Source organism: Dendropsophus ebraccatus, chromosome 15 (assembly GCF_027789765.1).
Source record: "Dendropsophus ebraccatus isolate aDenEbr1 chromosome 15, aDenEbr1.pat, whole genome shotgun sequence".
Taxonomy (NCBI): Eukaryota; Metazoa; Chordata; class Amphibia; order Anura; family Hylidae; genus Dendropsophus; species Dendropsophus ebraccatus.
In genome coordinates, this window is record NC_091468.1 from 20,864,265 (window position 1) to 20,985,761 (window position 121,497).

The 121,497-nt window shown below is 43.9% G+C and overlaps 2 protein-coding genes across 3 annotated transcripts; one reads left to right on the forward strand and one right to left on the reverse strand.

Moving 5' to 3' along the window:
* Positions 1-28,339: 28,339 nt before the first annotated feature.
* Positions 28,340-55,870, reverse strand: TAF1A (TATA-box binding protein associated factor, RNA polymerase I subunit A). The gene is made up of 11 exons (XM_069954601.1): positions 55,402-55,870; positions 52,764-52,853; positions 50,942-51,111; positions 50,309-50,422; positions 43,693-43,891; positions 43,440-43,570; positions 40,484-40,642; positions 40,205-40,271; positions 38,924-39,047; positions 30,210-30,364; positions 28,340-29,425 (listed from the first exon to the last, which is right to left on the reverse strand). Exons 1-11 carry the CDS (start codon positions 55,421-55,423, stop codon positions 29,265-29,267), a joined length of 1,392 nt encoding a protein of 463 aa, XP_069810702.1. The 5' UTR covers positions 55,424-55,870; the 3' UTR covers positions 28,340-29,264.
* Positions 55,871-60,821: 4,951 nt separating this feature from the next.
* MIA3 (MIA SH3 domain ER export factor 3) lies at positions 60,822-119,635 on the forward strand. 2 transcript variants are annotated; one of them, XM_069954599.1, is made up of 29 exons: positions 60,822-61,011; positions 63,934-64,067; positions 69,344-69,430; positions 75,329-79,487; positions 81,285-81,569; positions 82,195-82,322; positions 96,881-97,012; positions 97,477-97,498; positions 100,141-100,229; positions 100,312-100,389; positions 102,559-102,669; positions 102,830-102,901; positions 105,076-105,180; positions 105,507-105,629; positions 105,803-105,917; positions 106,690-106,745; positions 106,944-107,034; positions 107,461-107,599; positions 108,503-108,604; positions 108,926-108,986; positions 109,780-109,815; positions 109,929-109,996; positions 110,709-110,806; positions 111,640-111,768; positions 113,397-113,462; positions 113,837-113,913; positions 114,034-114,105; positions 116,934-117,078; positions 118,408-119,635. In XM_069954599.1, exons 1-29 carry the CDS (start codon positions 60,879-60,881, stop codon positions 119,094-119,096), a joined length of 7,602 nt encoding a protein of 2,533 aa, XP_069810700.1. In that variant the 5' UTR covers positions 60,822-60,878; the 3' UTR covers positions 119,097-119,635. The 2 variants fall into 2 exon arrangements, with proteins under 2 accessions (XP_069810700.1, XP_069810701.1); XM_069954600.1 differs by lacking the exon at positions 114,034-114,105.
* The last annotated feature ends 1,862 nt before the right edge of the window (positions 119,636-121,497 follow it).

Genomic DNA, 121,497 nt, shown 5'->3' on the forward strand with positions numbered 1-121,497 from the left:
AGCTTCACACATACCGGATTCACAGTGGATTTCATGCTGTGAGTTTGCAGTGAAATCCGCTGCGAATCCTGGTACTGTCACTTCAATGGGATTACATAACCGCAGTGGAATTTTAATTCAGCTGCAAGTATGTAACGCCGGCCCCTTTATCCCCCCGCAGCCCGCAGCATACATTACCTGCTCAGCACTGTGGCTGCATGTGAGGCTCCCAGCTCTCATCAGTCCCACTCAGCCAGTCAGTGCATGACCCTGCCGCAGTCACTGATTGGCTGAGCAAGAACGCCGGGAGCCTCACAGGCGCTCGCACCACTAGGGCCAGGACTTGTTTTCTATTGTTGGAGCAGGCTGTATGGTAACTTAACCCCTGATAAAGACTGGAAACTCTGTAAGAGCTGTGATAGGCCCAGAGCAGTGAGGCAGATGGCAAACTTCTCTCATGCACTTACAACTGTAACATGGGCAATTAACCCCTTTGGCATCCTTCAGCATGTGCTGGCTGTAAAAGAAACTAGTTATCGCCATCTACTGGCCAAAATGCAGTAAGCAACTTTTATCCACAGAATAACGCTTCAATACATATACCATCGGTGCCAACATACAGACATGAATACACAGCAGTGATCCACAGATTCTGGGACTCGGCACAATGACCAATGATTTTTAAGTAAATGAGGCAATCAGGAAGACTCTAGGAAAATTCAAAGTCATGACATTAGTCACTGGCAGAGATGTCTTTGATTTGCTTAAACTCCAGCAACTTTGTAATGTGGTGGGGTACTCCATGATCATATGATCGCCAGGTCAAAAAAATATGTCTCTCACATAAAACAAGACTTCATACAGCCACGTAGGCTCAACTATGAATTTTTTTGTTTGATGCTGCAAGGAACCATAGATACATGTATGGCGGGCCTAATGGTGCATTTACACGGAACAATTATCATTCGAATTTTCGTAATAACAATAGCATTTGAGTGATATATGGCTCGTGTAAACACAGCGAATGATCAAGCGATGAGCCAGAAATCGTTCATTTTGATCTTTCAACATGTTCTCAAATCGTCGTTGGTCATTCGCTAAAAATTGCAGATCACTTCGTGTAAATAGTCTTTCACCCTATGTGTGAAATAGGCTAAAGCGATCTTAAATCGATCGTAATAAGGATTTTTCCAAATGATATATCGTTTTGTCTAAACGCTGATCGTTGTAAAAAAACACATCATTATTTCGAAACCATTAATTGTTCGATTGGGCGAATTATCGCTCCGTGTAATTGCAGCATAAGTGAGACATATACTGATCTGATTGAGAGCAGGTGTAAGTCAGCCAACATGTCATCCACCTGTTTTTCATCATCTATGGATTCTGTTGAAATCATTCAATTACTGTTTAATGGATAAGAGAAAAGTATGTGAACACAGCAAAAGCAGGTGTCTTTTAGCCTGGGTGCACACGTTGCAGTTGCTGGCACAGTCTCGGTCAGGGACATAGCTGAGGGCTCATGGGCCCTGGTGCAGACGTTCTGCTTGCCTCCCATCCCAAGGTCCTGGACAATGTTTTCTTTGGCAAAGTCAGGCAATACAGACAAGCATCAAATAAATATTAGTACGGTTCAGGGAAGAAAAAGAGTGCTGCACCTCACACCTATGGCTGACACTAGTGCCTCTCGGCTGCATAAAAGACATCAGAATTTTGTGTATGAATTGATCAAGCCACACTGCCCCATGTACCACATGCAGGTATCTTGAAAACGGGCCACAGCGGGCTCCTGGACCATAGAGTCCTGGCTTTGTACGGGCGCAGATGCTCAGTAAAACCACACTGTTAAGTGGTTTATTCCGTATAAAAGGTTTATTATGGATACACCAGGTATCTGGTGCAGGTATCTGATACACATGGGTCCCTACACTAAGTCCACACTGTGCCGGTCAGTGACCACCACCCCCGCAGGCGTGCATGGGCAGGGAAGGGGGGCCATGGAATGGCCCTGCAACCCCCATGCCACAGGACCAGACCCAAAATGCCCCCCCAAAAAAACTCCAAGACAGCACCGCCGGCGGAGGAAGCTGCCCCCAAACAGCACAAGTCTTGATAAGGTATTGCGCTCACCATTGCCACTGCAGATAGGATAGGACAAACAGAAGGGATAAAAGCACATGCATTCAGGTGTCTCCTGCTAATTGCAGTCATGTGGGTCTTCCAGGAGGAGTGCAAAAACACTGAGAAAAGAGAGAAACAAAATACAGTTCAGGGAAGAAAAAGAGCGTTGCACCTCATACCTAAGGCTGACACTAGTGCCTCTCGGCTGCATAAAAAACATCAGAATTTTGTGTATGAATTGATCAAGCCACACTGCCCCATGTACCGCGTGCAGGTATCTGATACACATGGGTCCCTTCACTAAGTCCACACTGTGCCGGTCAGTGACCACCACCCCCGCAGGCGTGCATGGGCAGGGAAGGGGGGCCATGGAATGGCCCTGCAACCCCCATGCCATTGGACCAGACCCAAAATGCCCCCCCAAAAAACTCCAAGACAGCACCGCCGGCGGAGGAAGCTGCCCCCAAACAGCACAAGTCTTGATAAGGTATTGCGCTCACCATTGCCACTGCAGATAGGATGGGACAAACAGGAGGGATAAAAGCACATGCATTCAGGTGTCTCCTGCTAATTGCAGTCATGTGGGTCTTCCAGGAGGAGTGCAAAAACACTGAGAAAAGAGAGAAACAAAATACAGTTCAGGGAAGAAAAAGAGCGTTGCACCTCATACCTAAGGCTGACACTAGTGCCTCTCGGCTGCATAAAAAACATCAGAATTTTGTGTATGAATTGATCAAGCCACACTGCCCCATGTACCGCGTGCAGGTATCTGATACACATGGGTCCCTTCACTAAGTCCACACTGTGCCGGTCAGTGACCACCACCCCCGCAGGCGTGCATGGGCAGGGAAGGGGGGCCATGGAATGGCCCTGCATCCCCCATGCCACAGGACCAGACCCAAAATGCCCCCCCAAAAAAACTCCCAGCCAGCACCACCGGCGGAGGAAGCTGCCCCCAAACAGCACAAGTCTGGATAAGGTATTGCGCTCACCATTGCCACTGCAGATAGTATTCTCCCATTCTACCTGCAGAGGAATGGAGAGAGAGGTAAGAGCTTGTTCACACTTGTGTTGCTTGGCGTCCACTTTTTCCGCCAGTGGCGCCTGCAGGGTCCGGGGGGGGCCCTTTAGGGTCTGGTCCTATGACAACGGGGTTGCAGGGCCATTCCTTGGCCCCCCTTCTCTGCTTGCGCACGTTTTGCGGGGATTGTGGTCACTGACCGGCACAGTGATGTTTTTTGGTTAGGGACTCATGTGTATCAGAAGACCTGCACGTGGTACATGAGGCAATATGGTTTGGCCAAATTATATACTAACTTCTGATGTTGGTTTTAAATGTAGCTGAATAAGCTTTCGTGTCAGCCATGGGTGCGATGTGCAGCCATTTCTGTCTTTTTGGCTTGTGCAAATAAGTATTAGTGTTACTGTCATTTGTAGTAACTTTTGCCACATCATATGACATTCCAAAAAATTACTGATTGAACCAGGTCTTACGCCTGAGACCTGCAGCAATTCAGAGATCTCGATGATCCCTGCTGTTGATCCTGAGATCTCGATGATCCTGGCTGTTAATTTAATCTGACCCATTCACTTCAATATAGTCTATGGAACAAGAAAGTTGGATGTTCTGCCAGCCGGTTAGTGAATTGAACTGCCTTGCAGTCCTCCTGGCTATGTCTCAGGATCACAGCAGGTCTCAGAAGTGAGACCTGTTGCAACCAGTAACTTTTGACATGTCCAAGGACATGAAAAATAGAATACTCCCGCAGCATCCACAATATCCGCAAAGTCCAAAAATATTAACATAAGCTGGTACAAAAACATGACATTCCGACCCACATGGGTTTTTCATCAAGCTTGATAAAGACCTATGTGGGTCAAAACGTCGCGATTTTGTTCCAGATAATGTATATACCCATGGACTTTGCTCATATTCCAGATGCTGTGGGAGTATTCCATTTTTTAAGTAGTTCCTGCGTCCACACTGGAATTGTGGACTCTCCTGTGTGCATCAACCATTGAAACACAAGGCACAGTTGGACTATATACTCTGGTGCTGTTGGATCCTTTCACTTTTGGTTATGTCTGAAGACAAGTCAAAATTTACTGCAAATAGCACTTCAATTATTGTGCCATATCCAATGACTCACAGGTGATGATTCACTCATTTTTATTTTCTTCTACATCTGGCCCAGGCCGCCATGAAGACTTCTTCCAGCCACGTCTTAACTATGCAGTTTGCTGCCCAGATGTCTTTGCATCCTAAATCTCTACAGTAGCTCCTACTTTTGACACACACTGATACATACGTGTGCGCTTAGCTGCAATCCAGCATGTGGCAAGCTAAGAGCCTGGTAGCAGTTGCAACCATTGTGACCCGTATTGCCACACCACTGGGCTCAGTGGCTGTAGCTACACTCAGCATGACAAAGACACACCTGCAGTGTATATACTGGATGTCCTACTCACTGGAGACCTAGAAACATCAGCTATATCTCCAAGACTAATGAAAATTGGTCAGAAGATACTGTACCATACTCTCTGAGAAGCCCAACATGTTTCTCAAGCACGCCTTATTCATGCTGGAACCATCCACATGGCAACAATTACTAGAAAACTGGCCACCTTGATGACACGTTTTGCTTCAGTTGTGTAGTCAATAGGAGCACATGCTGTCTGTGTCCCCCTATACTGTGCAAAAGCATGTCTTCTTTGTGGGCACCTATTGGAGCATCCATTAACCCCTCCCTAACCCATGATGTACACTTATGTCATGGGTCGGCTGGAGAAGTATGCTATATACTAAGGAAAGGTCAGCAATGTTTTACGGACGGTGGATACAAGCCTTCTGTTACCTCGCAGATAAGGACAATAGGGGAGATTTATTAAACATGGTTTAAGGTGAAACTGGCTCAGTTGCCCCTAGCAACCAATCAGATTCCATCTTTCATTCCTCACAGACTCTTTGGAAGATGAAACGTGGAATCTAATTGGTTGCTAGGGGCAACTGAGCCTGTTTCACTTTACGCCATGTTTGATAAATCTCCCCCAATGTGTCTATGCACTCCTGCGGCACCGTGTTCTCTTGTTGGCAAAATCGCCCGGCCCTTTTACTGAGCAGATTACCAGGGTAATGATGAGTTATTAAGAGCATATGAGCCACATCACATTTCTAGCCTTCTGTGATAATAAATTCTGGACTTTTTTATTGTTCATTGTAGAAATTGTAAATTATTCCTCACCATGTGGCCTTCCATGCATTCCAGTAGGATGACAAGTTTCTGCAGACATATGTAAACCGCATAGATACATTACATTAAAGGTCCTCGCTCAGCTTGCTGAATTCCACCACCACATCCCTGGGAGTAGCCACAGCCTCAACCAATAAATGATTCCAGGTACTGGGCATCATAATTATTTTAGGAAGCAACAAAATGGTGGACTGACGCCAGGAGTAGTGCCAAAAACATATTTATTCGGTGAAAAACTTATATACAGTGCGGATTATCCCAAGATAGAATGTATACATTGAAGATGCTTACGATAATAGGCGGGTCAGGTCAAAAGTTAAATGTGCCTATCACACCCTGCCTATTGTCTAAGAGGCCGCTAGCATAGGGTGTCCCCTACACTTGGTCAAACAGAGTCCATTTGTCTGGTTCTTTCTGTGGGTCAAAAAAGTCCAGTTTGTATCCGGCTAGGTGATAATAGTCTGATATGTCAGTATGCACTCATGTACAATAATGTAAATAGGCTGTTATTAGGTAAATTGAGATTCAGTATCCACTCGCCATCCGACGCATTTCCCCCAAATAATAAATCTCCAGGTTCATCAGGGATGGTTGTGGATTCAAAGCCCATTAAGGTGGTATAAGAAATCTCTCTGAATGTTATATGGTCATTGAAGGTACCGTCAAACTGTGGCATAGGCTGATTGATATACAGAAGTCCCATAGAAGTGTTTTATGATAAAAAGAATGTCATCAGGCAATAGATTTGGCCACTCATCTGGTCGATAGGCCGAGGTACCAAACGGACTATTGTTAGTAGGAATAGAACCCTGGTTCTCAAACTTAATTGGTTCAGGAAGGCAGTTTGAGAACCGAGCAGTGTCTTCCCATAGGAAATAAATGTGTTTAATTGGTTCCAGCACCAACCAATAATTACCTACAATATTAATTTAGAACATTGAAAAGTGCCCAGTTTAATCACTACAGTACAGTACAGAACAGCACTACACTGTACAGTACATTTCAAACAAAATAAGCAATTATAGGACAATAGTCAATAACTCCTCACTCATACTTTACTATATAGTGCCCCCCCCCCCCCCCATCCCACCACTGTAAAGTATGGGAGATGGTGGTGCACTGACTGTACTACTGCTGTACTGTATATGCACTCTAGCAGTCTTATACAGTATTGAAATGGATGGGAGATGGTGGTGCACTGACTGTACTACTACTGTACTCTATATGCACTCCAGCAGTCTTATACAGTACTGAACAGGATGGGAGATGGTGGTGCACTGACTGTACTACTACTGTACTGTGTATGCACTCCAGCAGTCTTATACAGTACTGTACAGGATGGGAGATGGTGCACTGACTGTACTACTACTGTACTGTATATGCACTTCAGCAATCTTATACAGTACTGTACAGGATGGGAGATGGTGGTGCACTGACTGTACTACTACTGTACTGTATATGCACCCCAGCAGTCTTATACAGTACAGGATGGGAGATGGTGGTGCACGGACTGTACTACTACTGTACTGTATATGCACCCCAGCAATCTTATACAGTTCTGTACAGGATGGGAGATGGCGGTGCCCTGCCTGTACTACTATTGTACTGTATATCCACTCCAGCAATCTTATACAGTACTGTGCTATATCTAAAGCTTCACCAGTGCTAAACTCACCAGGTACAACCCACCATCTACGCTCACAAAAACGTTCAGATACTGAGCAAAGTTTGAATTCTGAATGTTACTTCCAGGTAATTTTTCGTTTGAATCCCGCAGTATTACTCTACTTTTAGACTTGGTGCCCGAAAAGTGTTTGAGAACCAAAGCAAAGAGTTCTGAGCAGTTTGAAAAGCGAGGTACCACCGTAGGTGGATTAGACAGTCCAGGTCTTAGTGCTGGACAAGCTGACATCCAAATAGATGGGGTCCAGCAAGTGCGTAATAGTGGTTGATGATTCTGGGAGAAAGATGTCCCACACATATCCCCATGGAGTAGTGTGGGGAGTATATTATGCGATAATGCAGACGTGGCTCATCCAGGTCTGGATTTTCGCATAATATACTCCCCATACTACTCCATGGGGATATCTGTGTAATAAATATATTTTTTGACATTACTTCAGTGTCAGTCCACCACTTTGTTGCTTCCTAAAATAATTATTATGTTTGTATTCAAGCAGTGGGGACAGTAGTGTATCTTCCAGCATTTATAGGCACTATACTAACAATTTCTCTTCCAGGTACTGGGTAACCAGATGCCTCCTCTTCTCCTGCTCCAGACACCATCTTCTCCTCCTCCAGTCCCAGTGAATCAGGCCACAACTCTGGCATTCTGACTACAACCTTTGGCTAGACCTTTGGTATCTGATGATATTAGATCAAATCATGGGCACAGTAATGGGAAGCATGTGTGTCTCCATGTATGCCATGTATCTGGGCTAGTAGGAGTTTCATGGTTTAATACTGTTGTGTACCTATTACATAGATGACATCTTCAGTATAGATAGAAAAAAGTTATAGAAGGATAAAATTCATAGAGATCATATGTTAACACAGACTCCTGCATAGATAAGAGTCAGTGTAAATATAAACTCTTCCATATGCAGGGATAAGCCGTCTAGAGCAATTATTACATTTGTCAGACAAGTGTATATTTCTGGGTATTTTAAGTATATTAGTATGCACTTTTCTGTATATTAGTACGCACTTTTCTGCACTTTTCTACAATATGCTGCTTGTCATCAGGGGAAATTTATCCCTAGTAACAGATAGACCAGTACAAATTACTGGAAGTTGGGGTGTGTAACGGCACACGGCCATGTCCATTACCCCCTAGCTGCTCTGGGTCGCACTGTGCTGTGATCATCTCCCTTTCTCTCTACTGTTTGTCCTCTGGCATGTTCTCTTGTTCTGAGCTGGCCTCCTGGAGGATTGGGCTCCCTCTAGTGACAGGCATGCGCCTGTCCACCTGTATTTATAACACACAGCCCACAGGCTCTGGCGTCTTCTGGCATGTTCTCCTGGGGGTCTTCACCTCCTCACCTCTTTGTTCAGTTGTTGTTGATTGTCAGTCAGCAACCACATCTGTGCTCCCTGGCTATCCACCACTTCTTAGTGATCGTCTTGCTATTTGGATCTCAGTCCATTCCCAGTTCCAGCTCAACTTCAGTCTGAACTATGTTCTAACATTGCATCCTGCTCTTCTACCAAAGAGGAAGAGTACCTAATCCCGGACTCCAGCACTCCTTCAGTTCTTCAGTTGGTAGTCACCGAGATCCTTCTCTGAGGGTACCAACCTGGTAGTTTCCTGCAGCAAAGTTCAACCAGCCTTACGGCGGATGCTGGTGAAAACTGGAAGCGCCTTAGAGTTCGCTCCTCAGGGAAGGATCGCCAGCACTCCTTGGTGATCCAGGGAATCCACTTCCTTGTGTTTGGACTATCCATTACAGGGTGGAGTTTACCATCTGCTATGTCTAGGAGAGACTGGACTGTCTATCTGCAAGCTGAGTCAGTCTGCCTGCTGAAGATGTTCTCAACTGTTCCTCAAAGGTAAATCAAAGTTTTCTTCTAATCTCTGACTCTTTGACCACCAATGAAGCTCTGGGCACCTGTCCTTTCTGTGAATAGAAGTGTATCTACTGTTGTTTGTTCACAGGGCTACACTATAATATCCTCTTCCCCCTTTCTTAAGTTTCTCAGCAGCAGCAGCAGCAGCAACAGTAGCTGTTCAGTGCTTGTGTTTCCTTGTTGTGATCCTACTGCTGCTGTTTCTTTCCTTTTTGTTCACGTAAAACGTTATAAACCCAGTGCATCAGTAACCCCTTATCCATCCACATGCCATCCCTACACACTGCCAGCCTGTTTAGTTCAGCTCACTTTCTTCAACACTATGTCATGGCATACAAGAAAGGAGTAAGTTATGCTGTGCTGTGATTACCTACAGAAGTAAGGAAGTTGTGTGTGTCTGTGTACTACTGCCAAACAGCTCAGCTCTGTTCCTGCCCTCCTGGGAATCTCAAGGGGCTACTTACAGCAGGGAGGTCACTAAAATCATCTTGTGATCATTGTGAAGCTTTAATGCAACTAAGGCCCATAGAAAACTGATAGTGAGGTGGAAAAATACTCCAGTCTTTTCTCAGTTGCAATAGTATTATTTGGGTCTATATGGCGGTATTATTTGAGTACTTAATGGAAGTATTTAAGCGCTTCTTGGATACATATGCATGTGAAATTCTAAAATTACGAGGAAGCCTATTTAAAAGTTCTTAGAAATTGTCAGGAAGATAAAAAATATAAGCTGCTAGTTGAATATATAACAATCCATTATCTTTTATTAAAGCAGTAATTCCATTATCTTGCTCTTTACAACCTAAGTGAAATCTTCCCCAAACCTCTCATTATGATATTACTGACATCTGACCTCCTCCCTACATCAAAGTCATTTTCCACGTATTTCATGAAATATTCTGGCGGATCACTGTGCAGATGTGATAACCTGGGCTTGATAACTACACGGAGACGACTGCCTTGTCCTTTGAAGTTTATGACAATGGTTTCTGCTCCTTGGCAGAAGTTACAATACATGGATTTACAGAGCTTGATTCCAGTTCCAGGTACAAGATTCACTGTTTAGTATCTTCTCTATCAGTCCAGGCCACACATGAGAACTTGTTCTAAACACAGGAAACTGGGGGGCTCCTTCTTTCTTGATTTGTTGTATTAGTAAAGTTTCATTAATTTCATTTTTTGTTATATAGTAAATTGAGGAGACAAAAATTGTCACATGGAGCAAGGTTCACAATAGGCAAGAAGGGAAAATTCACTGTCTCCCGGGAGATTTGTCTGTACGGTTACTAAACTTTAACACAATGGAATTTTAAGTTCTCATCCTTAGAATTCATCTGACAAGTCATGTTTCTCCACAGAGATGTGGATCCATCTGACAAAGCCAGGTTTCTCCATAGACATCTGGATTCATGTGACCAGGCAATGTATCTCAACAGACACCTGGATCCATCTGACCAGGCCATGTATCTTCACAGACAACTGGATTCATCTGATGGCCATGTTTTACCCCAGACAACTGGATCCATCTGACCAGCCATGTTCCTCCACAGAGATCTGGATCTATCTGACAGGCCATGTTTCTTCACAGAGATCTGGATCCACCTGACCAGGCCATGTTTCTTTACAGAGATCTGCCAACAAAACACAGTTCTCACTGAACTCAAGGAGATCAGTGAAAAAATTCCAATGGAGTACTCAATCAAGAGTCTCCACTGATACCCCCAAAAATTTAAATTTAAATATGCAAAACAAGAGTCCTTGGAGCCTTGGTTGCGAGTCTCAAAACACAGGAATAGCCCCCTCCATGATGGGGAGTGCACCACACCACCCTGATAGGTAGCCCCTTAAGTCCCACTCGGTTGCGAGTATTGGAACATAAATAGGGAAACAACAGGTTGACTCCTTTTTGTCAAAGTCTAACTCAAGGTGTGAGTATTACGACATGACATGGGCTTGTCAGGGAAGGCACTCATCCACAGACAGTCGTTTCGGGGTATTTGCCCCTCGTCAGTGTGGAGCAAGATTCTGGCTAGTCAACCAACAAAAGCCAGTAGTCACTGAACTCAAGGAGATAAGTGAAAACATTTCAATGGAGTACTCAATCAAGAGTCTCCACTGATTCCCCCAAAAATGTAAATATGCAAAACAAGGAGCCTCGGTGGAGCCTCGGTTGCGAGTCTCAAGACACGGGATAGCCAGATATCTCTAGCCTGTTGCCACGGGGTGCCTCCATGATGGGGAGAGCACCACACCACCCTGATAGGTTTCTTCACAGAGATTTGTATCCATCTGACTAGGCCAAGTTTCTCCACAGAGATCTGGATCTATTTGACCAGGCCATGTTTCCCCACTGCTGATACAGTTTTTGTTCTTTTCCCCCCAAAGTCTCACCTTTCTGTTTCGTATTACATGGCCAGATCATCAAGTTCTGAGCTGCTAGATCAGCGCCTGTTTACTGAGCCTATTACATGGCTCAACTACCATGCAGCAAGGGCTGCATGGACATTGTTAGCTTTGCGTTGCTTCTGCCCACTGTCCGGTATCTTCCTGGCTTCTGCCCACACCCACCAGCACGTCATCAGCTGCTCAGCCGTTGTATAACTTTGTATTGTGTGTTATTTAGTGAATAATTGTTTAGCGCCGCACTACCCCTTTAAGGTTTGCCAATGACCAATTGGATGATCCAAAGGAACATGGTAAGAATAGAACTTTTTGGTATCAACTCCACTCACTGTGTTTAGAGGAAGGAAGAGTAGAACCCCAAGAACACAGTCCCAACTGTGAACTGGAAATATCATATTTGGGGGTGCTTTTCTATTTGGGGGTGCTTTTCTATTGCGAGATTTTGGATAACAATCTCCCTCAGTAATAGTATTGAAGATGAGTCATGGCTGGGTCTTCCAGCATGACAATGACCTAAGTCACACGGCTAGGGCAACTAAGGATCGTCTCCGTAAGAAGCATTTTAAGATCCTGAGTGGCCTAGCCAGTCTCCACACCTCAACCCAATAGAAAATCTTTGGAAGGAGCTGAAACTCATTGTTGCCCAGCGACAGCCCCAAAACCTAAAAAGATCTGGAGAAGATCTTTATGGAGGAGGGGGACACAACCCCTGCGGCAGTGCCTGCAAATTTTATCGAGAACTAAAGAAAACGTCCGACCTCTGTAACTGCAAACAAAGGTTTCTGGACCAAATAATGTTATTTTTTTCTATTGTATCAAATACAATAAAAAAGGCTAAATATTTAAAAATCAAGAACCTAATTTTCTATAATATTTTTTAATAGATTCTGTCTCTCACAGGTGAAGTGTACCTACGGTAAATATTACAGACCTCTCCATTCTCTGTAGGTGGGAAAACTTGCAAAATCGGCAGTGTATCAAATACTTACTCTCCTCACTGTACGTAGCTAATGTCTCCAAATCCTCCTGTGATCTATTACTGTCCACTTCTGTGTTCATTCATCTCCTTAGTGTTATTTTACATCAGAGAAACCTAGTTCTAAAGACTACTTAACCAACCACTAAATCCATAGATGGTCCATGACAGGAACTATTAAGTTAATAGCCCAAGGTTCCATGCATTAGGGGGCCCAGACCTGACTAAATCAAGCTGTTATGGGCCTAACCAGAATGTGGTAGATAATGTGAGGGCCCGGAGAGGGGACTTTTCAATTCTCAGGGTTGGGGACATCTGTTTTCTTGCACATATACTGAGATTGCTTCCTTAGAACTGATATGTTATTTTGAGTTTCATTCAGAAAACTGGGCCCCAGGGAGTGATTAGGAATAAAAAAGAGAGACTGAAATAGATAAAATCAATTTTTGGTATAAATTTAGGAATCAAAAAATCAATAATACCCTCATCGATAAAAAATTTTTTTTAAAAAGGCACCAAGATGGAGTCAATTACACTCGGTAACACTGCTTCCGAAAAGGACCTGGGGGTATTGGTGGACAGTAAACTCAACTTTAATGATCAGTGCCAGGCAGTAGCTGCCAAGGCTAATAAAATAATGGGATGCATCAAAAGAGGCCGAGATGCTAAAGATGAGAACATAGTTTTGCCTCTTTATAAACCACTGGTCAGACCACATATGGAATACTGTGTACAGTTTTTGGCACCGGTATATAAGAAGGACACAGCTGAACTGGAGCGGGAGCAGAGGAGGGCAACAAAGGTCATTAAGGGAATGGGTGGGTTACAGTACCAGGACAGGTTATCACGCTTGGGGTTATTTACACTAGAAAAAAAGACATCTTGGGGGTGATCTGATCACAATGTACAAATATATGAATGGACAGTAGTGTGTAGTGATCTTTTTACTCCTAGGTCTGTAACCATGACAAGGGGGCATCCTCTACGTCTAGAGGAAAGAAGATTTCACCATCAACGCAGATTCTTTACTGTACGAGCGGTAAGACTGTGGAACTCTCTGCCACATGATGTTGTCATGGCTGGTTCATTATATAAGTTCAAGGGAGGCCTGGATGTTTTTCTTGAAAAATATAATATTACAAGTTATGGGCATTAGATTTCTGGTGATACGTTGATCCAGGGATTATTCTGATTACTATTGGAGTCGGGAAGGAATTTTCTCCCTGAGATGGAGCAATTGTCATCTGCCTGATAGAGGTTTTTGCCTTCCCCTGGATCAACACAGTAGGGTTTCCCTAGGTTGAACCTGATGGACTCTTTCAACCTTATTAACTATGTTACTATGAGTTGTTGGGATTGAATTAAACTTTCTATGTGTGATGTAATGGTGATCCAGTATATGTAAGAAAGTTATTGGGGAAACTGCAATTGTGCTAAGACTCTAGCCTGGATACAAATGTGATACGGTTGGGCACCTCTAACCTGGATACACAATAAGATTGGGCACCTCTTGCATGGGTGCAAGATGAGATACAGTTGGGCACAGGCTACAAGATGAGATATGGTTGGGGACAGGATACAAGATGAGATACAGTTGGGCACAGGATACAAGATGAGATACAGTTGGGCACAGGATACAAGATGAGATATGGTTGGGGACAGGATACAAGATGAGATATGGTTGGGGACAGGATACAAGATGAGATATGGTTGGGGACAGGATACAAGATGAGATATGGTTGGGGACAGGATACAAGATGAGATATGGTTGGCCATCCTGTAGATAGAGAATTTTTGATCTTGGGATAACCTAATGCATTCCTGTGTCCTTTAATGGTTCAAATAAGAAAATCTGACTTGATTTGCACCCCATGTAGTCTTGGGCTACACTAAGGGAGCAATAATCTGCCAAATCAGGACAATTGACGAACGGCTGATCAGTGCAGTTAAAACTTGCTTAACCCCTCTGCAGCCTATTTTGGTCAATGCCTATTTTTCACATCTGACCTTTCTCACTTTATGTATTAATAACCTTGTGATGCCTTTGACGATTGTGGTTATTCTGAGATATTTTTTTTTATGACATATTACTCTTTATGCTCATGAAAAACTTTTGTTGATACACTTTTTTGAAAGGAAAAAACCCTCAATATTTGTGAAAACAATTTGAAAAATGTACATTTCCTTTTTTTCAAAATTCTCTTTTTCTAAGAAAGATAGTCATGCCACATGAACTAATTATTACTGCAACATCTACAACATGTCTACTTTATGTCTATGTTGAAATAATTTGGCGAACGTCCTTATACTTTTTAGGATGTCAGAGAGCTTTGAAATTTTGAAGCAATTTTCCAAATTTTAAGGAAAATTTCAAATTCAGATTTTTTTTAGGGACCAGTTCAGTTCTCAAGTGGATTTGTGGGGCCTGTATGTTAGTTACCCCCAATAATCCCTCCACTGTAAAAACTGCACCCTCCTCAAAGTATTCAAAGTAAGATTTCGTAGGTTCATTAACCCTTTAGGTGTTTCATGGAAATTTAAGCAGGGGAAATTTTATTAAAAAAAAAAAAAAAAATTGCCAGCTATTCCACTTTAATCCAATTTTTCTCTAACACAGCAAAACTAACTGAGAAATGGAACTCAGTTTTGATTTCTTTTATTCCAGTGTTTCCAGAAATCCTCCATATGTGGCCGCAGTACGTCAACAGACTTAATCGCAGGCCTCATGGCAGAGGCTTGGTGAATTTTGAGGCCTTTTTTATGTAAGTTTTTTTTAGCTATTATATTAAATCACAAAGGCCTTGGGGTGCCAAAATATTGGGTGACAAGTTGACACGCAATGAATTAAAAGGTTAAAAATCATTGGCAGTGCATTGCTACGTCTAGTGGGGTACGGCCGATGGTTGATGACTTTGTACAATTAATAATCTCTATACTTACCTATTCTCTGTCCTGCAGCCTTCTGCTGGTGTTCCCCCCTCAACCATTTGCTTCTGGACCCATCTTTTCAATGACAGGATGTTCAGCCAATCATCAACTAAGTACATTCTCTGTCAGTGATTTGCTAAGTAGCCTGTCACTAAAGAGATGGGGCCAGGAGCATCAGCTGTGAGTAGAGAACATGGGCAGAAGGCTGCAGAACACCAGGGAAGCATAGATAAGCATGAACTATTATTTTACATTTAAGGCAAGGAATGCATGGACATCGCTAATGATAGCCGTGCAGCCCTTGCTGCACGTTTATCGAGCCGTGTATAGGTTTGTATAGGCTCGGCAAGTGAGTGCCTATCTGGCAAGTCACGTGTGATCATTCTTTTATCCTCGGCTTAACACTGAAGCTCCAGTAATCTAAGGTTCGTCCAAACCCAAACTCTCAGCAGTCGACTCCTGATGGCTGAAGAAGATGGATGCAGCCCTACGGATGCCCAGAAAACATGGCTACAGCTCGAGATGATAGAACAGGGCCGAGGTTTAGGTTCGTACTAACCCGAACCATCTGCATTTGACTCCCGCTGCCTTCCAGTTCCGTGGGGAAGGTGGAGACAGCCCGAGTATAACCTGGAAAAAAGGAATACAACCTATTACCTAGGCTGTATCCCTGTTTTCCAGGCGGTACTCGGGCTGTCTCCACCTTCCCCACGGAACGGGAAGGCAGCGGGAGTCAAATGCTGATGGTTCAGGTTCGTACAAACCTGAACCTCAGCCCTGTTCGATCATCTCTAGATACAGCCACAGGCTGTATCTATGTTTCCCAGGATATCCTAAGGCTAAATACAACATCTCCTGCCACCAAGAGTCTAATGCCAAGCGTTCAGCTTTGGACAAACCTGAAATTACCCTAAGTTCACTCATCTCTACTAATGATACAACTCTTTTTATGGGAGCTTCAAGGCTGGCCAACCCCCTCATTGCCCATAGCTTAGACAGAGGGTGCCTTGGTTTGCCTGTGTGAACATACTCTAACAGTAAGTCTGCTCAGAGAGGCAGAAGAAATCGATGGAATAGATGGACTTTTGGACTAGTGGTCTCCATCTGCCGACAATCTTCTATGATAAACGCTGACGTTTCCACGTATGTGAAACAGATAGAACTTTTCATGGGGCGTTCTTACTTTTGCACAGGACTGTATAAAACTAGGTAACAATAATACTTCAACCTATTTCTGCATCTTTTATTAGCTCATTATATCATGATATACTGTACTCCCTTATAGGATCACAGGTCTTTGGGGGTGTAATGAGAAGCACATGATAGATCTGTAAGGGGTAAGGGCTTTTGTTTGCTGCATATCTGTTCTCACAATACCAGTTTTTCACAATGTCACCTTGTGCACTGTCAATTCCTCAAAGTTTTTATAGGATTTGCATAATCAGAAACGGCTGCCAATCTCATGTAGATACGGTTCCACGTCTCTACATCTGTCTGCTTTTCCACCGCGGTCGCAAAGCTCCTGTGCCCCAGTGCAAACTCATTGTGTCCCCACCATGTGACATTCACTATACTGGTGTCTTCTTATTGATGCCACCACCCATCACAGTGCATTGGCTTCTTCCTCTCTGTTTGGGACCAGATATGTTATGTTTGGTTTCTGGACAGCACCTCCCCAACCATGGGTGTCTTATGGTTTCTTGCAAAGTCAGGATAGGGGATAAGTGAACGGGGCCTCAAGTCTTTGTTTTGAATAAGACAGCTTAAGGCCATGATCAAGCTCAGTATAAGACCGGTCAGATCACAGAACATCTGCTGAACTTGAATGCGGGCGCACCCGCGTGCGCCCACATTTGAATTCAGCGCTGCACACAATGGAGCGTGCAGCCAGAGCCGCACACTCCATTGTCTGAAATTACAAGTTCTCTGTGGCAGCTATTCAATGAATAGCTGCCGCAGAAAACTGACATGTCAGTTTTTCGCACGGCCGGATGGAACTCCTGCCGGAGTGTATGCTATGTGTATACTCTCCGGCCGGGATTCCATTCATTCCTGTGCAACTTATATGTTGTATAAAAACACATACGTTGTGTGAACATGGCCTAAGAATGGATCTAATCGTGCTCCTAAGTTACAACATTCCTGCAAGTAAATCCCTCTACATATAACAGTCACCGTAGTAGTTCACCGTTTACTAACCTCCAAACATTTATTGGAGTTCCATTCACATGTGCGGTATTATAGATCGCAGATGTTCAAATTGATGTTCTTGAGGTTGATTGTTCAGGATTGTTTGCACTCCAATAGCAGGTAAGTTGAATCTGCAAAGAGAGCGCTACAGGCGGGCGCGCATACTCGCTTATCTGTATAGTGTGTATACTAGCGTCAGATTGACTACGGGAGCCTGAAAGGAGCAAAGGACCTTCAATGCGTTTCAAGGAGTTGCACTCCTCTTTCTCAAGAATGTCCTTCCTTCCACCGATACGACAGCTGATGATACTCAAATCTACCGCTCTGGTCTGGATGTCATCTCTATGCTGTCCAGAACCTCAGAGTTAGGGCCCTATTCCACCGGACGATTATCGTTCAGATTATCGTTAAATCGTTCAAATCTAAACGATAATTGTTCGGTTGAAATGCAGTTAACGATTAACGACCAAACGAGAAATCGTTGATCGCTTTATAAGACCTGGACCTATTTTTATCGTTGCTCGTTCGCAAAACGTTTGCAAATCGTTCGCATTGAATAAGACATCGTTCGGTCGTTCGCAATAGATACGAACGCAATAGCGAAGAAAAAACAATCGCAATTACGATCATAAGTAACGATTATCGTTCCATGGAAATGAGTGAACACTTTCAGGTCTTTCGCAATAGCGGTCGTTTGAGAACGTTAATCGTTAACGATTATGCAAACGATAATCATCCGGTGGAATAGGGCCCTTACTATCAGCTATATCTTCTTCCTGCCTAGTTTCTACATCTTAACATGGAGAAATCATTAACTTTCCAGTCACACAAGTCCGCTGCCTCGTCTTTCGAACAGTACATTCAGACCCTGACACCTCCTGCTGTCTCAACCTCAAAAACTACGCTCAAGTGCACTCTCTTTCCAAAAAAAACTGCTGGTACATGCCTTCATCATCACCACTTGGACTACTGCAACATCCTCCTCTGTGGCCTTCCATTCAACATTCGTGATTCTGCTTAACCCTACTGCCAAACAAATCCATCTCTACCGATCCCTTCTCTGGTATCCCATTACCAAGTCTCAAACTTTTATTTGAGTTATACGTATCCTAACACCTTGTCATATACGTACAGGGGTCTGAAGCATGGTGTTAATATGCAGGCTAGTAGATGGTGCAGTACCTTGCGGGACTTTTTACAGGGCCTGAATGGTACACTAGCTACATGAGGGGCACTGTCCAGGAAACATTGGACTCTGCTGGTGAGGGCTTATACAACTTTGACTGGACTGTGGACTTGAAACAAGAAAGAAAACAGTACCCATGGGAGAGTCCGACCTTGCTGTCACATAAAACCAGTGGGCCATTTGCAGGAGCACTTGGCAGTGATAGGCTGAGAAAGGGGAGGAAACCCAGACTGACCAGCTCCAGCAAGCAGGTGGCAGACTAGCACATACAGAATACAGCCGATACAGTTAACCCTTTAAACAATCCCTCAGCACATGTAACCTGTGAGTGAATGGAGTATAGAAAAATACAGTACAAAATCACATAGAATCCCTGAGATCATGAATAAAGAAGTTTACATTTCTGCCCTAGATAACCGTATGTTCAACAGCATGCACGGACAGGGTTCTAAGACACTGCATACAGCGGCCCGAAACCAAGGCCAAATACAAGACAAAGCACAAATCAAACAAAGGTAATTGTACCTATAATCTGTACTAAGGCCAATATTCCCCAGAATGCAACACTGCCACCTCATGTACGTTATCTTCAATTCTTTGGTGAATTTAGCTGGAAATCCATAATAAGTAACAGCCAGGCTGCCCGTCCACATGTACATCTGCTTACTATTGTCTCGTCACTGTCAAATCTTCTACAGCATCTATTAGATGTCAATCTGTGAATTATATGAGTCTAGACAGAATACAGTCACGTATCCAGAATGACTTGTGTCAGATGCATCAAAGTCACTACAAAGAGATAGAGATTGGTGTTGTCTTATACCCGGATATAGTTCTTGACCTCTTAACATCTTAGATGATTAGAAAAGGAGGTAGTGGAGGAAAGCAATAGATTGAATGGGTGCAGACTCTAGATACGAGACCACAAACTTCTAGGACATTCCAAAAAGATTGTCAACTATGTATTTGATGAAGCCGTGGTGACAAATCAGGAATTTACAAAGTATACCTAGATATGCACACCCCATGGGGAGGTATATGCTTTTGATGGACTTGATGGTCTAGATCATGGGTCTCCAAACTGCGGCCCTCCAGCTGTTGAAAAACTACAATTCCCATCATGCCTGGACAGCCAAATCCAAAGCTTTAGCTGTCTAGGCATGATGGGAGTTGTGGTTTCGCAACAGCTGGAGGGCCGCAGTTTGGGGACAAATGGTCTAGATTCTAGTACATTACTTCTTTTGTTAATATATACCAGTGTTCTCCAACCTGTGAGACTTTCCAGCTGTTGTAAAACTAGTTTCCAGCATGCTCAGACAGCTTGTGATTGTGTTGCAATGGTCACCAACTGGAGGACAAATGGAGGCTATTTTCTGGTGAACATCACTTTATTGCTGAGATCACTACTGACTGTAGCATCTGAAGGAATAATATGTGCAAGAAAATCAAACAGGGACTGAGCACTCACCGATCTAAGCATGACCCGACTTGCTTTATCGAAGATCAGCTTGCGTGGGCATGGCAGGACAGGTGGATCAGTTGGCGCATTTTTCTAGGACAGCTGTTTTGCGCCGTGCAACACTTCTTCCGGCTAGGGAGTCACATGACCACTGAGGAAGGTTCAGTATATTATGTGATACACACAATATAAAGTGAAAGCTACATGGTATAAAAACATCACAGGCATACATTGAAAACGTTGCGCTCATTTATGTGCTCAATTAGCCACGGGATGCCTTTACCTGTTTTGGCCTGCGGCTAATTGAACACATAACTGTGCATGAGGAGGACACTGCATACCGGCGTACGTCGGTCTTGAATTTGACTCCATCCCCTTTTCACGGCTGAATTCACTAACAGGTGCACGCCAGGCATACCAGTTGTACAACTGCTTCCAGCAGGTGTTGAGATGAGGCGTAGAAGAAGGCCACACCTACTCCCCGCCTTGCCGCGCCCCCCCCCCCATTGGGTGAGCAGGGGATACAGCAGGCGTACGCCAGGGAGAAGGGGTGAATCTGTGCCTTCTCCCTGGCTGACACCCTGGCCGGTCTTTCATAAATGTCCCCCTAGATGATTAAAATTTATAAGACTTGCAAGGGTTAACCCCCATCAGATGGGAGTGACAGACATAATGCTTTATTGATTAAAGAAGTCTGTTGGATATCAAAACTCAACACAACCGGCCCAGTTGGTTTAAATGAGCGCAACAATTTTAATATATAGCTATGGTTTTATACTATGTAACTTTCACTTTATTTTGTGTGTATCACATATGTATATATTGCACCTCCCTCAGCGGTCATGTGACTCCCTAGTCGGAAGAAGCACTGCATGGCGCGAAACAGCTGACCTGGGAGAATGTGCCTGCTGATCTACTTGTCCTCCCTTCCCCATGCAAGCTGATCTTCAATAAAGCAAGTCAGTTTACACTTAAATCAGTGAGTGCTTGGTAACTATTTGCCTAGCACATATCATCACTCTGCTAATGCACCTTGGAGCACTACTGATTGAACTCCATTTACATAGCTTACCAGGGAGCTGGTGCCGGCCATTTATCTATTTCTACCTATTTGAGGGAATAAACTACTGCCAACAGAGTAATTATTCTGTAATTATTTTATTAGAAACTGATAATGCATATACAGTGGTATCTTGGTTTAAGAGTAACTTGGATTGAGAGCTTTTTGCAAGAAGAGTTCGCAGTTTTCCAACATTGTAACTTGGTTTAAGAGCATTGCTTTGGTTAAAGAGCTTGGTGGGAGAGCGAGTGGGGGAGAGGCATGGTCTGCATAGCGGGATCTATAGTACTGTACTCTGACCCAGGAAGTTTCCCTCACCTTCCAAATCATAGGTCCAAACTTCAGGCTGGGGCTTGAATCAGGGGACAGGACTGTGGAGGTAATCTTTCCATAGCTGTAACCCCCCTCTCCCCGGACAGTGCTGCATGTATGTGCCCACATCTGCCCTGCTCATTCCTTCATGCTCCCAGCAGTCTCTGTCAGCCCTTGTGTTTCCCATCCTCTCCATTCCTGCTATACAGTGCCTGCACTCACACTCAGCTATACACACTATAATGTGCCTGCACTCACACTCAGCTATACACATTGCTGCAAAGCCCTTAATAAATTTCCCCATAGTTCTTTACTAAAAAGTTCATTAGTATCATCCACATAGGAGGCACAGTCCTTGAACATGGAAAAACAACCAGTCCTTAGGCTAGAGCAGGTAATCTCAGTGTCAGTGTCTCCAGGGTACCTCTAGGGTTCTCTTTATTCCATTCCTTGTTGCCGCTTTATCTTTCTCCCTGGAGCAGGTTACAGCCGACTGTCTCACAGCTTCTACATGACCCAATAGGTTGTAAGACTATGCCCACGTCTTATTGGTACTCCTCTTCCCAATGGTGGGGGTGCAGATCCTGGAGGATCATGGTGGAAAACACACTGGACTATGCCTAGCTGAAAGCCCACTTTGGTCCTAACATGGGTCACTTGTGCAACTTATCCCTAAAGTCTGGAATTCTTTTTCCTCGCTTTTCTTTGCTCTCCAATGGGAAACAGGTGGTGTCTGGGGCTGTGGTTTTAGCAGGAGCTGGTGTTGCGTAAGCCATTAGGGATGCCAGAAAAACTGTAACGGGGATACTGGTACACTCTCCTCGATATTCTACGTTAGGGGTAGGGAACCTTGGCTCTCCAGTTGTTGAAAAGCTACAACTCCCACGATGCCTGGACAGCCAAAGCTAAAGCTTTGGCTGTCCCATCATGATGGGAGTTGTAGCTTTGCAACACCTGGAGAACCAAGGTTCCCTACCCCTGCTCTACACTAAACTATTCTTCCCACTAGAGAGGCTGGACCGGAACAGCCTCATCCTTTCTCCGCCTTGCAGTATATTGGTGCTGGCACAGTTTCCAGCATATAACACGGTACAAAACACGTGCAAATCAGTGAAGAACATATCAACAAAAGTTATAAAGGGTTCAAAAGTTTTGCTTAGGCTCTGGTACCTAAAGAAGCCCAAAGGTCCCTGAGCCCTAAAAGAGGACACCATTATTATAAATATACTATTGTAGGTGAGGAGCCTGGGAGTGCCAGGTTGTTCCACTGACCCATGGAGATCGTCCACTGTGAAGATCACCAGAAGCAGATTATAGGTTCTACATTTTACATTTATAAACACATGGAGCTATTCAATCTTCATGGCATTGCTGCTAACGCGATTCACATATTTAATATCACAATATGACCCCGCAGCCCAGGAACACAGACTTTCCTAACATTTACTCTACACAGAAGCGCTGCTGGATTCCAGAGCATTTATAGCTACTGTTCTATTCATTAATATCTCGCCAGCTGTCACCTGCCCATGAATGTGGAGACTCAATAGCCGGGGGCATTAGATTTCTTCTAGGTTGTGCACCGAGTGTATTCAGAGGTGTCATTCATATATATATATATATATATATATATATATGAAGGAAAATCCACAGTACTCCCGGATTGGTGAAAAAACTTCAAACTGGTATTTATTTCATAAGTGTTTCATCATATACGGCAATCGTGAGACGCGACGTTTCGGCGGCCACCTGCCACCATTTTCAAGCAGAAGTTGCATAAATATTTTCACATCTGGATTTCAGCAGGAGTACAATGGGAGATGACCAGAAATAAAAAATACATAAAGTCTGCAGCAGGAAGGTAGATTTGAGGGCAGTCAGAATTAAAAATGATAAAATAAATTTCCAAGAAGCAGTAGGGTTAACTGTCTGTCTCGAAAACAGTCATAACCCATCATGGGAAAAGGAGTCAAACTGTGTTTGCTGGAATATTGGAGACCACTCTTCAAGAAGAATATGAAGCACATCTGTTGTGGGCCACCTAGGACTAGTTCTTTTTCTATGACATCCAAGGCATCGGCCTTGAATAGAAATCTTCATGATGGCATCACTGAAGCAAAATTTTGGGAGAACAAAACTTTTATGACTCTTTTGGATTGAGTTGTAAAAGTTCTGTTTTTCCTAAAGGCCCTATTCAACAGAACGAATATCGTTCGTATTCGTCCGATATCGGCCGCTACGAACGATAATCGTCCCGTGGAATAAAGTGCAACGATCAGCCGACATCGTTCATGTCGGCTGATCGTTGCAGTCGCTTGTTTTTCAACATATTGAAAAACAAGCGACTGATATAGCAGCGATCTACTGCCGTCGCTCCGTTGAACAGGAGCGTCGGCAGCAGACGCTGCTATATCCTATGGGCTGCCCGGACGATCAGCGATCACCCGGGCAGCCCCCCCGCCGCTCCCTCCCGCACTCACCCGCTCGCTGCAGCCTCGTTGAATAGCGGTGGCAGCGAGCGGGGACCCGTGTAATAGGTCCTAAGGGTCAGTTCACACTGAGGAATCAGTGCCGAAATTCCGAGCGAAATTCATTTATCCAACCAACCCTACCAGCTTTACTGAAACATAAGATGGTGCTCATAGAAGATTATGGGATCCACCATTGTATTGCCTCTAATTGAGTATAGCTAATGTGCCACCATAAAGGCTTCTTGTTCAGACCAAGGCTATTACTCCAACAGGTCCGTTCCGTCAGTTCCCAATATCCAAAGCCAATCCTCAACTAGACAGGAAGCAAATGTTTCGCAAACATTGTGGCCAAAAGAATGAAATGAGTGCAACGTGTGAACAAATCCTCAGGCCTCAGCCAAGAGTTTAGGATTTTGACTTTGATCTGTACAATCTTTTTAGGGCTAAGCCATATGGTCTAAAACGGGAATTTTTCCAAATGTAAGGACTAGAGATGAGTGAACCTCGAGCATGCTGGAGTCCATCCGAACCCGAACTTTCGGCATTTGAGTAGCAGTGGCTGATGAACTTGGATAAAGCCCTAAGGCTATGTGGAAAATATGGATATAGTCATTTGCTGTATCTATGTTTTCCAGACAACCTTAGAGAAATATGTAACATTTCTTGCAAAGTTCTTTCCCACTCTTATGCTGCGTTTACACGAAGTTATAATTCGCGGTTAACGATTTTGAAGCAACGATTTGGTTTTTATAATGAGCAGCGTTTAGACGAATAAATAGTTAGAAAAATCGTAAGAAAAATTGTTATTGTGATCGTTTTTAAGATCGCTTAAGCCCATCTTTCGCATAGGGTGAATCTTTGAAAGACTGTTTACACAAAGCGATCTGCAAATTTTTAGCGAACAATGATTTGAGAACATGTCGAAAAATCAAAATTAACGATTTCTCACTTGTTGCTTGATTGTTTGCTGTGTTTACACGGAACGCTAATTGCTCAAATTCGAACAATAATCGTTCCGTGTAAACGCATTAGAGGTTTCATTGTAGTGCAATTGTTATGCAAACCACGAGCACTACACCATCCTAAAGGCCCGATTACACCAAACGCTTATTGTCCGTACTTCCAGCCAATAATCATTTGGTTTAATAGCACATATTAAAAGACCACAATTAGCCGACATGCACGATGTTGGCTGATCACGGTCTTTTAACATGTTGAAACAGCCCAATCTGGTGAGCAACAGTCTGCTGCTCATATCTTGTATGGATCGTCTGGGAAGCCCCTCCCACACCTGTCCATGCATGTAATAGCACAGGCAGCAAGTCGAGAAAGAGGAGGAAGCGAGCACTGAGCTGACGGGCTGGCGCTCACTTCCTCCTCAATATTGTATAATATGCAGGTTACACATTTGACTGCAACAGACCAATCTAGCAATCCTTCAATAGTGCAACCAAAGTGGTCAGATCCGCCAACACAATAGGATTAGATGCTGCCAATGCTGTTCTTGCAGATGTGTCCGATATGACCATGCAACCCCTACCTCAAAAATAAGACAGGGGGGAGTAGTGTATTTTTTTTCCAACTTCATGGAAAAACAGCTGTAGGAGCGCAAAAACAAGAAAAAAAAAAAAGAAGATGCTCCCCACATCTGTTTTTACCATCCGACTACCTTGTAAATAGTTCATAGGAGCTATTTACAAGGTAATCCTCTTTTCTTGGCCCCACAAATCTGGAACATCCCATTAAATTCTGGGTATTAATGATAATCAGCACATTACACACAAACCACTTTATAGAGCGTTCAAAGAAAAACAATAATTTTAATAGGCCCTGGCCCCATGTCCAATTGCACGTCATCACATTTCTACCCAGCATGGTTTATAGGAGAGTTGCACACAGCCCCAGCACCTTTCTTTTACCATTCAGATGGATGCTGTGCACATTTACTAGATATTTATCATTATCAAGTCCTCAAATACTATTTATAGCAGGGGTCTCAAACTCAATTTACCCGGGAGCCGCTTGAGGTAGAGTCGGGGTGAGGCTGGACCGCATCAGGTTTTCCACAAGAAAAGCTCTTACAAAAACATTCCAATGTCATCAAATGTTTTTATCTTTTCATCTGTTAAAACCACATATAGTTGCTGACTAGAGAAATGTAATTATTATTATTCAGATTCAAATGTCTGTATTGACAGTTCCTTAACATTTAACTTTCTGAACATGAATGGCGCACACACACACACACACACTACCTGACCCACACACACACACACTACCTGACCCACACACACACTGCCTGACCCCCCACCACACACACACACACACATTTTTTGCATTAAAGGGGTACTCCAGGCTGGGGGCCCCCAGCCCGGAGTACCCCTCCAAGGAACCAGCAGGCCAAGTGTGTATTCTTCTCCCCACGTGGTCAAAAGGCACCGCACAAAACAGCCATGTGACCGGCACTTGTAAACTTACTACTGAGTGCCAAAGTGTCTCTAGAAGTGATTTCTATAATGAGACTTGGTCCCAGGAATTTAACAGACTGGGTTTCCATGGAATGACCATAATGTAGCTTGAGCTTCATGACTTCATGGTTTTAATGGAATGGCTGGAATGAGACTTGTGGGCTTCATTGATTGATTGATTGATTGATTACGCATAGATTATTTAGACACTAAGCTACATCCAGTGGGCTGTGGGTAAGGACACTTGTTTAGTGTCAAAAATGCCTATCGTGGATTAGAGTCCATAGAGTGTTGTGAGTCAGGCACTTCATGGACTGGGTTTCCATGGCCAAACATTCCCTAAGCCAAGGATCCCCAGAACTAGCTGGAAAAAGGCACATTATTATTATTGGACCCGGAGGTTGACAAGTTCTGTTGTGTTATCAACCACACTTCTCTATCCAACAGTCTCACAGATGAATCAGGATTTAGTGGACCTCATGATCAGCTTTCAGTTCAAATTTGTAGTGTCAATGGGCATCTGCTGTTTTTCTTGGTTTAAACTATGATTCGTTAATACATTGAAGATGAGATAGCGATGTGCATGTAGCTTTAGGATGGGTTCATGTAGTACTTCATTTGGGTCAGAATAGGAAAGGCTCCAAAACACTATAGAAGGTCCAAACCTTTGTCAGTTCCACTGCAGTTTTTGGCAAAACTGCCAACCAGAATGCCATATATCAGGGTCTTTCCATCCCATTCCTTATGGCCACTAACAGGTCATGTTTTCAGGATTTCCTTGGTATTTCACAGGTGATATAATTATAATCAGATATTATCACAGATGTTCTTTGTATGAGATATCCTCAAAACATGACCCATGTAAGTGGACCATGAGCACTGGAATTGAGTAGCACTGCTATATATGAAACCAGCCTTGGGATTAAAGGGTTGATCCAGCGCTACAAAAACATGGCCACTTTCTTCCAGAGACAGCCCCACTCTGGTCTCCAGCTTGGGCGGGGTTTTGCTGCTCAGTTCCATTGAAGTGAATGGAGCTCAATTGCAAACCACACCTGAACTGGAGACAAGAATCATGTTGTCTCTGAAAGAAAGTGGCCATGTTTTTGTAGCGCTGGATCAACCCTTTAAGTCTCTGATGTGGTTCACCATAAAACGCATCATCCACAATAAAACTTATTGTCTCAACTACGTCTCCCATTATCTATGATGTGGTGTGCTGTCAGTGGTGACCAGTGCCTAGATGTCCCAGAATCCCTGCATACTTAGACCTCCAACATGCCTCTAATTCGATACCAGGGTATCCCAGCTCTGCACAGGCAGCAAAAGGCAATATTACAACAAGTGATTGGCATTGTCGCGCTTGCAGCACGACCGCTGGAGGGGAGTGTCATTGTAGCAATTCATAATTTCCTATACAGTTTGCAGCGTTAGGTTATGTACACCCCCCCTGCTGTCTTTTTATTCTATTGTCATAGGAGGACTATTTTCCTGGTTGTATGTGCAAATGACAACAAAAGCATACGTATCGTTTTATGTCAAGTTAGGAGTTTTACGCTATTTAACACCAATAGTAGAGTTGAAGCATAGTTTGTAGTTTTTTTTTTTGCATTCTCTAAACACATGGCAGAGCAGCCAAGTATCTGTGATATATTAAAGAAAAAAAAAGTTCACATCTGTCACGCTGCATACAGTATGCTACTAATCTGGAGCACACTTGTGTCTATTATAACAGACCAGGACCACTTTAATCTATATACATCTCTTTGTAATGGTTACTTGGCTCTTATTCAGAAGGAAGGAGACTATTATGTGGAGATTTATCTTACATGGTGTAAGGTGAAACTGGCTCAGTTGCCCCTAGCAACCAATCAGATTCCAACTTTCATTTTCCAAAGAGTCTGTGAGGAATGAAAGGTGGAATCTGATTGGTTGTTAGGGGCAACTGAGCCAGTTTCACTTTACACCATGTCTGATAAATCTCCCCTTGTATCTCTAGTTACACCTATCGGTAGTCAGCCTGAAAGTCCACGTCAACCCATAGAACAGACACAAGGAATATCAGCCAGGCCCTGTATAAGTAGATAAGAGGTTGTAGCAGCTCTAGGGGCCCTGTTTCTCCTTGAAAATATCCAGACGATGAGTTTTACAAGGTTCAAGCTAAACAATGACTTATAAGATTGGTACTATAGTGAGAGTTTTCCTTCTTGTGGAAGAGTTCACTACACTTTTCCCCATGAAGCACTGCAGTTAGGTACCCCCCCACAAGACAGGTCCGTAGAAGCGCCGTAGAGGGTGTGAAACAGCCTGTCACCAACACTCCTGCAGAGTCTGCATTCACCTTACCTGCACCATGTCCTGCATCGATATGCTTTTATCAAGATGAAAATAAAGATAAAAACTTTTAACTGGTGAGTGCAACTCTATTCTTCTTTGTTGTATTGGACAATGCAACACATTACTTGGCAAAAAAAAAAAAAATGTACAAATTGGTTGGAATGTCCAAGCACCTTGATGGTCATGTTTTCTCTATGAATCCTCCCCCAGGCTCCTCCAGCAGCTGTGGAGTACACTACAGTCAGCATGGCTCCAAATACTTGCGACAACCTACCTGAACCTTACTGACCTTTCCGTTTCCGACTGAAAACAAGAATAGCTCCCTTTACTAGAGGCAAGCAGTGATCTTGAAAATAGTGAGGAAGTAAGGCACAGTGAACCCTACAAATAGGTTCATATTGACATCCCTCACATAGAACTGAAGAGTTTCCGGTTGTCCAGTCATCAACTAATGGCAGAGGCCGCCATTTTTATGGACCAAGATTTAACAAGCCTTTAACCCTAAGGCATACATGATCACTATGTGAATTATCAGTCAACAGACATATGATGGCTGCTACGTGGCGGCCTCCTCTACGTCAGATTCAGGCAGCGGCAATCCTGGATTTGGGACATTCACACAATTATGCTTCATCACATACTTCTTAATACGATTTAAGGCCGTTGTCTTGTTTTCAGGCTCCCCGGATGCGCAGACTGAGGTAAAATAGACGCAGGCTGCAGGAAAAAGATGACAACTGTTTTAGATCAGGCAAAGGAGAATCTGTAAAAACAAATGTAGCAGAGCTGGAATTTAGTGTATTATTGAGCCCATCAAACCCCTAAGGGCCTAAACGGCATCTACAGAGCTTCCACAAGCTTCCACAGAGCTTCCACAAGGCTTGATCAGTCACTCGGTCCTTTCCTGCAAGCAGCAGTCAGCCTTGTTTTTCAGCAGGTCAGAATGGTTTTAATTCAACTCACCTGAAAAATCATGGAGTCCAATGGAAATATAAAAGTATTGTTATGGCATTGTTATATCCGTATGAAATAGAGCAAAATACAATACAGCTCTGCTACACCTAAACTACAGCATCAAATGGAGTGCATGGAGGTGCAGGGAAGCGGACATCAGAGGAAAGGAAGAGAAAGCCCAGAATTCCCCCCCCCCCCACCCCCAAAAAAAAAAAACTATAAAATCCACTTTTAGGCTATGTTCATACTTTTTTGGGGTCGTATTTTTGGACAGCTGTCCTTTTGGAGGTGAAAATATGGCCGTATTTTCATAATTACAGATGTAATGTTCAAAACACAGCAGTATTTTCACCACAAAATGACAGCAGTCTAAAAATACGGCCAGGAGAAAATGTTGTGTGAACATAAGCTTATAGAGGCATCCTCACAGCATGTAAAAAGCAGTGATCTCAGAGGTCAGATTCCAACTAAACATAATAAAAGCTGGAATACCCCTTTAACTGTAAACCATTGCTGCATTTTATGTTAACACTGTGACGCGACTTACCCGGCCCCTGTAACATTCCAGCCACTAAAGCCTTTTTCATGGCAAGTTTTGCGCACTCGTGCCAGTCCTTCTTGGCGTGAAGCTTTGCGAAGTGGTATGATGGCCACCAGCTCTTCCTGGGCTCCCAAGCCTCCAGAATCCAAGCGCTATGATCACTAAAAAGAAAATAGATCATTGAGTATGTAGTCTCCCATCTAATACAGAATCAGGTACTTTTTTTTTTTTGTACATTAACAGGTCGGTGCCGCTGCAGGGATCCCAGCTTGGTGCTGTTCTTTTCCTGAGCACCGCCCTGGCGCACAGGGGGGGTAGGCCCTGGGAGAGTGGGCCGAACCCATCCCACTCCTTGATAGAGCCCTCATACTTACCCCCCTCAGCCGATCCCGTTCCCAAAGTCCAGTCGCCGGGAAATCGCCACCGCTCCTCTGTGCTCTTAATTTGCAAATTAGCAATGTATAGATGAGCGAACCACAAGCATGCTCGAGTCGATCCGAACCCGAACTTTCAGCATTTGATTAGCGGTGGCTGCTGAAGCTGGATAAAGCCCTAAGGATATCCAACTTCAGCAGCCCCAGCTAATCAAATACCGAACGTTCGAGTTCGGATTGACTCGAACCCGGTTCACTCATCTCTAGTCCAATGCCCATAGGGATCTCTGCTTATATGCATAATTAGAGGGCAGAGGAGCAGGACCAGCAGGAGGGAGGAGGGGAGGAGTATGGAGTGCTCTATCCAGGGGCAGAATAGGTTTTGTGCGCTCTCCCAGGGTGACAGGTTTGCCTTTTAAAAAAACAACAGAAAAAAAAACACACAACTAAATAAGTTAAAGCCAGGCGGAAGAACAGCTTTAGAGGGTGCCATACAGCCATGTTCCTTGGACAGGTAACTGCCTCCTACAATATCTATACACTTCAGCTGATGTGTGTCAGGATTAGTGTTCAGCAAACTTGACAAACGTTCACTGTCTTTTGACACCTGCTACCTGAAGAAGATCTATGCAGCCCTAGGGAGTTATGAAAAACATGGATACAACAAATAGGCTGCATCCATGTTTTCTGGACAGCCCTAGGGCTGCATTTAACTTCTCCATCCCTTGGGAGCCAATGCCAAGTGTTCAGGTGACCCGAATGTTTGGCAGGTTCACTTAACACTAGTCAGGATATATTGTGCTTCCTCATCAGGACACTGCTTCAGTCACATGCACTCTTACTCTAATTGACATTTCTAATGAATTCTAATGTAGCCGCGTCATAGAGGGGCGGGGGTCGCCTCCAGTGCTTCAGCCCCAGCTGGTGCCCGGTAATAGACGCAGTGTGCGGGAACCAGGCTGCGGTCCAAAAACAGGAGCGCAGCATCAGCGCCATTCTATTGCAATGCCAAATGTAAAGCGAATGTACCTGGTGGTACATTCGTTTAACATACTCCTCTTCTGGTGCCTTATTCAAAATTTCTAGTTAACATACGTGAGCGGACAGGTCACAGTGTCCACAGGATCAACCTACTCCTATTCTGCTGCTGCCACATCTTACTAAAACATATTTTCTTCCAATCCACTTCATGATGCTGCTTCAGTCAAATTAAAGTGGTAGTTTAAAAAAAAAATTCTTTCAAATCAAGTGATGCCGGAAAGGGCCAGAGATTTGTAATTTACTTCTATTAAAAAAATCTCCTGTCTTCCAGTACTTATCAGCTGCTGTATGCCCTGCTGGAAGTGTTGTATTCTTTATAGTCAAAAGCAGGACAGTTCCTGACATAGACAGAAGTCGCAGCAGAGAGCACTGTGTCAGACTGGAGAGAATATATAACTTCCTGCTGGACATACAGCAGCTGATAAGTACTGGAAGACTGGAGATTATTTTTAATAGAATTACAAATCTCTGCCACTAGTTGATTTAAATGAAAAAAAAAAAAAAATATATATTATATATATATATATATATATATATATATATATATATATATATATATATATATATATATATATATATATATATATATATATATAACCCCTTTAAAGCTCATTCTAAAAAACCTACACGAGTAGATAAGGTCACTGCCTCCTACAACATACATCTATCCTGAAATACTCTGTGCTGCTGGATGACCAAGATCCTTAAAGGCGAAAACTTTTATAAAAAGTATTGTATTGCCCTCCAAAAGTTATGTAAATAACCAATATACACTTATTATTATTACAGGAAATGCTTATAAAGTGCTTTTTTTCCCTACACTTACTACTGTATTAAGGCTTCACTTCCTGGATAACATTGTGATGTCACGACCAGATTCCCAGAGCTGTGCGGTCTGTGGCTGCTGGAGAGGATAATGGCAGGGGGATGCTCAGTGTCCCCCATTGTCTCCCTGGCATCATCCTCTCCAGCAGCCACAGCCCGCACAGCTCTGGGAGTCGGGTCGTGACATCTCTATTTTATCCAGGAAGTGACATCACCATGTTATCCAGGAAGCGAAGCCTTGATGCAGTAGTGCAGGGAAAAAAGCACTTTAAGTGCATTTCCTGTAATAAGTGTATATTGGTGATATATATAACTTTTGGAGGGCAATACAATACTTTAATAAAAAATTTCGCCGGAGTTCTCCTTTAACATTTCCCTACTCCACATGGGAATCAGCAGTAATGGGGCACTGAAGGAGAGAAGACTATAACAAGTCAATAAGCGTGAATCCTACCAAGTCAAAGAAAATTTTTTTTTCTTTCTTTTAGGATGAAAATTCCTTTGATTCCCATTTATTTTTATATTTACAGACCAATTAAACTCCTTATAAAAGAGGCTGTAAAAGGTGAACTGCTGTGAAGTTCACAACAACAAAGGATTATGGGGCCAGACCATGTGTGCCCGAGGGCCTCCCGAGAAGGGTGCTCAGATCGCTATTTAACACCTGATCATTTTATAGACCATTCTGGGCTAAAGGCAAAAGGGAAAGTTATTTACAGAGGGAACCCACGTGCTCCGGGAAAATAACCGCTGCAGATTTTATTGGCCCATTTACGTGAACGTCCAATGTGGATAAAACTTTCAAGAATAAGGAACGGGATACAAAGAAGGTCTCTAACAGGTTATAATCAGACTGTGCCCTTTAACCATGAAAGGGTCTTCTCCAGTGTAATACATTCCCTGCAGTTCTCTTGCAGACCCATCAGAAGCTTTCATGAGAATTGTTAGGGGGTTATCCGCTGCCCAGGCATGATGGCAATTGTAGTTTTGTAACAGCTGGAGGGCTGCAGTTTGACACCCCTGGTATAAGTGATGCATCCTCTTAAACCCCTTCATGACACAGCCTATTCTGGCCTTGAGGACAAAGCTATTTTTCGTTTTTCCCCTCCTTGTCTGCTAGGAGCCATACTTCTTTACATTTTCCATGTACCCAGCTCTAGGATGGCCTATTTTTGTGACATGACCTGTAGTTTAGAATGGCATCATTCTGGTGTAGATGGAACCTTTAATAATTTTTTTTTTTTAATATATGATGTAACAAACAAAAACCATCAGCAATTTTGGGTATTTTTCCCCGTTTAAGCCATACACTGTACACAAATACTGTTTAACAGATCAGACGATTATGCTCGCATTTTTTTACTATATGTAAAACAGAATAAGGAAGAAGATTTTTTTATTATTATTATTATATATTGTTAAAAACTTTTTTTTTTTTTTTTTTTTTTTTTTAACACTTAAGTCCCTAGAGGGGACTATTACAAGCAATCATTAGATTGCTTACACTGGTCAATGCGATGTCATGATCAGTATAATCAGCACTCATCTCTGTGCAGTTTGTTTGGCAATCTGGTTATACAGTCTGCCTCAGTGCAAACTGTGATACCTTCTGCTGTCAGGGAAAACGACTGGGACAGTCACACTGCGGGGGTCCCCATTGGACAGTGGCGGGAGACAAACAGAGAAAAAAACAACATGACGTGATACATAATACAAATAAGCTTGCTGTGAGCAACATCATTTACCCATCAATAACAATAATATGCCATGAGAGTGATAAGTACATGCAGAAGATCTTAATTTCACTAGACAATGTACTTCAATAATTCTGGAACCTCAAAGCCGTAACGCATAGAAGTGCCTGATAAACTCCATCAATACACAATACACAGAGTACTGGGTCAATGTTGTGCCTCTGTATCAGCCCTTTGGCGATGTTTCCAATAGTATAACATAACACAACCTTTCACACAATGGCATTGGCCAGCATTTTCAATGGATGTCTGCTAGAGAAGAGCGAACCTAGAGCATGCTCGAGTCCATCTGAACCCGAACGTTCAGTATTTCATTAGCTGGGGCTGCTGAAGTTGGATAAAGCTCTAAGGTTGTCTGGAAAACATGGATACAGCCAATGACTATATCCATGTTTTCCACATAGCCTTAGGGCTTTATCCAACTTCAGCAGCCACCGCTAATCAAATGCCAAACGATTGGGTTCGGATGGACTCGAGGTTTGCTCATCTCTAATGTCTGCCATAAAGATCTGGTTAGAAGGCCTGGGACATCCACCCATTTCCCCCATATGCACTCAAAACTTCTTTAGAAATTTCCATGTACAACACGCCCATCTTTCTAGCCTAATAATATTATAAAAGAAGAGTTTTTATTAAAAGTATTGTATGGCCCCCCCATAACATGGTGATGTCACTTCCTGGATAACATGACGATGTCACTTCCTGGATAACATGGTGATGTCACGAACCAACTCCTAGAGCTGTGTGGGCTGTGGCTGCTGGAGAGGATGATGGCAGAGGGATGCTCAGTGTCCCTCTGCCATCATCCTCTCCAGCAGCCACAGCCCGCACAGCTCTGGGAGTTGGGTCGTGACATCACCCTGTTATCCAGGAAGTGACATCACCATGTTATCCAGGAAGTGAAGCCTTGATGCAGTAGTAAGTGCAGGAAAAAAAAAGCACTTTATAAGCATATATTTGTGATTTGTATAACTTTTGGGTGGCAATACAATACTTTAAGGTTAAAGGAGAAGTCCTGCGAAACGTTTTATTAGACTGAAATTCTTGAACTGTAGGAGGTTCAGCTTGAATCTAGTGTGTTTTTCTTGCTAAATAAAGTGCAGAAAATTCCTCACATTCCTCCATATTTGTGAGATCCAGAATACACATCAGGCAAGCTCTCAGGGTAGCTGGTACAGAAATGGAGTGAGCACTGAATATCATCTCCAACGTCCCCTTCCAATTGTCCTCCAGCATTGTGCCCTTCCATAACATCTGCATTACTGAAGCTTTCGCCATACTGCACCTTGGACAGTTAAGCGTTGCGAATGCATCAGGAGTGGGGTTTTATACACTCTATGGAGGAGGAAAAATTAAAAAAGCCTTTGTGCCTTGGGCGTTAAAGCGTCACTGTTATTTTAATTTTTTTTGCAGAAATCAATTGTAAAGGCGATTCTAATACATTTTTATCATGAAAAAGCAGTTTGAAGCTTCCCCCCTGTGTTCATGGTTGTCTATTGAGAATGGGAGGGGTGGAGGGAGATGAGGCACCAAAACAGGACAACAAAGAGTTAATTTACAGCTACATCACCTGGCTATCTCCTCTGAAGTCAGCACTGACCTCTGAATACGGGCTTTCACACAGCTCCCACTGTGTAATCCTTTGTTCTCTGCTGGCGACTAATGTCCTTTCTCCCTCCTCCCCCCTCCCCTCTCCATAGGTTACACAGGGCATGTCTGATGTAAAAGAGTTGAGATTTCCTGATAATGAGCAGTGAATGAGAGAGAAAAAGTCTTTTTGAATACAGATAATGGCATATTTGGCTAATAAACCCAATTACAAAAGTTGCTTAAGATCGCCTGAACTATTGATTTCTGCAGAAAACCCCCCAAACAAACAAACGTGACACTTTAAAGGACAGTACTTCCCACCATCCTCATCTTTAATCGTGCCCACATCCCTTTCCCATTTGTCACGCATAGAGATGAGCAAATCTAACATAGGAACGAAGCAAATTGCTTCATTCCTATCTGCAGTCTGTTCATCAGGCTACCAGCAGGTCCTGTGACAACATGAATCCAGTCCTGGGAAACTGGAGAAGTTTCCCCACATATGGATCCATCTTTTCCCAGCACCCGGGGGAGGAGCAGCGGGGAGTGGAGCAGACTTCAAAGCCGCAGCCTGATGATCAGAATCCCGATAGGAACTCGCTTTTTGCTTTGTTCTTACTTTAGATTCGCTTATCTCTAGTCACGCACCATAAAGGGGAAGGAGGTTAAGTGTTCATGTAGACGATCAGCGTATAAAGAGGATATCAAACACCTTGCTGTTTCAGGAGATAAAATGTTTTTAACATATCGATGTTAGATACATGGGTGGGCTTTAGTTTTTCCTGGAGTTGATAAGAGTATATATTAGGTAAGCCATACTGAGTGTGTAGATGCTCAAAAGTAACAGAGTTACTATGCTCTATTAGCTGATGTAGGATGACTATGCTGTGCGTTTCCCAGAGGGGAAAAACCTTCTACATGGAATATCTCCAAGAGTTTGGGGTTCCACCATAATGAATAAATAGGGTAAAACCATGTATTTTCAATAACTGCATTTTATCTTAGGCCTCAATTATGAGGAATAGAGTAGGGACTGTTTTACCCCTCCATTTACCTTCTCCAGCCTCTATTGCAGGGACGGGAAACCTCCAGCTGTTGCAAAACTACAGTTCTCATGTAAAGCTAAAGCTTTGGCTGCCCAGGCATGATGGGAATTGTAGTGATGGTAAATGGAGGGGCAAAACTGTCCCTACTCTATGCCTCATAATTAAGGTCTAAGATAAAAGGCAGTTATTGAAAATAGATGGTTTTACCCCATATTCGTCCATACGGTGGAACCCCATAAGATAGGACATTCCGCCTAGAAGGTTTTTCGCCTTGGGAAATGCACGGCATACTCCAAAAGTGGTGGTGTCTGTACCGGGATCAATGTTCTCAGTTTTCCTGATTGTCCCAGTGGATCTGCCTCTCCCCAACAACTGAGGTACAAGGTAGTAGACATTTGTAGTAGGATTTGGTAACACTGACGGACAAGACTCTTTTCAAGCCTAATTCTACCCCCTTATTTGTGCCACACATTTTCTATGTTAGTGCGGCGCTAAACAATTATTCACAAAATAACACACATTACAAAGTTATACAACTTTGTAATGTGTGTTATGTATGTGAATGGCCCCTCTGCTGCGTCATCAGCAGCTCAGCCGCGATTGGCTGAGCATAACTGTGCGCAGCCAATCGCGGCTGAGCACAGTTATGACGCGGCAGAGGGGAGCCGGCATGATTTTATAATGTGAGTTACTTTGTGAATAATTGTTAAGCGCTGCACTACCCCTTTAAATCAGCGTTATACATATGGACACTAGGTGTTTCCCACATTCAGAAGCAGAGATTCCTGGGTTTGCTTGCCTTGTATGGTCAGCTCTCCTGTCACACAGCACAAGAACCTCTGTTACCACACAGTGACATTATGCTGACTGAATTGTTGCATAACAAAGAGCATTCTTAAAAAAACTAATTTTGCGACTGGTATGGTTTAAAAGTTTACCAATGCTGGGACCTACATTGCCTTAGTATTAGTAGTGGTGCTGCAGATAATACTATTATATATATTACCAACAACAAGAAGCAGCTACACTGTGAAAACTTTTAAAGCTATGTTCACTTTAGGTCAGAATAGTTCTGCAATATTGTTTTGGTGGTGAGGCGAATCAATGTGCAAAATAATGAGGAAAAATATGCAGAATATAACAGTACCACTATAGAATAGTCCTGACTGCCTTACATTCTACATCTGTGATTTCCAAGTCATGGGGGTCAATGAAGCCAGCGGTACAAAATGAGTAGAAGATGATGCTAGATCACAGGTGTCAAAATTGTGGCCCTCCAGCTGTTTTGAAAGTACAATTCCCATTATGTCTAGACAGCTAAAGCTTTGGCTGTCCAGGCATGATGGGAATTGTAGTTTTGTAACAGCTGGAAGGCTGCAGCTTTGACATCCCTGTGCCAGACAGTATGATACATGGTCACAGCCAGCCCACAAGGACTCTGCAATCTGCCATCTGAGGAAAGAGGCTCATCTTGCCTCATGCCAGGTAAGGCTTTGTCTCCTTCTCCATCTAACCCCAATCACTACTGACTGCACACCAAGAAGATCAATGGCTAGGATTGGAGTTCTTGGGACCTGTACATACGTTTGTGCAACTTCCGAGCCTGCAAAATACTCCCTGACCTGTATGTCAAATGTCAGAAAAAGGTCAGACAGGAAATTCTTACTATTTCCTGAAAAACTCAGTCTTGCCAATGTGAACTTAGCAGTCATGCCAATCACGTGTGCCGTTACCAAGCAATTTATTTTTTACAAGAGATATGAGACTTCTCTGGCAGGGTCCTCCTCTATATTACCTGTTACACTTGGCTTCTATTCCTCAGCTACTTTAACCAGACTATTCTAAGAACTCCATAAGGTAACAACCAGAAATGGACCCTTCCCTGTGCTCTAACGCTTTCTACATCTATCTGCTGCTGATATAAAGCGGAACAAATAGAGACTGAGGACAAAGCCTAATAATGGACACACATAGCTATGCATGAGAGCTGAAGACATAAAACGGTGGTTCTAATGGACCAATGAAGTGGAAACAGGCAAAAATAACTAAATAAAAGATGAGAAATTGCTCCTCCACATCACTTCACTTACTGGCGAAAAGTTTTCTTCAGTTGCTTTGCCAAGTAACTCCAGGCTTCCACGTTTTTCTTCCAACCAGAAAAATCCAAAAGATCGAAAAGGACCAGCAGAGCGAGCTTCTGATCATCCTCAGAGTCTGCCAATAGATCAGCAAAAATGTCTGAATCTGAAAATCCTAGTCTGATATATCAATAACAATAACACCTCTTGCATGATTTATTATACAGGAAATGTCCCCCCCTGTCGGTGTAGTATAAGGGATGTGTCCCCCTGTGTGGTGTAGTATAGAGGATGTGTCCTCCTGTGTGGTGTAGTATAGAGGATGTGTCCCCCTGTGTGGTGTAGTATAGAGGATGTGTCCCCCTGTGTGGTGTAGTATAAAGGATGTGTCCCCCTGTGTGGTGTAGTATAGAGGATGTGTCCCCCTGTGTGGTGTAGTATAGGGGATGTGTCCCCCTGTGTGGTGTAGTATAGGGGATGTGTCCCCCTGTGTGGTGTAGTATAGGGGATGTGTCCCCCTGTGTGGTGTAGTATAGGGGATGTGTCCCCCTGTGTGGTGTAGTATAGGGGATGTGTCCCCCTGTGTGGTGTAGTATAGGGGATGTGTCCCCCTGTGTGGTGTAGTATAGGGGATGTGTCCCCCTGTGTGGTGTAGTATAGGGGATGTGTCCCCCTGTGCGGTGTAGTATAGGGGATGTGTCCCCCTGTGCGGTGTAGTATAGGGGATGTGTCCCCCTGTGCGGTGTAGTATAGGGGATGTGTCCCCCTGTGCGGTGTAGTATAGGGGATGTGTCCCCCTGTGCGGTGTAGTATAGGGGATGTGTCCCCCTGTGTGGTGTAGTATAGGGGATGTGTCCCCCTGTGTGGTGTAGTATAGAGGATGTGTCCCCCTGTGTGGTGTAGTATAGAGGATGTGTCCCCCTGTGTGGTGTAGTATAGAGGATGTGCCCCCCTGTGTGGTGTAGTATAGAGGAGGTTTCACGCCCGGTGAAATGTAGTTTAGAGGAGGTGTTGGCTCTCCTGTGTGGTATATAGGTGTTCCAGGGTTTATCACTATGATCGGTGTTGTACCCATATATCTGCTGTTTGGTGACTATACTTATAGTAGACTTGTACTCTGCCCATCAGACACAGCTAACAGGGCAGACACCACAGAAGTGCATAGTAAGAGAGTCATTTATTGCAAATGTTGGGTACACACTCACATGGTCTCTTTCTGTCACCTTGTGGTAGGCTGCAGTACTGCAATGTGAAGGTTTTCAAGGTATAACATAAAATATAACAGTGACTCACCAGAACTGTGCAGGAGTTTGCTATAAGTCAGCATGAGTTTATGGGATGGAGTCATAGCATGCAAAGGCTGAAAAAAACAAACAAACAAAAAAAACGATTAAAATAATCTTTTGATATCGGCTTATTGAATAATTATCGGTGGGGTTATGTGACGGGAACAATGGCAACCGCAGCCTGAGAGGACAGGGTTAACAGGTGGGTTATAGCCTTGAAGCTAACTATTAACTGTACAGCACTTCTGCATATGTAGGCGACATAAGCACTGTAATAAATACGCACCCTGAGCACTTTAATCAGTGTCTCATCTGAAGCCTCGTTCCTCTCCATGAATTCATACAGGTACACATGGGCATTCGGATTTGGCGGGTTCTTGGTGTTATTAGCGTATTCTGTCAAGATCTTTGTCGCCTCCTGTATCTCTCCTGAAGATTCAAGAAGCTGAAAAAATAAATAATGACAGCTTTCACTTCTTCAATTTAAAGGGGAACTCTGTATAAGAAAAACTTGTTTTCTATTTAATGTACATTAAAAGTTACATAGATGTGTCTATACAATGTATTACTGTATCTGTGCGGTTCTGCCACAGTGGTAGCTGATAGAAATCCAGAAAGTAAAAAAAAAAAAAAAAAAAAGGCTTCTGTGCCAATCCACATTGTCTCCTGCTGCTTCTGCTATCCCCCCTTAGGAGACAAATCTTCCATGCCTCTGTCTCACATTGTGTGTTTGCTGAGCACAGGCTGATGATGCAGACAGGGGGCAGGGCGTGATGTCACAGGAGGCTTGGCTGGATCACCCAATCCCCTGAATGATTCACCATCTGTGAATGGCCAGAAGCAGCTGCTGCACTAATTTTACTGATTGTGATGGGTGGGGGACTGTGATAATCAGCTAAGAGAAAGCATCGCATTCTGGGAACTGCTCAACCAGCAAGGACAGAAACATAATACAGAACAAAATCCCCCCAAACAAATGGATCTTTGGTCGTTTCAAAACTGGGATAGATAGGTATGTAATGCGTTATGCTTCTGCAGAAGATTCATTTTTTTAACCTCTACCTGGAGTTCCCCTTTAAAGGGATCCCATAATCATAAAAATGCTACCTAAGCTATCAGCATCAAGTTCTAGAGAAGGAGCTCAGCGGATTGATATATATCTTTATGGGGAAAAATTCAGTATAACTTGTAATTTAATTAAAAACTCATGTTTCCAGGCTAAAGAGTCCAGTCCATTGAGTGACACCGCCCACTGGACTCCTTATCACAGAATGCCCAGGGATTTCAATCAACATGTTACAAGTTATACCAAATCTTTTCATATGAAGATATATATCAATCTGCTTAGCTCTTCCTGCTCTATAACATGATGGCGATAAGTTACATAGCATTGTCTTGGTGACAGGTTCCCTTTAAGGATCTCTGCATGCTGTCAGGGAATGGAAAATTTCTTTCCTAGAATCAGCAGGTTTTGGTACAATGTAATATTATTTAATGAGGTTGAGCAACCAATCCCTCTCATCCTAAACCAGAAATTTACACAAGAACATTCGCATTCACTGAAAGCATGCAGAGATATTGAAAATTGGCAGGATTTAAAACCTGCTCTTTTAAATGCCCTGGTAATGCCAAATAACTCACTGAATGCCCATCAGGGTGTAAAATGCTACATACGAAGTTCCCAATCACAGATATTTCTCATAGAACACCACTACGATCTGTTAAAAGACTTATGCAGATATAGAAAATGCGCTGCTATTTTCTTGCAAATACAGCGCCACCCCTGTCCTCAGGTTGTGTGTGGTATTACAATCCAGCTAAGTTCACTTCAATACAATTGAGCTGCAAAAGCCTGCACCCAAACGGAGGACAAGAGTGGTGCTGTCTGCTGCATGCAAACATTATATACTGTGTTATACCTAGTGCAGGGCCTGAGGGAGGGGAGCATGACAAGGAAAACAAAGCAGCAAGAATGCTCTACCACAAGCTCTAAACTAGGTTTTGCTGGTTAGAGGAGAAGTCCTGCAGACAATTTTATTAAAGTGTTGTATTACCCCCAACAGTTATACAAATCACCAATATACACTTATTACGGGAAATGCTTATAAAGTGCTTTTTTTCTGCACTTACTACTGCATCAAGGCTTCACTTCCTGGATAACATGGTGATGTCACTTCCTGGATAACATGGTGATGTCACTTCCTGGATAACAGGGTGATGTCACTTCCTGGATAACAGGGTGATGTCACTCCCTGGATAATAGGGTGATGTCACAACCCGACTCCCAGAGCTGTGCGGGCTGTGGCTGCTGGAGAGGATGATGGCAGAGGGATGCTCAGTGTCCCCCCAGTGCCCTGTATACCCCTGGCATCATCATCTCCAGCAGCCACAGCCCACACAGCTCTGGGAGTCACCATGACATCACCATGTTATCTAGGAAGTGACATCACCATGTTATCCAGGAAGTGAAGCCTTGATGCAGTAGTAAATGCAGGGAAAAAAGCACTTTATGTGCATTTCCCATAATAAGTGTATATTGGTGATTTGTATAACTGTTGGGGGGTAATACAACACTTTAATAAAATTGTCTGCAGGACTTCTCCTCTAAAGTGTTGTATTACCCCCCAACAGTTATACAAATCACCAATATACACTTATTATGGGAAATGCACATAAAGTGCTTTTTTCCCTGCATTTACTACTGCATCAAGGCTTCACTTCCTGGATAACATGGTGATGTCACTTCCTAGATAACATGGTGATGTCATGGTGACTCCCAGAGCTGTGTGGGCTGTGGCTGCTGGAGATGATGATGCCAGGGGTATACAGGGCACTGGGGGGACACTGAGCATCCCTCTGCCATCATCCTCTCCAGCAGCCACAGCCCGCACAGCTCTGGGAGTCGGGTTGTGACATCACCCTGTTATCCAGGAAGTGACATCACCATATTATCCAGGGAGTGACATCACCCTGTTATCCAGGAAGTGACATCACCCTGTTATCCAGGAAGTGACATCACAATGTTATCCAGGAAGTGACGCCTTGATGCAGTAGTAAGTGCAGAAAAAAAGCACTTTATAAGCATTTCTCGTAATAAGTGTATATAGGTGATTTGTATGACTTATGGGGGCAATACAATACTTTAATAAAAATTTTCGCCAGACTTCTTTAATGATTCTGCTTTAAGAGATTGATAAAATCCTGGTACACTGCAATAAACCAGTGTTGCAGTTCACACTTACATGCACATAGTTGAGAATAAAGGGATCCCACACTCCGGGCTGCTGAACTATCTCCCGAAAGGTGACGGTGGCTTGTCTGTAGTAGCTGCCCATAACCTGAGAGGAAGAAGACTGAGACGCGTAATCCAGATCTGCAAGGAAAATATATATATTATGTTACATCACATGGATTAATCCGTAGATCTGATTTATACTAAATCTTTTTGTCGCATTACAGAGGTAGCAAAAGGATGAACAAATTCTTGCATATTACCATTCTGACTGGCTGCAGCTTTCCTATCCAGCCAGGAGCGGTAGTTGAGGACGGCTCTGTGGGCCTGGATCAGCTTCTGTAGCTTGTTCTGGCGGATGGAGAGACGTCCGTACCGCCAGCTCTCTGCTAGACCCAGCACTCTGAGAGCATCATCAGTCTCCCCATTACACAGCATGTGAAAGGCCTGCTCCAGGGACATCTGCAACAACACCGGCAACAGGCCACGGTTACTATAAGACACAGGAGGTAGTATTATATAGGTTATATTCTTGTATATAGGAGCAGTATTATAGTAGTTATATGCTTGTATATAGGAGGCAGTATTATAGTAGTTATATTCTTGTATATAGGAGCAGTATTATAGTAGTTATATGCTTGTATATGAGAGCATTATTATAGCAGTTATATTCCTGTATATATGAGCAGTATTATAGTAGTTATATTCTTGTATATAGGAGCAGTATTATAGTAGTTATATTCTTGTACAAAGGAGCAGTATTATAGTAGTTATCTTGCATATAGGAGCAGTATTATAGTAGTTATCTTGTATATAGGAGCAGTATTATAGTAGTTATATTCTTGTATATAGGAGGTAGTATTATAGTAGTTATATTCTTGTATATGAGAGCATTATTATAGCAGTTATATTCCTGTATATAGGAGCAGTATTATAGTAGTTATATTCTTGTATATAGGAGCAGTATTATAGTAGTTATACGAACTGGAGAGAATGGAACCGCTGCACATCCCATCTATGGCTGATACTAATGCCGCCAGGCCTATATTAAAAATCAACACCAGAGTGTCTGTATATGAATTGATCAAACCATATTGCCCCGTGTACCACCGCGCAGGTCCTCTGGTCCACACGGGTCCCTACGCTAACTCCACACCGTGTCGGTCAGCGACCGCCAACCCCGCAAAGCGTGCACGTGCAGGGAAGGGAGGCCATGGAACGGCCCTGCAACCCCAATGTCACAGGACCAGACCCAAAAAGCCCCACCAAAACCCAGCCAGCACCACCGGCGGGGAAGGCTGCCCCCAAACGACACAAGTATGGATATGGTATTACACTTACCATTGCTGCTCTCACAGAATGGGGAAGACATAGGGTCCAGACATGTGAGCACAGACATATCCTGCTAATTTTGGTCATGTGGGTCTTATAAAGGAGTGCTAGCTGTTCAGAGAGGGAGAACTGTGAAACACGAACTGGAGAGAATGGAACCGCTGCACATCCCATCTATGGCTGATACTAATGCCGCCAGGCCTATATTAAAAATCAACACCAGAGTGTCTGTATATGAATTGATCAAACCATATTGCCCCGTGTACCACCGCGCAGGTCCTCTGGTCCACACGGGTCCCTACGCTAACTCCACACCGTGTCGGTCAGCGACCGCCAACCCCGCAAAGCGTGCACGTGCAGGGAAGGGAGGCCATGGAACGGCCCTGCAACCCCAATGTCACAGGACCAGACCCAAAAAGCCCCACCAAAACCCAGCCAGCACCACCGGCGGGGAAGGCTGCCCCCAAACGACACAAGTATGGATATGGTATTACACTTACCATTGCTGCTCTCACAGAATGGGGAAGACATAGGGTCCAGACATGTGAGCACAGACATATCCTGCTAATTTTGGTCATGTGGGTCTTATAAAGGAGTGCTAGCTGTTCAGAGAGGGAGAACTGTGAAACACGAACTGGAGAGAATGGAACCGCTGCACATCCCATCTATGGCTGATACTAATGCCGCCAGGCCTATATTAAAAATCAACACCAGAGTGTCTGTATATGAATTGATCAAACCATATTGCCCCGTGTACCACCGCGCAGGTCCTCTGGTCCACACGGGTCCCTACGCTAACTCCACACCGTGTCGGTCAGCGACCGCCAACCCCGCAAAGCGTGCACGTGCAGGGAAGGGAGGCCATGGAACGGCCCTGCAACCCCAATGTCACAGGACCAGACCCAAAAAGCCCCACCAAAACCCAGCCAGCACCACCGGCGGGGAAGGCTGCCCCCAAACGACACAAGTATGGATATGGTATTACACTTACCATTGCTGCTCTCACAGAATGGGGAAGACATAGGGTCCAGACATGTGAGCACAGACATATCCTGCTAATTTTGGTCATGTGGGTCTTATAAAGGAGTGCTAGCTGTTCAGAGAGGGAGAACTGTGAAACACGAACTGGAGAGAATGGAACCGCTGCACATCCCATCTATGGCTGATACTAATGCCGCCAGGCCTATATTAAAAATCAACACCAGAGTGTCTGTATATGAATTGATCAAACCATATTGCCCCGTGTACCACCGCGCAGGTCCTCTGGTCCACACGGGTCCCTACGCTAACTCCACACCGTGTCGGTCAGCGACCGCCAACCCCGCAAAGCGTGCACGTGCAGGGAAGGGAGGCCATGGAACGGCCCTGCAACCCCAATGTCACAGGACCAGACCCAAAAAGCCCCACCAAAACCCAGCCAGCACCACCGGCGGGGAAGGCTGCCCCCAAACGACACAAGTATGGATATGGTATTACACTTACCATTGCTGCTCTCACAGAATGGGGAAGACATAGGGTCCAGACATGTGAGCACAGACATTTCCTGCTAATTTTGGTCATGTGGGTCTTATAAAGGAGTGCTAGCTGTTCAGAGAGGGAGAACTGTGAAACACGAACTGGAGAGAATGGAACCGCTGCACATCCCATCTATGGCTGATACTAATGCCGCCAGGCCTATATTAAAAATCAACACCAGAGTGTCTGTATATGAATTGATCAAACCATATTGCCCCGTGTACCACCGCGCAGGTCCTCTGGTCCACACGGGTCCCTACGCTAACTCCACACCGTGTCGGTCAGCGACCGCCAACCCCGCAAAGCGTGCACGTGCAGGGAAGGGAGGCCATGGAACGGCCCTGCAACCCCAATGTCACAGGACCAGACCCAAAAAGCCCCACCAAAACCCAGCCAGCACCACCGGCGGGGAAGGCTGCCCCCAAACGACACAAGTATGGATATGGTATTACACTTACCATTGCTGCTCTCACAGAATGGGGAAGACATAGGGTCCAGACATGTGAGCACAGACATATCCTGCTAATTTTGGTCATGTGGGTCTTATAAAGGAGTGCTAGCTGTTCAGAGAGGGAGAACTGTGAAACACGAACTGGAGAGAATGGAACCGCTGCACATCCCATCTATGGCTGATACTAATGCCGCCAGGCCTATGTTAAAAAGCCATCAGCCATAGGTGTGATGTGCAGCACTCTGTTTCTTCCCTGAGCCACATTTTGTTTCTCTCTTTTCTCCGTGTTTTGCACTCCTCCTGGTGAGACCCACATGACCGCAATTAGCAGGAGACACCTGAGTGCACATGGTTTTAATCCCTCCTGTTTTTTTTCCCATTCTGTTTGCTGCAGCTATGGTGAGCGCAATACCTTATCCAGACTTGTGCTGCTTGGGGGCGACCTTCTCCGCCGGCGGTGCTGGCCGGGTTCTGGTGTGGTGTTTTTGGGTCTGGTCCTGTGGCATGGGGGTCGCAGGGCCGTCCCATGGCCCCCGTTCCCTGGCTGTGCACGCCTGCGGGGTTGGTGGCCACTGACTGGCACGGTATGGACTTAGTGTAGGGACCCATGTGTATCAGATACCGGCACGAGGTACATGGGGCAGTATGGCTTGATCAATTCATACACAAAATTCTGATGTGTTTTTTATTTAGCCAAGCGGCACTAGTATCAGCCATAGGTGTGATGTGCAGCACTCTGTTTCTTCCCTGAGCCACATTTTGTTTCTCTCTTTTCTCCGTGTTTTGCACTCCTCCTGGTGAGACCCACATGACCGCAATTAGCAGGAGACACCTGAGTGCACATGGTTTTAATCCCTCCTGTTTTTTTTCCCATTCTGTTTGCTGCAGCTATGGTGAGCGCAATACCTTATCCAGACTTGTGCTGCTTGGGGGCGACCTTCTCCGCCGGCGGTGCTGGCCGGGTTCTGGTGTGGTGTTTTTGGGTCTGGTCCTGTGGCATGGGGGTCGCAGGGCCGTCCCATGGCCCCCGTTCCCTGGCTGTGCACGCCTGCGGGGTTGGTGGCCACTGACTGGCACGGTATGGACTTAGTGTAGGGACCCATGTGTATCAGATACCGGCACGAGGTACATGGGGCAGTATGGCTTGATCAATTCATACACAAAATTCTGATGTGTTTTTTATTTAGCCAAGCGGCACTAGTATCAGCCATAGGTGTGATGTGCAGCACTCTGTTTCTTCCCTGAGCCACATTTTGTTTCTCTCTTTTCTCCGTGTTTTGCACTCCTCCTGGTGAGACCCACATGACCGCAATTAGCAGGAGACACCTGAGTGCACATGGTTTTAATCCCTCCTGTTTTTTTTCCCATTCTGTTTGCTGCAGCTATGGTGAGCGCAATACCTTATCCAGACTTGTGCTGCTTGGGGGCGACCTTCTCCGCCGGCGGTGCTGGCCGGGTTCTGGTGTGGTGTTTTTGGGTCTGGTCCTGTGGCATGGGGGTCGCAGGGCCGTCCCATGGCCCCCGTTCCCTGGCTGTGCACGCCTGCGGGGTTGGTGGCCACTGACTGGCACGGTATGGACTTAGTGTAGGGACCCATGTGTATCAGATACCGGCACGAGGTACATGGGGCAGTATGGCTTGATCAATTCATACACAAAATTCTGATGTGTTTTTTATTTAGCCAAGTGGCACTAGTATCAGCCATAGGTGTGATGTGCAGCACTCTGTTTCTTCCCTGAGCCACATTATAGTAGTTATATTCGTGTACAAAGGAGCAGTATTATAGTAGTTATCTTGTATATAGGAGCAGTATTATAATAGTTATCTTGTATATAGGAGCAGTATTATAGTAGTTATCTTGTATATAGGAGCAGTATTATAGTAGTTATATTCTTGTATATAGGAGGTAGTATTATAGTAGTTATATTCTTGTATATGAGAGCATTATTATAGCAGTTATATTCCTGTATATAGGAGCAGTATTATAGTAGTAATATTCTTGTATATAGGAGCAGGATTATAGTAGTTATATTCTTGTATATAGGAGCATTATAGTAGTTATATTCTTGTATATAGGAGCATTATAGTAGTTATATTCTTGTATATAGGAGCAGTACTATAGTAGTTAAAAAAATGTGAAATGGAGAGAAGAGTGCAGCTGCACCTCACACCTATGGCTGATACTAAAGCCGCTAAGCTACTTTAAAAACAAACACCAGGAATTTGGTATATTAGGGCTTGATCAAATCATATACAGACACTCTGGTGTTGATTTTTAAATATAGGCTAAGCGGCATTAGTATCAGCCATAGATGGGATGTGCAGCCGTTCCTTTCTCTCCAGTTTCCGACTATAGTAGTTATATTTTTGTACAAAAGAGCAGCGTTATAGTAATTATATTCCCGTACATAGAGGACAGTATCATATTAGCTCTAATCGTAAACAGATCTCCAATAGATGCATGAAAATAAGGCAGAAAGTAAGACTAGACACACCTATATATATTAGCTTATGCAATATGAACATAAATGTATGTGGGTGGTATTTTCTGTAACACTAACAGATAGTAGTAGTAGAAAAGGGTGGCTTAGGAAGAATTGTGGAAGTAAGAAGAAAACAGCACCAGCCGAGAGATAGCTGTGGGTGTGTACACCTTACAATGCCAGAAAATACAGGATCTCAAGAATATGCATCCTGGATAAACAATATAATCTGTGAGACCTAGAAATCCAGGGTTCAAATTATCAGCCCAACCATCTCCTGGGGAGTTCAGTGCAGCGAAAACACTATATACATAAAGGCTATATTCCTACACAGTATTTTTGTTCAGTATTTTGAAACCAAAACCAGGAGTGGATTGGAAACACAGAAAGGCTATGTTCACACACTGGTGAAATTAAGTGGATGGCCGCCATTGTTTTAAAATAACAGCTGTCATTAAATGACAGCCATCCACTCAATTTCAACAGCATGTGAGCATAGCCTCTCTGTGTATCCAATCCATAGACATAGGGTAGAAAGTTTTACAAATTTAGAAGAGGGAGGAGTGGGAGAAATACTGTGTATTTCTAAAAGGAAGGAAGGGATTTGTGCCACCTCCTATTCGGATATGTTTAAGAGCGGTGGACATGGCTTAATGGAGTAGAGCTTATTTTTATGTTATTTAAAAAGAAACAAACAAAAAAAAAAAACACACACACACACCACACAGGCAACATTGACAAGAGTACAATACAGAATATAACTCAGGATAAGTAATGTATGTACACAGTGACCTCACTAGCAGAATAGTGAGTGCAGCTCTGGAGTATAATACAGGATGTAACTCAGCATCAGTAATGTCATGTATGTACACAGTGACCCCACCAGAATAGTGAGTGCAGCTCTGGAGTATAATACAGGATGTAACTCAGGATCAGTACAGGATAAGTAATGCAATGTATGTACACAGTGACCTCACTAGCAGAATAGTGAGTGCAGCTCTGGAGTATAATACAGGATGTAACTCAGGATCAGTACAGGATGAGTAATGTACGTAACACAGTGACCCCACCAGCAGAATACAGAGGCTGTGCACTTACCGAGAGATAGTTCTTTAACCCAATATTCTTCATGTACTCGTTGAATACATTGATGTCCTCATTTTCGGCTTTTGGATGGTTTAAAAGGATCTCCTTTCCTAACCTCCAAATGATCTGTAAGTAAAAAAAAAAAAACAATTTCAATAAAAGACACACTGACGGGTTTATGTGACTTGCAATATGCTAAGTGTGTAGGATCTTGTAATGCCAAATTCCCCCTGCAGGGGCCGCCAGAAGCTTGCTTGGTGATAATCTTCCAATTCATTTTGAACAAACTACAGACATGCTGCAAGACTTTCTTGGCTGCTATGGATGAAGTTTTAAGATCATGAGAATTAGAGGGGTATAACCCTATATTGCTACAATATGCCATGAAATGTAAGCGTGGTGGGGGTACAAAGTTTGGGACCCCCCATTGATCCTTGCACTATGGCTCCTTCCCAGATGAGTGTATGTGCAAGCAATGGGAACTAAGGGGCTCTTTACTATGATGTTTCCACCAGTTTCCTGTTTAGGGGGCTAAAATACAGCCCCCCTCTATAACTAAAGCATTACAATTAGGCTGAAATAGCAGATAACAAGGAACAACAGACTGCACTGGAGTATATTCACTGCACACTGGGGGTCACTCACCTCGGGGGCTGCCCTCTGTCTCTCAGTGTGGCGATTTTCAAGTGTCTGGAGGTAACTGGTCATGAGTCCGGCCGCTCTCTCCCACTGATTCTTACACATGGCTTTGTGTATAAGGTGCAGACATAGATCCACCGTCATATGGCAGCTCTTCAGGGGTCTGGCAGCCAATTCTGTACAGGAGAGAAAACCACAAAGAGCTGGTTAGAAATCAGACTGATATTTTTATTCTACACAATGCTGCTCTTCACACTACAGAATGAATATCTATAGGATAAGGTACAACTGATCATATGAGGGGGGGGGGGGGGGGGCGAGATCTGGTGACCTCCGGAACAGCAGTCTCCCATTCCCTGTTCCCCATCCGTCCTCCCTTCTCCACTACCCTACCCCCCCCCCCCCCCCAAAAAAAAAGTATATTTCCACCTCCATGCTTCACAGTTGAGACTGTGTTCTTGGGGTTGTCCCCATCCTTCTTCCTCCAAACACAGCAAGTAACGTTAAGACCAAAAAGTTTTATTTTGGTCTCATCCGACCACATGATCTTCTCCCATGCCTCCTCTGGATGATCTAGATGGTCATTTGTGAGCTTCAAACGGGCCTGGACCTGTGCTGGTGTGAGCAGGGGGACCTTCTGCATCCTGCAGGATTTTAATCCATGACGGCATAGTGTGTTACTAACTGTAATCTTTGAGGCTATCGACCCAGCTCTCTTCAGGTCATTGAGCAGGTTCACCTGTGTAATTCTGGGCTGCTTCCTAATCTTTTTCAAAATCTTCCTGACCTCACGAGGCAGGATTTTGCACTGAGCACTGGACCAAGGAGGACTGACAGTCATCTTTTCCATAATAATTGTGCTAACAATATTATTGCCTTCCCACCAAGCTGTTTGCCTATTGTCCTGTAGCCCATCCCAGCCTTCTTCATGTCTACAATTTTGTCCCTTGTGTCCTTAGACAGCTCTTTGGTCCTGGCCATGGTGGAGAGGATGAAATGTGTGGACAGGTGTTTTTTATACAGGTGAAAAGTTTAAACAGATGCAAACTTCACTGGCAAGTGATCAAATATTTATTTAATGCACTTACATGTAAAATATTTATTTATAACTCATAGAATATGATTTTGGAATTGTTTGTATAGATTCTGGTCTCTCCCAGGTGAGGTGTACCTACCATAACAATTACACACCTCTCCATTTTTTGTAGGCGAGAAATCTGCAGTGCATCAAATACTTATTTTCTCCACTGTATGTATTTGTGTCCAATTCCCTATGTATGTGGATAATATACTGTTTCTTTATGTGCATTTGCTCTATTGGGGATATAGAAAATCGGGGAGAGGTCTCCCCCATGCTGGGATTTCCCCTCCATTAACTGGAACAGGTGGTAGACGACTAGTTCAAGCTCTTGGGGTGCAATGAGCAGTACCTAGAGTGATCGGTTGATCCCCCAGCAGTCCCCTCACTGGGACTGGTCATCTAAGATGAGACTTTCCCTTCAGTCAATAAGGCTACAATGCAATTTTGGTAGCACAGCAGGAATAAAAGTTGCTGCAGGCGATAAGAACGTTGGTGAGCCGCCGGACTACTTAGGGCGGATTACCATACAGCGCGCCAATGTTTAAAAGTAAGATTATACGTTTTTGTTTGCAGGGATGGGAGATATAGGGATATGTATGGGAAGTGTGCTGAATGATTTATCACTTCCTGAGCTTAATAGCCATTTTTTACGTGATTGGTTCCCTTTAAAGCAGCAATTACTGACGGCTTCTTACAGAACTACAGTTACTTTATGTTTAGGAAGTATGATCTCCATGTACGACTTACTTTTATATCTTGGTCTCTGTACCCTTGGAAGAACTAGCCCATGATCTTCATCATGATCCTTTTCAAGACATTCTTCGGACATTTCAGCTTCTGAAATGGCAGAAACAACAAGAAGAAAAACAATTAGTATTGCCTCAATGGATTTAGAGCAAACAAAAAAGTAACTTTACAAATAGTGTTAATAGCTCCCAACATTTTGTGTATACAGCCCCAATGCAGACCGATGGGTAGGGTCAGTTCACACTGAGGAATCCGCGCGCAAAATATAGTGCAGAGCTAAATTCCTTTGAGTTCAATGGAATTTGCGCTCTGCAGTTCACACAAAGGAAATTAGGGCTGGGCGATATGGGCCTAAATCAATATCGTGGTTTATCGCACATGTAGCGGCGGTAACGATAACTGAACGATAATTATGCCCCTTTTTGCAAACCACACCCACTTGCTATGCAAACCACACCCACTTGCTATGCAAACCACACCCACTTGCCATACTTGATATAAAAAAAGTAAAAAAGCTCACTGAGCAGCAAGCCGTGGTTAGTCTATCATTATCATCATTATTATTATCATTTGTCATTATTATGTATGTGTATGACTATACAGGGGGGGCCGACAGGGGTGTATGACTATACAGGGGGGGCCGACAGGGGTGTATGACTATACAGGGGGGCCGACAGGGGTGTATGACTGTACAGGGGTGGGGCCGACAGGGGTGTATGACTATACAGGGTGGGCGGACAGGGGTGTATGACTGTACAAGGGGGGGCCGACAGGGGTGTATGACTATACAGGGGGGGCGGACAGGGGTGTATGACTATACGGGGGGGCGGACAGGGGTGTATGACTATACAGGGGGGGGGCGGCAGGGGTGTATGACTGTACAGGGGTGTATGACTATGCAGGGGGGGCGGCAGGGGTGTATGACTGTACAGGGAGGGCTGACAGGGTGTATGACTATACAGGGGGAGGGTGGACAGGGGTATATGACTATACGGGGGGGCGACAGGGGTGTATAACTATACAGGGGGGGGGGGCGACAGGGGTGTATGACTGTAAGGCTGTAACTTAGGAGGAATGGATGGGCTGCAGCAGGCAGGATAAGCTGTAGGAGACAATGCTGTGTGTGACATCCTGCCTGCTGCAGCCCATCCATTCCTAATTTACAGCCTTGTACTGTTTACTGAGAGGACTACAGGTCAGCTGCTGCTCCAGCTCTGAAATGCCGGCGTCCCTGCACACACACATGTGCAGCACTTGCCGGCCGGATGTGGGGGGCACTCAGATGAGACCGGACCGGTGGGGGGCCTAGGACGGGTGAGGTAAGGTGGGGAGGCCTCGGACGGGACCGGACCAGTGGGGTGAGGGCCTCGGACGGGTGAGGTGGGACCAGACGGGTGGGGAGATCGGGTGCTCGGACGGGACTTGTGGCGGGGGCGGGCATTCTCACCTGGACCCTGCTTCTGCTGCTCCTCCTCCTCCCCCACCTTCCGCTCTGATGCCGGCGTCCCTGCACATAACGTGCAGCGCTAATGCCGGGCAGCGCGCGTGTGTGCGGGAGCGCTCTGACGGGACAGGAGAGGGGAGAGGGCGCTCTGAAAGGAAGATGGAAGTACAAAAATACCGCAGATACCGTCCTGGCTAAGTTGAGGTCGGTTAACCGACGCCAGTGACAGTATCGGTATTTTTGCGGTATACCGCCCAGCCCTAGCGGAAATTCAAATCAAATCCGCTTTCCCAATCCCATTGAAATAAATTGAGCAGTGACTTTACACTTTTTAGCGTATGATCTGCGCGGAATTGGAAAAAAAAAAAAAAGAAATTAAAAGAGAGCCTTTTAGCTGTGTCTACTTCCACATTTACACACGGAAAGTGTTTCCGCGAAATGCACACGGAATTTGTGAAGAATTCCATCAGAGGGGATTCCGAGCGGAACACTTCCTTCGCCAATACAGCACTGATACCTCAGTGTGAACTGACCCTAAGGGCCCTATTACACGGGACGATTATAGTGCGAAAAATCATTATATTGTGCAAATTTAAACGATAATCGTTTTGTGTAATTGCAGGCAACGATCGAAAAATCGTTCGTATGTTGTTGATCGTTGATTTAGCTCTGAACCTAAAATTATCGTTAATCGTTCGCTGTAATTCCACATTCGTTCGCTCAAGTTCTGCATTTTTTCACAAATTGTTCAGTGTAATTGCATTGTCCATTGTTTTGCTGGATCCAGAAGGAATAAATGATCATAGTAACGATCGTATCTAACAACCATCGTTCTATATAATATGGTGAACGATTTCAGGTTAACGATAAACAATCTCGTTTGCCATCATTTAACATTAAAAAAAAAAAAAAAAAAAAAAAAAATTGCTCCAATAGGACCCTAACAGACTACAAACAACCCCTGTAGTCTGACTCCACCTCTCCAGCAAGAGAGAAACAGAGGAGAAATGGGCAGGATCTGACAACACAGGGTTTGTAGTCTGGAATCCTGTAGACTCAGGGTACTCCACAAATTAGTGTATTAGTGTGTGTATACCTAATTATATATAAGAACACATTTACAACTGACAGAATACATAACATACTAAGCAAACACTCAATATTATATGCAAGATGACCCCCAAATCACGATACCTGAAACCTCCCCAGCCGCCATGTCCGTGCAGTGACCAAAGCCGAGCTGTACAACACTATCCGTGCCGACGGGCTGTCTAAAGCCTTCTAAGAACGCTACTTCCGGTTTATGTCGCCATCTTGTGGTTGGCAGAAGTCAGCGAGTAATAACCCCGCCGTGAACCTCAGGAACTTCTCAGGATATCTATGTTACAGCGCGAATGAGTGACGCACTTCCGGTCTGATGAGTCATGCAGCAGAAAAGCATGCTGGGAATTGAAGTTTTCTTAACCCCATAGCTGCATTGTAGTGAAAGTTTACGTTTCCTTGATATTCTTTGATTAAAAATGGTGAATGGTTGACCATTGAGATGCTATGTATATAATATATACTCGTTTTACATGAAAAACGGGTGTATTGATTATCATTTGCTTTGGAATTGAGTTGGACATATAAACAGACCACAGCTCCAAACCTATAATAAAACCTGGTTGCTATGGGCAACCTTAGTGTGTTTTTTTTAAGTAGCTTTATTAACCGTAATGGGTGTGCCCATCTTTTCTCAATTCCCTATAAAAGTCATAGATGTGCCTTAAAGGGGTTATCCAGCACTACAAAAACATGGCCACTTTTTCCCCTCTCTTGTCTCCAGATTGGGCGGGGTTTTGCTGCTCAGTTTCATTGAAGTAAATGGAGCTTAATTGCCAAAAGCACCTGAACTGGAGACAACAGGGGGAAAAGTGGCCATGTTTTTTTAGCACTGGATAACCCCTTTAAAGGGGTTATCCAGCGCTACAAAAACATGGCCACATGTACTTCAATGGAACTGAGTTTCAAAACCCCACCCAAACTAGAGACAACAGTAGGGGGGAAAGTGGCCATGTTTTTGTAGCGCTGAATAACCCCTTTAATTGCAAACAGCACCTGAACTGGAGACAACAGAGGGGGGGAAGTGGCCATGTTTTTGTAGCGCTGGATAACCCCTTTAAACTGATCCATAGCACCACCAATGTTGAGGATTTCATTGCAGATGAGAAATACAATATTACAGAGGGATTTGGAGAAACTTGAGATTTGGGCAGATAAATGGCAAATTACTAAAAAATATATATATATATATATTCTTCTATGACCTGTTTGGTGCCAGTGCATAGATCCACAGGTTCCCCATCCCTGCTGTATAGTGTGCATTTACCCTAAGGGATTCCATTCACAGATCACATTCAAGTAATATTCACTATTGGTTATTATTATGGCACCCCATGGTTACTGCCAACTGCTTATAATGGGAGTGAAAGGAATGGTGCCGTAGTACCAGACATTTCATCCATAGGGATAAATCGCTATAATCTGTGTAATCCACAAGCCTCAAAGCCTCAAGCCACATCCCTCCAGCAGATGAAAAACTACAATTCCCATCATGCCTGAACATCTAAAGCCAAAGCTTTAGCTGTCCATGCATGATGGGAATTGTAGTTTTGTCACAACCGGAGGGACACAATACAAACGCAGGGATGGGGAACCTTCGGCCCTCCAGCTGTTGCAAAACTACAATTCCCATCATGCCTGGACATCCAAAGCGAACCTTTGGTTGTCCAGGCATGATGGGAATTGTAGTTCTGCAACAGCTGGAGGGCCGAAGGTTCCCCATCCCTTATATAAAGGGTTTATCCAGGATTGGAAAAACATGCCCACTTTCTCCCAGGAACAGCTTCTTGTTCTCAGCCTGGATGTGATTATGCAGCTCAGTTCTATTAAAGTGAATAGAGCTGAATTGTAATACCACTCACAACCTGAGAACAGGGGTGGTGCTGTTTTTACAATAATATTTGTGTTTTTTCTAATCCTGGATAATCTCTTTAAATACCGGTGTTCTAATCAATGAAAAAGGTGTAGCCCCTTTACCCTGTTGATCAGATGGATTCCCTAGAGTTTGACCCATGGCGGCCTAGCCTTAGGGTGGGTTCACACTGAGAAATTATCACAGATTTTCAAGCGGATTCCGCGGCAAAATGCGTGCACAATCCGCACGGAATCCCGCCCGTAAAGAACGAACATTGTGAATGTACATTGGCTTTAATGGGCTTTTTCTGCCTGAAGAATTGACATGTCAATTCTTTGGGCAGATTCCGCTAGAGGAATCCTATAGAAGTCAATGGGGCTTTAAAGGGGTAGTGCGGCGCTCAGAAATTATTCACAGAATAACACACATTACAAAGTTATACAACTTTGTAATGTATGTCATGTCTGTGAATCGCCCCGTTCCCCGTGTCCCCCCACCCCCACCCGTGTACCCGGAAGTGTGGTGCATTATACATTACCTGATCCGTGTCGAGGGCCGTCCGCCATCTTGTGCCAAACGTCATCTTCGGACGGACGGCCAAGTCGCTGCCGCCCGTCCCCCCTTCGCCGCGTCACAACTGTGCTCGGCCGCGATTGGCTGAGCACAGTTATGCTCAGCCAATCGCAGCTGAGCATCGGATGACGCTGCAGAGGGCGGCCGGCATTCGGAACAGTCGGAGCTGTTCGCCGTCCGCCCGAAGAAGACGTCACTCGCTGAAGATCCGCTGAATTTATCCGTGAGAATTCCTCAGTATGAACCCACCCTTTAAGGGTAGGTTCAGACTACGGAATTCTCCTGGATAAATTCTGCGGAATTCCATCGTCTGTACGCGCTCACAGCCGAGCGCCTTTCCGCCGGCTCCATAGACACCATTCTATGGACCGGCTGATTCCGCTATCTGCCGAAAGAATTGACGTGACAATGGTGCATTTACACAGACAGATTTATCTGACATATCTTTGAAGCCAAAGCCAGGAACAGACTGTAAACAGGGAACAGGTCATAAAGGAAAGACTGAGATTTCTCCTCTTTTCAAATCCATTCCTGGCTTTGGCTTCAAAGATCTGTTCTAATCCCTTTACTGCATTGTTTTAAAGCAGGGATGGAGAACCTTTTACCCTCCAGCTGTAGTAAAACTACAATTCCCATCATGTCTGAACAGCCAAAGGCTGTCCAGGCATGACATGAATTGTAGTTTTACAACAGCTGGAGGGCAGAAGGTTTCGCTATCCCTGTTTTAAGGAATTGCATATCCAGTAGCTGTGTAATGTGGTGCCTCAGGGGGCACTTTGTCCATAGAAGCAAGCTGCAAATAACCTGCAGAGATGAGAATGTCGTCCTCCCTGTGGTTGCCCTGCAGGCCTGTGCATCTGCTGATGAATCCCTTGAAGTATTCAGCCTGGCACAGAACAGATCTGCAGGGCGGGCATCCAGGATTGGATCTGATTGTTCCAGCAAAGAAAGTAAGTGATTTCAATAATAACCCTATACTGGCAGTCTTCTGCTTATACTAGATCTACTCTATGGCCTCAGTATAGAAAGTTTCTGGTGTGTATTTGCTGCATTGTGATGGGGGCCCTGAGGTTACAGTATACAGTGGTACCTTGATTTAGGAGTAACTTGGTTTAAGAGCTCACAGTTTTTAAGAATTGTGACTTGGTTTAGGAGCATTGCTTTGGTTTAAGAGCTCCCTGTACTGGGTGGGAGAGAGTGGAGGAGGGACATGGTCTGCATAGCGGGGTCTATAGCACTGTACTCTGACCCAGGAAGTCTCCCTCACCTTCCAAATCATAGCAGATCCACTTCAGACTGGGGCTTACATCAGGGGACAGGACTGTGGAGGTAATCTCTCCATAGCTGTAACCCCTCTCTCCCTGGGCAGAGAGTGCTGCATGTATGTGGCCACATCTGCCCTGCTCATTCCTTCATCCTCCCTGCAGTCTGTCCGCCCTTGTGTTTCCCATCCTTTCCATTACTGTACAGTAACTTATAATATCACATATTCTGCTGTTTCTAAATGTTTGTTTCATTTGTTTTACATGTTGTTCAGAATAATAAATCATTATTTTGGGGGCGTGGAACCAATTGTCTGCATTTCTATGATTTCTTATGGTAAAATTTGCTTTGGTTTAAGAGTGGATTTGGATTACAAGCGCCGTCCTGGAACAAATTATGCTCGTAATCCAAGGCACCACTGTGTAAGGAGATGGACCATAAGGTTCTGTTCACACAGTGTAAAACAGAAGACCTCTGCCCATCCTCCATATAAACCAAAGGTGTCAAAATCAGGCCCTCCAGCAGTTGCAAAACTACAACTCCCATCAGGCATGGACAGCCCATCATGATGGGAGTTGAATTTTGCATCAGCTGGAGGGCCCAAGTTTGACACCCCAGCTCTAGAATGTTCTGACAGTAATAACCTTGATAGGGAATGTTGGGACTTCTAGTCCTACACCACTTGAAAAATGTAATCACTGGCTGTAAAGCTTTCAGACCTCTCTGACACTACTACAAGCACATTGAGCATACTGGGACTTGTAGTTCTACCAACACCTGCACAATCACAGTCATCACTATACATTAGGCTCCAGAAGGTGCTGCAAGTTATAGAAAGTGATCAGCATCCTGGAACTTGTAGATCTACAGTAATTACACAATCATCATATTGAACTGATGGGCATGCTGACACTTCTAGTCCACCAACCCCATCACTGCACAGAACACATTTTCAGCAGGCTCCACCAGTCCTAAACTTTTAGCAGTGGTAGAAAGTGAGCTGGCAGGGAATGCTGGGACTTGTAGTCCTGGCAGTAACAGAGTCTGCTGGGACTTGTAGTCCTGGCAGTAGCAGAGTCTGCTGGGAGTTGTAGTGCTGCAGTAACAGAGTCTGCTGAGAGTTGTAGCTCTGCAGTAACAGAGTCTGCTGGGAGTTGTAGCTCTGCAGTAGCAGAGTCTGCTGGGAGTTGTAGTGCTGAAGTAGCAGAGTCTGCTGGGAGTTGTAGTGCTGCAGTAGCAGAGTCTGCTGGGAGTTGTAGCCTGCAGTAGCAGAGTCTGCTGGGAGTTGTAGTCCTGCAGTAGCATAGTCTGCTGGGAGTTGTAGTCCTGCAGTAGCAGAGTCTGCTAAAATTGTAGTCCTGCAGCAGCAGAGCCTGCTTGGAGTTGTAGTGCTGTAGTAGCAGAGCCTGCTTGGAGTTGTAGCCCACAGAGCCTGCTTGGAGTTGTAGTCCAGGCAGTAGCAGTGTCTGCTGGGAGATGTAGCCTGCAGCAGCAGAATCTGCTAGGAGTTGTAGTTCCGGCAGTCACAGAGCCTGCTGGGAGTTTCAGTCCTGCAGTAGCAGAGCCTCCTGTAGCGAAGTCTGCTGGGAGTTGTAGTCCCGGCAGTGACAGAGTCTTCTGGGAGTTGTAGTCCTGCAGTAGCAGAGTCTGCTGGGAGTTGTAGTCCTGCAGTAGCAGAGCCTCCTGTAGCAAAGTCTGCTGGGTGTTGTAGTCCTGCAGCAGCTGCCTGTGGCTCCAGCTCCTTCCCTCTCTCTCTCCTGCAGTCTCCTCCTCCTCTCTTGCCCTGCTGTCTCCTGCTGACGTGTCTGCCTCTCTCTGCTCATGCTCCCTCCTCCCTCGCTCTCCTCCATGCACAGGACACTGCCACCCTGCTGCTGACATGGCCGGAGCCCACCTCTACCTCCTGCTCCTGCTATGGCAGCCCCCCTTCAGCAGCAGCAGCAGCAGCAGCACTACAGCCGGGGACAGGAGGTTCTCTGACAGCAAGCTCTGTGCTGACCCAGAATGTAGCAGTGAGTACAGGGGATTGCTACAATGTATCCCTCTGAGGGGGAGGGGCTGGAGGGGGGGATCAGGGGATCCTGGGGAGGGGGAGGATTGGGGGCACCTCCATGGCTGTCCTGACACTCCTGGGGGTTGTTGTGTTGCACTTTTATGTGTTTATGGCTGCAGATAACCCTCCTGCACACTTAGATAACACTTGGACACACTTGATGCCATCGCTACATATCAGCTGTTTACCTTGGCTCAGTGTTTCCTTGTTATAACATTATTGGAGTGCTTCCCCTTTAAGGTGCATTGATAATGGGGGTCAATATGTCTGATAAGCGAGAGTCCCTGATGACAAACCTTCCATAATCACAATATAGAGTCCTCACCGGCGCTTCACCACTAGAAAGGCATGCAAGCAATGGAAACAGTCAGTAAACTGGTTTGTGTTTGTCTAGTATTGTGTGTGTTTAACCCTGTGTTGTCCTATATCTGTATATACGCCAAATAGTGACATTACATTAGAGGTTTGTTAGGATATCGTCATTACCAATGAGGGTATCGCTGAAGCTTCTAGTAAAATTAAAGGGGTCCTCCTCCATGGACTGTATTTAGAGGATAACAAAACGTAGAAAGTTGCCCAAAGTTTGTAGCAAACTTATTACAATTGTGTAGTGACTGCAACAAAAAGTGGCGTCCATACTGATGTCATGTGGCCAATGCTGTGACGTTCTGTCCATGCTGAGGTCACAGGACCACGGTGCCCAGGTCAGAAGTGGGCCATTCTGGCCATGCTGAGGTCACATGACCACAGTGCCCAGGTCACAAGTGGGCCATGCTGGCCATGCTGAGGTCACATGACCACAGTGCCCAGGTCACAAGTGGGCCATGCTGGCCATGCTGAGGTCACATGACCACAGTGCCCAGGTCACAAGTGGGCCATGCTGGCCATGCTGAGGTCACATGACCACAGTGCCCAGGTCACAAGTGGGCCATGCTGGCCATGCTGAGGTCACATGACCACAGTGCCCAGGTCAGAAGTGGGCCATTCTGGTCATGCTGAGGTCACATGTGAGCCATTTTTTACATGCTGAGGTCACATGACCACGGTTCCCAGGTCAGAAGTGCGTCATACTGATGCCATATGACTATAGTGCCCAATTGTACCCATTGCCGTGACATTATGTCCATACTGATTTCACATGGCCATGGTGCGCAGGTCAGAAGTGGGCCATTTTGTCCATACTCATGTCACATGTCCATGGTGCCAAATTGTGATCCATACAGCGACATAATGTCCATATTGATGTAATAACAAGCAGCAGTAAGTGGTCATGTGGCCTCATGTTAATGCAGTTTGATTGTATGTATACATTATAATTGTTGGCTCTACTTCCATGGTTACTGCATTTTTTTTTCTCTTTTGCTTACTATTGTTGCATATTACAGAAAAGTGGAGGAGGGGGCGGCACAGTGCGGGGGGGGGGGGGGGTGTTAAGGGTCCTGCTTTGTATACATTGTCCCTTCTTTGTCCTTGCGAGGAACGGAAAGTGCTTTTAGTGCCACTGACCACAATCTCCATGATCAGGAAGGTCACCGGCTGCACGTTCTTGAGTAAATTACTATTGTACATATAGATAATGTATACAGGGCATAACAGAGCTGTCAAGGTACACAGCAGAGATAAGAGGCATTTCCTCTATGTAGATTCCTGATGGGTGAGGGGCAGGGGAACACAAGTCATGACTGCTTGTCAGTAAAGGGGGCTCATAACTGTAATAACGTTATTCTGGCGCCTATAAATATATTTTATATTCTTTTCTCCACATTTAAATTTTCTAATTTAAAGGGGACCTCCAAGATAAAAAAAAGTTGCTTTATATCAAAGCAAAGACGTCGGTGAGCACCATATTACAGATCTGTACTATGTAGATCAGTCAGGCAGCCATAAACATGCGAAAGCTGTCAGCCGAAACATTTTGTTAGTTAACAATTGTCTCACTTGACCCCTCCATACATATGGACCTTCAGCCTAGCCGAGCATTTATCTGAATAGAGAGAAATCTGCAGGTTTGGGAGCCCTAATGTGTATGGGGGCCTGAAAGTGTATCTATCACTTTAAAAAAAACTTTTGAAATGTCTTAGGGCCCTTTTACATGGAAAGATTATCTGACAGATTATCTGCCACAGATTTGAAGCCAAAACCAGGAATGCATTTGAAAAGAGGAGAAATCTCAGGCTTTCCTGTATGGCCTGATCCCTTTTTATAGTCCATTCCTTGCTTTGGCTTCAAATCTTTGGCAGATAATCTGTCAGATAATCTTTCCATGTAAAAGGACCCTGCACTCCTCTCACTGCCCTCTGCGCATGTGTTTGTAACGGTTCCATCTTCTTACATTTGGGGTGCGTCTTGGTCAGAGGACACAGTGCTATGAGACCATGTGCACCTCTTCCGGCTCTACGAGGGGTCAACACTTTTGACTTGTCCAAAGTTCTTTTTTAAAGGGACAGTGCCTATTTATAGTACGTAGCTTACCAGTCTGTGTACTGCCATACTGCCCCCATTAGGCACTGTGTGTACTGAGAGAGTCTGCAGTAGAATTCATGCTTCAGTAGAGACCCTTCTATGTTGGTGGACAGCCTAGGACAATACCATACAGTATTCATAATCACAGTTTGTGTGTATGTCCCTGTGGGCCATGTTCACATTGTGTTTCTTTTTTTTTTTTTTTTTTTTTTACATTGGAGCTTTATTGCATAACCTGTGTCCCTTCAGCATTTCAACTACAACTCCCATCATGTCTGAATAGAAAAAAGGCTGTCCAGACTTGATGGGAATTGTAGTTTTGCACCAGCTGGAGGGCTCCTGCTCTAATGTATATCTCTGAGGTCATCTGCAAATACTAAATTGATTTTATTTCTATCCTTTCTATTTCTCTCCGCAGAATTGATGTGCAGGGGTAAAGCCATAGAGGACTTCACAGGGCCAGACTGTCGATTTGTGAATTTTAAAAGGGATGAAATAATATATGTTTACCACAAGTTATCAGGGAGAACGACGGACCTCTGGGCTGGAAGTGTAAGTAAATATCTGCACATGACGCCAGGGGTCTTCTTGTCTTATTAAAGGATTTCTGCAGCGGTAGAAAAACATGGCCACTTTCTTCTAGAGACAGCACCACTCTTTCCTCCTGTTTGGGTGCAGGTTTTGCAACTCAAGTTCATTGAAGTGAATAGAGCTTAAAGGGGTTATCCAGCGCTACAAAAACATGGCCACTTTTCCCCCCCTCTCTTCTCTCCAGTTCAGGTGTGGTTTGCAATTAAGCTCCATTTACTTCAATGGAACTGAGTTTAAAACTCCACCCAATCTAGAGAGAGGGAGAAAAGTGGCCATGTTTTTGTAGCGCTGGATAAACCCTTTAATTGCAAACCACACCTGACCTGGATACGATTTGTGTTGTCTCTGGAAGAAAGTGGCCATGTTTTTCAAACCCTGTTAATAGTTCCCATGGAAACAAGGCCTAGTTAGAAGATGAAACCTGGCCTTGGTCTCCTGTGGTAGAGACATGGCTTATTGATCTGTCTTCCATACTGGATGGAGAAGTGAATGTGGCCAAGGACAAGGGAGGATAAGATAATGGGGGAGGGGGGGGGGGCGTGTTTGTGGGCTGGATAGGTAACAAAACGGTTATCCATATTTATGGAGGCAAATGACTACAAATCAGGGTCCATTTACACAGAAAGATTATCTGACAGATTATCTGCCAAAGATTTGAAGCCAAAGCCAGGAAAAGATTTTAAAAGAGGAGAAATCTCAGGCTTTCCTTTATGACCTGATCTCTGTTTATAGTCTGTTTCAGGCTTTAGCTTCAAATCTTTTGCAGAAAATCTGTCAGATATTCTTTCTGTGTAAATGGACCCTAAGTGCATACTTGTCAACACTCCTGGATCTACCTGATACAATCTTAAAATATACTTGTCTCTCCTTGTTCTTGCTATCCTCCTCGCTCACAACAGTGTCTGGTTTGAGGGGGTCTGGTCTGGGGTCTGTATTTATTTCTGTGTGGTTTAGAGTCTGTTAGAGGGTCTGGCATCTCAGTTTGTTTTGGTCTGGTGTCTGTATGTCTCGAATTAGTCTGGGTCTGTACTTGTTGAGGAGTCTGGTCTGGTTTTTGTAGGTTGTCTTGAGTCTGTATTTGACAAAGTGGTTGTGTCTGGGGTCTGCGTTTTTTTTTTTTTTTTTTTCTTTTTGGGGGGGGGGGGGGGGGAATGTCTTGTTTTAGGGTCTATATTTGTTAAGGTGCTTTGAATGGGTCTGGTGTCTATATTGGTTGAGGGGGTCTGGTCTGGGGTCTATGCTTGCCTAGGAGGCTTCAATGCATATACCAGTTTACTAGATCTATTATTACAGGCACACTCCATCTCGCTGACCATGTGGAGGAGGTAACAAATCACAATGCTGACATCTATAAAAATTGACTTTTGAATGCAATGTTACTGCCAAGGAGCTCTTGTTTGCTCAGTATTTGGAACCTCGCAGCCGCCCGTTACATTGAGGTCATGGAATATAGATGTAAAGGGATCCACATGGGATATAGCTGTAGCCCAGTGGGCAGATATACAACGGATCTGAGTTTCTTACTTTCAGCAGAGATTTTTAGACATAGGCCACACACATCAAGATCGGCTGATCTTGAGAGAGGCCTACTATATAATGTGTATGGTGGCTTCCTAATTCTTCTCAGGTCATGATCGTTTTTGGTCTTGGAGAGGTAAACCACTGCCAGAGGAGCTGGGCAGCAGCTTTGTTTCCTCTCATTCAGGACATAGTAATTGTAATGGTAGTGTAATATACAGTGTGGTATATAATACGCTGCTTCCCAGCCTAAGGTTACTATTACACCCACAGATTATCTGACAGATTTTTTTGAGCCAAAGCCAGGAATGGACTATAAGCAGAGAACAGGTAATAAAGGAAAGACTGAGATTTCTCCTTTTTTCAAATCCATTCCTGACTTTGGCTTTAAAAAATCTGTAGGTGTAATAGGGCCCTAACCGAGCTGCTGCTAGGATAAAGGTCCACTGAGAATAAAGGGAAGTGGGTGCTTAGTGGCAAATACAACCCTCCCTGTATGCCTATGGTACTGTGATGGGAGCAAACCTTTCCAATCTTTCAGCTTTTATAGCATATCTCGATAGCAAGTTGTCACGAGCCGGAATACCTCTGGAAATCTAAGTAGAAATAGAAATACATGTAGATCACTGTAAGGAAATTGGTTCTCTCATTCCCAGAGCTTCTTTTTCTCTCAATATGAGAACAGTCCACATGTCAGGTCTTGATAACATGAAGGTCACTAGTGATGTGTAAGGCGCTGATCAGGCCGTGGGTGTATAGCGCGGTACCCTATTATTAGACAAGTGATATAACTTGATGGTTTGTGGCATGCAGAGCGGTTTCTTGTCTGTTCAGAGGACTTTATAATATACTTGAAGGATTCTCCAGGGATGTTTATATTTAGCCCTCACTTTTCCTAGCGTGTTGGCACAGTGTCTTACACCAGAGGTTTGTTACTGATTAGACTGGGTCCACACTACGTTTTTCCTATCCGTTTAACGTATACGTTTTATGAAAAAAACGGATGCAATTGTGTACCATCCCTTTGGATCGGTTCTTCTAGTGACTTGCATTATAATAAAAAACGGATTGAAACAGATGTGTTTTTTTTAACGTACACAAAAATAGTGTTTACTACGTTTTCCTGTCCGTTAAAAATAACCAAATAAAAACGGATAAGTTGAATGAATAGGAAAAACGTAGTGTGAACCCAGCCTTACTTAGGTGTCAGATACTCAAGTAAGAGGGTCTTTGAAGTCCAGGCTGTTTAGCTCACAGAGCATTGTCTAGATCAGGGGTACTCAACAACTTTTAGTGAAGGTCCACTTACCGGGGTCTATAGTCAGGTGAAGGTCCGAGCTGAACATCGTTTCACAAACGTTCAACTATTTACATACAGAATTGCTGCTTATTAGCGGGAAAACTGGAATTTTTTCTCTCTCACCAGCCCTTTGATATAAGGTACAAAGGGGGTCACTGCCCTGGTAGTATATAGCCCCCCCCTGTTGCTCCCCCAGTAGTGTATAGCCCTCCTGTGCGCTCTCTTCCAGTAGTGTATAGCCCCCTGTTGCTCCCCCAGTAGTATATAGCCCCCTCTGTGCACTCTCCCCCTGTAGTATATAGCCCCCTGTGAGCTCCCCCCAGTAGTATATAGACCCCCTGTGAGCTCCCGCAGTAGTATATAGACCCCCTGTGAGCTCCCCCCAGTAGTATATAGCCCCCCTGTGAGCTCCCCCCAGTAGTATATAGCACCCCTGTGCTCTCCCCCTGTAGTATATAGCCCCCTGTGAGGTCCCCCCAGTAGTATATATAGGCCCCCTGTGCTCTCCCCCCAGTAGTATATAGCCCCCCTGTGCTCTCCCCCTGTAGTATATAGCCCCCTGTGATCTCCCCCCAGTAGTATATAGCCCCCTGTGCTCTCCCCCTGTAGTGTATAGCCCTCTGTGAGGTCCCCCCAGTAGTATATAGGCCCCCTGTGCTCTCCCTCCAGTAGTATAAAGCCCCCCCTTGTGCTCTCCCACAGTAGTATATAGCCCCCTGTGATCTCCCCCCAGTAGTATACAGCCCCCTGTGCTCTCCCCCTGTAGTATATAGCCCCCCTGTGCGCTCTACCCTTATAGATGGCCCCCAGACAAAAAAAAAAACAAACAAACCCCAACTCACCTAGCATCTCGCTCCCCCGCTGCGCCTGTCTTCTCTTCTCCTGTCGGTCCGGCCCCAGGCTGATACGCACTCTCTCTGTAGGGATGTCCCGGGGATTCCCCAGCAGAGCGCGCACCAGTGACCTCAGTGTAACGCCTCCAGCCTGCACATCCAGTAGAGCAGGCCGACGGCGTACACTGAGGTCACTGGTGCGCGCTCTGCTGGGCAATCCCCGGGACATCCCTACAGAGCGCGTATCAGCCGGGGCCGGACCGGCACTGCCCCCAGCCCCACAGGCGTACTGCAACCTAAGGACAGTACGCCTATGGGGCGGGAGGCAGTGCGGTGGGGAGCGGGACCTCCTAACTGTCCCGGAACGGACCGGATCCGGGGCGGTTTGGAGGTCTGACCAGGGGTCCGGACAGCTGGCCTCCGCGGTCCGGGTTCGGACCGCGGTCTGCCAGTTGAGGACCCCTGGTCTAGATTGTATACAATTGTATTCACTTCTCTTAAGTCTCCAGAAGACAGCGGATCCCAGCGCTGAAGCCATGGAGGTAAGTGCATGTTGTTTTGTTTACCCACCTCCTCCCCAGCATTTACAAAAAAAAAAGTCTGTGCCTGGACCTCTAGTGACTCTGATTGCAGCAATGTATGACTTCATAAAGTCAGCTTTTAATCACTGTCTGAGTCAGTTCAGAGTCTGGTGTGAATACTACTTCCCGGTTGGTCCACAGCCTAGGGTGATGGTGGTTCTTGGTCAGTCCACGGTCTAGGGTAAGGGTCCTATTCCATAGGCCGAGCAGGGCCCGATCAGCCGCTAGATCGGCACTCGTTTACTGGGCCTATTCCACGGCCCGACAATCGTTTAGCGAGGGCTGCAGGGACATCGTTACTGATGTCCTTGCAGCCCTTGTTTCATACATTACCTGTCCAGGCGCAGGCTCCTTCTCCCGCCCCATCAGCTTCGGTGCGGCCTGACTGAGCTGTCAGACTGCTCAGCCAATCTCTGGCCGCGGCGGTCCCAGCCAGTGATTGGCTGAGCAGTCTGTCAGCTCAGACAGGCCGCTCCAAAGCTGCTGCGGTGCGGGACCGGGAGAAGGAGAAGACCTGCTCCTGAACAGGTAATGTATGGTGCTTTTCCACATAGCGATGCGCGGGTGGCGACCAATGATTTTTAGGTTTGAACCTAAATAAACAATCAGCCAATGACAACGATCATCGGCTGATTGTTCTCGTTAGTCCACAAAGTGATAATCGGCCGATTTTGGCCGATTATCAGTCCATGGAATAGGCCCCTAATGGCGGTTCTTGGTCATCGCACAGTCTAGTGTAACAGCTGACACCAGTCAGTTCATAGTCTAGTGTAAACACTCCCATCGGTCAGTCCACGGTCTAGTAGATACGCTGCCTTCGGTCAGTCCACGGTCTAGTAGAAACGCTGCCCTCGGTCAGTCCACGGTCTTTGTCGTTGGATTTTTAATATAAATGGAGCAGTCTGAAAAGTTGTTTAGAGCTTTTGAAATTCACTTTAATGTAATGATACCATTTTTATGTATTATAGTTCAGTACTATAATAACACTCTTTCTTTGTTTTTTAGGTGGGCACTTATTTTGGATATTTCCCAAAGGATCTTATAGATGTAAAACAAGTTTACGTGTCTGATGAGCTGGACTTGCCCACAGATGTAAGTTTTTACACTTGTCTTTGACAGAATGACTAAATAAAGCGCAGAGGGTCACTCCATCCATTTGGGGTTAGGATTTATAAAAAGATTATGAAGGTAAAGTGGAGCTCTTAGCAGCCTGGGTATCACTAAAATCCATGCTACTAATGTAATGGTAGAGGGATTGCGTATACATAATCCTATACCCAAAGTGGCCAGCATTAAAGGGACAGTGTCGCTTTTTTTTTTCTTTACAAAAAAAATTTAATCACAAAAGATAAGTGGTTTAGTATTTTTTTATTTTTTTTTGGCATGTGTCATCAGTGTTTTAAAACACTGTGATGTTTGCACAGGGGGCTACCATCTTGGGGAGCATCTGTGTATGACGTCATTTCACGACATCTACACAAATGCTGTACGGCATACACACAGCATTGAAGTGAACGGGACGGAGTCCGTCCCGTTCACTTACACTGTGTTTCCTAAGCTGTGTACTGCACATGTCCAAAGACATGCGCAGTACACAGCTGTGGGAGGGAGGGGGCGCCATCTTACTGAAGTCCTGTGAGAGGTTCTGTGTGCGGCCGGAGGTGCAGTGAGGAGACACCAGTGCCGGGGCTCTGTATGTGCGGCCAGACAGCGGGGGCAGCAGGCAGATGAGGAGGTAGCTGGACGGCCGCACAATGTGAGGAGCCGGCCTCTTATCTGTGCCGCTCTGCTGGGGGGTGAGGGGTAGCAGAGGAGCTCCGGGATCTGTCAGGAGGATGGAGAGGACGTATGTGCAGGGGGATGGGGAGACTGATGGACGGGCTGTGTGTAAGGAGTTCTGTACTGCAGCCGGCCTCTTCTCTGTCCCCTGCCTTGCTCTGCTGTATCAGGGGGGAGGGGCAGCTGTTAGCAGAGGAGCTCGGGAGCTGACAGGAGAGTTGCTATAGTCACTGTGGAGGATAGTGCATGTACTTTCAGCTTATCTGGCTGGGACCCCACAATAACTACCAGTACATACATCAGATACATGCATTATCCTCCACAGTGATTATAGCTATAGAGAAATACACCAATGTATTAGCACCCAGGACAGGAGCAACTCATACAGCTGTAGGGGCTCCTAATGTAACCAGTCACTGACCCAGCATAGGAGCCCCAGTCACTTATCACCATCAGCTGCTGCTGTCTCACTGAGGTGGCTGTACATAGCAGAGCACAGGCCTTTCTCCAAATCTTGAAATTGGTACAGTTAGCCCCAATACACACTCACCATAGCCTGTACTCTCCTGTATTATATACCTTCTCTCCATGTGTGACCCACCCCCTTGCAACTCACCCAGCCCTCTCAGCTCTGCTCCATTGCCCTCTCAGCTCTGCTCCATTGCCCTCTCAGCTCTGCTCCATTGCCCTCTCAGCTCTGCTCCATTGCCCTCTCAGCTCTGCTCCATTGCCCTCTCAGCTCTGCTACATTGCCCTCTCAGCTCTGCTACATTGCCATTGCCCTCTCAGCTCTGCTACATTGCCATTGCCCTCTCAGCTCTGCTACATTGCCATCTCAGCTCTGCTACATTGCCATTGCCCTCTCAGCTCTGCTACATTGCCATTGCCCTCTCAGCTCTGCTACATTGCCATTGCCCTCTCAGCTCTGCTACATTGCCCTCTCAGCTCTGCTACATTGCCCTCTCAGCTCTGCTACATTGCCCTCTCAGCTCTGCTACATTGCCCTCTCAGCTCTGCTACATTGCCCTCTCAGCTCTGCTACATTGCCCTCTCAGCTCTGCTACATTGCCCTCTCAGCTCTGCTACATTGCCCTCTCAGCTCTGCTACATTGCCCTCTCAGCTCTGCTACATTGCCATTGCCCTCTCAGCTCTGCTACATTGCCATTGCCCTCTCAGCTCTGCTACATTGCCATTGCCCTCTCAGCTCTGCTACATTGCCATTGCCCTCTCAGCTCTGCTACATTGCCATCGCTCTCTCAGCTCTGCTACATTGCCATCTTAGCTCTGCTACATTGCCATCTCAGCTCTACTACATTGCCATCGCTCTCTCAGCTCTGCTACATTGCCATCTTAGCTCTGCTACATTGCCATCTCAGCTCTGCTAAATTGCCATTGCCCTCTCAGCTCTGCTACATTGCCCTCTCAGCTCTGCTACATTGCCCTCTCAGCTCTGCTACATTGCCCTCTCAGCTCTGCTACATTGCCCTCTTAGCTCTGCTACATTGCCCTCTCAGCTCTGCTACATTGCCCTCTCAGCTCTGCTACATTGCCATCTCAGCTCTGCTACATTGCCCTCTCAGCTCTGCTACATTGCCCTCTTAGCTCTGCTACATTGCCATCGCTCTCTCAGCTCTGCTACATTGCCATCTCAGCTCTGCTACATTGCCATTGCCCTCTCAGCTCTGCTACATTGCCATCTCAGCTCTGCTACATTGCCCTCTCAGCTCTGCTACATTGCCCTCTCAGCTCTGCTACATTGCCCTCTCAGCTCTGCTACATTGCCCTCTCAGCTCTGCTACATTGCCATCGCTCTCTCAGCTCTGCTACATTGCCATCTCAGCTCTGCTACATTGCCATTGCCCTCTCAGCTCTGCTACATTGCCATCTCAGCTCTGCTACATTGCCCTCTCAGCTCTGCTACATTGCCATCTCAGCTCTGCTACATTGCCATTGCCCTCTCAGCTCTGCTACATTGCCCTCTCAGCTCTGCTACATTGCCCTCTCAGCTCTGCTACATTGCCCTCTCAGCTCTGCTACATTGCCCTCTCAGCTCTGCTACATTGCCCTCTCAGCTCTGCTACATTGCCATCTCAGCTCTGCTACATTGCCCTCTCAGCTCTGCTACATTGCCATTGCCCTCTCAGCTCTGCTACATTGCCATCGCTCTCTCAGCTCTGCTACATTGCCATCGCTCTCTCAGCTCTGCTACATTGCCCTCTCAGCTCTGCTACATTGCCTTCTCAGCTCTGCTACATTGCCCTCTCAGCTCTCTCCATAGCTGTAACCCCTCTCTCCCCGGACAGAGAGCGCTGCATGTATGTGCCCACATCTGCCCTGCACATTCCTTCATGCTCCCTGCAGTCTCTGTCCGCCCTTGTGTTTCCCATCCTCTCCATTACTGTACAGTAACTTATAATATCACAGATTCTGCTCTTTCTGAATGTTTGTTTCATTAGTTTTACATGTTATTCAGAATAATAAATCATTATTTGGGGGGTTTGTAACCAATTGTCGGCATTTCTATGATTTCTTATGGGAAAATTTGCTTTGGTCTAAGAGTGGATTTGGATTACAAACACAGTCCCGGAATGATTTATACTCTTAATCCAAGGCACCACTGTATATCCTACCTCTGTAACATGTGACACTACTGATACCAGAGAACAATAGCCTGTACCCTCCTGTATTATATAGCTCCTCTGTGTACTGTGACACTGCAGTGTATTATGAAAGGCTAGGGACACTTGTTGTAAGTATACTTCTGTGCAGACAACAACAAAATGGTGCTGCCCAGCAGTACACATAATATCACCTTTCCCCTCTTTGTTCCTTTGTGAAAAGAGGGGGGAGGTGATGATGTCACAGCAGTTGAGCAGTTGCCTCTTTTTTCAGCACAGCCGTATATCAGGTTACTTTTACCAGCAGTTTTCCTGCTGGAGCTCCCCCTAGGGGCCATCACTGGGAAATATGGAAAATTAGATAGTTAATTTTTCATATTTCTTTACATGTTAAAAAAAAAAAAAAACACATATAAAGTAACAAAAAAAATAACAAATTAAATTTCATCATTTTTTTTTTTTTTTTAACTTTGTGACACATTCCCTTTAAAGGACAACTCTGGTGAAAAGCTTTTTTTTTTTTTCCAGTAATTGAAAACATTACAAAGTTATATAACTTTGTAGTATGCATCAATTACCTATCTGCCCCTCTTCCCCATCTTTTACCCCCTCAACCCCCACCAGGAAGGGAAGTAAACTCATTCTTACCTAATGACTGTTGACCCCAGGCTTTTCTGTGGCAGCCATTTTGTGACAATGACATCATTAAGGGCTCGTTCACACAGAGCAAAAGCAGCTGAATTTCTGCGCTGAATCAGGTGCAGAGCTAATTTCCATTGTGTTGAATGGAAATTCTGCTCTGCAGTTCACACGGTGGAATTTCCGCACTGAACTAATCCACTTTCCGCCAGAAGAATGAACATGTTCATTCTTCCGCTAGCGGAAGCCTATACAAACAAATGGGGCTCTGATTTTCTGTTTCAGCGCGGAATACAAGCGGAAATTACGCGCTGAATCAGCGCGGAAATGGGGAAAAAAGGGGGGGAGGAGGATTCTAGTATATATTCTGGTATAGTCTAGTTTACTCGCCAAATACTCGCTGAATTTCAGCGCTGAATGCATGCGGATTCAGCGCGGATTCCTCGAGTATTCCACGCTGAATTTGTCAAGAGCTGATTACGAGCTGAACACTTTCCTAGCGGAATACGCAGGGATTCTGCTTACATTCTGCTCAGAATTCAGCATCAGTTGATTTCCTCGCGTAATCCGCCCCTTTTGCTCTGTGTGAACGTAGCCTAAGAGGGAAACTGGTCTAAAGCCCTGTTAGGCCAGCCTCCCTTTGTCAGATGACTCGGGTTGCTCAGCTGAGCAAGCTGTAAGCCATCTAACAGTTCTAGAGTCAGTTAGATATCACAGGAGACAAAGTGCATCATGGGAAACACCAAACCAGGAAGTGAAGAAAAAAATCAAGACACCAACTGGAGCTTCAGTTCAGTTTTTTTTTTTTAAATCCGTGCCGCAGTTCTTTAAATTTCACAGCAGTCATTGTGGCAAAAAATCTAAAATTTGCTATGTTTTTAAAAAAAGGAGACACTGTGTAATGTCTTGTGCAATATCAGATGGGGTGGAGCATGACAAAAAGTTTCAACTAAATATATTCCCATTCAGTGTCTGTACTATTTATTTTACTATTTATTTTAAATTTATCAGTGACGCACCCTGTGTTAGGTTTGGTCTCGCCACAGGTTTCTTTTTCTTATGCCACCTCTTGATTGGATTACTTGAGACCAATATTTGTCTAGAAAGTTTAAAAACTTTCTAGACACCTTTCAAAACTGTCTAGTAGGACACAAAAGATATCTAACAGTTTTTCTAGGAGGAGCTTTATGTTCAAGAGCACCAAATCCCATACATAGACCTAGCTTTAGTTTATTAATAAATTTCTTTCTTCCAGCACCCATCACCAGGGGCAGTTTTAGGAGTCACTGCATACTTTTTTATTTTTTATTTTATTTTGTATTCAGCAAGCCTACCATTGTATTATTCTAGTAAAGAGGTATTACACTCAAACATACCTTTTATATGTTGCAGCCTGTAGTGAGACTAACAATTCCTTCCATAGTTATTAGCTATTCAGTCTCCTTCCCCCAGTTCTGAACTGCTTCTTTCTGGTGAAGACACAAAAAACTGTGTATGAACTTTTCTCTTCATCTGCAGCTTTGTAGCTTCTTGCTAATGCTGGGAGGGTTAATATAAGGTCCAGTTGCTGATGAACTTGCTGTCATTATCACTCCGGCATTAAAAGGTTGCCACAGAGTTGCAGATAGGGACCTGTTTACGTCTCGGAAGGGACGGGGAGACGGAGAGAAAAGCTCACACACAGAATTTTGTGTTCTAATCAGAAAGCAGCAGCTCTGGACTGGGGAAAGGAGACTGAATAAATATTAACAAGTATGAAAGGAATTGTTAGTCTCACCATGTGCAGCAACATATAAAAAGTTATGTTTAGGTGGAATACCCCTATAAGTTTGTCATACAATTGCCTGAGGTTCATAATCCCTTAGTTTGGTTATATTACATATGTTCATGTCTAAGTCCTGAGGCTGACTCGTTAGTCCTCCAGATTATAACACAGTTGTTTTATGTTTTTAGGATACAGATTTTGTATGTTTCGAGGATGGAACTGATAACTTCGAAAGTTACAATGTTGATGAACTTTTACCAAAAGGAAGCACTAAGGTTAGTGAAACATCACCAGAGGGATCACCCTCTCCAGAAACAGATACACCACCTGCTGGGGCATCTTCAGAAGAAGGAGGAGGAGGAGGAGAAGAAGAAGAAGAAGGAGAAGGAGAAGAAGAAGAAGAAGGAGAAGAAGAGGATGATGCAGCAGAAGAGGAGCTTGAGACACCACCAAATGATCCCTTTATTTCAGAACCTGAAAAAACTAATGTAGAGGAACCAGGTCAAATATCAGAAACTATACCAGATGATCTATCATCTTCAGAATACGAAGAGTCTGAGGAGAAGTCAGAAAGTGTTCCTGAATCTGAAGAGCCACTACTTTCAGATTCTGAGACACCAGAAGGGCTTCCTTCTACATCAGAATCAGTAGACCTGCCCACATCTGAACTCCAAGAAAAAACTGAAAGGCCAGAAGACAAAACTGGGTTGAGCGAACAGACAGATAAAGATCCAACTGAAAGTGTGGTTTCCCTAGAAGATAAGAATGTACATAGTCCCATTGTAAATACACACCCCAAAAATTCTCAGGAAGACAGTGTTGCACAAGATGCATTAAACAATAAAAGCAAATCCCAAGTGCCAGATAGTGAACAAGCCAAAATTGATGGAATTTCTCAGGGAGATGCTAGTGAATCTGAAGAAAAGAATAGGAACATTGAGTCCTATACCCTCATAGACAAAAAAGTGATTCCAAAATTGACAACCAAAATTGGGTCAATGGGCGATGCTGTTGTGTCTGATGATGAGGAAACCAGAAGGGTTACATTGGATGATAAATATCATACAGGTAATGATAAAGAGGATCAAGCAGAATTAGAAGATGACCCTGGTGTTGAGTCCACTGAACCTGCTTTACTATCTTTTGACGATTCCAATGTGAAAAAAGATAAAAGGGAAAAGAATAAAGACTTTGAGTCCTATACCCTTATAGACGAGAAAGTAATTCTGAAATTAAAGACCAAAATTGGCTCAATGGGGGATGCTGTTGTGTCTGACGATGAGGAGACTAGAAAGGTTACACTAGGTGATAAATATCTTGAGGATAGAGAGGATAAACCCCATGAACAGGACATAAGAGAAGAGTCAACCAAACCTCAGTTGCTATCTTTTGAAGAATCTGATGGGAAGAAGCAAAAAGTAGAAAAGAACACTGAGTCCTATACCCTTTTAGACAAGGAAGTGGTTGAGAAGTTGAAGACCAAAATTGGTTCGACAGGTGATGCCATTGTGTCTGACGCTGAGGAGACAGAAAGTGTTACGTTGGATAATAAAGATATTGATGAAGACAAATATAGAAAGAATAAAGCAGAAATTGAAGAGGAGCTAGGTGAAAAGTCCATGGAACCTCCTTTGCTAGTGTTTGAAGAATCGGATGTGAAAAAACTAAAAGAAAAGAAGAACTCTGAGTCCTATACCCTTCTAGACAAGGAAATGTTTCAGAAATTGAAGACAAAAATTGGCTCGACAGGCGATGCCGTTGTTTCTGACGATGAAGAGACAAGAAGTGTTACGATGGATAATAAAGATATTGATGAAGACAGTTATAGAGGGGATGAACCCTTGGAAGCAGAATTTGAGGAGAACCTTGGTGAAGAGTCCATGAAACGACCATTGCTGGCGTTTGAAGAATCTGATGTAAAGAAACAAAAAGAAAAGATTTTTGAGTCCTATACCCTTGTAGACAAGGAAGTGATTGAGAAATTGACAACCACAATTGACTCGACAGGCGATGCTGTTGTGTCTAATGATGAGGAGACTAGAAGGGTTACAGTAGATAAGAAATATCTTTATGAAAACGAGAATAGAAAGGATGAGCTCCCTGAAGCACATCTTGATGAGAAACTTAGTGAAAAGTCCATGGAACCTCCTTTGCTATCTTTCGAAGAATCTGACGTCATGTCATTTGATCAGAATACTTTTGAAAACGATTCTGCTTCTAGAACCCCACTTGAAGCAAAAACGGCAGCCCCTGAAGAGGAGGTGAATGTCACTGTAGGTCATGCAACACCGCTAAAGCAAGAAAAAAACATATTGACCACATGGGGAGACACCATCTTTGCCATTGTCAGCGGTGGAGAACACACAAGGGATGTCACTGATTTGGATGGAGTAGATTCAGAGGAGGAAGAGGATGAAGAACCAGTTGAAGATTTGGAAGACGACAACAAATTGTATTTACTCGGCATGGAGAAAAACAGTGTTAGGAACGAAAACTCACAGCCACCTTTCGATGATGATCTGTATATTTTAGAAGAAGAACAAGTAGAGGAGACCTTGTCTGCGGTTGAGGGCGATCAAGCTTTGAAAATTGAACCAAAGATCAATAATACTTCTAACAACTCTTCTGGAAATATTAATGTGTCCTCTGACGATAGAACATCTCAAAAGAGTGAAGGTGATCCAGAATCTATAACCGAAAAAACAGACAATAAAGAAACATCAGAAATTTCAAGCCAAGGTCTTAAAGAAAACAATGAGAAAAATATGGTGGACACAAAAAAAGACGTTCCACTACAGGCAGCTTTAGAAGATCATGGAAATGAGGAATCTAAGCTTGAAAAATCCAAAACTAGTGAAGACCAAGCTGGAGAAATAAAATCTGACTCTGAAGATCCCAAGACTACAAGTGATACAGTTTTAGTTGAACCCCCAAAAGAAGGTGAAGTTAAACACCATTCAATTTTAGTTGCACAGGCTAAAGAGAATGAAGAAGAAAAATTAAAAACAAAAGAAGATTCTGTAGATGAGGAGAAATCTGTGGGGAATCATTTAGGCAACTCAAACAGAGGTGGTGATGGTTCACCCAAGGAAGAACAAAATGCAGGCAAATCTGAGACTCCACAAAATCTCACCAACACAGATACAGAATTATTAAAGTCAGATACTTCCAATTTAAGAGAGACAGAAGACGACAAGAATTCGGCTAATGTGGACAGTACCATATCAGATAATCCCAATGTAAGACAGAAGGAAGAAGACGAGAAGAATTCGGCTAATGTGGACAGTACCATATCAGATAATCCCAACGTAAGACAGAAGGAAGAAGATGAGAAGAATTCGGCTAATGTGGACAGTACCATATCAGATAATCCCAACGTAAGACAAAAGGAAGAAGACAAGAAGAATTCGGCTAATGTGCACAGTAATTTATCGGATAATTCCAATGTAGGAGAGAAGGAAGAAGACAATAAGAAATCAGACAATGCAGACAGTACTGGACAAAATGCTTCAGAAAAAGACCAAGAGGAAGAGAACAGCTCATCAGAGGTGGATGAAGAAGAGACAGATGAGGAAGAAGAGGATGGATTGTTAGAAGATGAAAACGCTGTTAATGCTACACTATCTAAGCAACTGGAAACTGACAGCAATAGTTCTGACAATCTAGATACCTCAGAGACAAACATCACTGTGTCTGGAGAAAAGGAGAAGAAAGAAAACCCTTCTGAAAATGAAGAAGACAAGCAAGATTCCATTAAAGAAAATGTTGAGAATGAGAACAGTACCGTAGCTGAATCAAATAAAGAGAAAACTACCACAACAAAGGATGAAGTATCTGACGCCCATGACCGTCTTAGTAAGAACACAAGTGAAGTAACTCAACAGGAGACGCCAGCAAAAGATGAGGAAACTGTGAAGGAGGCGTCTTATCTTACAAGGATTACCGCCCTTGCTATAATGAGGGAATACCTGGATGAAGCCCGCATTACACTGTTTGTAAAGTACCTCGGCCTAGACAACGTCATGAGGCTGGAAGCCATGTTTAATGATATGGACTCCGAGATGAAGCTTGCACGAAAAGATAACGTACGTCTGGATTATACCGACAAAGCTCTGGACCAGATTTTGGAAGTATCAGAAAGCAACATACTCGACTTTGTTGAGAGTGTCTTAGAGTCGAGAGAGGTGAACAGTGATGAGATCCATGCAAGAGAGAAGGAGATGTTTGATGAAGAGGCGGCTTTACTGGAAGATGTCCAGGAGATCTCCTATAAGCTCCGACAGAAACATTCAACACTCAGTGACAGCTCTGTGCTTGCTTCGGGAGCTCGGGACCCAGATAAAGGAGGTAAGAATGGCCTTTTTCTACAAAACAAGCTTTGTTGCATTTTTTGATTCCATGTAAAAGACACCATTTGTCTGTCACATCACCTCTATAGATAAGGGATGCACAACTTGTAGCCCTCCAGCTGATTCAAAACTACCATTCCAACCATGCCTGTACACCCTATTGCTGTCCAGGCATGGTTACTTGTAGTTTTACAACAGCTGATGGCTGCAAGTTGTGTACCACACTAATGGTGTGTTTACACAGACAGATTATCTGACAGATTTTTCAACCCAAAGCCAGGAACAGACTATAACCAGTGAACAGGTTATAAAGGAAACTGAGGTTATAAAGGAGACTGAGAGACTGATAACTGACAGGTTATAAAGACTGAGATTTCTCCACATTCCTGGCTTTGCCTTCAAAAATCTGTCAGATAAATCTCTCTGTGTAAACACACCATAACAGAGTACACACAAACCCATAAGATAGCACATAGGGGTATAATGCAGGTGAGTTGTCCAGAACTGTATGTATTCCCTGCGGTGAAGAACCTCCAGGGAAGAATATTACTATTTTACAACGTGTTTGAGTATTGTTCATTATCATTTTACCTCAGGCAAGATGGCTGCCCCCATAATAATGTGCAATGAATAAAATAAAACTATTACAATCATAAAATAGAAACCAATTAGAAAAAAAGAACATGTTTCACACATACACATACATTCTGTCTCGCCCACAAACACACATTCTACACACCCATATAATATATATATATATATACACAACACACACATTTACACACTGTAACACATTTATATATACATCAAACACATCTACACATTGTGACCCATATATATATATATATATATATATATATATATATATATATATATATATACACACACACACACTGTAACACCATTATATATACATCACACACATCTACACACTGTGACACCATTATATATACATTACACTCATCTACACACTGTGACACCATTATATATACATCAAACTTCTAAACACTGTGACCCCATTATATAAATACATTACACTTCTACACACTGTTGACCCCATTATATAAATACATCACACACATCTACTCACTGTGACACATATATATGTGTGCGTGTGTATATATATTTATATATGTATCTGTGTGTGTATATATATATATATATATATATATATATATATATAGTATGTGTGTATGTATATATATATATATATATATATATATATATATATATATACACACAGCATTTATACATACTGTACATTCAATAAATAATAATAATTATATATTTGTATAGCGCCAACAGATTCTGCAGCGCATTTTTCTATGCATACAGTACAGAGGTACATAATACACAGTTAAATAATTAGAATAAATAAAAATAACACCAAAATACAAAGTATAAACGAGACCTGCTCGTTGGAGCTTACAGACTACAACTTGGGTTGACACCAGGCATAAGTGCTTTATTTGTCCATGGTCCAGAGATGAGTTTTCAGGGCACGCTTGAAACTGTGAGTATTGGGTATGAGTCTGATGTCTACACACTGTGACACGTGCACACATACATATGTACATAAATTAACACACTACGCCATAGTTTTAACCCCCTAACCCTGGGAACTGCCACATCTCTCAGGTAATGACCACTGTAAGAGATATGTGCGGCCTCTGGCACTGACGGCAGATTCCTGGGAGTATTGGATGCCAGATAAGTTGTGTGAATGTAGGGTAAGCATCATATGGAGATGTGTTGTTGTTCCTTGTATTTTTGATGATTGATTTGCTTTCTACAGAGAAGGCGAGCAAAGACGTGAAAAAAGAGGAGGACAAAACCGAGTCTGAGCGGAGCACAGGGGAGGACACCACAGTAACCAAACCACAAGTGGATGAGACCCTAAAACCGAGCACAAAAGAGGAACCTGCGGTACTGGAACCGAAAGTGGAAGATCCCACAGTACAACCACCTAAGCCTGACAACAAGGAACCCGAACCTGTCCTTCCTACTAAAGAACCTGTGGAGTCTATCACACCTCAACCAGATGCAGAGACCCCCCATAGTGAGGAGACAGCGAAGCCAGGTGAGTGACCCTCACTTATAGATTACACTGTTCTCACTACAAGTAATATATCAGCCTGTCACATTATATTATAATAATCTGCATAGTAATATATATGAATATAACCAGATTATACCAGCACACTCCATATAATTATATACAGGGAAGACCCAGGTTATACCAGTTGTACATATATAATTATATACAGAAGATACCAAGGTTATACCAGCATGCTCAATATCACTATATACCTATACCAGAACGCTCCATATACTGTAATTATATACATAAGATACCCAGGTTATACTAGCATGAGCCATATCACTATATACAGAAGATAGCCAGGTTATACCATCTGTACATATATACAAGAGATACCCAGGTTATACCAGCTGTACATATATAATTGTATACATAAGATACCTAGGTTATATCAGCAGTACATATATAATTGTATACAGGAGATACCCATGTTATACCAGCATGCTCCATATATATACACAGGAGATGTATAACCTATACGAGCTGTACATATATTTATATACAGGGAATACCCGGGTTATATATGTACAGCTGGTTATACCAGCAATGTTGCCTATGGTATTGACATACACCTTGTATAACAGTCTCTTTGTTTTCCCCACAGTAACTGATAATGATGAGGATGGAGTAGAGACAGGGAAGACAATATCCATGTTGTTGTCCTCTGTGTTCTCCTCTATGGTCAGCGCTCTCCTTGCAGCCAAGAAAAGTTTAGCCCCGGTGGCCAGCCTGGTAAGTCCTATACATGGACCTGTTATTATCCCTGCACTTGTCATAGCGTCCTTGTAGATTCCTAAGGGAACAGGGAGGTTGATGACCTTAAGAAGTCAAGATTTTAAGTGAAATCAACACCACCTGTTGCAGAGCCACATGGTTTAGTGAACACTGCCACCTAGTGGCCCTTGAGGGAATTGCCATGTCTGTAAACTCAACTAACAGCCAGTGCCAAGTTTCTCAAGCTGTTTGTGATTGATAGATTTGACATAATTGATCATATTGTGCATCTGTGTTTCTCTGGCTATTTTGGCGACATTAATAAGTCTTCTGTTATACTGGGCTCAGGAGACATGTTTTGTAGGCATTATCCAGGACTACACATTAGTGGGGGTCCGACTATTGGCTGTCTTTTGTGATGGTGCCTTATCTTCTTATGGCATCTCAGTTCTGTTCACTTGAACAGGATCAAGCTAAGGTACCAGGGACAGCAACTACTAGTGCATGGATGGCTCATTCAGTTGGTACACCGTGCCTTTTGTAGTCATGGAAAATTGGGTCTTTTTTTTATTTAACGTTTGCATTACCTATGAGGTAATCACCCTGTTCTGGCTAGTAATGTCTCAGTTGTAAAGGATTAAGATATTGCCCTATACTTTCCTGTTTAAAACTATAAAACTATAGACTGTATAGATCTCTACTGTGCCCCTATGTATTGGAAAGCTCAGGGGATTTCCGGCAAAGGAAAAATATTTTATATCCACATTTCTTTCATAAAGTTCATAAATATAACTTTGTAATATAACTTTATAAAAGGTGACATGAACCCTCTGCTGCCACCATTGGCTGTTTTAGGAACTGCAGGGCCTCCGCTGATGTCTGTATAATACTGTACATGTTATATGTTATTATTATTAGAATAGACATAACACTGAGGAAAACTTCTTCTATGCAACTAGTGTTGCAGCCTCCCCTGATGTCTATATAATACACGTTACCATTAGAATAGACATTACACTTGAGGAAGCTAGCTGTGTTACTAGTGCTACAGCCTCCTCCCTTGTCTATATAATACATGTTACCATTAGAATAGACATTACACTTGAGGAAGCTAGCTGTGTTACTAGTGCTGCAGCCTCGACAACAGTGTAGGAGAGAGAGCAGTGATTGACAGTTTTCCCCAAACATTCTGCTACACTGTGCCATGGCTGCAGTGTTCCCGACACAGACAGCTTCCCCAAGTGTAAAGTCTGGTCTAATGCAGCATTTACTGGAATACTTTATAACCCCTAGTATACTTTTATACAGGGCCGGCTCCAGGTTTTGGTGGGCCCTTGGGCGACACAGCCTCAGCGGGCCCCTTTGTATAGTAAATCATGTGGCATCACTTTTAGAGGGTCTCTATCTCTGCATTCTGTGTAGGTATACAACTGTGTATTATATACTTATTATCCTCCTGTATGTGTGTGTATATATATCTCCATTCTGTGTAGGTATACAGCAGTGTATTATATACTTATTATCCCCCTGTATGAGTGTGTATATATATCTCCATTCTGTGTAGGTATACAGCAGTGTATTATATACACACTCATACAGGAGGAGGATAATAAGTATATAATACACTGCTGTATACCTACACAGAATGGAGATATATATACACACTCATACAGGGGGATAATAAGTATATAATACACTGCTGTATACCTACACAGAATTGAGAGATATATACACTCATACAGGAGGATAATAAGTATATAATACACTGCTGTATACCTACCCAGAATGGAGAAATATATATATATATATATATATATATATACACACACACTCATACAGGAGGGGGGATAATAAGTATATAATACACTGCTGTATACCTACACAGAATGGAGATATATATATATATTCTCCATTCTGTGTAGGTGATCAGCAGTGTATTATATACTTATTATAATGCACTGCTGATCACCTACACTAAATGGAGAGTAAAAAAAATAGCAATACAACAGTGGATTTATTGCATATTGTGACTCCCCCATGGAAAGTAAAGGGGAAAATCTGCAATAAATCCACTGCAGCAGATATGCCACAGGTGACCCTACCTTCCTACTCCCAGCACACACAGACAGATACTCATACACAACACCTGCATAGACTTACACACACAGCACACATATGCATGTATACTCAGTCACACATACACTCACCTCTGTATCTGTCAGTCCTGTTACATCTTCTCCCTCTGCCTGGGCCGCTGTGGAGGGGTCAGGAGACCCAGGAATACAGGAGGGGGCAGGGAAGCACAGCACAGGCAGCACTGTGGGGAGGCTTCTGGGCCCTGACCTGCTGTTTGGCCTCTACAGGCTGCCGTGCAGTGAGCCCCGCCCCCCTCTCCTCTGGTCCGACGCTGAGAGACTGAGGCCTGGAGGAGCCACAATATGCTTTCAGTGGCTCACCAGCGCCCCCCTCATCCCTGCGCCCGGCTCATCCCCCCTCCCCCCACAGCCTCAGGTACTGATGTGTGCGCTCACAGCACAGCACCACAGCAATGTGTGTCAGTGTGTGAGCGCAGTGAGAGGGGAGGGAGAGGGGAAGAGATGGTGTGGGCAAGTGCAGGGGGGCCCCTTGAGGCACTGTGGGCCCCGGCACTTGCCCGAGTATGCCTGGTGCTGACGCCGGCCCTGCTTTTATATGCATAGGCTATGTAGATATTTAGGATGTGCATTCACATGGTGTATGTGCTGAACATGACATAAAAGCATGATATGAACAGAGGTCATGCCATTTGTAGCTCTGTTGAACTTTCTATGGTTGTCCCGGGATCTAAAAGTGTATTACCTATTTTGCTCCCTGCTCCTCATCTGGGTCCAACATGGCTTCCCACCTGATTGAAAAGGGGGTGGGCTGTGTCGTTGTGACATGTACTTGTGGCTGTACGGTGCTGGCAAGTTTCCCCTTCTTAGCACAAAAACAGCAGATACTTAAAGGGGTTATCCAGCGCTACAAAAACATAGCCACTTTTCCACCTACTGTTGTCTCCAGTTCAGGTGCAGATTGCAATTAAGCTCCAATTTATTTCAATGGAACTGAGTTTCAAAACCCCACCCAAACTGGAGACAACAGTAGGGGGAAAGTGGCCATATTTTTGTAGCGCTGCATAACCCCTTTAAACAGAATTTTCTGATATTTTATTTTAATTTTTGTACATTATTATGGGAGCAGCCATCGTGCTGTTTTAATGGCATTTAGAGAGACACTTTACAGCAAGCCCCGTGGACCACAGACAACAATAGATAGGGCCTGTCCCATTCAGATGCTTGTGGGCATGCTCATTCTATGCTATATTGTGTGCCTCTGTTATCTATATACTGGTGTCACCTGTCACTGTACTCCTGTCTGTGTTATCTATATACTGGTGTTACCTGTCACTTTACTCCTGCCTGTTATCTATATACTGGTGTCACCTGTCACTGTACTCCTGTCTGTGTTATCTATATACTGGTGTTACCTGTCACTTTACTCCTGCCTGTTATCTATATACTGGTGTCACCTCTCACTGTACTCCTGTCTGTGTTATCTATATACTGGTGTCACCTATCACTGTACTCCTGTCTGTGTTATCTATTTACTGGTGTCACCTTTCACTGTACTCCGATCTGTGACAAGGAGGACACCACTGGGAAAATATCTGTTCAGAACAGAAAATCTCGTCTTGGTTTTAGGCCTAGTGGTAAGAATAAAAACTGCAAAATTTCAGGATTATTTTATAATATAGAAAATAGTAAAATGTAAAAAACATTCTCAAAAGATATGTAGGATAACATAAATCTTGATTTAAACAATAGATAATTTTTTTTTTAAAAGACATATTCCCTTTAAGCCCATGCCTGGAGTAGATTACATGTCATACTTGCCAAGAGTCATGATATCTGCCAGGACAGTCACGGAAATTGAATTACAAATGTGGGTAGGATAGAAACTTATTGGGGGGTTCAGAGGAGTAGAATACTGGTAGATGAAAAAATGTTCCCACAGAGTCTTCTCCAGACAAACAAGTAATTTAAAGTAAATGACAGGCATGGTAGACAGGTAAGTATAGATAAAACTTAGCTTTTAATAAATATAAATGAGTAAAAGAAATAGAATAAAAGATAGAGATAGTGAGATAGATAATATGCCACAGTAACTTATCTATCTATCTATTTATGAACTGTATAGCCTTTACAGAAGTATCCTCTAGGGCGGTATGCAATCATAGATTTTGTCAATGGTTCTGAACCACACTATCTCAGGTGGAATGCTTTTGACCCTATGTTGTCCTCCAACGCATTTCCCCCAATAAATGGCGTTGGGTTCCTCAGGGAGTAAATGGGTCAGCTTCACTGGGATGCAGTGCAGGCTAGTGGATCGGTAGGCTGATCACTGGTAAGCTTGGCTAGGCTCCCCATCTATTCAAGATTCCCTGGTGCCAGTTGTATATTCTGTATATGTATTAGCAGATGTCAGTTGAGTATGTTTCATGGTGGTAGATTTAGATGTAAGTACAGACTTTACAGGTAGGATTGTTTGGCAAGGATGCTTTGTACAGATAATGTGCAGTGGTGCCCTTGCTGCCTCTGTATCCAGTCAGAGTACCTTATAGTGAAGGATGTAAAGGTACTTGTTTATATGTAGCAGTCTCTATGGGGTGGCTGTTGTGGGAAATGTTAGTGCGGAAGGCGCACTGGCTGTGCGATGGCGTCTTGGCTGTGGGATGGCGTCTTAGCTGTGGCGAGCTTCTATTCCTTTTACTCATTTATATTTATTAAAAGACAAGTTAGATCTATACTTACCTGTCAGTTACGGCTGTCATTTACTTTACTTACTCGTCAATGGGCAAGGGCATTTTGGGGTTATTCCTGGCCATTTGGGGTGTGGTCTTTGGAGGCTGGTCTATGCTTTTGAATGAATCTGAATGTTGTGTTATATAGTACCATTGAAAAAGTTAGTTACAAACTCTGATCTTGAGAAACATGGCTGCTGAGGTGTATGAGGACTTCCCGCAGCAGTGTTCATGTTATTTAGCTGCATATAAGGATCTGATATATGTGGGCAACCAGATTTTTATCATATTCACAGGTTAACTTGTAGCTGTAATAGGGTCCTCTATTTATAGTACTGGCAGAAGTCCCTAGGGGGTCCCCCTTAGACACCGAGGCCTGGTTGTAACTGCTACCTCTGTGTCCCTTATAGTATAGAAGGGGGACCTTCAGCTCTCTAACGGATGCAGAACTACAATTCCCATGATGCCTGAACAGCTAAAGCTTCGGCTTTGGCTGTCAAGACATAAGGGGAATTGCAGTTTTGCACTAGCTGAAGCTTTGCAGCTGAAGGTTCCGCATCCCTGCTCTATTGTAAAGTTCCTTGCCTGTCTTTGGAGCTCTGTATCTGTAACCTGGACCCCTGTAAATGTTTAGTATCATGTGAATCAGCACAGAGTTTCTAAACCATTAGATGAAAAAGCTACTGTAATATTTACCTGGAGATTATATGATACAGTTAATGGATGTAATCTTCATCCCAGAGGCTTTCTCTATCTATCAGCGCGCAGTCCCTGTGGCTCTGGGAAGACACACAAGGCTGCTCCACCTGTTTTACAGCGAGTTCTGGCAGAGATCTGTCATGGTGTTTGATTAATGTAAAATTAGTCAATTTGCGGTTTCGGTGAACAGGAAAGTAAATAGTAGATTATTAATCCCAGGGTTGCCTGCAGGGTAAACACTGGGCTTATTCATTACCCGCTCTTTCTGACTTTTGCAAAACTACAACTCCCAGCATGCTCGCACTGTGGTTTTTGCACTAGCTGGAGCCTCAGGTATAGATGGAACTTCGATTATGATCTGACCATAAGTGACTATGCGAGAATGGTGTTGGTGGTTTTTCTGTTCTAGAAACTATACTGGAATCTAATTAGTTGTTACAGGCAACTGCTCATCTGTCTTTCTCATAGCACTCAGTAATACCGGGGGTCTGACCTCCGTACCCCACAGCGAACACCATATTAGCCTGCATCTCCATTTTATTTTATTTTTTTTTTTTTAGATAAAGCCGTGGGCAGGGCATGTGACCTGCGGCTCTATTCATTTCTGTGGAGCAGTCAGAAAGAGCCGAGTGCTCTTATCTATGGGCTCCACAGTGAATGAATGGAGCCATTGGAGAGAGCTCAAAACAAAGGAGCCGCAGTCCGATATGGAGGTCAGATCCCTTTAACAAAAATGGTTGCCCCATTTATGGCTGTAGGGTAGAATTACGGCAATTTTTTGTTGCTAATAGCGACCATTCACACGTCAGCCTTTATTTTACCAGAGCAAAGTGAAACATGAAAGCTGAGTTGTGATTGGTTGCTACAAAGAATTTTACTGTAAGACCATCCGCTGAATCTCCCCCATAAGGTTAAAGACGTCCGGCGAAAATTTTTATTAAAGTATTGTACTGCCCCCCAAAAGTTATACAAATCACCAATATACACTTATTACAGGAAATGCTTACAAAGTGCATTTTTCCCTGCACTTTCTACTGCATCAAGGCTTCACTTCCTGGATAACATGGTGATGTCACTTCCTGGATAAAATGGTGATGTCACTTCCTGGATAACATGGTGATGTCACGACCCGACTCCCAGAGCTGTGCGGGCTGTGGCTGCTGGCGAGGATGATGGCAGAGGGATGCTCAGTGTCCCTTCAGTGCCCTGTGTCCCTCAGTGTCCCCCTGCCATCATCCTCTCCAGCAGCCACAGCCCGCACAGCTCTGGGAGTCGGGTCGTGACATCACCATGTTATCCAGGAAGTGACATCATCATCAGTGATTTGTATAACTTTTGGGGGGGGCAATACAATACTTTAATAATCATTTTAGCTGGACTTCTCCTTTAACTGCATTGAAGGTGGGTTTAACACCATGTTCACACTTGTATTTAAAGACTCTTATGTTAAATGGAAATGAACATATGAAAAGCAAAAATAGAACAGTAGCCTGTAGCAACCAATGAAATGGCTTTTTATATTGCAAAAAATCAGCTTTGCCTGTCATAGGAACTATACAGAACAGCTATTTATTTAGTTTCCCCTCTTAAGAAATGAAAACTGGACTGTGATTGGTTGCTATGGGTTAGAAAGACCTTTACCCATAGCAACCAATGGGCTGGCTGCTTTCGCTTTCCCAAGGGCCTCTGAAAAAAATAAAATCTGATTGGTTGCCACAGTCAACTGAGCAAACTAATCACAGCGCAGCTTTCATTTTACCTGCTGCCCTTGCAAAATGAAAGCTGTGGTGTTATTGGTTGCCATGGGCATCGCCCTTCACCAATGAGCGAGCGGTGATGCGGTCACGTGACCTTATAATAAGGACAAGTTATTCTACGCCCAGCTACTATCCTATAACTCCCGCCCCCTGACGGCCTTCAGCTGTCCGTGCATGGCGGGAATTGTATTTCAACCACTGGTTTTGTTTCTGTCCCTGTATAAAACCCCGCAGTGTGTGTGTCACCATCACGCGGTGAAGATGTCTGCAGGTGACAGGGCTTTTACCACACGGTCCTGAGTGACACAGATCAGCTGATCCTAAAACTACAAGATCCATCATGCAATGCGGGCAGCGTCAGATCCCGACCATAGAGAGACTTGTGTAGCTATAGAAAGGCTGCAATCGTGTCCGGGCGCCGTTCCGGGCTGTCGGCTGATAAGTCACCTGTCTGCCCTCCCGCCTACTTCCGGGTTGTCGCCGCCTACTGACGTCACCGCATCCGGGTCCTGCCGGGAGCCTCTGTGGTGACGTGTTGTTATGACAGGAGGCGAAGTTCAGAGCAGCTGAGGCAGCGGCAGGTGAGACGGCAGTGTGTGTAATATAGAGAGAGGAGGGTGCCTGATATACAGAGAGCAGTGTGTGTGTAATATACAGAGAGCAGTGTGTGTGTAATATACAGAGCAGTGTGTGTGATATACAGAGAGCAGTGTGTGTGTGTAATATACAGAGCAGTGTGTGTGTGTAATATACAGAGCAGTGTGTGTGTGTAATATACAGAGCAGTGTGTGTGTAATATACAGAGCAGTGTGTGTGTGTGTGTAATATACAGAGCAGTGTGTGTGTGTGATATACAGAGAGCAGTGTGTGTGTGTGATATACAGAGAGCAGTGTGTGTGTGTGATATACAGAGAGCAGTGTGTGTGTGTGATATACAGAGAGCTGTGTGTGTGTGATATACAGAGAGCAGTGTGTGTGTGATATACAGAGAGCAGTGTGTGTGTGATATACAGAGAGCAGTGTGTGTGTGATATACAGAGGGCAGTGTGTGTGTGTGTAATATACAGAGAGCAGTGTGTGTGTGATATACAGAGGGCAGTGTGTGTGTGTGTGTAATATACAGAGAGCAGTGTGTGTGTGTGATATACAGAGAGCAGTGTGTGTGTGTGATATACAGAGAGCAGTGTGTGTGTGATATACAGAGAGCAGTGTGTGTGTGATATACAGAGAGCAGTGTGTGTGTGATATACAGAGAGCAGTGTGTGTGTGATATACAGAGGGCAGTGTGTGTGTGTGTGTGTAATATACAGAGCAGTGTGTGTGTGATATACAGAGGGCAGTGTGTGTGTAATATACAGAGGGCAGTGTGTGTGTGATATACAGAGGGCAGTGTGTGTGATATACAGAGGGCAGTGTGTGTGATATACAGAGGGCAGTGTGTGTGTGTGTTATACAGAGAGCAGTGTGTGTGTGATATACAGAGGGCAGTGTGTGTGTGTGTGTGATATACAGAGAGCAGTGTGTGTGTGTGATATACAGAGAGCAGTGTGTGTGTGTGATATACAGAGAGCAGTGTGTGTGTGTGATATACAGAGAGCAGTGTGTGTGATATACAGAGAGCAGTGTGTGTGTGTGTGATATACAGAGAGCAGTGTGTGTGTGTGATATACAGAGAGCAGTGTGTGTGTGTGATATACAGAGAGCAGTGTGTGTGTGTGATATACAGAGAGCAGTGTGTGTGTGTGATATACAGAGAGCAGTGTGTGTGTGTGATATACAGAGAGCAGTGTGTGTGTGTGATATACAGAGAGCAGTGTGTGTGTGTGTGTGATATACAGAGAGCAGTGTGTGTGTGTGATATACAGAGAGCAGTGTGTGTGATATACAGAGAGCAGTGTGTGTGTGTGTGATATACAGAGAGCAGTGTGTGTGTGTGATATACAGAGAGCAGTGTGTGTGTGTGATATACAGAGAGCAGTGTGTGTGTGTGATATACAGAGAGCAGTGTGTGTGTGTGATATACAGAGAGCAGTGTGTGATATACAGAGAGCAGTGTGTGTGTGTGATATACAGAGAGCAGTGTGTGTGTGTGATATACAGAGAGCAGTGTGTGTGTGTGATATACAGAGAGCAGTGTGTGTGTGTGATATACAGAGAGCAGTGTGTGTGTGTGATATACAGAGAGCAGTGTGTGTGTGTGATATACAGAGAGCAGTGTGTGTGTGTGATATACAGAGAGCAGTGTGTGTGTGTGATATACAGAGAGCAGTGTGTGTGTGTGATATACAGAGAGCAGTGTGTGTGTGTGATATACAGAGAGCAGTGTGTGTGTGTGATATACAGAGAGCTGTGTGTGTGTGTGATATACAGAGAGCTGTGTGTGTGATATACAGAGAGCAGTGTGTGTGTGTGATATACAGAGAGCAGTGTGTGTGTGTGATATACAGAGAGCAGTGTGTGTGTGTGATATACAGAGAGCAGTGTGTGTGTGTGATATACAGAGAGCAGTGTGTGTGTGATATACAGAGAGCAGTGTGTGTGATATACAGAGAGCAGTGTGTGTGATATACAGAGAGCAGTGTGTGTGTGTGATATACAGAGAGCAGTGTGTGTGTGTGTGATATACAGAGAGCAGTGTGTGTGTGTGATATACAGAGAGCAGTGTGTGTGTGTGATATACAGAGAGCAGTGTGTGTGTGTGTGATATACAGAGAGCAGTGTGTGTGTGTGTGATATACAGAGAGCAGTGTGTGTGTGTGTGATATACAGAGAGCAGTGTGTGTGTGTGAGTGATACACAGAGAGCAGTGTGTGTGTGTGAGATACACAGAGAGCAGTGTGTGTGTTGTGGTATACTGAGACTGTAGCTTATATACAGGAGAGACTGTGCGTCATGTATGGAGTGCCTGATATATACAGAGACTGTGCCTCCTATACAGAGAGGAGGAGACAGCGCCCAACGTGGAGAGACTGCCTTATATACAAGGGCGACTGTACCTTTTGTATACAGGTGAGACTCCATCTCATATACAGAGAGGGATGTGCTTTATATACAGAGGAGACTGTGACTTACACACACAGAGATTGCATCTTTATATGTAGAAGACTGTGCCTTATATACAGAGCAGACTGTATAATATGGAGGTGTATGTCAGTCTTGTGTGTTGGAGCTGATGCCTTTATGAGGAGGGCCCCACTGTCTGTGCTCTGTGTGCTGGAGATGATGCCTATATGATGTAAGCCCCAGTATCTGTGCTCTGTGTGCTGGAGATGATGCCTATATGATGTAAGCCCCAGTATCTGTGCTCTGTGCTCTGTGTGCTGGAGATGATGCCTGTATGATGTAAGCCCCAGTATCTGTGCTCTGTGTGCTGGAGATGATGCCTGTATGATGTAAGCCCCAGTATCTGTGCTTTGTGTGCTGGAGATGATGCCTATATGATGTAAGCCCCAGTATCTGTGCTCTGTGTGCTGGAGATGATGCCTGTATGATGTAAGCCCTGCTATCTGTGCTTTGTGTGCTGGAGATGATGCCTATATGATGTAAGCCCCGCTATCTGTACTCTGTGTGCTGGAGATGATGCCTATATGATGTAAGCCCCGCTATCTGTACCCTGTGTGCTGGAGATGATGCCTATATGATGTAAGCCCCGCTATCTGTGCTCTGTGTGCTGGAGATGGGTGTTGTAGTAGTAGAGGATGATCGCTGGTTCATCCTATGTAAAGTAGCTGGTTATATCCCCATATAGCTGTGTGACTGGAGGGGCTTGGTAATGGATGTATTATCACCCAGCTTTCCTAGTAGAGAATATGACTGAGAGATGTTGTAGTGGAGGTGAGTGAGTTGGTGTAGCAGAGCTGTATGTGTATCATGGCTGCCTGTCACTAGTCTTCTCCCTGTAGTGGAGGAGAGTGAGTTGGTATAGCAGAGCTGTATGTGTATCATGGCTGCCTGTCACTAGTCTTCTCCCTGTAGTGGAGGAGAGTGAGTTGGTATAGCAGAGCTGTATGTGTATCATGGCTGCCTGTCACTAGTCTTCTCCCTGTAGTGGAGGTGAGTGAGTTGGTGTAGCAGAGCTGTATGTGTATCATGGCTGCCTGTCACTAGTCTTCTCCCTGTAGTGGAGGTAAGTGAGTTGGTGTAGCAGAGCTGTATGTGTATCATGGCTGCCTGTCACTAGTCTTCTCCCTGTAGTGGAGGAGAGTGAGTTGGTGTAGCAGAGCTGTATGTGTATCATGGCTGCCTGTCACCTGTCTTCTCCTTGATAATAACAATACATTGGTCTCTGGAGACCATTACCAGGTCCCTTCAACTTACATCCTGTCATGGATGAGATGGAGCAAGAAGACCCCACCCCGTCACTGGACACAGGGCCAGAGCTGGGCGTCCTGGGGACCCTCCCCACCTTATACAGTCTGCTGGTGTCCCGAATCCTCCAGGTCAGTACTCTGTACATAGGGCAGCCCCACAATACCTTGCATTGTACTGAGGATTATGGGGCGGCCAGTGATCTGCATTCAGCCTGCTGACATCACTGGCCCAGCAGTCATCGGTGTCAGTGGGTGGGGGGCAAAGCCAGTGGGGGATCATATAATGTCTGCTGTGAATTGTCACACGTCTCCATACAGATTATATAGCACTGGTGTCAGGAGGGCTCCGGGAGTGCTGTCAGGGAGGCTTCTTCAAACTGGTATCGGCTACAAATATACAGAGTGTAACAATTGTGAGAGTGTGCACACACTGCCCCGACATCTGCCAAGCCAGAGAGGGCTCTTCAAAGGCTATGGACACCATCCCTAAGAAAAGAGTGAATTTCACATTCTGGTATCTTATTGGTTGTGTCACGATTTTTTTAACGATTTATTCATCTAAACGCTGATCATTATAAAAACCAAATTGTTGCTTCAAAATCTGTGGTATTCCTCCTCTCCCTCGGACTCAGTAAATCCCATATGATCTGCTCTCCCTGATGACTTGGATGCTTTCTTGCTGCTTCTCACTTACCTGCTGTGTAACGGATTACTCTCCATGTATAATAATTGTCAAAGAACACAATGTTACTGGATATTCCATCATATGGGGCTATTGATCTTTTTATATCTGGTGGCAAAATCGAAAACTACCTTCCCTGTGGTGACCTGTGGGTATAGCATTGTATGAAAGGGAGGGGGCTTGTCCGATTTGGCTAGTGCCAAAGTGCAGCCGGTGTGACCTCTGTTCTATCATACTCTGACCAGGTGTGGACTGTGCGCTCAGTCCTATAGCAGATATCACTCCCACCCCCTTCCCCACCAGCTAGCTAGCTCTTCCCTGTCATACTCTGTACAGATTAGTTGGCCGCCATAGGACTGTGTATGGCGTAACTTTCCTTGCGTTGGTTTCGTAATTCCTGGATATGTTTATTTTAGAGCAGAGACCTCCGCACCCCAACCTGTTGCTCTGTAGCTGATTTGTTTCCACAACTCCCAGCACTCTGGCTCTGAATGTAATGTGTATTAGTTTGGGAATTCAGTTCCTTATTACATGACTCTCTGTAACCCGTCGGCGTTGCCCTATAGTAGCAGGGCAACAAAGGGGGCACAGCAGAAGCTCCTTGCATTCATTTGAGATGCTAAAGAAATATGAAAAGACTTAGGTCTCCATCACATACTGTCTCTAGTATAGGACCCATTGTTTCCTATACGGCAGTGCACATGACCGTGGAGTCCAGATTCCATGCATTTTCTAGGAATCCTGTTTGCAGAAAGAAAAATATTTAGTGCATTCAATTATATGATTCGTATAAGTGGTCCAGGAGCCAGGTGGAAGCCGTGTGATGGAGGTGTAGTATAATGATATGGCATTGCTTTCAAATATGTAGTGATCAGGTTGCTTAGACCCTTGCTTATCCTTATAATAAAAAGGCCCCATCCCCTGAACTGACCTTACGCTTATTGAAGGTCCCAGCTGTCATCCATCCCCACTGCTGTTTCCTGCAGTGGTCTTCAGCCTGTGACTGTCAAGCTGTTGCATAACTACAACTTTCAGCATGCACAGCACAGATGAACGGTCGCAGGTTGGAGACTGCTGCCATGTTAAATACAGGACATGAAATGAGTCTGGAGTTGACGCTATATTACTGCATCACTCCTCTTCCTTTAGATGCATGTTACTTAGTGGCTCTGTCCCTGTCCATATAGATGGATGTTCCTCAGTAGCTCTGTCCCTGTCCATATATATGATGTTCCTTAGTGGCTCTGTCGATGTCCATATATATGATGTTCCTTAGTGGCTCTGTCGATGTCCATATAGATCTATGTTCCTCAGTAGCTCTGTCCCTGTCCATATAGATGGATGTTCCTTAGTGGCTCTGCCCATGTCCATATAGATGGATGTTCCTCAGTAGCTCTGTCCCGGTCCATATAGATGGATGTTACTTAGTGGCTCTGTCGATGTCCATATAGATCTATGTTCCTCAGTAGCTCTGTCCCTGTCCATATAGATGGATGTTCCTTAGTGGCTCTGCCCATGTCCATATAGATGGATGTTCCTCAGTAGCTCTGTCCCGGTCCATATAGATGGATGTTCCTTAGTGGCTCTGTCCATATATATGGATGTTCCTTAGTGGCTCTGTCCATGTCCATATAGATGGATGTTCCTCAGTAGCTCTGTCCCTGTCCATATAGATCTATGTTCCTTAGTGGCTCTGTCCCTGTCCATATAGATGGATGTTCCTTAGTGGCTCTGTCCATGTCCATATAGATGGATGTTCCTCAGTAGCTCTGTCCCTGTCCATATATATGGATGTTCCTTAGTGGCTCTGTCCATGTCCATATAGATTGATGTTCCTCAGTAGCTCTGTCCCTGTCCATATAGATCTATGTTCCTTAGTGGCTCTGTCCCTGTCCATATAGATGGATGTTCCTTAGTGGCTCTGTCCATGTCCATATAGATCTATGTTCCTTAGTGCTCCTGTCTGTCTGTATAGCTGTATGTTCCTTAGTGGCTCTGTCTGTCCATATAGATGGATGTTCCTTAGTGGCTCTGTCCATGTCCATATAGATCTATGTTCCTTAGTGGCTCTGTCCATGTCCATATAGATGGATGTTCCTTAGTGGCTCTGTCTGTCCATATAGATGGATGTTCCTTAGTGGCTCTGTCCATGTCCATATAGATCTATGTTCCTTAGTGGCTCTGTCCATGTCCATATAGATCTATGTTCCTTAGTGCTCCTGTCTGTCTGTATAGCTGTATGTTCCTTAGTGGCTCTGTCTGTCCATATAGATCTATGTTCCTTAGTGGCTCTGTTGATGTTGCAGATGGTGTCGTCTCTGCCTGAAGACCTCCAGCCCGGGCCGGATTTCTATGGCGTACACTGGGAGCCAGTCATCTTCACCTTCTTATTGGGACTTCTGTCCTTCTTTATTTTCTTCTGGAGGACATGTCTGTCGGTGAGTGCTCTTCCCATATTGAGTATTGTCTTCCCTAAGGTGACACTACTGTGTTGTTTTCAGTCAGAGGACGCTTCTTCTCTTATAAATGAAAGGAGTTTACTGCACTTAGCGCTATAGAATTATTATCATTATTTTGTAATGTGTATATTGTGCAGATACATAACTGAAAAAGTGCAGGGGTGTTCCCCCCATATGCATACAGACACAGTATCTGGATAGAAGTGTGTAAGATGAGAATACCCTGTACACCGTGGGGCTGGTTATTTGTCTCCGGTCTGGAGCGCTCCCTGTTACACACTGCATTAATCTGGAGGCTTTTCTTAGCAATCCTCTAATCTTATTTGCAGTGTTCCCTTTCGCTGGCAGGCCGCCCCTCACACCCTGACCTTTGAGTGCAGTCATGGTAGATGCATGTGTCAGGGGACATGTAGCAGTAACACGTATGATCTCTTTTCTTGCAGGTAAAGAGCAGAATGTACCAAGGTAATGCTTCTCCTGATTGAGTGTATATGTTATGTATGTCTGCTGTGTGTTTGTGTGTTGGCAGATCCTGTTCCTTTTTTTCTTTACTTTGTGCCTCTGACCTTGAGTACAGTATTACAATGCTGCATCAGCAGAAGGATCCTAGGAGAGGCGCTGCAGCCTCTCCAGTGTTTACTTCAGCTCCTACTTGCAAACACTGTACTATTTGTATTGGCGGTGTAAGGTATTACAGCACTGTGCCACCCAGACTTCTTGTAAGAAGAAAAATTGGAAGGATATATATCTCAGCGGCACACTATGTTTTACCTGCAAATTCTATGTCTGTGTCACTTTCTGGGGAGATCAGGGAAGCTTGCTTTAGGGCCCTATTTCTTGGAAAGAATAGCTGTCAAATTATGCAGATATCTTCCCGTGTAATAGAACCGACAAACAAGCAAGCACTCACACGTCAGCTGATCGCAGTCTTTTAACCTGCCAAAAAAATGATGATGTTGGCTCCACATCTCCATGTAATAAGTAATGTCCGGCAGATGGCTGATTAAAGCAAAAGGCTGCACGAACGTCACTAGCAATATTAGTGTAGCCCTGGACACATAATAATCAAGCCATGTAATAGGGAGCGCTGATGTAGCAGATCAGTACTTGCTTACCCTGTGGATAGGGCTGGCTAATAGTGGACACTTTGCCTGCCTGCTCTCCTGGATCACTACAAACACACTGTTAGCTGTAAGTGTCCATTTTGTGTTGTACGCCCAGCTACTTCTCACTTCACAGGAGGACCAGGAGGGTGCACAGGGAAATTTAAGGACCTCCCGATATCACTTTATTCATATCAGTCGAGCAGATGCTAGAGATGGCATTGCTTTTGCAGTGCACAGCAAATAGCCTGGGAGGGAGATTTTATAGTCGCCTTCACTTTGGGAACATAAAGTTTTTAGTTAAAGTGTAACTGTCATTTAAATATAATTTTTCAGAAAACAATAAATATCAGTATTACAAGCGATTTTAAGAAACTCTGTAATAGGTTTTATTTTGCAAAAGAGTTTCCTTCTGTACTAAAAAAGCTCTTATTTATTTATTTATTTTTAAACCTTCCCCTCGATTCAGAAGCAGGATTTCTGTGTCCATTATGCTCTATGGAGAGGGTAGGGGGCTGAGAGGAGTGAGTGAGCACAGAGGAGAGAAATAGCAGTCCTGCACAGCCCAACACCGTGCAGTCTTCTCTCAGCAAGTTCCTAGATAAGCACTGACCTTTCTGACCTTTGAATCCAGCATTTTAGGTGCCCAGACAGTCTACAAACAGCAGACCTTCATGCCTCTTCTTCCTGCTCACTCATCTCCCTCAGCCCCTCCCCCCTCCATAGGATATAATGGACACAGCAGAACCCGTCTTCACTTTGCTTCTCTGTAATGAAGACTAGAGATGAGCGAACCTGGAGCATGCTCGAGTCGATCCGAACTTTCGGGCATTTGATTAGCGGTGGCTGCTGAAGTTGGATAAAGCCCTAAGGCTATGTGGAAAACATGGATATAGTCATTGGCTGTATCCATGTTTTCCAGATTTATCCAAGTTCAGCAGCCACCACTAATCAAATGCCGAACGTTTGGGTTCGGATCGACTCGAACCCGAACTCGGTTCACTCATCTCTAATGAAGACAGATTTGACAGATAAGAAGTGGAGGGGGGGAAGACTTGGAAACTGCTTTTTGAGTATAGAAAGAGGATTTTTTTTGCCTAATAAAACCTATTACAGAGTTTTTTTTTAAATCGCCTGTACTATTGATTTCTGCGCAAAAAAAAAACCCATAACAGTTTACACTTTAATGAATGTACATTAGAGAAATTCCTATCTTCACTTGCTCAAATGGTTTCATGAATTGACTGTGACCATTCCCTCTGCTGCGTATGTCACAGAATTGTTTTATTACTGAGCACAGTGTATGGACCGTCTGCAGTAAGCTCCCAATATTGGCTGCTTATGGAGTACTGTCCACATTCATTATATGGGTAGGGAAACAAAACTGTACTACTAACTGCACCCAGACTTTTCCTCTTAAGCACAATCTATTACACTGCATCTCCTTTCATTACGGCATCACAGTTCACCGTTCCCTTCTGTAACCACAGCTCTTCCACCTGCCCTGATATCCGATGAGCTATAGCAGCTGTGCCTATGATGTGGGAACGCAACACAAAGTTACCTCTCCAAACCGCAGCTTCTCACTACAAAACTGAGCACATGTCATTATTGCAGACTGTGCAGAAGTTTAGTATTTTCAAAATGTGAACTTTATTACAGTTCTGTGGCAGTGAAAACCTTATCCCAACTTCGTCATTTTGAGACATCTTGAATTTACAGGCCTGAAGCCTTAGGCTGTACTTCTGAGAGTGTTTGATGTGCACTTCTGATTCCCGTCAGATGCAGTGTTGTCATGAAGATATTGATGGTTACTAACACTATTGGGTCAGCACAGATAAATGACATTCATGAGAATGGTGATGGATTTGTTGTCACCAGGATCTTTCTTTCAAGAGATCTCTTGCCGATTTCACATTTTCCCTTAGCACTGAAGCACCTTTTAGCTTTTTCATCTCCCGTTTCATGACCGGAATCACAATATGTGTTAAAACTTTCTTCCAGTGAATGAAAAGCAGCTTGCGGAGAAGATTGCGGCGCTGATGAAAGAGAAGAGCGAAGCACTGGAGAAAATATCAGAGTTTGAGCAAAAGGTAAATTGATGAAACAGCGTGATCCGACATGGAGGAAGCTTTGATGTCAGCTGCTAGTCATTGACTTTTTGATATTCTCCAGATAAAAGAGGCAAAGGAGTCTGAAGGCAAGACACAGCAGAAGAGCTCAACCCTGCAGGAAGAGGCCGCCGCGCTGAAGGTAACTGCAGCTTCTCTTGTGTCTGCCTTGGCAGGTCTTCATCCAGTCCCATTGTATATAGTACTTCCAAGTTCAGTGCTATGGACAGTTACACAACCCTTCAGCAGATCGTCATGTTTTATTGCCTAGTCTACCTTTATTATAGTATTTGGAGCACCCTTTTTCCCTATTGATATAACCATTTTAGAGATTTTTTTCTTACTCTGTTTAATATTAAAGGGGTTATCCAGCGCTACAAAAACATGGCCACTTCCCCCTACTGTTCTCTCCAGTTTAGGTGGGGTTTTGAAACTCTGTTCCATTGAAGTAAATGGAGCTTAATTGCAAACTGCACCTAAACTGGAGACAACAGTAGGGGGAAAAGTGGCCATGTTTTTGTAGCACTGGATAACCCCTTTAACCCCTTAAGGTCAAAGCCTATTTTCGTTTTTTGCGCTTTTGCTTATTCCATTTTAAGTTTAAAAGTCCATAGCGCTTGCATTTTTTCACCTAGAGACGTATATGAGCGCTTATTTTTTGCGAAACCAATTGTACTTTGCAATGACAGGCATTATTTTTCCATAACATATGCTGCGAAACCGGAAAAAAATCATTTGCGCTGTCAAATTAAAAAAACAAACAAATTTGTTTTGATTTCGGGGAGTTTTGCATTTACGCCGTTCGCCCTATGGTAAAACTGACTTGTTATGCATGTTCCTCAAGTCGTTACGATTACTATGATATATAACATGTATAACTTATATTGTATCGGATGGCCTGTAAAAAATTCAAACCATTGTTAACAAATATACGTTCCTTAAAATCGCTCCATTCCCAGGCTTATAGCGCTTTTATCCTTTGGTCTATGGGGCTGTGTGAGGTGTCAGTTTTTGCGCCATGATGTGTTCTTTCTATCGGTACCTTGATTGCGCATATACGACTTTTTGATCGTTTTTTATTACATTTTTTCTGGATTTGATGCGACCAAAAATGCGCAATTTTGCACTTTGGAATTTTTTTGCGCTGATGCCGTTTACCGTGCGAGATCAGGAATGTGATTAATTAATAGTTCGGGCGATTACTAAATATGTTTATTTATTTATTTATTAATTTATATTTATAAAATGGGAAAAGGGGGGTGATTTGGACTTTTATTAGGGGAGGGGATTTTTTATTAATAAAAACACTTTTTTACTTACTGTAACTAGAAGCCCCCCTGGGGGACTTGTATATAGACAGCACTGATCTCTCATAGAGATCAATGCTGTGTATACACACAGCAAAGATCGATTAGATCGGTCATAGATTACTATGGCCTGCTGCAGGCCATAGCAATCTATTGCCGAGCCGGGATCAGCGTCATTCCGACGCTGAGGCCCGGCACGGGCAGAAGAATGGATCTCCCCCCCCCCCCCCCGCGATCGGGGGGGAGACCCGTCCCACTAGACACCAGGGACGTGAGGTCTGAAGCCTCTAAGTGCAGCTGTCAGGTTTGACAGCTGCACTTAGACCCGCGCCGGCTAATAGAGGCACTGCCCGGCTGCACGTGTCAGCCGGGATCAGCGCCGTTCAGAGCGGGGTCCCGGCGGGACCCCGCTCTGAACACCCCGAGCGGCACCATGACGTATCAGATACGTCATGGGTCGCTAAGGGGTTAAACACTGTTAAAGGGCTTATCTAGAATTAGAAAGAAAAAAAATCTACTTAGAGCTCCACCCCTTTCCTCGGGTTGTGTGTGGTATTACAACTCTACTCCAATTACTTCAGAAGAGCTGAGTAGCCACACCCAAACTGAAGACAACTGGATGAAAGCTTCTATGTTTTTCTAATCCTGACTAACCCCCTTATAAATATCATGGCAAATCTTTATAGAATCGATGTATATGTTTTTGTTTTTTTTTTTGTAGTAAGCTTCCCGTAATTGTGGCTTATTACGCTCTGCATCTGTGCAGCTGATTTGGAGCTCCATATCAGAAAAATGGAGCTCTGGCCTCTAAAGATTCGCTAGGGAATGAATAGGCACAAAATTTAAGTTAATAAATTATAACTGTGATCTAGGGTGATGCCTTGGCTTTCTTTCTGTGATACAGGAAGGAAGCAATGTTTATAGTGTAGATGTTACTAGTACTTTGTAGAATTATATCCACTAGAATGAGAACAGATGTAGACGCTTTTGCTTTCTTGTTTCAGGTGACTATTAAGGAGATGAAAAACAACAACAAGCAGTTAGACGCCAAAATGAGGAACTTGTTAAAAGAAGTAGAGGCTCAGAAGGAGCAGAACAAGAGGAAGCAGGAAATGGTGAGTAGAGGATGCGCTGCCACCTTCACCTCTCTGGTGAGACATTGCTGAGTGACATCACCAGTCTTGCCTGTCTGCTTGGATTGTTTTTGAGTTACCATTGGAGGGAAGACTGTCATCAGTAATATATGTATGGTAATTGTCACACTTGTTCATACAGATCTATGAAGGGCAGAAATCCATAGAGCAACTGAAGGAGCAGTTTGTGCAGAACTCTGCAGAGCTCTCAGAGGTAAGTTCCATTTTTGGTGACTAAAAAACAGATAATATAATTAACTGAGGATTTCTTATCAATACGTTACCTTATTTTAGTAATCTGTTTTCACTTCTCGTAGTAGGGCAGCTGGACCTAATGGGGGACATTTATGAAGACCGGCGTACTCGTACGCCAGTCTTACATAAGGGCCCTATTCCACCGGACGATTATCATTAACGATCTCAAACGACCGCTATTGCGAAAGACCTGAAAACGTTCACTCATTTCCATGGAACGATAATCATTACTTATGATCGTATTTGCGATAGTTTTTCTTCGCTATTGCGTTCACATCTACTGCGAACGACTAAACGACGTCTTATTCAATGCAAACGATTTGCGAACATTTTACGAACGAGCAACGATAAAAATAGGTCCAGGTCTTATAAAGCGATCAACGATTTCTCGTTCGGTCGTTAATCGTTAACTGCATTTCAACCGAACGATTATAGTTTAGATTCGAACAATTTAACGATAATCTGAACGATAATCGTCCGGTGGAATAGGGCCCTAAGGCTTGGCCCCCAATATCCCTGCCGGATTCACTAAGAGGTGTACGCTTGTTAGTGAATTCAGCTTGACCACCTGAGCAGGTGTAGATTTCTGCCATCAGTGATTAATGTTCACCAATAAGTTTAGTACTTTGCACTATTTTTTGTATTGCTTTATACTTTACTTTTTTATTATTTGTTAAATTATTTAGAATTGATTAGATTTTTTGGTGAAAATCATAAATTTGATTTTCACAAAAAATGATTGCGGCTGGGCATCGTGGTGCGATGTTAGGCGGGCGGTAAGGTGCAGGGCGGGCGGCGCGGTACAGTTCAGTGCACCCCCGATCCTGCTGTATAGCTCCAGGACCCGCAGCGATGCTATCATCTTATCCTGCAGTCCCTGCAGCCTCCTCCAGACACTGGGGACCTGCATGTGTGGCCGAGAGGGGAACGCGTGCCACTCCTGCCCCAGTCACCCCCCCCCCCCAAGTACCCCTCAATCACAACCAGTCTGCCTCAGTCACCTCAAGCTGCCCCAGTCAACTCCCAGCTGCCCCAGTCACCCTCAGTCTGCCCCAGTCACCCCTCATCTATACCTGTACTACTACTACACTCCTCATCTATACCTATACTACTACTACACCCCTCATCTTTACATGTAGTACTACACCCCACATCTATACCTGTACTACTACTACACCCCTTATCTGTACCTGTACTACTACTACACCCCTCATCTATACCTGTACTACTACTATTACTAATCCCCTCGTGTACCTGTACTACTACTAATCCCTTCATCTTTACCTGTACTACTACTACTACACCCCTTATTCACTATACCTCCACTACTACACCCTACCTAGATGGAGGCACAAAGAAGATCTCCTATACTATATGGGGTCAGAGAGTGGCACATATTTGGGAAACCTACTTATATTTTCTTGTGACATTTTTTCTAATTTTTAATTTCACTGTCTATATAATAAAATAATCCTGAAATCTTTCTGTTTTGTCTGTGGTGAAGAGGCGGCTGCAATTAAGTGATCTATACAGCATTTGCAGCAACATGTGACGCCAGTAGATAGATAGCAGCTCCCTGAGGAAGCCCCCCTTCAAAGGGCTCAGTAATGTTTCACATTTATCTCAAGGGGACCGACTCTGTCTTTTGTTCGTTTTCCAGAGGCTTACCGTAAAGCAGGTCACTAAAAGCAGCTTGAACAAGATGGCCGCCTCCATAACCAATAGAAACAGATTAGAATAAAAGAACAAGTTTTAGTATTCTAATCGGTAAAAAGTCTAGACAGCACATGCTCTTTAACAATGTGACCCGGCCGATCCAACCAGTGAAAAATATGGCTGTATTTCTTTATTTGTAGACGTTAGAGACACCCCGCCTCCCCCCTTTATTATGCTCATCTGCCCAATGATGAACTTGCAACATGTGGTCAGCTATTACTCAGGACTGTCCTAACTGCACAGGGCATAGTCTGCTGGGACATATATGTACAGATCAGTGGAAGGTGGGGGTTGTTTGTGATGAAATAGCAATTGGTTGTTCAGCAGCTCATATGAAGCAGAAAACTTTTACAGCCACTGCTTTTATTTTTTCTGACTTTTTTTCTGTTTTTCATATATCTTTATCTCTTATTTTAGCTACAAATTGCATTAAATGAGGCAAAAATGAAAGAGCAGAAGGTTCGCAATGATCTCCGGATTTTGCAAGAAGAGAATTCCCGGCTAAAGGACAGGAAGGAGCAGGTATTTCTGGGATTTGTCTCATCGTCTTCTGCATCATGATTTTTGTTCTGAACAGTTAGATATGCAGCCATTTTTTATGTATTGTGGTTCTACATATGATGCTTTTGAGAAGACTATGACTTTCTTGTAGTGATTATACTGCATGACATCTCCCTACGATCACTTTTCTGCAGTGCATTGGTATAACTCCTCCAGCCTGCTGTGTCAGTGTCATTATCCGTCTACTAGTGCAATCACTATTAAGTATCTGCAAGATCGTTTTCTTCCATTGTATTTGGGTAAGCTTCATTTCCTTGAAAGAGATTCATTGCCGTGTTTTGTTTTAGCTGCTGAAAGAAGCCGACGGATGGAGCGAGAGACAGCGGGAGCTCGATCAGCATATCCAGCTCCAGCAGAAATCCCACAAAGATCTAGAGGAAGCTCTAGCCTACAAAGAAAATGAAATTGAGGTAAAAGGTTTCCTTTAATTTAAAGGGGTATTACGGTTTCGGCAAATGTTATTGAGGCGGTGTACAACTTCTCTGCCCTTTCATTCTTATTGAATAGGATTCATTCTAATTGAATAGGATTCATCCTTCATGATTTACTCCAGCTTGTTACAGTACAACTCTCATGTTCTTAGGTCCTGACTAACTGCATCATGCAGCTGAAGCAGCTGGAAGAGGATTCTGATACTAGTGACAATAGCAGCTGGCAGATAGCTGGAGATGGGGAGATGGAAAATGGAGAAGTACCAGGTGAATATCCTCTTTTATGAACAAAATGTAACTGCACAGCATGGGTTTCACAGTTTTTGTGCAAGTAATTTATATTGTGGAGATGGTGTATGCCTAAGAGCCCGCACCATCACACACCAAATAATACACATCAAATATGCTTCACATACGTTTACAAATAAAAGAAACACTTTTTAAATTCACACATATTTTGGAAAAGATTTATTTTTAACACCTTTTGAAAATATCTTTAAGCCCAGAATAGACTTCTCCTAAATGGGTTAATGACTCAATGATCCACACTGTGCAGTATATATGACTTTTGCTATGTTTATCACTAGGTTTATGCTGACATAAATGAAGGCAGTATAAACTAATGACAGAAATGCTGAAAAACTATGTATTGCTTACATAATTCTCTTCAGTTGTTCTCTTGATATGCAGGAGAATGGGCTTTAGGCCGCGCCACTAACTGATTGATTGAGAGCTTTCTATTCATACACAGTATATTTAGACCAATGCCAGAGTGTGCTGGTACTCATGAATATCCAGGACTACTGAGCATGCACACATAAGGGAGAGAACTAGTTATTGCCCTTGTTATTCAGGAGGATTTCTCAGAATCAGCTTCATGGAACAATGAAAGTTATACGTCATTCTGTTTAGCTTTTCTGTCACTAGATTATCCTGGCCTTAGATAGGGCAGCATAAACCGATTGCTAGTCTCTTTGATGATTTATGTTGTGTATATTTTGTACCTTGCCATAAGCTCAGTGTGTCCATTTATTTCCAGAGAAACGTAAAGAAAAGATGAAGATGCAAATTAAGCAGATGATGGACGTTTCAAGGGTAAGGCTGCTTCCTACATGTCTCGTGTAGGGGCTTTCCTTCTGTAAACTATAGATTATGTTTTGTTGTTCCTCTACATCAATTATCACAATGTACAGATTTTATTTTAGTCTTAAAGGGATTATCTAAAAAATATTTTTGTCTTTTTATATTCTGATTTCCTATATTTTTGTTTCTCCTGTATTCCTCCTCTTTTAGGTCAAAACTATGCTGACGATCATCGAGGAAGAGAAAGATTTGTATCAACGAAAACTCACCGATGAGATTTCTGCACGGCACGACCTGGAAGGTGTGAAGAGAAATAACCATAAATTGTAATGGAAAAATGTGTGAGAAATAGATTTGGTGTACGGGGGCTCTATGTTCTTAGCTGAGAGGCAGAATGAGCATGCATGTAAAAATCCACAGCATGCGCTGCTTTTTTTTCCCCTGCCATCTAGTTCTATTTTACTTTTTATTTTGTGGATTTTCTTTACCTAGTTGGAGCCAAAAATTTGCTACATATAAACTTGACCTGACATGTTGAAAAATTCTCACATCTTGTCTTAATTTTAGTTTTTTTTTATAAAAAAAGGGGGAAGGGTCATACCCCTTTCAATAAAAAGGCAATATATGTTCCTAAAATGTTATCCAAAATAGATTGCACATGCTGCTATTTACAGCTTTATCCTCAGTAAACTAACACTTGAACATTTTCCGTCTCTTTCGTATCCAGAACAAATAAAGCAGCTGCAGCACGACACCAGCTCCCTGCAGTCCGACAGGACGCGACTGGACAACGAGTGCAAAACACTGCGCCAGAAAGTGGAGATTCTCACTGAGCTTTACCAGCAGAAAGAAATGGCGCTGCAGAAGTAAATACTATTATTAGTAATAGCTGTAACAAACCCCTTGTTGCATTACACTTCCTTGTTGTATTAAACTTCCTATACCTTCAGTAAGATGCGCTAAATCTGAATCCAGTGATGAGGCCTGATATGAGATCTAGGACTTTGTCATTCCAGACTTCTTCATGGAATGGGAACACTTGGTTGCAGAACGAGACTAAACAAATGGCAAATTTATTCAACTCTGGCTCAGCCAATCTTACAGTAGATTTGCTTAATTCTAATTTCAATTCTAGGCGTATACACAGAAGTTTATATAGGGCTGTGTTTTCATGTTTGCATGCGGAATTGGCAACGTCTTCCGACTATCATTGAAGAAATTGGAGCGTACGGGAACATATTCCAAATGCAAATATGGTAACACATCCTATGGCCTTGGTTTTCTTTTGGTAGTCGTCTAGAAACAAACACACACCTTCATAAAGGCACCTGGCACAGCAACCACCGTGCAAGTGTGGCTGTTTCTAGAATTGCTGCAGTATGCAGAGACAGTATGCATTATGTGCACTGCCGCTGTGTATTCTTGACTGTAGGCAATTCCTAGGACGGGATCCCTACCTATCTCACATTTATGAGGGACAACAATTTTAAAGGGGTTTTCCCTCGAAGGACATTCATCACCTATCTGCATAATAATTTTTGAGGGCTGGAACAGTAAGAGCCAGAATACTGAGATCTTCACCGTAATATGAACAGTGGTCCTTTACCCACCTGGGCTGCATTTAACTTTATGGGACTGGTGGAGATAGCTAAATACAGCAATTGGCTATTTTTAGAAGTCCCATACAAAATAGATGGGGCATCTGGATCATTAGGGTCCTCAAATCTCTGTCGGTTAGAGAGCGATAACTTTTTTTAATTTCTTTTCAGAAAACTGACCCAGGAAGAATATGAGAGGCAAGAAAAAGAGCAGAAGTTATCTGTGGCTGATGAAAAAGCCATCCTCGCCAGCGAAGAAGTAAAAATATACAAGTACGCTCTCCACTTTATCACAAGTGTTAGTTCTGGCTTCTAGCTGCTCTCTAGCTGTTGTCCATGTTGTTGCTGCTTATATGGTCTTGAAAATAAGCCCAGTTGCTCATCTTGGGCATCAGTGAATTTGGCTATAAATATGGTGGACATATCAAGCACTTTTTGTATGTGTCTGATAGATATTTCCTACATGTTTGTGGAGCAAGAAATTATCAGCTGGACACCAGAGGGGCAGACCTACACATGGTTTACTTACTTAGGTTTTAAGGATCTTGATGTGTTCTGCTGACAGTAACATTCCTGCTTCAATGAACCCCACAGGCAGCGTATTCAAGAAATGGAAGAGGAACTGCAAAAAACTGAGAGATCCTTTAAGAATCAGGTAATGTTTTTTATGCATGGCTTAGCTGTATTTACAATGTAGAGATGCTGTATACATAAGTTGGCTTACATCTGTCTCCCCCACCTCTGTATGAACACCATGACCAATAATTTAAGACCCTGCCCATAAGAGCTTACACTCTACAAGACAGAGGACACTGCCCATATGAGCTTACACTCTACAGGAGAGACGACACTGCCTATAAGTGCTTACTCTCTACAGGAGAGAGGGGGCCCTACTAGCCATAGAAGCTTGCACTCTACATGAAAGAGGGCCCTGCCCTTAGGAGCTTGCACTCTACAAGACAGAGGGCACTGCCCATATGAGCTTACAATCTACAGGAGAGACGACACTGCCTATAAGAGCTTACTCTCTACAGGAGAGAGGGGGCCCTACTAGCCATAGAAGCTTGCACTCTACATGAAAGAGGGCCCTGCCCTTAGGAGCTTGCACTCTACAAGACAGAGGGCACTGCCCATGTGAGCTTACAATCTACAGGAGAGACGACACTGCCTATAAGAGCTTACTCTCTACAGGAGAGAGGGGGTCCTACTAACAATAGAAGCTTACACTCCATAGGAGAGAGGACCCTACCCATAGGAGCTTACACTCTACAGGAGAGAGGACCCTGCCCATAAGAGCTTACACTCTACAGGAGAGAGGACACTGCCCTTAGGAGCTCACACTCTACAGGAGATTATAGTAGGAGCATAAATGATGTGAATGGGGCTTTACTCATTACTTTTTAATGCAGTTTCTGATTTTTTTTTCCCCCTTTTATTTCAATTTTAAGATTGCAAGCCATGAAAAAAAGGCTCATGAAAACTGGGTGAGTACAAGAAAAAGTCATTTGTATGTTATGCACGGCTGTTCTGACACAAAGCAAACGATTGATGCTGTTCATGCCGATAATCTGTTTTTCTTTGATTTTATTTTCACCAGCTCACCGCTCGCACAGCTGAAAGGACTTTGGCAGAGGAGAAACGGGAGTGTGCAAACTTAAGGCAAAAGTGAGTCTGTCCACTAACATGCAGTATAAGGCTGGGTTCACACTATGTATATTTGAGGCTGTATTTGTGAGGCTGTATAGCAACCAAAACCAGGAGTGGATTGAAAACACAGAAAGGCTATGTTCACATAATGTTGTAATTGAGTGGATGGCCGTCATTTAATGGCAAATATTTGCTGTTATTTTAAAACAACGGCTGTTATATTGAAATAATGGCAGTTATTTACCGTTATATGACGGCCATCCACTCAATTTCAACATTGTGTGAACAGATCCTTTCTGTGTTTTCAATCCACTCCTGGTTTTGGTTGCTATGAGGACCTGACTTGAGGACCAAATACAGCCTGAAATATACGTAGTGTGAACCCAGCCTAAGATATATACTGGTATAATGTACTGCAGATTTTAGGAGGCCGAGTTCCATAAAAAGGAGAGGCCTATTTATCTTGGACGCTCTGCTGTATGGATAAGGGGGAAAAGATGGAGTAAGAAAACCTATGAGACCTCTCCCCTCGTATCATAGACTTCTGTGTTCAGATCTCTGCTTTCTAGACTCCTGCATATTATAGTGAGTGACGGAGTTAGGGTGAAGGGAGTGCGATATTGGTTATATCTGCAGTTGGACTGATAGGCTTTTGTACTTTTACCTGTTTCTGTGATTTTAGTCAACAATAACAATTTCCCTATAATTCCTTCTGTATTCCTGCTTACAGATTAATTGAAGTAAACCAAAGGATCGCAGCTCTGCAGAGACCATCCATAGTAAAACCAACTCCAGGAAGACCTGACCACCAGCCCCCACCAAGGAGAGGTACAAGCTGTTCTCCCGACAACTCCCAACTTTCTGTGCTGATTCATTTCACTAGGGGGAGTTTCAAGTATGTGCTATGCTTTGTGCAGCCCCTAGACAGACATACTTTTATAACTTCAAGGAGGATCTGTCCGCTATGTCCGATTTACTAAATACTTGTATTCCTCACAGAATTATCATGGTGCATCATTTCTTAGAACTTTGTTTTGTGTTATTCTGTTGTTGTTCCTCCCGCAAATGTATAAATAAACTCAGTGTTACCATTTCCACTTGTCAATAGGAGTTTTGCACTCCGTGCTAATGTTTAGTCAGTGCTGAAAGTTTGACCGTGCTGGGACAGACCCCTTGATAAGGGGAATAGTAGCACCTAGTTGTCAATTTATCTATACATAGGAACGGTATCATGCGGTTGTCTAAATAAAAAGATAAATAGATTTGTTGTTTTATGAAACATACAGGTATTTACTAAAAGAAAATTTAGGGGAGTGCACAGTTCCTCTCTAAGCACCTTTCATGAATGAAAAAAAATTGTCTATAAAATTTTGGAATATTCCAGTATAATTTTGAAACATTACTGTAATTTAAAATAAAACTTTTGACACAATTCAGAGACTTGTCAAAAGTTTTGATTGGTAGGAGTCCTGGTGTTGAGCCCCTCCGCCTGCGACAGGCTCCATTGACATCTCCAGCAGCGAGTCAAATTAAGCAGCCAGCCAGGGAGTTATCAGTAAAATTTGAAGTCAAATATTTTTTATTTAATGCTTTAATATTCACACTAATATGTGTAAAAATGTCACTTTCATGATGTTTTGCTGTCCCCTTTTAAACTGCAGGTAACTTGAGCAGGGATGGCTCTTTTGGCCCTTCACCAGTAAGTGGGGGAGCGCCATCCCCTCCGATAATGATGGACATGTCTGTACGATCTGCTTCAGCCAACCTCAGCCGAACAGAGGACTTAAAAAGTTAGTTTCAAGGATAGAGGATAAGTATAAGTAGAGGATAAGTACCCTAGTTTCCAGCTACAATCGCTTATGCATGCTGCCGCTCCTCCATTTATTCTATGTAGGACTAATGTAATGTATGTACACAGTGACTCCACCAGCAGAATAGTGAGTGCAGCTCTGGAGTATAATACTGGATTTATTCGGATTAATAAAGTAATTTATTAGAGTGACTCTATCCCTTTAATAGATTTAGCTCCTATGGGTGCTATTACACGGAACGATAATCGGTCAAATCGTCCCGATTTGGCTGATTATCGTTCCGTGTAATAAATACAACGATCAGCCAATGACAACGATCATCGGCTGATTGCTGATATAGGTTTAACTCTATAATTGTCGGGCGCCGTCCGCTCATCGCTACGTGCAATAGCGATGTGCGGCCGGCAGCTGACGATGTACATTACCTATGCAAGATACAGGGCTTCTCTTGTGGTCTTCTCCCTGGGTCCCGCACGTTCCAGCTTCAGAGCGGCCTGTCTCAGCTGACAGGCCGCTCAGCCAATCACTGTCTGGGACCGCCACGGCCAGTGATTGTCTGAGCGACCTGTCAGCCGAGACCGGCTGCTCTGAAGCTGGAGCGCGCGGGACCCGGGGAGAAGAAGATCGCAAGAGGAGCCCTGCAGCCTGGACAAGTAATGTATAAAGTTAAGCAAGGGCTGCAAGGACATTGGTAACTATGTTGATGCAGCCCTTGTTAAACGTTAATCGGGCCGTGTAATAGGCCCAGTAAATGAGCGCCGACCTAGCAGAACGGCGCTCGTTTACAGTTAGTATCGGGCTTACATCGGCCCGTGTAATACTACCCTATAAGTAAGATGGATAGATATGTGTGTGTGTGTGTGTGTATATATATATAATATTATATATTACGTTTATTGGTAGGAGTGTGATGTATGAACTGAAGAAAAAGCTTTTGTTGAGCCCACGTTTACCCACTGTACCACACCATTCTGCAGCACAGTTCAGATCGTAGGGGTAAAACTCTGACACTTCTTGGCTTTGGCTGGGTTTATAGTTTGTTTGATACTCCTTCATGACCTCACCCAGAAAGCTTGTTGAGTAATGATGTGGTTGTGTTCATTCTGCCTCGAACTGTCTGGCAGGAAAGAAGTCAAGAGGGAAAAATTAGCAGAACAAATATGGAACTAAACCCCTGTTCCAAATTACTTACAATCCTTCAGTCTCTTCTCTGGTTCACCAAAGGGTCACATGTCCCAGATTCCCATGAAGTCACGTTTATAAAATAATTCAGTCATCTGTTTTCACAGATTTAGATCTGATGTGTCTGCTTCCCATATATTATTAAAACCACACATGTAATAACTGCATTCTGGCTACCCGCAGCCACCACTAAATGTAACTGTGTGGCTGTGCAGGGAAATGTGGAGCCCTGTGGTTTTGAAACTTGAGCTCTGACCATTATAAAGATGTAATATTTGTACAGTTTGGAGACACTTCAGCAACTTGGACAGATCTCAGTAAAGCCTATAGTAGTGGGCGATAAACCCATCTCATCATCTCACATTTCCTGCCACCACCCTTGTATCCCCTCTGGTCTTATGTCATCTTATTTCTTCTCTGTGAAGGTGGAGGAGATACTTCTGGACACAGACGTCCCCATGCTGAGGTATCTGGAAGAACTTCTGCACCTGGTAAGTTAACACAGCAATAATGTACAAAAGGCACATACATTGTACATGCACTTTGTACGAAATGATAACTACTATAATACTGCCCCTATATACAAGAATATAACTACTATAATACTGCTCCTATATACAAGAATATAACTACTACAATACTCCTCCTATATACAGGAATATAACTACTATAATACTGCTCCTATATACAGGAATATAACTACTATAATACTGCTCCTATATACAGGAATATAGCTACTATAATACTGCTCCTATGTACTATAGTATATGGATTGGTAGGATAATATGGATTGGTAGCATAGTGTGAATATGTTATTTGCTGTAAGGACTGTAATGTTGTTAATATGGTGTTTCCCCCTCTCCAGTCGATCTTGGTCACTCCAGTGCAGTGTTAAACAGTGGTCCCAGAACATCGTCGCCCTCTATAGGTGTGGATGGATTGGTGAGTTCTGGGGCACACCCCTCATCCTGTTGTCTCTATCTCTATATTATCCCTTTTTATTGTGTTGCTTTTTGTGTTTGTTCTTCACTCTTAATTAATTTCTTCTTGTAAAACAAAAAGCCCACCCCATCTAATGAGTCTGAGGCGCCCAGTGTGCCCACTAGTTCTTCCCAGCCCGAGGATCCCACTCCAGTGAGTATTTAGCAGTGGTGCATGGGGTTGGTGCTCACCTGCTGCATCTGGTGGCGAATAGAGGCTTCTAACCTTGCATGTGTTGCTTCCCTCTCTAAGGAATATAAAGGGCTTCTCTACCTGCTATATCACCTGCCCTCCAGCTTGTATACAGAGTGCCTTGCTATTAGTGTGGGGGACTTTATATGGATTTGGGCAATTTAACATTTTAACCATTTTATTTTTTTGAATGTGACTAAATTTGCACCATTAATGTGACTGATGACCAAAAAAACTTGTTAGCTTGTCCATCTTAGACAGGAGATGGGAAGGGACATGGAGTGGCTGCGTATAGCTGTATTTCCATGTGTTTTCTATGCTTTTTTTAGCTTTCTAATATTTGGTTCCTGCTTCTCCCACCCATTCATAGAGAGTCTGTAAGTCCTGCTTCTCCTGCCTTCTTATAGAGAGTCTGTAAGTCCTGCTTCCCCTGCCTTCTTAGAGAGACAGTCTGTGAGTCCTGCTTCCCCTGCCTTCTTATAGAGAGTCTGTGAGTCCTGCTTCCCCTGCCTTCTTATAGAGAGTCTGTGAGTCCTGCTTCCCCTGCCTTCTTATAGAGTCTGTGAGTCCTGCTTCCCCTGCCTTCTTAGAGAGACAGTCTGTGAATCCTGCTTCCCCTTCCTACACGTATAGAGCCTAAGAGTCCTGCTTCCCCTGCCTTCTTATAGAGAGTCTGTAAGTCCTGCTTCCCCTGCCTTCTTATAGAGAGTCTGTGAGTCCTGCTTCCCCTTCCTACACGTATAGAGCCTGAGAGTCCTGCTTCCCCTGCCTTCTTATAGAGAGTCTGTGAGTCCTGCTTCCCCTGCCTTCTTATAGAGAGTCTGTGAGTCCTGCTTCCCCTGCCTTCTTATAGAGAGTCTGTGAGTCCTGCTTCCCCTGCCTTCTTATAGAGAGTCTGTGAGTCCTGCTTCCCCTGCCTTTTCATAGACAGTCTGTGAGTCCTGCTTCCCCTCCCCACACAAAGACAGTCTGTGAGTCCTGCTTCCCCTGCCTACCCTTAAGAAGGGCCCACCCTTAAGAAGGCCACGATCAGCCGACATCACTCATGTCGGCTGATCGTTGCAGTCGTTTGTTTTTCAACATGTTGAAAAACGAACGACTCATACAGGAACGATCTGCTGCCGTTGCCCCGTGGAATAGGAGCAGCGGCAGCAGATCGCTGCTGTATGCTATGGGCTGCCCGGACGATCGAGCGATCACCCAGGCGGCACCTCCCGCACTCACCCGCATGGAACGAGGAGTAGCAAGCGGGGAACGAGGAGCTCGTTTGCTCCTCTCAGTCGCCCGGTGGAATAGGGGCTTTAGAGAGCCTGAAAGTCCTCCAGAAACTTGATTTCTGCTTGGGCTTTCTTGCCCATCCGCCCCACCACTACACCACAGGAAACACAATATTATCCAGTGTATATAGTGCTACAGTCCTCTTGAGAGATGCTAGCGATGCTGTTACTGATGCTATCAATGGTATACATGCCTTCTGCTCTTCACACAGCTAAATGGAATCTGTCAGGGCAGCATAATACTGACACAGTCTGTTCTCTTATTAGCTATAATGGCACACAGCAATATTGTGTTATTGTATATGCAGCAGACTGTCAATCACTGCTGAGAGAAGGGAGCGGCGGGCACTCTCCTCATTAGTATATTGGATCCATTAGAGTCCCTGTGCTGTATTCTGTTTCCTAGTAGCCAAGGGTACAATTTTATATTTTGTGCTATTTTGTGTAATAGAATGGACCTGTCCCTGTAATATGCCGCCCTTACAGAAAGCAACTTATGTAGGGGATATATCCACTTTAACTTTGTCCTCAGTGTCTTCTCTCTGTCCTTAACCCTTTCCATTTACCCTGGTATAGGAGTCCTCTGGTACTGAATGGTGATGTATTGAGGTTCCTGAGGGCATAGCTTAAAATGCTGCTCGGGGGAGGAGCTCAATTCATACATATAATTCAAACACATCTCATGAGTTTAAATATTTATTTTGTGACAAAGTTTTGGATGTCACTGAAAAGAAAATTCAGATTTTTTTTTTTACTTACTGTATTACTAGGATATAAATTCTGGACATTGGACTTATACCTATGTGGTTTATTTGGCCACGCCCCTGAGGATCTTCTCTCACTATTATGCTGAGGGTTGCACACTTTGGACATCTCCTATAACCACCCAGACAAACCCCTTCACTAAATTAGGTATTTTTAGCCATCAAATTATCACTTTAGGCCCTACAGCCCAAACTCCTGGCACGTTGATGTTACCACTGGGAAAAGACTAGCGCCGGTAAGGTTCTCCTGTATTGGTACCCCAATCTCACTTATCATGGAAGGTCCTGAGCATAAGGCCTTCTTTATGACATCTCTATGACCTGATAGGTTAGAAAATTAGAAAAACTTATTTATCTAGCCTCCCACTGTTAACCAGTATAGAGAGAAGTTTGAGCTTTGGAGGAGCACTTGCCTCTGTACAGTAATAGCTGATGAAAACCAGACATTGTAATTTTTTTTTTTTCCAAACAATTTTTTATTGTGATCAAGAAAAAATAGAAGAACATCTTCCAGAAAGATAATAACAACAATTAGGAGACATTCTAATTTATCAATGGGAAGGGGGATCTGTTCCCCTTTAATTGTAAGCTCCTCAGTTAAGTACAATGTAAATAATACGTAATACTACTAATAAACCATCATGTATATTTTGTGTGTTTGAATTATATCGGCAGATCTGGTGTCGCTCATCACCCTGGCATCACTTTGTATTGTCTATTATTACTCCCATACTTTCTCTGTTTGCAGGTCATGCCCATAGCCAAAGGTCCACCATCATTTCCTGGCACCCCGGTAATGAATTCGCCTGCTGCTGCTCCCATGATGCCTCCTGGTCGGATTGGTCCACCACCACCTCGAGGACCCTTTGGTCCAAGACCACTACCACCACAGAGTAAGTCCATTGTTTTGTGTTAGGCACAACTGAAATAATGTGATTTAGCAGCCATAGTGTCAGTGGATTGCACTCCTCACCGGGCCTCATGCACAGTCTGCTTCAAAATCCAAACCAATATCCAAGACCGCGCACCAAAGTAATGAACAAATGGGAGCCTTGGTTAGCCATGGTGGAATAAAGGCTCGCATTTGTTCATTACTTTGGAGTGCTCTCTTGGATATTGGTTTGCATTGTTTGTTGTTGTCTGGTCACATCTATACATTCGTAGGGGTTGGAACTTTCATTCCCTCACTGTGACTGAGCCGGAAATCCTCTTCATAAATGTTAAAAATCTTGCTTCCTGCAGGCCCCACTAAGGCACGTTTACTGCATATTGTCTTCTTTATTTCTAGTTTAATGCAGATACACTGTATTCTGGGTGTTGAAAATGTTATGTAACTCTGTAACTATGCAGGGGATTTAGAGCTTTCTAGAATAGATATTATAAAATTAATCTGCACAGATCATTAGACCTAAAATATTGGTCTGAGACCAGGCCTAAGAATCAATAGCCTTTAAATTAACTGGTAATTCTATAGAAAGTTCTATAGAAGTGAAACTTACTTCTATTTCAAAATCTAAAGTCTTCCAGTACTTAATAGTTGCTGTATGCTCTGCAGGAAATGGTGTGTTCTTTCCAGTCTGACACAGTGCTCTCTGCTGACACCTCTGTCCATGTCAGGAACTGTCCAGAGAAGAAACAAATCCCCTTGGAAAACCTCTCCTGTCTTGGACAGTTCCTGACATGGACAGAGGTGGCAGCAGAGATCACTGTGTCAGAATACATCACTTCCTGCAGGACATATAGCAGCTCATAAGTACTGGAAGAATTCAGATTTTTAATTAGAAGTAAATTACAAATCTGTATAATTTTCTGACACCAGCTGATTTGATAGAGAGAAAAAAATCACCAGACTACCCCTTTAAGAGAGAATTTGGATGTATTGAAGGTTTGCTTTGCAGACCTGACAGAGGGGAAACATCTGATAAATTCTTTGGCAGGGAGGAGGCTTAGAGCGCAGGGCAGAGGAGCAATGTAAAAAACTCAGAAATTCTCAGCTCTGTGCAGCACAGTGGATGCGTAGACCTGCAGGGAATGAGGGGCGGCACAGTGGATGTGCAGAAAGCTGGGTTATTTGGCGATTTTGACCCAACTTTATCATTTTATAGAACAGCAACTCTTTCTCTCTGATGTAAATGACAATCAAATTAGCGGTGTTATCGAACAAGATACAGCATTGTCTAATGTATCTTTATGGTAATAAATATATATATTTTTTATTTCAGTGCATGGTCCCCCACTAGGTATTAGAGACTTTCCACCAAGGCCTATGCTCCCACCCGGCGCAGTGCCTCCACCAGATCCAAGGGGATTTATCCGAGGCCCCTTCCCTCCAGGTCCTGTCCCTATGCATGGTCCTAGAGATTATCCAGGTCCACCCCCAGGAACAAGAGACTTCCCACCTGGACTACCACCTCCTGGACCGAGAGACTTTCCACCAGGTCCACTTCCTCCAGGAGCTCGAGACTTCCCACCTGGTCTTCCACCTCCAGGACCTCGGGACTTCCCACCAGGACCTATGCCTCCTGGTTTGCGAGATTTTCCACCTGGACCTCTACCGCCAGGAGCCAGAGATATACCACCAGGGCTTCCACCTCCAGGAGCTAGGGACTTCCTGCCAGTAATGCCTCCACCTGGTTCCAGAGAGTTTATACCAGGAGTCCCCCCACCCGGAGTCAGAGATTTCATACCAGGGCCACCACCTGGTTCTAGAGAGTTTCTGGCAGGTCCTCCACCAGGAGGCAGAGACTTCCCACCACATGGTCATCTCCCAGCAGGAGTAAGAGACTTACCCCCAGGATCTCATCCTGGAGTCCCTGCTGGACCTTCATTACCCGAGCAGCGATCTCTCCCACCAGGACACAGTCAACCAGTTCAGACAGATCAAGAACTTTCTAGAGGTCAAAAATCCTAAAAAATAGTGAAGACTTAATAGGACACAATCTTTACCGCAGTTGAAAATGGTTCAAAAGTTACCGGTTTACATAAACGTCTGATTTATAATTTCACGCGTCTTATATTTGCAATAAATATTTTATTCTTGTCAATCTTCTTTAGGATTTTTTAATGTTTAAATAATTCAGCTTTTTTTTTTTTTACCTCCTGAAGCTGGATAATTTTTCATCAATATTTCAGGACGTGTAATACCGGAATCCATGGTTTTTTTTTTTCTTTCCATTTGTTTTTGTTTTTTTAATTTAATGTACCATATGTAACCATTGTATGTGGAAAATAATGAATGTCTAAAATTCTTTGAAAACATTTCCTGTGGAAATACATTTTATAAGAATATCATTATTCTGATGGCTTTTCCACACCCACTAGCTTAATTATATTATTATTATTTTACACCACTGGTTTACATAGGATAATTCATTGTTTTTAACATCTGATGCTGCATACCAGAAGCGCATAACTCTGTAAGATGGAAAATAATAAAGAATTAAAAATCTATTTAATGCTTCTATTTACTAGTCTGTCTATCTAATCTATGTGTAATTGAAAGCCAGTTTCGCTGAGTGGGTTGGGGGGGGGACATGATTCTCAGGCTTTCTCTATGAGTGGTTGCAGGAAGCAGAGCTTGCATGTTTTTTTAGCGTGTTACATTTAATTTAGCGGAAGCTGAAGAAGTTTGATGCAGCCCTAGGGAGTCCTGGAAAACTTGGATACAGCCTATGGCCTCATTCACATGTCCAGTGATTTTTTTTAAGCTCCGTGATCTCTAAAAATCCGTCCATAATTGCATCCATTTTTTAATCTGTTTCCGTTTTTTTATTTCAACTGATGTGCGTCACATCTCCCCAGTATGTATTCCACTATATATAGGCATCCCTCATTAAGCACCCCTGATCCCCTTTTCTCAAGATATGTATTTCATGTGTAGGCTCACACCCCATGTGACCGAACCTCCCAACACCCCTGTAGCGGATAAAAAAAAAATCCATACTTACCTAATGCGCAGCGCTGCAGGCTTCCAGTGATGTGTCTCCCCCGGCTCTGCGTGCGCAGAAGTGATGTCACTCGTGCATCACAGAGGGAGGGAGCGGCCTCTTGTGGCCAGAGGCAGAATGCTTCTGTCTCCGGCCACAATAATAGTGGGCAGAGAGGGGAGCCCATCACAATTTACTGGCCGAGTGAGCTCCACAGGAGCAGGGAGTCTACACTTACCAGGAGGCCACGGAACAGCCACCAACAGGTCATGTTTTAAGGATTTCCTTAGTATTTAACAAGTGATATCTAGAGATGAGCAAACCGGGTTCGAGTCGATCCGAACCCGAACGATCGGCATTTGATTAGCGGGGGCTGCTGAACTTGGATAAAGCTATATGACTATATTCATGTTTTCCACATAGTCTTAGGGCTTTATCCAACTTCAGCAGCCACCGCTAATCAAATGCCGATCGTTCGGGTTTGGATGGACTCGAGCATGCTCCAGGTTCGCTCATCTCTAGTGATATCATTATACTCAGTACATCAAGTATTATCACAGGGGTCCTTTGCATGGGATATCCTCAAAACATGACCTGTTGGTGACGCCTGAGGACTGGAATTGAGAAGCATTGCTTTAGGGTTCCCAGGAGTGTCTGCCCACCCCTGCACCTTACTTGTGTTTTCTACAGATTTCATGGATGTAGCATCTGCGGAATCAGTGAAAAACACGGATCCCAGAGTTGTATTGGGGAACCTTACCATGATCCAGCCCCGCACTAGGGCATGTTTTTTTTGTTTTTTTTTTCACGGCACGAATCGTATGAATGGAATCATATGATTCAACGGGCCCTAGAATGGTCTGTCATGGACAATTACACGACACGTGTGAATGTGGCCCATGGCTGCATCCAACTACATTCGTTACAGCCAACCCAATGACTCGGACAGACCCAAGCATGTTCATATAGCACCCATCTCTAATTACTAGAAATCAGAGGAGCAATTAATATTCATATGATATAATTTAACTTTTTTTTTTTTTTTTTTTTTTTTTTTTTTTTTGCTTTTATAGTGCAGCATAAGCTATTAGAGAGTTATGGTGTGTTCAGATACAGATTTTTGGTTGCAATTGGTGAAAAAAAAGCCAAGAATGGATTTAGCCTGGCTTTGGCTTTAATTATTGCAATAGAAAATCTGTCTGTGTAAACTCACCCTAATGTGAAGGTCCTTGTGTATGCCTTGTGCTTACCCGTTTTTAATCCATGTTGCAGGATTAGGGTTTTCCAGCCATTTTGATTGCAGATTCACCACAGAAATGATTTCCTAATGCAATGCAACATTTCCCATGAATTCTGTCACCACCCACCTAGACTGCAGGAGCCTGA

Excerpts from the sequence above, each read along its gene's own strand:
- TAF1A (XM_069954601.1), bottom strand. The coding sequence starts at position 55,423 with ATGGCGGCTGGGGAGGTTTCAG. Across the intron at positions 30,365-38,923 it reads CTGAAGAAAACTTTTCGCCA|TGATCATAGCGCTTGGATTC; the intron begins GTAAGTGAAGTG and ends TTTTCTTTTTAG. Across the intron at positions 29,426-30,209 it reads TGGAATGTTACAGGGGCCGG|CCTGCGTCTATTTTACCTCA; the intron begins GTAAGTCGCGTC and ends TTTTTCCTGCAG.
- MIA3 (XM_069954599.1), top strand. The coding sequence starts at position 60,879 with ATGGCCGGAGCCCACCTCTACCTCCTGCTCCTGCTATGGCAGCCCCCC. Across the intron at positions 105,630-105,802 it reads ACAAAGAAAATGAAATTGAG|GTCCTGACTAACTGCATCAT; the intron begins GTAAAAGGTTTC and ends TCATGTTCTTAG. Across the intron at positions 108,987-109,779 it reads AGAGATCCTTTAAGAATCAG|ATTGCAAGCCATGAAAAAAA; the intron begins GTAATGTTTTTT and ends TTCAATTTTAAG.